Below are 144,179 nucleotides of genomic sequence, written 5' to 3'. Positions count from 1 at the left end.
GTATCACCGATCCGTCCAGAAGAGGGTCCGAAGTCTTCATCCTATCCGGCAAGAAGAGGGTCCGAAGTCTTCATCCTATCCGGCAAGAAGAGGACATCCGGACCGGTAGACATCTTCATCCAGGCGGCATCTTCTATCTTCTTCCATCCGGCGCGGAGCGGGACCATCTTGAAGCAGCCGACGCGGATCCATCCTCTTCTTCCGGCGACTCCCGACGAATGAAGGTTCCTTTAAGTGACATCATCCAAGATGGCGTCCCTCGAATTCCGATTGGCTGATAGGATTCTATCAGCCAATCGGAATTAAGGTAGGAAAAATCTGATTGGCTGATTGAATCAGCCAATCAGATTCAAGTTCAATCGGATTGGCTGATCCAATCAGCCAATCAGATTGAGGTCGCATTCTATTGGCTGATCGGAAACAGCCAATAGAATGCGAGCTCAATCTGATTGGCTGATTGGATCAGCCAATCGGATTGAACTTGAATCTGATTGGCTGATTCAATCAGCCAATCAGATTTTTCCTACCTTAATTCCGATTGGCTGATAGAATCCTATCAGGCAATCGGAATTCGAGGGACGCCATCTTGGATGACGTCACTTAAAGGAACCTTCATTCGTCGGGAGTCGCCGGAAGAAGAGGATGGATCCGCGTCGGCTGCTTTAAGATGGTCCCGCTCCGCGCCGGATGGAAGAAGATAGAAGATGCCGTCTGGATGAAGATGTCTACCGGTCCGGATGTCCTCTTCTTGCCGGATAGGATGAAGACTTCGGACCCTCTTCTGGACCTCTTCTTGCTGGATAGGATGAAGACTTCGGACCCTCTTCTGGACGGATCGGTGATACCCGGCGTGGTGAAGATAAGGTAGGGAGATCTTCAGGGGCTTAGTGTTAGGTTTATTTAAGGGGTGTTTGGGTTAGATTAGGGGTATGTGGGTGGTGGGTTGTAATGTTGGGGGGGGGTATTGTATGTTTATTTAAATGCAAAAGAACTGTTTTCTTTGGGGCATGCCCCGCAAAAGGCCCTTTTAAGGGCTGGTAAGGTAAAAGAGCTGTTAACTTTTTATTTTAGAATAGGGTAGGGAATTTTTTTATTTTGGGGGGCTTTGTTATTTTTTTAGGGGGCTTAGAGTAGGTGTAATTAGTTTAAAATTCTTGTAATCTTTTTTTATTTTTTGTAATTTAGTGTTTGTTTTTTTTTGTAATTTAGTTTAGTTGATTTAATTGTAGATAATTGTAGGTAGTTTATTTAATTAATTTATTGATAGTGTAGTGTTAGGTTTAATTGTAACTTAGGTTAGGATTTATTTTACAGGTAATTTTGTACTTATTTTAACTAGGTAGCTATTAAATAGTTATTAACTATTTAATAGCTATTGTACCTGGTTAAAATAAATACAAAGTTGCCTGTAAAATACATATAAATGCTAAAATAGCTACAATATAATTATTATTTATATTGTAGCTATATTAGGGTTTATTTTACAGGTAAGTATTTAGCTTTAAATATGATTAATTTATTTAATAAGATTTATTTTATTTCGTTAGATTTAAATTATATTTAACTTAGGGGGATCTTAGGGTTAGGGATAGACTTAGCTTTAGGGGTTAATACATTTATTATAGTAGCGGTGAGGTCGGGTCGGCAGATTAGGGGTTAATACTTGAAGTTAGGTGTCAGCGATGTTAGGGAGGGCAGATTAGGGGTTAATAAAATTTATTATAGGGTTTTTGAGGCGGGAGTGAGGCGGTTTAGGGGTTAATACATTTATTATAGTGGCTGCGAGGTCCGGTCGGCAGATCAGGGGTTAATAAGTGTAGGTAGATAGCGGCGACGTTGGGGGGGGCAGATTAGGGGTTAATAAATATAATATAGGGGTCGGCGATGTTAGGGGCAGCAGATTAGGGGTACATAGGGATAATGTAGGTTGCGGCGGTGTACGGAGCGGCAGATTAGGGGTTAAAAATAATAAGCAGGGGTCAGCGATAGCGGGGGCGGCAGATTAGGGGTTAATACGTGTAAGGTTAGGGGTGTTTAGACTCGGGGTTCATGTTAGGGTGTTAGGTGCAGACTTAGGAAGTGTTTCCCCATAGGAAACAATGGGGCTGCGTTAGGAGCTGAAAACTGCTTTTTTGCAGGTGTTAGGTTTTTTTCCAGCTCAAACTGCCCCATTGTTTCCTATGGGGGAATCGTGCACGAGCACGTTTTTGAAGCTGGCAGCGTCCGTAAGCAACGCTGGTATTGAGAGTTGCAGTGGCGGAAAATATGCCTGTACGCTCCCTTTTTGGAGCCTAACGCAGCCCTTCAGAGAACTCTCAATACCAGCGTTGTTTAAAAGGTGCGGGGGGAAAAAGACACGCGTAGCTAACGCACCCCTTCTAACGCAAAACTCTAAATCTAGGCGTTAGACTTTTTCCCCGAGGTAGTTTCATTGGACAATATGGACAGGGAAATTGTTCTTTCTTCTTTTTGTCCTAATACTAAGAATTGCATGGAGAGGGCTTCTCCATAATTTGGATGTTGTCAGAGCTTTAAAGTACTATTTGCAAACAACTAAGGATTTCAGACAAACTTCTAGCTTGTTTATTAATTTTTTCTGGTTCTAAAAAAAGGCTAAAACGCTACAGCTGTTTCCTTGGTTTAAGCTTTTGTTTTAGAAGGCTTACTTGGAGGTGGGTCAGTCTCCTTCTAAACAGATTACTGCCTATTCTACTTGGTCAATTGCCACATTTTGGGCCTTTAAGAATGAGGCTTCTTTGCATACTTTCACTAAATTTTACCTTTTTGACGAAAAAAAAGAGTTAAAAAAATATATATATATATATAATTTATTTCATGGTGGTGAGAGACCACGATCCATTACTTCTGGGAATTACCTTTCCTGACCACTAGGAGGAGGCAAAGTTTACTAAACTCTAAAAGCACTATAAAAGCCCTCCCACCTCTTTGGTAACTAGTCTGACAGATAGCCAAGCAAAAAAGGAGGTAGTAAAATGAAAAAATAGAGCAAACAAAAAAGGAGCAGAAAAAAGAAAAAGGTGCTAAAAAATACAAACTACCACCAGAAAACAATAACAGTACGGGGTCTTGTGGACTCTCACCACCATGAAAGAAATTAATTAATTTATGAGGTAAGGAAAAATTACATTTCTTTTACAAGATATGACGAGTCCGCGGATTTCATCCTTACTTATGGGATATTGCCTCCTGGTCAGCAGGAGGAGGCAAAGAGCTCCACATCAGAGCTGTATAAATAGCTCCTCCTTCCCCTCCCAACCCAGTCATTCTCTTTGCCTGTGTTAGTGATAGGAAGAGGTAAAGTGAGGTGTTAGTTTAGATTCTTCAATCAAGAGTTTTTTATTTTCAAACGGTACCGAAATGTGCTGTTTTTATTACAGAGCAGCTTCTGAATAGTCTTTTAGGCTAGGGGAACTGGGGGATTTTTGTATCCACTGCGCCTCCCATACTTGTGCTGCATTGTCTGTATATGGTCTTTTGAAGTTGTAACCAAGACCCTGCTATTTCACAGGACCTCAGGAGGAAGATTGGACCTCTTGATACTGTGAAGTTGTCATGCTGCACCTTCAGCATAGAGGTAAGTGCAGTTTTTATTCTGGGCCACGACATATCTCAGATTAACTGTGCTGACCATAATGCATTGGGGACTAGATGGGTTTCCCTTTATATTTTTCCCCAGACATTCGGGCAGTTTGCATAACTTAGAAGCGCTGGGGTGTGTGTACATAGCCAAATTATTTTAAGTATCCAGACATTCTAAGGGGCTGATCGGAATTGGCTTAGAAGCGCTGGAAAATTGTTATATGGGTATGCGCTATAACCAGACACTTTAGCATGTATGTGGGACCTAGAAGCGCTGGGAAGTATTTGTGTGTACATTAATCACGGGCTGGCTGACGCTGGGGACGGTTGTTTTTATTTATGAGGCTTCGGTTCTTGGCGGTATTCTGAGTGTTTGACTGTTATGCCCACGAAGGGCGGGGCTTACCTTTTGCGCGCTTTGACAGCGCAGCTCTCTCTGTTCTGGTGGCAGCATCTACTCGGCCCCTAAGTCTGCTTGTGGGAGAATTTGCAAGCGACTTAGGTGCACAGTGTGGCGGAGTTAAGCTTGGTCAGGAGGCAGGTAGGAGCCGCAGCGGAGCTGTGGCGGGGTGACTGTGTAATTTTGCAAAAGTAAAACTACAATATTTTTAGAACCATCGTGCAGGGAATGTGAAATTGACCCTCTGCCTTAGTTATTAAACTTTATTTTGGATTGCTTCCTTAATACGATACATCTATTATTAAACTTCAGATTTATTTTCTTAAAGATACAGTACAACAAATGTATTAGTGATTTGACCAAGAATGCCTTTTGTTTAGGTTATCATGGATGACCTTGAACAAAATACATGTCCTATGTGTTTGGATGCCATTGTGGAACCCCCAGTTACATTTTGTCCCTCATGTATTGAAAGGGCTTTACAGTGTACAGAACAAATTTTCTTTAATAAATATATGTCTAATGAATGTCCTCAGACTGATGAAAATCAGGGTATGTTGCATATTTCTCCCCAAGCGTCACAGCCTTTAACGCCCGCACAGGGGATGCATGTTCTTCAACGGCGTCTGCTTCATTTACTCTGCAAGATATGGCTGCAGTTATGTCATCCACTCTTACAGAAGTTTTATCTAAGTTGCCAGTGTTACAAGGCAAGCGCAGCAGGACAGAGACCCACGTGGTTCCTGCAAATTCTGATGCTTTAGTAGCTATCTCCGATATACCTTCCCAGGGCTCTGAATTGGGGGGTAGGGAGGCCTTATCTGAAGCGGAACTATCTGACTCAGGAAGTGCATTACCCCAGACAGATTCGGACGTCATGTCCTTCAGGTTTAAGCTTGAACACCTCCGCCTTTTGTTACGAGAGGTTTTAGTGACTCTGGACGACTGTGATTCTATTGTGGTCCCCCAGAGAACTTGAGTAAGATGGACAAATACTTAGAGGTTCCTTCTTATTCCGATGTGTTTCCAGTTCCTAAGAGAATTTCGGAAATTATTACAAGGGAATCGGAGAGACCGGGTATCCGTTCTCCCCTTCCCCTATGTTTAGGAAAATGTATCCTATAGCTGACACAGTTCGGGAATCTTGGCAGACGGTTCCTAAGGTGGAGGGAGCTATCTCTACCCTGGCTAAGCGTACAACTATTCCTATTGAGGACAGTTGTGCTTTCAAGGACACTATGGATAAAAAGTTGGAGGGTCTTCTAAAAAAGCTTTATATTCATCAAGGATTTCTTTTACAACCAACAGCCTGCATTGTTACTGTCACAACTGTTGCTGCCTTTTGGTTTGACGCTCTAGAAGAGTCCCTTAAGACTGAGACTCCTTTAGAAGATATAATGGATAGAATTCAGGCCCTTAAGCTGGCTAATTCTTTTATTACAGATGCCGCCTTTCAGATCGCCAAATTGGTGGCTAAGAATTCAGGATTTTACATTTTAGCGCGCAGAGCCTTATGGTTAAAATCTTGGTCTGCGGATGTGTCCTCTAAATCAAAGCTCTTGGCGATTCCTTTCAAGGGTAAGACCCCGTTTGGGCCTGACTTGAAGGAGATCATTTCTGACATTACGGGAGGTAAAGGTCACCTCCTCCCTCAGGACAAAACAGCTAAACAAAGGGGACGACAGAATAATTTTCGTTTCTTTCGAAACTTCAAGGGAGTCCCCTCTTCTGTTCAACAGGAAGGGAATTATTCTCAAGCCAAACCCACCTGGAAACCTAACCAGGGTTGGAACAAGGGTAAACAACCCAAGAAGCCTGCCGCTACTACCAAGACAGCATGAAGGGGCGGCCCCCGATCCGGGACCGGATCTAGTAGAGGGCAGACTTTCTCTCTTTGTCCAGGCTTGGATAAGAGACGTTCAGGATCCCTGGACACTAGAAATCGTGTCTCAAGGGTATCAGTTGGAGTTCAAAAATTCCTTCCCAAAGGGAAGATTTCTTTTTTCACGATTGTAGACCAGATAAAAAGAGAGGCGTTCTTACGTTGTGTAGAAGACCTCTCCACCATGGGAGTAATTTGTCCCATTCCAATACAGGGGCAGGGGTTTTACTCAAATCTATTTGTGGTTCCCAAAAAAGAGGGAACGTTCCGACCCATTTTAGATCTCAAGAGTCTAAACAAGTTTCTCAGAGTTCCATCCTTCAAGATTGAGACTATTCGGACAATTCTCCCATTGATCCAGGAGGGTCAATATATGACTACCGTGGACTTAAAGGATGCATAGCTTCATATTCCTATACACAAAGATCATCACCAGTTCCTAAGGTTTGCCTTTCTGGACAAACATTTTCAGTTCGTGGCTCTTCCTTTCGGGCTGGCCACGGCACCCAGGATCTTCGCAAAGGTTCTAGGGTCTCTGCTAGCAGTTCTCAGATCGCAGGGCATTGCAGTGGCGCCTTATCTGGACGATATTCTGATCCAGGCGTCGTCTTACCAACTGACAAAGTCTCATACCGACATGGTTCTGTCCTTTCTAAGGACTCACGGGTGGAAGGTGAATCTAGAAAAGAGTTCACTAATTCCACACACAAGGGTTCCTTTCCTGGGAACTCTAATAGACTCTCTATCCATGAAAATCTTCTTGACGGAGGTCAGAAAGTTATAGATTCTGAATACATGCCGAGCCCTTCAGTCCAATCCTCGGCCAACAGTGGCTGTGCATGGAGGTAATTGGATTGATGGTGGTTGCAATGGACATCATTCCGTATGCTCGTTTTCATCTCAGACCTCTACAACTGAGAATGCTCAGACAGTGGAATGGAGATTATGCAAATTTGTCTCCTCAGATAGATCTGGATCAGGAGACAAGAGACTCTCTTCTTTGGTGGTTGTCACAGGATCATCAGTCCCAAGGGACATGCTTCCGCAGACCCTCATGGGTTATAGTGACAACGGACGCCAGTCTACTAGGATGGGGTACAGTCTGGAATTCCCTGAAGGCTCAGGGGGTGTGGACTCGGTCGGAGTCTCTACTTCCAATCAATATTCTGGAGTTGAGGGCAATATTCAATGCTCTTCCGGCTTGGCCTCAGTTGGCTTCGGCAAAGTTCATCCGATTTCAGTCGGACAACATCACGACTGTGGCTTACATCAATCATCAGGGAGGAACAAGGAGTTCCTTGGCGATGACAGAAGTATCCAAGATAATTCGGTGGGCGGAGGCTCACTCTTGTTATCTGTCAGCAATCTACATCCCAGGAGTAGACAACTGGGAAGCGGATTTTTTGAGCAGACAGACGTTTCATCCGGGGGAGTGGGAACTCCACCCGGAGGTCTTTGCCACTCTGATTCTCAGATGGGGCAGGCCAGATCTGGATCTAATGGCGTCTCGTCAGAATGCCAAGCTCCCGAGATACGGATCCAGATCCAGGGATCCTCAGGCCGAACTGATAGATGGCTTGGCAGAGCCTTGGTCGTTCAACCTAGCTTATGTGTTCCCTCCATTTGCTCTCCTTCCCAGGGTGATTGCTCGAGTCAAACAGGAGAGGGCTTCGGTGATTCTCATCGCTCCTGCGTGGCCTCGCAGGACTTGGTATGCCAATCTGATGGACATATCATCTCTGCCACCTTGGAAGCTTCCATTGAGGCAGGACCTTCTCATTCAGGGACCCTTCCATCATCCAAATCTAATTTCTCTGCAGCTGACTGCTTGGAGATTGAACGCTTGATTTTATCTAAGCGGGGGTTTTCTGATGCGGTCATTGATACCTTAATTCAGGCTCGCAAGCCTGCTACTAGAAAGATTTACCATAAGATATGGGTAAATATCTTTATTGGTGCGAATCCAAGGGCTCGGTAGGGTTCGGATTCCCAGGATTTTATCTTTTCTCCAAGAAGGATTGAAGAAAGGGTTGTCAGCAAGTTTTTTAAAAGGACAGATTTCTGCTTTGTCTATTTTGCTACACAAGCGTCTGGCAGATGTTCCAGATGTTCAATCTTTTTGTCAGGCCCTGACTAGAATCAGACCTGTGTTTAGACCAATTGCTCCTCCTTGGAGTTTGAATTTAGTTCTTAATGTTCTTCAAGGGGTTCCGTTTGAACCTATGCATTCCATAGATATTAAGTTATTATCTTGGAAAGTTTTATTTTTGGTGGCCATTTCTTCTGCTCGCAGAGTTTCTGAGCTTTCGGCATTACAATGTGATTCTCCTTATCTTATTTTCCATTCTGATAAGGTGGTGTTACGTACCAAACTTGTTTTTCTTCCTAAGGTTGTTTCTAACAAAAATATTAATCAGGAAATTGTTGTTCCTTCCTTGTGTCCTAACCCTTCTTCTAAGAAGGAGCGTATGTTACATAATTTGGACGTAGTCCGTGCCTTGAAGTTCTACTTGCAGGCGACTAAGGATTTTTGACAAACATCTTCATTATTTGTTGTTTTTTCTGGAAAACGTAGTGGTCAAAAAGCTACGGCTACCTCTCTTTCTTTTTGGCTGAGGAGTATCATCCGTGTTGCATATGAGACTGCTGGACAGCAGCCTCCAGAACCAATTACGGCTCATTTTAAAAGCCCATGAGGAAGCTACAGCTCTAGTAGAAACGATGCTTCTGTTGAACAGATTTGCAAGGCTGCAACTTAGTCGTCTCTTCACACTTTTTCCAAATTTTACAAATTTGATACTTTTGCCTCGTCTGAGGCTGTTTTTGGGAGAAAGGTTCTTCAAGCACTACAAACTGGAAACTCTGTGACTGGGTGTCACAGATAACCTATAGGAGGCGCTTACTATGCAAGTGGTATGGGTGGTCCTAGTGTTAAAATCATATATAAATTGTTAAAATCATATATAAACTAGGTTGGAAAATTAATATGATATGTAGATCAGACAATAAAAATAAAAATACAAATGTATATATGTAAAAATACACACGTTATACTGGAAGAAGTCCAATAAATGGTGCAAATAAAAAGTCCCAAATAAAGTCCGTCTGAACAAGGGAAAAATGAAGAAGGCAGCTCTCAGTCTTCACTTCACAAGTGATGTAATTTTCTTATATGGACAACTGTAAAAAACAGAAACAAAGGCGCCACATGTGTAGATCAATGGATACCAAGATGTAAATCTGGACAAGACACAGGATACTCACAAACGTGAAGGCACTCTCTTGTGCCTGTTAGAGGCAGGCTGGTATTCTAAACAGCAAACCAGCTGGCTGTGTAAACGAATCCCCGTCGTGATGTCCTGGAAAGATGGATGTCCTGCAAGGCAGTCCTTGCCTGGATAGTGTCCTAGAGGTTGGAACAGGGAGAAAGGCTAGACAGCCTCTGGGTTACTTAGAAGAGATTGATGCACACACCAGACTTAGTGAATCATAAAACTAGCATTTATTATACAAAATAAAATAGCCAGTAATGTAGCACATTACAGCTGGTGTGTTAAAATCAAATTTTGGTAAAAACAGGGATTGAGTCCTTATGGAGGTGCGCACATATGACAAACAGAGCACAAAAAAAGGGAAACAGTCTCGGGGGAAGCAGGGTAATTCCCCACCACAGGTAACCCGATCTGACGGCAGCACTCCCGGGGAGAAGATGATGGCAGATATCTGTAGGAGCAGAAGAAAAAGAGAGGCGCCTTATGGGACAGTATCATGGTGTCGCTAAGGTGCAGGAAAGAACGGACAGCACACACAGATGGCAAGGTACTCACAAGTGAGATGGCATATGCGTATGCCAAACTAGACAAGACGGAACCTTAGTCGTCCGCCAGACGGTCCAATGGGAAGATGGCTCTAGCACTCCAACGGTCCAATCCGCAACGGCGGAAATACACAAACGTCAGAGACCCACAGCGTCTGTGGGAAGATTAGTGGCTCAGAGTCCTAGGTGTAAATGGCAGGATACCGCACCAAACATAAGATCGGTGAAACGACCGGAAGGTCGAGAAACGCGTTGCTGTTTCTACGTATTACTAGTATTTTAAACAGTTTTAATAATAACCTTTTTAAATAAAATTTCTTTTATGATACCCCCGCTCTTTGCCGACCATCATTTTGATCTTATGTTTGGTGCGGTATCCTGCCATTTACACCTAGGACTCTGAGCCACTAATCTTCCCACAGACGCTGTGGGTCTCTGACGTTTGTGTATTTCCGCCGTTGCGGATTGGACCGTTGGAGTGCTAGAGCCATCTTCCCATTGGACCGTCTGGCGGACGACTAAGGTTCCGTCTTGTCTAGTTTGGCATACGCATATGCCATCTCACTTGTGAGTACCTTGCCATCTGTGTGTGCTGTCCGTTCTTTCCTGCACCTTAGCGACACCACGATACTGTCCCATAAGGCGCCTCTCTTTTTCTTCTGCTCCTACAGATATCTGCCACAACCTTTGGTAAGAATTTAAATGAAGTCCGCAAAACTGCCTTATCCTGATGGAAAATCAGAAAAGGAGATTCACAAGAAAGAGCAGATAATTCAGAAACTCTTCTAGCAGAAGAGATGGCCAAAAGGAAAAACACTTTCCAAGAAAGTAGTTTAATGTCCAAAGAATGTATAGACTCAAAAGGAGGAGCCTGTAAGGCCTTCAAAACCAAATTAAGACTCCAAGGAGGAGAGATTGATTTAATGACAAGCTTGATATGAACCAAAGCCTGTACAAAACAGTGAATATCAGGAAGCTTAGCAATCTTTCTGTGAAATAAAACAGAAAGTGCAGAGATTTGTCCCTTTAAGGAACTTGCAGACAAACTTTATCCAAACCATCCTGAAGAATCGTAAAATTCTAGGAATTCTAAAAGAATGCCAGGAGAATTTATCAGAAGAACACCATGAAATATAAGTCTTCCAAACTCGATAATAAATCTTCCTAGAAACAGAGTTACGAGCCTGTAACATAGTATTAATCACTGAGTCAGAAAAACCTCTATGACTAAGCACTAGGCGTTCAATTTCCATACCTTCAAATTTAATGATTTGAGATCCTGATGGAAAAATGGACCTTGAGACAGAAGGTCTAGCCTTAATGGAAGTGGCCAAGGTTGGCAGCTGGACATCCGAACAAGATCCGCATACCAAAACCTGTGAGGCCATGCTGGAGCTACCAGCAACACAAAAGATTGTTCCATGATGATTTTGGAAATCACTTTTGGAAGAAGAACTAGAGGCGGGAAGATATAAGCAGGTTGGTAACACCAAGGAACTGCTAACGCATCCTCTGCTTCCGCCTGAGGATCCTTGGACCTGGACAGGTACCTGGGAAGTTTCTTGTTTAGATGGGAACCCATCAGTTCTATTTCTGGAAGACCCCACATCTGAACAATCTGAGAAAACACATCTGGATGGAGCGACCACTCCCCTGGATGTAAAGTCTGACGGCTGAGATAATCCGCTTCCCAATTGTCTATACCTGGGATATGAACCGCAGAAATTAGACAGGAGCTGGATTCCGCCCAAGCAAGTATCCAAGATACTTCTTTTATGGCTTGGGGACTGCGAGTCCCACCCTGATGATTGACATATGCCACAGTTGTGATATTGTCTGTCTGAAAACAAATGAACGGTTCTCTCTTCAACAGAGGCCACACCTTAATAGCACTGAAGATAGGACGGAGTTCTAAAATATTGATTGGTAACCTCGCCTCTTGAGGTTTCCAAACCCCTTGTGCTGTCAGATCCCCAGAAAGCTCCCCAACCTGAAAGACTTGCATCTGTTGTGATCACAGTCCAGGTTGGACAAACAAAAGAGGCCCCTTGAACTATACGATGGTGATCTAACCACCAAGTCAGAGAGAGTCGAACATTGGGATTTAAGGATATTAATTGTGATATCTTTGTATAATCCCTGCACAATTGGTTCAGCATACAAAGCTGGAGAGGTCTCATATGAAAACGAGCAAAGGGGATCGCGTCCGATGCAGCAGTCATGAGACCTAAAACTTCCATGCACATAGCCACTGAAGGGAATGACTGAGACTGAAGGTTCCGACAAGTTGAAACCAATTTTAATCGTCTCTTGTCTGTTAGAGACAGAGTCATGGACACTGAATCTATCTGGAAACCTAAAAAGGTGACCCTTGTCTGAGGACTTTGTCTTTGAAGAAACAACACTAGTTGATTCGTGTGAGATTCTGCATAATGTAATGACTGAGCTAGTAACAAGATATCGTACAAATAAGGAAATACCGCAATACCCCGTTCTCTGATTACAGAGAGTAGGGCACCAAGAACCTTCGAAAAGATTCTTGGAGCTGTCTCTAGGCCAAACGGAAGAGCGACAAATTTGTAAAGCTTGTCTAGAAAAGAGAATCTCAGAAACTGATAATGATCTGGATGTATCGGAATATGAAGATAAGCATCCTGTACATCTATTGTGGACATATAATACCCTTGCTGAACAAAAGGCAGAATAGTCCTTATAGTCACCATTTTGAAAGTTGGCACTCTTACATAACGATTCAACATTTTCAGATCCAGAACTGGCCTGAAAGAAATTTTCTTTCTTTGGGACAATGAATAGATTTGAATAAAACCCCAGACCCTGTTCCTGAAACGGAACTGGTATTATTACCCCTGAAAGCTCCAGGTCTGAAACACACTTCAGAAAAGCTTGAGCCTTTACTGCGATGCGTGAGAGAAAAAAACTCACAGGAGGTCTTACTCTGAATCCTATTCGGTACCCTTGAGAGACAATACTCTGAATCCAATGATTTTGGACAGAATCTGCCCAAATGTTATGGAAGAATCTTAATCTGCCCTGTACCAGCTGAGCTGGAATGAGGGACACACCTTCATGCAGACTTGGGAGCTGGCTTTGGTTTCTTAAATGGTTTGGATTTACTCCAACTTGAAGAAGGTTTCCAATTGGAACCAAATTCTTTGGGGGAAGGATTAGGTTTCTGTTTCTTAATTTGTAGAAAGGAACTAAATTGGTTAGAAGCTTTAGATTTACCCTTAGGTCTTTTATCCTGAGGCAAAAAACTCCCTTCCCCCCAGTGACAGTTGAAATAATTGAATCCAACTGATAACCAAATAACTTATTACCTTTGAAAAAAAGAGATAGTAATCAAGACTTAGATACCATATCAGCATTCCAATATTTAAGCCACAAAGCTCTTCTAGCTAAAATAGCTAAAGACATAGATTTAATATCAATTTTGATGATATCAAAAATGGCATCACAAATAAAATTATTAGCATGTTGAAGCAAGCGAACAATGCTAAACAAATCAGGATCCGTTTCCTGTTGCGCTAAACTTTCCAACCAAAAAGTTGATGCAGCTGCAACATCAGCCATAGAAATGGCAGGCCTCAGGAGATGACCAGAATATAAATAAGCTTTCCTTAGATAAGATTCAAGTTTCCTATCTAAAGGGTCTTTGAAAGAAGTACTATCTTCCATAGGAATAGTAGTACGTTTAGCAAGAGTAGAAATAGCCCCATCAACTTTGGGGATCTTTTCCCAAAACTCCAATCTAACTGCTGGCAAAGGATTCAATTGTTTAAACCTTGAAGAAGGAATAAAAGAAGTACCAGGCCTATTCCATTCCTTAGAAATCATATCAGAAATAGCATCAGGAACTTTAAAAACCTCTGGAGTAACCACAGGAGGTTTATAAAGAGAATTTAAACATTTACTAGTTTTAATATCAAGAGGACTAGTTTCCTCAATATCCAATGTAATCAACACTTTTAACAAGGAACGAATATGCTCCATTTTAAATAAATAAGTAGATTTGTCAGTGTCAATATCTGAGGAAGGATCTTCTGAATCAGATAGATCCTCGTCAGATGAGGATAATTCAGTATGTTATCGGTCATTTGAAATTTCATCAACTCTATGAGAAGTTTTAAAAGACCTTTTACGTTTATTAGAAGGCGGGATGGCAGACAAAGCCTTCTGAATCGCATCAGCAATAAAATCTTTTATATTCACAGGTATATCTTGTACATTAGATGTTGAAGGAACAACAGGCATAGTACTATTACTGATGGACAGATTCTCTGCATGTAAAAGCTTATCATGACAACTATTACATAGATATAATCTCCACAAATTTACAACAAATGCACTTAGCTCTGGTAGAACTGTTATCAGGCAGCAGGGTTCCAACAGTGGTTTCTGAGACAGGATCAGATTGAGACATCTTGCAAATGTAAGAGAAAAAACAACATATAAAGCAAAATTATCAATTTCCTTATATGGCAGTTTCAGGAATGGGAAAAAAATGCAAGCAGCATAGCCCTCTAACATAGAAAAAGGCAAGAGGCACATAGGAATGGGGTTTTAAATAATGAAATTATTTGGCGCCAAGTATGACGCACAACGTAACTGAAATTTTTTTGGCGCTAACAACATCCAGAATTGACACACGCGTCATTGACGACGCAACCTTGAGCAAGGAACTCGGCGTCAACTAAGACGCCAGAAATTATGAATTTGCGTCATCGGACGTAACTTTGCACAAAAAAAATTCTTGCGCCAAGAATGACGCAATAAACTTCAGCATTTTGCGCGAGCCTAATTTTAACCGCGAAATTTAAAGAGAAAACAGTCAATAGAAAAAAGACTATACCCCAGGAAAGAAAAAATATTTTCCTAAATATGCTTTTCCCAAATATGAAACTGACAGTCTGCAAAAGGAAATATACATAAACCTGACTCATGGCAAATATAAGTACAATACATATATTTAGAACTTTATATAAATACATAAAGTGCCAAACTATAGCTGAGAGTGTCTTAAGTAATGAAAACATACCAAAAGACACCCATCCACATATAGCAGATAGCCAAACCAGTACTGAAACAGTTATCAGTAGAGGTAATGGAATATGAGAGTATATCGTCGATCTGAATAAGGGAGGTAGGAGATGAATCTCTACGACCGATAACAGAGAACCTATAAAATAGATCCCCCGTGAGGAAAACCATTGTATTCAATAGGTGATACTCCCTTCACATCCCTCTGACATTCACAGTACTCTGAGAGGAATCAGGCTTCAAAATGCTGAGAAGCGCATATCAACGTAGAATCTAAGCACAAACTTACTTCATCACCTCCATAGGAGGCAAAGTTTGTAAAACTGAATTGTGGGTGTGGTGAGGGGTGTATTTATAGGCATTTTGAGGTTTGGGAAACTTTTCCCCTCCTGATAGGATTGTATATTCCATACGTCACTAGCTCATGGACTCTTGCCAATATGAAAGAAATGAATTTATCAGGTAAGTTCTTACATAAATTATGTTTTGAAATGCAAGAATGTAAGTTTAGATGCCGGCCCATTTTTGGTCAACAATCTGAGTTGTTCTTGCTGATTGGTGGATAAATTAATCCACCAATAAAAAAGTGCTGTCCAGAATACTGAAGCAAAAAAAAAGCATAGATGCCTTCTTTTTCAAATAAAGATAGCAAGAGAACGAAGAAAAATTGATAATAGGAGTAAATTAGAAAGTTGCTTAAAATGTCATGCTCTACCTAAATCACAAATGAAAAAATTTGGGTCCAGTGTCCCTTTAAGCTATGACTACATCTTCACTGTTTTAAAGGGCTACTGAACCCACATTTTTTCTTTCATGATTCAGACAGAGCATGCAATTTTAAGCAACTTTCTTATTTACTCATATTATCAAATTTTCTTCATTCTCTTGGTATCTTTATTTGAAAAAGCAGAAATGTAAGCTTAGGAGCCTGCCTATTTTTGGTTTAGCACCCGGGGTAATGCTTGCTTGATTGGCTACATTTTAAAATTTAGATATAACAACTGAGTAGGGAATAATATTTTAAGAGTCGATTCCTCCCACCCCAGCCATATCAAAAAAGCAATACCAAAATATATTATAAGAACAAAAAGAAATTGTAGTACAGAGCAACTTTACTTTAAACATGCTAATGACCTAGAGAAATGTATTATAGCTAGAGGTTACAACACAAGAAGTCTTAATAAAGTTAAACATTAAATTAAAGATAAAACTATTATTAAAAAAAAATTGAATCCATGCAAAAATAAACTGAATTCATGTTGAGTAGTTTTTCCAACATGCTTTAGTAATGAGTACAATAATGTATGCAGAAAAATTAAAAACAATTTAGGCATCTATGGGGAGATAAGAAATTACACGATATGTTAATAAATAAATTGAGATTTGTCCCCCCCAAAAAAGTACCACCTTAGAAAACAGGTTAAGTAGGGACTTCAAAACAATGTATTAATTGGCTAACACCAAAATATGGTAGCCATAGGTGTGGATTAAGACTTTGGAAAATGTGTAATTACATAGAAGTTACAGAAACATTTAAATCTACCAATAATCAAATTGCATATAAAATACATACATATGAATTGTGGCTCTACTTATGTAAATTGTTTGATGCAGTACATAGGTCGATCTACATGTATGGCCAAAGATAGAATAAGGGAGCACATATTGTCTATAGAAAAAGATCCCCCAAGGACACCTATAGCGAAACACTTTGCCTTAATCCTAATCCTTTATCTGTTACATTAATAGACCAAGTTCCCCAAAACCCAAAAGGAGGAGACAGACTCAAGGGTTTAAACAGAAAGGAGGCTTTCTGGATTTTCACTATGGATACCAAGTAACCCAAGGGTATAAACTCTATATGGGATGTAGATCTATATACAGAATAAAAATAACTTGGATAAATAATCAAGTGTAGTTAGTTTTTATTTGCATTCTTATTTTTATTAGACTTAAAATTTAAGAAATAACAACTAACTATACCATATCTCAGTTTTTTAGTTAGGTTCAGTATATTCCAAAGCAAGTCAAAACAGATAATTAATACTTGTGTTGGTAGCGTGTAGACAAATATTTACTTAATAAATATACTTTTGACATGTTATAATGGACTGTCAACACATTATATTTTGTTTATTCTAATTAGCCTATGAAATATATTTAGAGATAATTTGAGAGCTACATGGGCATGCCATATGTTCGTGTATTGTTAGGTGTTATTTTCAGGGGGGAGAGTGTCAGTCAGCACTTGGCCTGGATCATACACTGTCACCTGGAAATGAATGGGTTACTTGATGGGATATCCCAGAGAACAGGAATCAGACCACGCAGCAATCAGTCTAACATCTGTTCTGTTTATTAGAAGATGAACAACACTTTTTATAGGCGATAGTTACAGTATACAGGGTTAAACAATGACGTGTTCATAACTACATCATCTCACACCATATTTCACATTGAAGAAACGAAACTAATTAAAATATAATTGGGTGAAAAGGAGTATTTCTCTTGCATCCCAAAGCAAGGCCATGTGGGCATCTTATAGATATAGCTGGCTTCCAGGCGCATTGCCAGGAACATCCACAAGGCCATTCTAGCTATACAAATATTCATCTACATATTTCTTGATATCTAATAAGCTGTTAGAATAAACCTTTCTTAGACAAGATGGATGCCTAAGACAAAATGGTAACTAAAACAAGATGTCGTCAGTAAGGCTAACATATCCTAACATACCACCCTTTTATTCTACCAGAATAACATAAAAGGAAAAGCACAGAAAATTAGTAAATCCGTTAACAACAATATAAGCCTAATACTTCGGTTTAACATGAATCTATGTGAGAATACTGTAGAGAAATGTATTCACATTTACTGCTATAATTTTATAGGCCAATAGGGCACAATTGGTCACTGCACATAGGTATGGCTCCTTCAATACTCTCCGTCTACCTCCCAGCATCCTCAAACTACTGGTCTATCAGCACAAAGACCCAACCAGCCCCCTATTTACCCCCAAACAACGCTGCATCTTTATTTCTCAACCTGCATAGCTAACACCCCGCAATATTTCTGACAGTTTCCTGCTCCGTACATTCTCCACAGTGAAGCATGACATGGGAACAGCAGAAGTGTCTCTGGGTGGCCTCTGATCACTTTAAGAACAGTCTTTGTCCTCTTAGAGCTCCACCTTCCTCAGACACTCTGCTTCAATACCATAGTCCATTTGCAGTAGGGGTGCTTATCCAGTGTTCTTCTGCAGGTAGATGCTGGAAGTCCGATGGTTTGTTCATGGGGTAGACAAGGAAACCCAGTGGATCCTCATAGCAAGCAGACACTCGAGTCAGAAGGAGTCTAAGAAGGAAACAAAACAGCACAAGATGAGCACACACCCCGAAACAATCACAATTATGTCCAAATAAAACTTTCACCTTTTTGTAAGCATCACAACTCCTTTAGCTTAACTTGTCCTATGTCATTTGAAACCAGGAAAACATTGTGGATATATAATACAAACTAAATACATTGAAACTTTTACAGAGAATAACTCACAGCTTCTCTATACAATTTAAATGATACTTCATGAATACTAAGCAAGTAAAAACTGTTAGACTTCATCAAGAGGCTGTATGGCTATGCTATGTAACTTATGCTAAGGCCTGCCCTGCAACAAAAATGAAAAGTAAAACAGTCAATAAAAATATTTTATTTAAAATGAATTTCTTCACACTTTCTCTTTGAACTACTAAAACAAATAAAATAACCTAGTGTTCCTTTATTCTGCAAAGCTACTATATGTAATGTTTATAATTCTCCAACTGTGATCTTAATAGTCAGCAGTCTCATCTGATATAAACACTACTAGTTTAATAATTATTTTATGCAACCTACATTCTCTCGCGCTCCTGTATAAGGAAAGAATACAATCATAACTTATTAAAACTACAAAATCTTTTAAAGGTAAACACATCCTTATGGTATGATAATTCCTTTCACTGACAAACCTTTACAAAACTCAAATTGCAGATACCATACCAGTTAATAAAAAGAAAACCTACATTGGCTTTCATAACACAGCTCCAATAAGAGCCATGGTAGGTAGAAAATATACTATCAATATTACTATAATAAACTACTAAAAACGTGGGTGAGCCTTCTGTGTTCTACAATGGTGAAGGGTCTAGACTATTCTGAGATATTGCAGCATTTTCTTTAAACTATAAAGGTGCAAACATATTCTCTATACTCAGTGCGCCATTCAATAGGTTACAATACTGCAAGGTTTCGAGTTACACTTATCTAGAGGGTTACTTTGTTTAAGTACATAAACTACAATGTGTACTAGTACAAATAAGGCATACTTTTCTGCAGACAAAACTATATGACTTCTTATAACTATTATGATCAACAAAAATAACACAATTACAAGAGAATACAAAACAAGCAATATAAGTGAACAAGTTAAAACAATACTCCCCTAATTTAACTGTGGATGACTCTGTAACAGCGTAACAGGTCCTCAATTCCAACAGGCAAGGCACAGTCCAGAGAAGGATAGTCTTTATGTTCTGAAGACACACATCATAGGAAACAGTCATAGATTACCCAGAGTCCAGTTCTGGGGCTGGTACCAGCATGCAAAGCAAAGAATGGATCCAAAGATAGTTCAGCAACTTTTACTGCAGTATGGTAGTTAAACAAACTTTTCTCTTGTAAGATGTATCGAGTCCACAGATTCATCCATACTTATGGGATATTCTCCTTCCCTACAGGAAGTGGCAGAGAGAGCACCCACAGCAGAGCTGTCCATATAGCTCCTCCCTTAGCTCCACCCCCCAGTCATTCTCTCTGCCTGCTTAACTGCTAGGAAGGGCAAAGTGAGTGTGGTGACAAAAACGTTATTTTACCGGTTTTGAAGTTTTTTCAATACGGTTTTTACATTAAGGGGTTAATTGTTTATTTGCATAGTGGTTTATAATGCTACTGTAAAAATCTCATTGTGTTTACTGCTTTTTTACACTGTTTTGCAGAGTTTGTGCAGCTTTTTTTCTCTTAAAGGCACAGTACCGTTTTTGTTTAAAGTGTTATTTACTTTGATTAAAGTGTTTTCCAAGCTTGCTTGTTACATTACTAGCCTGTTTAACATGTCTGACACCAAGGAAAATCCTTGTTCTATGTGTTTAGAAGCCATTGTGGCTCTAGAAGAGGCTCTTCAGGTGGAGACTCCATTAGAGGATATTATGGATAGAATTAAGGCCCTTAAGTTGGCTAATTCTTTCATTACAGATGCCGCTTTCCAAATGGCTAAATTAGCGGCAAAGAATTCAGGTTTTGCCATTTTAGCACGCAGGGCGTTATGGCTTAAGTCCTGGTCTGCTGATGTGTCATCAAAATCTAAATTGTTGAACATCCCTTTCAAAGGAAAGACCCTATTCAGGCCTGCACTGAAAGAAATTATTTCAGACATCACTGGAGGGAAAGGCCATGCCCTCCCTCAGGATAAAACAAATAAGATGAGGACCAAACAAAATAATTTTCGTTCCTTTCGGAACTTCAAGGGTAGTCCCGCTTCAGCTTCCCCTGCAGCAAAGCAAGAGGGGAATTCTGTCCAATCCAAATCAGTCTGGAGACCTAACCAGGCTTGGAACAAAGGTAAACAGGCCAAGAAGCCTGCTGCTGCCTCTAAGACAGCATGAAGAGGTAGCCCCCGATCCGGGACCGGATCTAGTAGGGGGCAGACTCTCTCTCTTTGCTCAGGCTTGGGCAAGAGATGTTCACGATTCCTGGGCTTTAGAAATTGTGTCCCAAGGATATCTTCTGGACTTCAAAGACTCCCCCCCAAGGGGGAGATTTCACATTTCTCAATTGTCTGCAAACCAGACAAAGAGAGAGGCGTTCTTACGCTGTGTAGAAGACCTACATACCATGGGAGTGATCCGCCCAGTTCCAAGAGCGGAACAAGGGCTATGTTTTTACTCCAACCTGTTTGTGGTTCCCAAAAAAGAGGGAACTTTCAGACCAATCTTGGATCTCAAAATTCTAAACAAATTCCTCAGTGTACCATCTTTCAGGATGGAGACTATTCGGACTATTCTTCCTCTGATCCAGGAGGTTTAATATATGACTACCGTGGATTTAAAGGATGCGTATCTACACATCCCTATTCACAGAGATCATCATCAATTCCTCAGATTCGCCTCCTGGACAGGCATTACTAGTTTGTGGCCCTTCCCTTCGGGTTGGCCACGGCTCCCAGAATTTTCACAAAGGTGCTAGGGTCCCTTTTGGCGGTTTTAAGACCGCGGGGTATAGCAGTGGCGCCTTATCTAGACGACATCTTAATTCAGGCGTCGACTTTCCAGCTAGCCAAGTCTCACACGGACATCCTGTTGGCTTTTCTGAGATCTCACGGGTGGAAGGTGAACATAAAAAAGAGTTCTCTCGTCCCTCTCACAAGAGTTTCCTTCCTAGGGACTCTGATAGACTCCGTAGAAATGAAAATATTTCTGACGGAGGTCAGAAAATCAAAACTTTTAATCACTTGCCGAGCTCTTCATTCCATTCCTCGGCCATCAGTGGCTCAGTGTATGGAGGTAATCGGACTCATGGTAGCGGCAATGGACATAGTTCCCTATGCCCGCCTACACCTCACACCACTGCAACTATGCATGCTCAAACAGTGGAATGGGGATTTTGCAGATTTATCTCCTCAACTGCATCTGGACCAAGAGACCAGAGATTCTCTTCTCTGGTGGTTGTCTCAGGACCACCTGTCTCAGGGAATGTGTTTCTGTAGGCCAGAGTGGCTCATAGTAATGACAGATGCCAGCCTGCTAGGCTGGGGTGCAGTCTGGAAATCCCTGAAAGCACAGGGCTTATGGTCTCGGGAGGAATCTCTCCTCCCGATAAACATTCTAGAACTGAGAGCGATATTCAATGCGCCTCAGGCGTGGCCTCAGCTAGCTGCGGACAAATTCATCAGATTTCAGTCGGACAACATCACGACTGTAGCCTATATCAATCATCAAGGAGGAACACAGAGTTCTCTAGCGATGATGGAGGTAACCAAAATAATCCAATGGGCGGAGGATCACTCTTGCCATCTCTCAGCAATCCATATCCCAGGGGTAGAGAACTGGGAGGCGGATTTCCTAAGTCGTCAAACTTTTCATCTGGGGGAGTGGGAGCTCCATCCGGAGGTATTTGCCCAGCTGACTCAGCTATCGGGCACACCAGAATTGGATCTGATGGCGTCCCAACAGAACGCCAAACTTCCTTGTTATGGGTCCAGGTCCCGGGATCCCCAGGCGGTACTGATAGATGCTCTAGCAGTGCCCTGGTCCTTCAATCTGGCTTATGTATTTCCACCGTTTCCTCTCCTCCCAAGTCTGGTTGCCAGAATCAAGCAGGAGAGAGCTTTGGTGATTCTGATAGTGCCTGCGTGGCCACGCAGGACTTGGTATGCAGACCTGGTGGACATGTCATCTGTTCCACCATGGACTCTGCCAATGAGGCAGGACCTTCTAATCCAAGGTCCGTTCAAGCATCCAAATCTAATTTCTCTGCGTCTGACTGCTTGGAGATTGAACGCCTGATTCTATCAAAGCATGGTTTCTCTGAGTCGGTCATTGATACCCTGATTCAGGCTAGAAAGCCTGTTACCAGGAAAATCTATCATAAGTTTTGGCGCAAATATCTTTGTTGGTGTGAATCCAAGGGTTACTCATGGAGTAAGATTAGGATTCCTAGAATTTTGTCCTTTCTCCAAGAAGGATTGGAGAAAGGATTATCAGCTAGTTCCTTAAAGGGACAAATATCTGCTCTGTCTATTCTTTTACACAAACGTCTGGCAGATGTTCCAGACGTTCAAGCATTTAGTCAGGCCTTGGTCAGGATCAAGCCTGTATTTAAACCTGTTGCTCCGCCATGGAGCCTAAACTTGGTTCTTAAAGTTCTTCAAGGGGTTCCGTTTGAACCTATGCATTCCATAGATATTAAGCTTCTATCTTGGAAAGTTTTATTTTTAGTAGCTATCTCTTCGGCTCGAAGAGTTTCTGAGTTATCTGCTTTACAGTGTGACTCACCTTACCTAGTTTTCCATGCAGATAAGGTGGTTTTGCGTACCAAACTTGGGTTTCTTCCTAAGGTTGTTTCTAATAGGAATATCAATCAGGAGATTGTTGTTCCTTCTCTGTGTCCTAATCCTTCATCAAAGAAGGAACGTCTGTTGCACAATCTTGATGTGGTTCGTGCTTTAAAGTTCTACTTACAAGCAACTAAAGATTTCCGTCAAACATCTTCATTGTTTGTTGTTTATTCTGGTAAACAGAGAGGTCAAAAGGCTACGGCTACCTCTCTTTCCTTTTGGCTGAAAAGCTTCATCCGTTTGGCTTATGAGACTGTTGGCCAGCAGCCTCCTGAAAGAATTACTGCTCATTCTACTAGAGCAGGGGCTTCCACATGGGCTTTTAAAAATGAGGCTTCTGTTGAACAGATTTGTAAGGCGGCGACTTGGTCTTCGCTTCATACTTTTTCCAAATTTTACAAATTTGATACTTTTGCTTCTTCGGAGGCTATTTTTGGGAGAAAGGTTCTACAAGCAGTAATGCCTTCCATTTAAGGTACCTGTCTTGTCCCTCCCTTCATCCGTGTCCTAAAGCTTTGGTATTGGTATCCCATAAGTATGGATGAATCCGTGGACTCGATACATCTTACAAGAGAAAACAGAATTTATGCTTACCTAATAAATTTCTTTCTCTTGTGATGTATCAAGTCCACGGCCCGCCCTGTCTATTTAAGACAGGTAGTATATTTTTATTTAAAAGACTTCAGTCACCACTGCACCCTATAGTTTCTCCTTTTTCTTCCTAGCCTTCGGTCGAATGACTGGGGGGTGGAGCTAAGGGAGGAGCTATATGGACAGCTCTGCTGTGGGTGCTCTCTCTGCCACTTCCTGTAGGGAAGGAGAATATCCCATAAGTATGGATGAATCCGTGGACTCGATACATCACAAGAGAAAGAAATTTATCAGGTAAGCATAAATTCTGTTTTTTCTTTTCTTCACCTAGGCACCAGGCATTTCTTTGTTTAAAAGGTTTACTTGCATTCAATCTTCAATCTTTTGGAGAGTGCACTATGGAATTTTATCTGTACAGATTTACCTAAATATGAAAAACTCAAAAATAATTTAGTTAGTGTTTCAACTCTCTGGATATAGCTTCATGATCTCATCCTGCAAATACAAATATTGTGTTAATAACAAAAAAAAACATTTTAGGTTCATTTTCTTAATTAAAACAATCACCCAAATCACATAAAGATACTCATCAATACTTCACCCTTTTGTTCGCGTGAGACAACCTATGTGTCATGCAAACACAATTTAACACAACTAAAGACAATTCATGCACTCCGTAGTATACTATTCTTAACATCAGGCAAAATCAAATACACCTCAATATTCAATATTCCATTCATACAGTACCCTTCCAAACACATTCACTAAAAATAAAAACATGGGGCGCGATCCGATATACGGCGTAGTTTTCAGGGCAAGCGAGGGAACTCGCGCTGCCCGTAATTTCACCTCGCACATCGGGCTATGCAATATACTGCGCCATTAGATGCAAAAGTGGCGTAAGTAGGACAAACTGGCGTTGTTCCGAAAAGTGCGCAAATAAACATTTTAGTCATCGTAAGTACTTACGCCAGTAGTTTGTTCACGTAAAGTCTAAATAAAATGTATTTATGCAAATTTGGCTAAGACTCGTAAAAATTACCCGCGACTTCATCTAAAAATGCGCAACGTATTTACGCTATTCAAAAGTCATATATAAACCCATGCGCAGCCGCCATTTTCTTCAGTGTGTTTGGATGGTTCGTTGAGCTACAGCACACTACAGTGAGTTTAGGATTAGTAAGAGTAGTGAGAGAGGCGCAGCATAATAGTTAGTTAAGTCGGATTTTTGTTTGGGTAAGCTTGTACATTTACTTACACTTATTTTTACATATTGCACACATATTGCATACATACATATACAAAATACACAACACTTTTTTTTCTAACACCTCACACATTTTATTTCAATTTTACAGTGTGATAGGCTGAGTGTTTGGTTGTGATTGTGTGTGATTGAACTGGGAGTAGGTGTGAGTGTGTGTAGTGTCAGGATGGCAGGGAGAGGTAGGGCGGAGGGGTGGAGGGGAGCGGAGTTGCAGGGAGAGGAGTATTGTAGCGGACAGGAGGAGCAGCAGGGTCCCCGTCAGGGAGTTAGTGGAGTGGGGAGAGGAAGAGTTAGAAGGGATCATGGGAGGGGAGATGCCCAGAGACCAGGCACACTTAGAAGAGGGACAGAGGGTGCACATGGGGACAGAAGGGGGGAGGAGGGAGAGGATAGGGAGGAACCCACACCAGGGACATCCCAGGGAGGAAGCCAGGTGGCCACAGAGGAGGAGCGCATGAGATGCCCAAACTTCTCCTTCGATGAGAATGTTGCGCTAGTCCAGGCCATCATGGACAACCACAGTGCCCTCTTTGGCCAGGAGAAGGGCAAAGGCATTGCCCAAAGGCGTAAGACAGCATGGTTGGCAGTAGAGGATGCTGTAAACAGTGTGGCCCCGCAGAGGAGGACTGTCGAGGGACTTAAAAAAAGGTGGAACGATTGCAAGAGGCGGGTGAAAGAGAAGATGGAGCATGAAACCATGCACCAGAGGGGAACAGACGGTGGTCCACCCCTGGAAACCGAATACAACACCTGGCAGGAGATAATACGCAGGTCCCTGAGTATCACAGCAGTCTGTGGACTTCCAGGGGCTCGTGACTCAGGGGCTTCAACCACAGCACCTCATGCTGTTGAGTAACATCTCACACACCAGTATTATATGTATTTGAGATATAACATCCTTTAATGTCACACATTCATGTACACAATGAGGAGCATGGTATTTGGCCTACTAACAAAAACATCTACAATTATATTTCACATTAATGCTACTTAACACAATGCAATTCATGATATGAGGTGGAATAGCGCAATACTAACATGTCTCAGAGTAACACAGGCCACAAGCCACATGTTGAGTTTTCAGTAAATGGACACTATAGCCATCACAATACTTTTAGCTCCGAAAGCAGGTTCTGTGCCTACATCAGGCTAAAGTAAATTGTGTGACCATAGTGTCACTTAAAGAACACATTTTCTCCATCACTGACATGTACACATAACTATTGTATGAAACACATACCTGTATACTGTGCAGATTAATATCCCTCATATCACAAATCACATTGTGCACATGCATGTTATACAGTTTGACATGAGAATGAGTATTGTCCCTAGCATGTATCAATGTACATTGTATGCCCACATGGACATATATATGACTGTACTAATCCCTATCATCATTTGACTCCACCACAGAACCTCCTGTCACCAGGCTGCAAACAGGCATGCCGCCACTTCCACCACCACCACCAGTCACAGGCATGCAGCCACCTCCACCACCAGTCACAGCCATGCAGCCACCTCCACCACCAGTCTTCAGGCAGCAACATGGACAGTATGCTCCCAGGCATGAGCAGGGTTGGATTGCCTCCGTTGAGGACCCAGAAGTTATGCCACCACCATTGGCATACGACCCCTGGCAGGATACCTGGCCTGAGGAATATCCTTTTGGCTTTGAGGGGGAGCCAAGTCAGCCACGGAGGGTCCATGTCTTTACCCCCCCAACACAATATCAGGCCAGTCATGGCTTTTCCACACAGGGGATGTCGCAGGAAATGCACACTGGACAGGCTGAGGGGTCACACACTAGTCGTCTATGGGACTACCAATCCAGCCTGAGAGCTCCACCATCCTCTTACCTTGGAAGAGCTCCACCATCCGCTTCCCTTGGGAGAGCTCCACCATCCGCTTCCCTTGGGAGAGCTCCACCATCCGCTTCCCTTGGGAGAGCTCCACCATCCTCAGATGAGCATATAGCTGAAGTTGTCCCTGAAGCACCAGCAGCTGAAGTTGTCCCTGAAGCACCAGCAGCTGAAGTTGTCCCTGAAGCACCAGCAGCTGAAGTTGTCCCTGAAGCACCAGCAGATAGAACTGAACCTGCACCTAGAATCACTGCTGCTCAAGAGCCTGTAGATCCACTGTATTCTCCCCTGGGCGAGGAATACATCTCACTCCAGAGGAGGCTCATAAGAAGCTGCGAGAGCAGACAAAAAGGCCAACACAGGTTTCACAGGAGCCAACAGAGATTACCCCAGCGTAGCGTAGAGCTGCAGAGGGACATGGCAGCATCATTAACTGCAATTGTACAAAACCAGTCGCAGATGCTGAGAGTTATTTCTGATATGCAGATGCAGATTGACAACAGATGGCAGGAGCAAAACCAACTCTTGGGTGTGTTGGTTGAGCACTTCACACACCAGCAGGACACTGCCTCTAGCCTATCATCTGTGGCCAGCACTCCAGCAGAATCATCTGAATCTTCCCAAACCAGGAGAACCAGGAAATCCACTCCAGTCACCTCAGCCCTCTCATCCAAGAAGCCTAAAAAAATAAAATATTCTTATAGTTCACCATAAATCTTGTCCTCTGTTATTTACCATATAATTGTCATCCACATCCATGTGAGGGGTGTTTTAGTACACTAATATTATTTAAACATATAATAAAGCCTGTGTGGAAATGGCCCAAAAAAGGTAATATTATCCTATTTCTAACATATTCTTGTACTATAACTCACATCCACAATAGTTGTTTCTGAAGGGTACATATAGTAATATTCACTTCTAAGATGTAAATCAATTTATCTCACATCCAATATAAATTGACACATTGGTATATATAGTAGTGATGTTACTGATAGGGTGGGCATTATCAGGTGTTTTAAGTCTGCAGGTGAGAGGTTGTGTCTGTGATTAGTTTAACACAATTGCAAAGAGGCAGCCTTCAAGAAGGTGTTAGAAATGATCATATGAGCCATCCTAGGTTTTGCTTTCAACTAAGAGAACAAAGGAAGTGTTCTAATTAAATCTTAAAGTAGTTTGAAATAACATGCCCTATTTAAAAGAATAAGGTTTTCTTTGGACTTGACTGTCCCTTTATATATTTTGGCATCTGTGCCAAGCTGTGTTAGCATTAGAATAAATTACACTCCAGTGGGTTCTAAAGAGATGAAGTAAATAAGCAAGTATATGTCCACAATGTCCACAATGTGATAAAGTACCTACAAGCTCAATCCATTTGATTATGTTGTGGCTTCAAACTATTTCAAATACACAAATAAACCTTAAAAAAGAAATATCATAGTATACTGTCCCTTTAACCTTGAGATGCTGCTGAAATGTATGTGTTTGTTAAGGCTTCCAGGGAGTTACGTTGGTTTTTTAGTCAGTGCAAGGGCTCCTGCGCCTGCAATTTGTGGCGAGATGAGAATGCAGTAGATTTTCTGAAATCTGCGCACGTAAGTACTTACGCTGTATATTGGATACCAAACTGCGCGTGTTTTGTATGTCAGTCTATGGGTAAAAAAATACGGCCGAAGGCAGAAATATACGCGCGTAACTTCTATGTTACGCCGTATATGTGATACCAAACCAGCGCAAAATTTGGCGTCGCCGGCTTTTGCGGGCGACGCTGCATATCGGATCGGGCCCATGACATTCTCTTAGAAAACACTTAAAACCAACTGTCCATTCCACAAAACAAAACATTAACAGCCGGCACAAACTTTTAACAACCAGAATCAACCTGAAATTCAACACATATACTTACATTCACTGAAACACAGCACTAGCAAAACACTACAAATAATTAAAACCCTATAACAACTTTCTATGCCCTAGATTTGCAAATTCTACCATGCACAATACTATGAGATCACACAAATAATGCAATGACTTCAGAAGATCAATAAACTCCAGTTGCATATTTACAAATAAAATCCCTAACAATAGATTTGCAAAGGAACTCACAAAACCCTAAGTACTATATTCTGGGAAAGGTCAGATAATAATGGTACAGCCACTGTTCAATATAGCCCCTGCTTGCATGCACAGTGCAAACCCACTGTTAAATAAATCATGTTTGGCACAAATAATTTGTGAAAAGCTCTAGAATCCAGTCTATACTTTTACATAACCAAGGTTTTAATAAATACACAATTATTTGATCTATTTTTTTTTATATAATTTGATATTCACCATTTTGCAGCTCTCTGGCTAAATATAACAATTGTATACAACAAAATGAGCTTTCTAAAAAGAATAATAATAATAATTTACACTAATAGATTAAAAGAACAGTTTGTCCAAAAATGTCCCCTTTAAATTGTTCTTAATGATCCATCTCACCTGATGGAGTTCCTTTAATTGTTTACAAATAGCTCCGTTTTCCAGACAAATATCAGATAAGGGCAATGAGATATGCTATAACCTGAAACTTAACCCATGGTAATAGGCTGTGATTTAAAAGCACAAAGGCAACTACTTCATATATACAAATAAACCTGACAATACGATTTCTCCAACTTTTTTATACTACACAGCTAGAATAACAAATCATTGAACTGTCCCTTTAAGGACTGACCATTTATAACATGTATATTACATATATATAACCTAGCTATGATTGAGACACTTGTCTTATTTACCATTAAAATTCTACTTCTTTACTGTATCATAACCTGCATATTTAAATGAGAGCCATCACAGCATAAATAAGATTACACAGTAATATGTTACCCATTTATATTAAAACTTCTGCTGAATTAATCTACTTGCAACAGAAACAGACCCAAATACTTTAGATAAATTTAATAGCATACAGCATATACTGTAGTCTTTTCTATTCTCCTGAGTTTAACTCCATGCATGAATCTTACATTACTCCCACAACATACTTGAATCAACCTGTTAATCTTTTTTTTTCATTTACCAGAATGTGACCGAAAGTCACACAAACATCCGCACATTTACAAATCCCTTAATTAGTTCACTTGCAAAAACAATATATTTATATGCCGCAACAGGTGGACAGTCTTTATTTGCTTAAAACAAATATCACTTAAAACTAAAACATGCTATTAATAACACACATAATTAAGAACATAGATATGACTTTACAATCAAGTTACATCAATAACACTTCAAAATACCTCATTACAACTGCTGATTTCTTAGCTAAGAAACTAGCCTGAATAATTACCATGCAGAAAGAAAAATGCACCAAGGTAATTTTTACAGCGATACACACACACAAGCTCATATCAACTTGCATACCATAAATTCACTCCCAACATTTATTCTAAAGCAATTGTCATGATTTCTCCGTTCATCGCCGTGTCACCGCGGCTCCCGGAGCTTCTCAGTGTGGATGACGTCACGTCGCTTAGCAACGTGACGCATCCTCTGACACACCCCTCTGAATTCGTCACCGCTCCTGCCTTTAAACTCCGGCGGGAGATCTTACTCGGGGCCTGTTTGTTTGATTCCCTGGCGTCTGTGAGTACTTGCATCTTTAGCTTTTCTTGTGTACCGACTTCTGCCTGCCTGACCTAGCTCCTGCCTAAACCCTGCTACTGTTGTTTGAATACCGACTTCTGCCTGCCTGACCAAGCTTTTGCCTTACCCTATTACTGTTGTTTGGATATCGACTACTGCCTGCCTGACCTAGCTTTTGCCTGATTTCTGCTTCTGATGTTTGGATACCGACTTCTGCTTGTCTGACCTTGCTTATGCCTTAAATCTTCTCTTGAATATCTTTTTGTTTGTTACAAGCCTGCTTAAAGGGACATTTACTTTTACAAGCTGCAAAAGAGAACTTTATCTTTTTGTTTGTTACAAGCCTGCTTAAAGGGACATTTACTTTTACAAGCTGCAAAAGAGAACTTTATCTTTTTGTTTGCTACAAGCCTACTTAAAGGGACATTTACTTTCACAAGCTGCAAAAGAGAACTTTGTCTTTTTGTTTGTTACAAGCCTGCTTAAAGGGACATTTACTTTCACAAGCTGCAAAAGAGAACTTTGTCTTTTTGTTTGTTACAAGCCTGCTTAAAGGGACATTTACTTTTACAAGCTGCAAAAGAGAACTTTATCTTTTTGTTTATTACAAGCCTGCTTAAAGAGACATTTACTTTTACAAGCTGCAAATAAGAACATTATCTTTATATTTTATTCACCTGTTTTAAAGGGACGTTTTTTCTTTTGTAGCTTCCCAGCTTACTGGAACTATTATTATTTTTTGAAACCTATCTTGTCTGTTTCCTGAGTGGGTCACGTCCTGGTTATTTCTCAGTGTGCTAGCGTGTGTTTTTCTATTCACGCTAGCAGTTGGGTTACACCCCGGACTGATTCCTAAACGGCTGACATTACAAACAGGCCATAAATGGACCCCACTGAATTATCCATGGCCGTGGCCCACCAGGGACAGTTACTAGGATCTCATGCCACTCACAATCCCTGGACACTAAACTTGATCAAATAACTGCTTTATTACAAAATTTGGTTGCTACTACACCTCCCAATCCTAATCCCAATCCTAATCCTAATGAGGCATTACCTCCTTCGATTTCTAACAACCAGTCTCAGGTACAACTGAGTCCCAGGATACCCCTTCCAGATAAATATGATGGGAATCCAGAAGAATGTAGGGGCTTTTTGAATCAGTGTCGTCTCCATTTCCGAAATAGCCCTACTCTGTTTGCTACTCCCTCTTCTAGAATCACATTTCTTATATCCTTAATGAAAGGAAAAGCTTTGGCTTGGGTATCACCTTTGCTAGAAAAGAATGACCCTATACTTCTGGATGTTGATACTTTTCTCTCTGTATTTTCAAATGTATTTGATAAACCTGGAAGGTCATCCGCTGCTGAAGCTACTCTCTTGGATTTACGTCAAGGTAGTCAACCAGTTTCTCAATACGCAATTGAGTTCCGCACCCTTGCCTCTGAAACTACTTGGAATCAGGGAGCTCTTAGAGCTGCTTTTCGTAAAGGACTTTCTGAGCGTCTCAAGGATGAATTGGTGTATCGGGAGCTTCCAGAATCCTTGGAAGCTTTAATAAATCTTTGTATCAGTCTCGACGCCAGATTTCGTGAACGCCAACAAGAAAAGGATAGAACACAGAGGTCATCAACTCGAACTCCTTTTCGTTTGGCTCCTCGTTTTTCTAATCCAGTCACTCCTGCCTCTCCTACTCCTGATCAGGCTGAACCCATGGAAGTGGGAAGTATACAATTAACAGAGACTGAACGCTTGAGAAGACGTTCTCTTGGCTTGTGTTTGTACTGTGGCCTTAAAGGGCATTTATTAAGGGATTGTCCTACCAGGCCAGTAAAAGCCAGGGCTTAACTCTAGTCCAGGGAACTGGGTTAAGCCAAAAAAGTAGTCATTCCCTATACAAGAAACTTTTTGTTCCAGTAACCCTTCAAACCGGACATAGTAAGATTCATACCCAAGCTCTTATCGACTCTGGTGCTGGAGGAGTGTTCATTGATTCCACATTCGTCTCTACTCACTCTATACCCTTACTAAAGAAAGAGTATTCGATTTCAGTCTCTACAGTTAGTGGAGATCCTTTGGGTTCCGGATACATTCAGTTTGCTACTCAATCTTTACTTCTCACTGTAGGAATACTTCATTCCGAGACAATTTGTTTTGATGTCATTCCCACTCCTCAATTTCCCATTATCTTGGGACTACCCTGGCTCCAAGTACATAATCCTACTTTTTCTTGGACTTGTGGCGAACTCACCTCCTGGGGATCCACATGCCTGACTAAATGTCTTCAAAAGATCACCAAGTTACCACTCACTATTGCTCTCACAATCGAAACTCCCGACTCTCTACCTATGCCTTATCATGACTTTGTGGATGTTTTCTCCAAAAAGGAAGCTGAACGTCTTCCACCTCACCGCCCTTTTGATTGCCCCATTGATCTCCTTCCTGGGGCTACCTATCCTCGAGGCAAGACATATCCACTTTCTAAACCTGAAAACGTGGCTTTGGAAGAATATATTAAGGACAATCTGGCTAGAGGATTTATTCGACCCTCTTCTTCCCCTGTAGGGGCTGGTTTCTTTTTTGTAGGAAAGAAGGATGGTGGATTACGACCCTGTATTGATTACAGAGGATTAAATCAGATTACCATCAAGAACAGTTATCCTCTACCCCTTATTCCTGAACTTTTTACTTATCTTCAGGGAGCCACCATATTTACTAAACTTGATCTACGTGGTGCATACAATCTTATCCGTATACGACAAGGAGATGAATGGAAGACTGCTTTTAACACTCGATTTGGGCATTACGAGTATCTGGTCATGCCTTTTGGGCTATGCAATGCTCCGGCGGTTTTTCAACATTTTGTGAACGAGATCTTTCGTGATTTTTTGAATATCTTTGTCATCATATACCTTGACGATATCTTGATTTTTTCTCAAAGTCACCAAGATCATGTGCACCACGTCAGGAAGGTACTTCAACGTTTAAGAGATTACCATCTGTTTGCTAAACTGGAGAAATGTTCTTTCCATCAAAAATCCATACCCTTTCTGGGTTATGTAATATCGGCATCTGGATTTGAAATGGATCCTACTAAACTTTCTGCCATCTTGGAGTGGCCTAGACCTGATTCTCTGAAGGCTTTGCAACGTTTTCTGGGCTTCGCCAACTATTACAGGAAGTTCATCAAGAATTTTGCTACTATTACTTCTCCCCTTACTTCTCTCACTAGAAAGGGGCAAAATTGTAAAAAGTGGCCTCCTGAGGCTATAGAGGCTTTTGAGTCTCTCAAAGAAGCTTTTTCTTCTGCACCTATTCTCCGTCACCCAAATCCAGATTTTCAGTTTATCCTGGAAGTTGATGCTTCTTCTGTTGCTGCTGGAGCTGTTCTCTCTCAACGAATACCAGAGACTGGAATGATTCATCCTGTTGGATTTTTCTCTAAAAAATTCACTCCTTCTGAATTTAACTATGACGTAGGCAATAAAGAGTTGCTTGCCATTAAAATGGCCTTGGACGAATGGAGGCATTGGCTGGAGGGTACTTCTTTGCCGTTTACCATACTCACTGATCATAAAAACCTTCTTTATCTCCAAACGGCCAAACGATTGAATTCCAGGCAAGCACGCTGGTCGTTATTTTTCTCCCGGTTTCACTATAACTTGTCTTACATACCTGGTTCAAAAAATATTAAGGCAGACGCCCTTTCCAGACAATTTCAAGATACCTCAATTCCTGAATCTGGTACCATTCTCCAACCTCATGAAGTCATAGCCCAGCTAACAACTTCTTGGTTACAAGAATTACAGTCCGCTCAAAGGAATCTTCCTTTGTCCTGTAAACCTCCTGATGGTTTACTCTTTGTTCCTGAACGTCTTCGTTCCAAGCTTCTATTTTGGGCTCATGATAGTCCCCTTTCTGGACATCCTGGCATCAGTATCACCATTCGAAATCTCAAACAGCATGTCTGGTGGCCTACTCTCTCTCAAGATGTTAAAGATTACGTCTCAGTATGCACACAATGTGCCATAAATAAGACTCCTCACCAACTTCCTTCTGGGTTGCTCCAACCGTTGCCCATACCTCATCAGCCTTGGACGCATATATCCATGGACTTCATTACCGACCTTCCTTTGTCAGCTGGAAACAACACTATTTGGGTAGTGGTCGACAGGTTCACTAAGACTGCTCATTTTGTTCCCTTACCAGGATTACCGTCTGCTAAAAGACTTTCTGAACTTTTTATTTTGCATATTGTAAGAATCCATGGATTTCCTCTGGATATTGTTTCAGATAGAGGGGTACAGTTCGTTTCCCGATTTTGGAGGTCACTTTGTAAACATTTTGGAACTTCAATATCCCTGTCTACTTCTCATCATCCACAATCTAACGGCCAGACTGAAAGGGTAAATCAGTGTCTTGAAACATATCTCAGACATTATGTGGATCATTTTCACTCTAACTGGACTTCTTACCTTCCTTTGGCTGAATTGGCTCATAACGCCCGATATAATTCCTCCCTTCAGACATCTCCTTTTCAGGCGGCTTACGGATTTCAGCCCAGAACATTTCCTTTGCATACTTCTTCCACGGAAAATCCTGCTTCTGATCTTTCTGCCCGAAGATTAACCCGACATTGGCGGAGAATACATTGTATCCTCTCTGTAACTTCTAAACGTTACAAGTTCTTTTCTGATCTTCGACGGAAGAAGGCTCCCAAGTATCGTCCTGGCGATAAAGTTTGGATTTCCTCTCGTTTTCTTCGCCTGAAACAACCTTCTACCAAACTGGGACCACGATACGTGGGTCCTTTCCGAATACTGGGTCAAGTGTGTTCCACTGCTTACCGAGTGGCTTTACCCAAGACTCTCAAAGTCCATCCGGTATTCCACGTTTCTCTTCTAAAACCTATGATGTCCAACAGGTATTCTAAACCCCTTTCTAAACCTCCACCTCTTTTTGTCCATGGACATCCTGAGTTTGAGATCAGCCATATTCTGGATTCCAAGCTCCGTGGCAAGAAACTGTATTATCTCATTCATTGGAAAGGTTATCCAGTCACAGAACGTTCCTGGGAGCCAGCTCATCAAGTAAATGCTCCTGCTTTAATAAAGGCCCTCCACAAGTCTCATCCTGCTAGACCTGGTCCTGTCCCCCGGAGGGGTCCTTGAGGAGGGGGGTGCTGTCATGATTTCTCCGTTCATCGCCGTGTCACCGCGGCTCCCGGAGCTTCTCAGTGTGGATGACGTCACGTCGCTTAGCAACGTGACGCATCCTCTGACACACCCCTCTGAATTCGTCACCGCTCCTGCCTTTAAACTCCGGCGGGAGATCTTACTCGGGGCCTGTTTGTTTGATTCCCTGGCGTCTGTGAGTACTTGCATCTTTAGCTTTTCTTGTGTACCGACTTCTGCCTGCCTGACCTAGCTCCTGCCTAAACCCTGCTACTGTTGTTTGAATACCGACTTCTGCCTGCCTGACCAAGCTTTTGCCTTACCCTATTACTGTTGTTTGGATATCGACTACTGCCTGCCTGACCTAGCTTTTGCCTGATTTCTGCTTCTGATGTTTGGATACCGACTTCTGCTTGTCTGACCTTGCTTATGCCTTAAATCTTCTCTTGAATATCTTTTTGTTTGTTACAAGCCTGCTTAAAGGGACATTTACTTTTACAAGCTGCAAAAGAGAACTTTATCTTTTTGTTTGCTACAAGCCTACTTAAAGGGACATTTACTTTCACAAGCTGCAAAAGAGAACTTTGTCTTTTTGTTTGTTACAAGCCTGCTTAAAGGGACATTTACTTTCACAAGCTGCAAAAGAGAACTTTGTCTTTTTGTTTGTTACAAGCCTGCTTAAAGGGACATTTACTTTTACAAGCTGCAAAAGAGAACTTTATCTTTTTGTTTATTACAAGCCTGCTTAAAGAGACATTTACTTTTACAAGCTGCAAATAAGAACATTATCTTTATATTTTATTCACCTGTTTTAAAGGGACGTTTTTTCTTTTGTAGCTTCCCAGCTTACTGGAACTATTATTATTTTTTGAAACCTATCTTGTCTGTTTCCTGAGTGGGTCACGTCCTGGTTATTTCTCAGTGTGCTAGCGTGTGTTTTTCTATTCACGCTAGCAGTTGGGTTACACCCCGGACTGATTCCTAAACGGCTGACATTAATTTCAACATGCATCAAACTTTTAGTGACACAGAAAACGCATTAACAGTCTCTTTCTTTCAGGAAAACATATATTTTATAACATACCAAAGACATTTAGGAATACAATAAGATTAACTTTCCACCAAATTTAAAATGTATCTGAAAGTGTCCGAATTTGCAAGGAATGGCCATTTTCCCAACAGATTGAGACATAAACAAATTTTAGACAGGATAATACATCCTCAGAGTAAATCTTTTACACGTCATACAAGACACAGACCAACACTCATTACACATAAAATACACAGAATCTTCATTTCGTTACTGCAAACACACATACAACAAAAGAAAGAGTTTTACAAATGGAGCTTCAGTAACAGTTTTTTTTGTTCTCTGAATATGTGATCTGGTGTGTGCGCTCGGTGGCCCCCCTTCTTTGCCCATAACTTTCTAGCTGAATCTACAGAGCTCTGATCACTGACAGCTTGAATTGCACAGCTCCCTATCTTGAAATGAAACTGTTAACCCCTTCGTAGACATTAAAAATGCAATAACATTCTCCTCTTCTCTATGCATTATTATCAATATTTTGCTATGAGCAGACCCCATTTTTTTAACAACAAAATAAGCACAGCACAGCATAGCACAGCAATGTTATATGGCAGTATCAGCATAAGCAATCAAGCAAAAGCAGCACCAAATACCAATTCAATTCCAGTGATAGGTAACTCAAACTCTATTATAGGAATATATAGGGAAAACTTCAACACAGGTGAGACTCTAACTCACCGTAACACAGCACTGCAACTCTGCCCGGGGGACTTAAACCGCCCATCAAGTGCACACTAACTTTTGCGCCATACTCACACTCTAGCAGGACTGTAACCTGTCTAGACTAGCAGTACTTAAACCTGTCTAGAGGGGTTAATACCAAGCAAGACTCAAACTTGTCACTTATAAATGCCGGCAGGACTGAAACCTCCGCAAAACCTGCGCCTTCACCGCAGGAACCCCTTAATCCTTTATATATATATCACCAACACTTATTACAAAAAAATTTAGGTTCAGATTCACAGAGGGAAAAGTAGAGTAAAAAACACTTATCTACTTACCCAGTGCGAATCCCACGATCTGACACCAGAATTGTTAGGTGTTATTTTCAGGGGGGAGAGTGTCAGTCAGCACTTGGCGTGGATCATACACTGTCACCTGGAAATGAATGGGTTACTTGATGGGATATCCCAGAGAACAGGAATCGGACCACGCAGCAATCAGTCTAACATCTGTTCTGTTTATTAGAAGATGAAAAACACTTTTTATAGGCAATAGTTACAGTATACAGGGTTAAACAATGACGTGTTCATAACTACATCATCTCACACCATATTTCACATTGAAGAAACGAAAGTAATTAAAATATAATTAGGTGAAAATGAGTATTTCTCTTGCATCCCAAAGCAAGGCCATGTGGGCATCTTATAGATATAAAAAATAATAAACAAAAGACAAGAGCGCAAAAGCCTCGCTAAGGGTAAAAGTTTTTACTAAACACAACAACGCAAGTACAAAATGGTCACGTACAAGATTAAAAGCAAAACAAGCAATGTGTGATAATATCACCATAGGTTTCTCCCCCAAACAGACATGGAATCAAAAACTGCCGATTCACAGGAACCGTCAATGCTTCCAATGTTCTCCGCCAGCCGGTCAGCTGCAGGTAGGTTTGCGGACGGGGAAGAAACACGTTTAAAACCTCAACGCGTTTCTTCTGGTCTCCACCAGACTTTATCAAGAGGAATAATTACATAGCAGCCATATTCCTACCTTAAATAGAGGAAACATTACCTATCACCGGTAACAATAAAGGGAAAAGATTGGTTAGCGGGAGTGTCTGTCAAACTCATTATGAATAGGTGTGTATACTTGTCAAAAGCGGATCTAGTATGTCCGTCGGCTTGGACACTCCTCAAAACCAACTTAACCCTGTATTCCTAGCGGTAATTACAACAGTACCATACCCGCTTATTATAATTCGGCCACAATGTTTTGTGGATACCACAGATGTAATAAACAATACATAGCATAATACGAACATTATGTATACAAAAGATTACATTTGCACAAATTTACAGCTAAAAGCAGTGATGTCGATTAAAAACATGATTAAATAAAAACTTGATTAATAAACCGAGGAATAAAATACAAAGTGGTTTCAAATATGTGCTTCAATATAGACTAAATTTCAAAGAACGAGTCCTAAAACGCTAATAAACATATTACAGATAATTCAAAATAGAACTTGCAAATATTACATATTTAGCATAAGCATATTGCAAAAACTCAGATGTAGCCACAGAGAGTGGAATAATTATGCTGTCCTAAGCGTACCTAGAAGACCTCCAATATACTATTCTTCACCTATACCATAGAACTACTGTGGGATCATATGAACTAACCTACCCCACTTTCACCACACTGGAAGCCACACAAATATATAGCAGATAAGTTAGGAACTATCATTGAACTAAGGTGTAAGTGTACCTATGTAAAAGATATAGTCCCTATTCTGCTAACACGAAGGCTAAGTGTTGATGAATGGATGATGGAATAGAATGCATTTTATTTCTATCCCTCCATAAGTTATACTGCTAAATCGGCTAAAGCAGAATAAGATGTTTTCCATATGATAAAATATCACATGAAAGCCTGTAAATCTAAATGTTAAGTCCGTGTGCACTGGATGTGTTCAGGGTTTTTAACTCGTGAATCCAATATGTTTCACGTTGACGAAGTGCCTTTAATCTATTATTCGTAAAGTTAGGTGCAAACCAATCAAGGACCAGTACCTTCAGACCTTGAGGATTGGACTTATGATGGATTCTAAAATGTTCAGGAACACTGTGTGTTTCAATTTTATTCTTAATATTATTCCAATGTTCACTAAAGTGAGTACTTATCATCCTCTTCGTTCTCCCTACATAAAAACAATTACATTCACAGGTGAGAAGGTATACTACGAATGTTGACTTACACGTGAATATATGTTTCACCTTGTACGTTTTAGTGTTATTGATATCATTAAATGAATCCCCTTTCCTTATGTGTTTACACATCCCACATTTATTTATATTACACGGCCAAGTTCCATTTCCCCTGCTAAGCCAATTGGGTGTAGGGATAGTCTTGTTAATATTGTGACCTTAATTTTGATGGAGCTAAGATACTTTTTAGGTCTCTATTCTTTTTGAAAGTAATAAGGGGTCTATCTGGGAGAACTTTCCCCCAAATAGGGTCACTTGTTAAGATAGACCAATGTTTCCTGAGAATCCTTTCAATATCTTTACTACCCTGACTAAAAGTAGTGATGAATCTTACTTCATCCAATGCGGTTGCTCTATCCCTACCCACCGGGTTTAACATGTTAGTTCTATTCATGTTGGAGACTTTATTTCTAACATCATGTATTAGACTAGGGTTATATCCCTTATCAATGAATCTTTTATCCAATAAAATGGCTTCTGTGTGATAGTCGGTTGTATATGTGCAGTTTCTCCTAATTCTCTGATATTACCCTAGGGGTATCTTAGTCTTCCATCTCTGTAAATGCCCGCTCTTGGCATTAAGAAAACCATTTTTATCGGTAGGTTTTCTATAATTTTTTACAGCTATTTTGTTATTCGTATCGATAAAGAGAATAAGGTCCAGAAATTCTATCTGACTGGTATGAATGTTACTGGTGAATTTTAAATTCATGTTATTCCTATTTATGTGTTCCAAAAATAAACTAGTTTGAATACTATCTCCCTTCCAAATGATGATAATATCATCTATGTACCTGAAATATTGTACTAGATTTTCCTTGAAAGGGTTATTTTGCCAAATATAGGTATTTTCGAAGAGGTCCATGTACAAGTTGGCGTACGACAGGGCAAAGGTAGTGCCCATCGACGTACCCTGTGTTTGTACATAGAACTTGGATTCAAACTGAAAATAGTTATGGGATCAAATGAATTCCTATTAGAATGAAATTCATCTGAGCTGTTGAAATAGAGCTAGTACTCAATTTATTTTCTATTGCTTTAATCCCTGCGGAATGGGGAATACAAGTATAGAGCGCGCTCACATCGCACGTAATTCATATAAATGAGTTATCCCAGTTCAAGCCTTAAAATATTTTAATTGCATGTGAAGTGTCTTTGATGTAAGATTTTGTTTCTTTAACCAGAGGTTGAAGAAAGTGATCTATATAAGCGGATAGATTACTTGTCAGGGAACCCACCCCTGATATAATGGGTCTCCCGGGGGGGGGGGGGTCCACAAGGGCTTTATGCACCTTGGGCAAATGATAGAAAATGGGAATACTAGGGTGTCTTTCCAGAATAAAATGAAATTCATCATTATTGATGATATTATCCGCTTTAGCTTTCATCAGAATATCATGTAGTTCCTTAATGAAAGTGCTAGTGGGGTCAAATGTAATTAGTTTGTACGTATCTCTGTCGTTTAGAATTCTAAAAGCTTCCTTAAGGTAGTCAGATTTATTCTGCACTACTATCCCGCTACCCTTGTCCGCTGCTCTAATTATTAAATCTGAATCATTTTTCAAAGAATTTAACACTTGTCTATCCTGTACAGAAAGATTGTCATTATACTTGTTAACCATTTCCTTTATTAAACTCCCACATTTGGGCAAGATCTCTATCTACTAATTTGTTAAAGATTTTTATATGTTCGCCCTGTGCACCAACTGGGAAGAAGGTTGATGGCCATTTAAAATTGGTGTGTATAATCCTAGAGTCATTATCTATTGTCACCTCATATCCCTTATCGTGTATACTGATGTTGGAAAGTGTTAGATGGTCTATGTCCACATTATGACTCTCTATTTGGGTATTATTGCTCCTTTCCAAATGTTCCAAAGTCCGTAATGTATTATGGTCATTAGTGTCTAAAGTAACTCTTGGATCCTGAGAAGATGTATAAGCTATCTTTTGTTTGAGAAAATACCTTTTTAGGGTTATTTTTCTAATATATTTTTGGAGGCCGATGTATACAACGAATTTGTTGGGTGCTGTTCGATATTAGGTAGGAAATTAAGGTAGGAAAAATCCTATTGGCTGATGCAATCAGCCAATAGAATTGAAGTTCAATCCTATTGGCTGATCCAATCAGCCAATAGGATTGAGCTCGCATTCTATTGGCTGTTCCAATCAGCCAATAGAATGCAAGCTCAATTATATTGGCTGATTGCATCAGCCAATAGGATTTTTCCTACCTTAATTCCGATTGGCTTATAGGATTCTATCAGTCAATCGGAATTGAAGGGACGCCATCCTAATGCATACTAAAAATACAGGAGCTCCTAGGACTCCTCACCAGTACCCTAATGTCCCTAACATGTTTCGCCTTTTTCAAAGAGTGAGCGCGCCGCTCATAGACTGGTCTTTTATAGCGTGATAGTCACGCCTCTTAGAATGATGTCATGAGTTGTTAGCCAATCGCCCGCCTCGTAGTAACAGTCCGTGTTAACATAGAAACTATATCGGATAACAGGATCAGTTTAAACCTTGCTGTTAGTAATCTAGTATAATTAATATTGTTGAAGTTATCAAGATAGAACAACATTAATGTAGCATATAATTAAATCCTGAGAACCATATAATATAATTTAATAAGCAATAGAATATTAGAACTCTAGAGATCACAATAGCAGGAGAATACACAATAACAGCTCTTACTGATTCTTTATGTTATTTGTACGCTATTTTTATAATTATTTTTATGTTGGCACTTAAAATTATAATCACGTTAAGGTATATTTGCATGGGACTGAAATGAGAATTGTAGCAGTCCAGGTAGTATAATAATACAATGATTTAACACATACAGGCAGATAGGCAGTACCTCACATTAACTAAGACTCAACACATTATCACTCACTAAACTTGAGTAATTTTAATTATTATGTACATTCCACAGATGCACAGCTTAACTCACTATTAATTAGATGAAGTGAGAAGTTCTTAATCTTAATTCTGTTCTTTCTAGGGCACACATATTTGATCACTGTGTAGATAGTTATTCTAAATACTAGGCACCTCTGCATGTAATTTAATAAGAGCACAGCTATTTTCATCCTCACCCCCTCCCACCCTCATTTACAACAAGTCACCACATTATTTATCACTATGTAGTAATATTATCGCTTAATGTAGAGCTTATCCTTATGATTAGACACTAAATTATTCCCTTTGTATCAGACTGAGTATAGTGAGTGTAATTAATGAGAGTTACTTTTCAGGATCATTTAGGCAATAAGATCAATAGATGGTATGTAATATAAACATCTGATCAGATTGGATGTTTAATTCCTGATACAATATAAGTATCAAATCGTTACTTTGGGTATAGAAAAATGAACCATAAGCAATGCATTCATGTTGATATTGTGGTTAATATGAATTGGATCACAATATTGTATTATCAATATGAGAAACTAGTTATATATAACACACTTGATTTGGGAATTGATAGAGGATCATCCAATACGTATTACCAAAATATGTGACAAATCATTTCATCTATATTGTATCACAATATTGTATTAGAGGAACTAGCTATATACAATACATTTGATCTGAGAATTCCTAGAATATTATCTAATAATACGCAATACCCAAAAACTTGATAAATCACCTTATATGTAAGATGTATTAATTTAAGTAATATAGTAACTTTTTGAAAAAATCCAGAATAATATAGACAATTCGATAACAAATTAAGGACTGAATCGATTTAATAACAGTTTGAGAACTGTCAGATACCATAATACTGATAACCCTCCAATGAGCATTTAGATAGAATCAGGCCAAATGTCAGGGTTACTGTGATTGGTACACAGCAACATTAACTCTGATAAGGTATGACGTCACCATAAGGGGAGGAATGCGAGTTAATAAAAGACCACGCCGAACGCCGCGCCGTACCCTTTGAGAAAGCCACGTTGGTGGCGAAACATGTTAGGGCTAAGCTAGTTGTAATGCTATAAGCACAACTTTTTAACAGCAGGTTGTTATGAGGAATTGTTGTACCTAATAGCTATTGCCAATAGTTCTGACTCACGTTATTCAACGGCTGACAGCCGATAGTATATATTAATTGTGAGCAGAAATTTGATTCAAGCTAGCGGGTTAACTACTTTTACAGCCGTACTTGCGAGATTTAAAGTTAATTGCAGAATAGAACCATTGTGTAGTTATTCGGTGCTTTAATTTGCAAACCAGCAGATTGAACAGTGCAGAGTTACTGTGTACTTCAATTTGCAAACCAGTTGACATAACAATAAAATCTAAAACCGATGATACAATACTTATACCCACTTAAGGCTATAGAAAGCGGACTTATATATCAGCTGTGTTGATCTCTCTATAATATCTTACCAAATATACTAATTGTTGTATCAAGTGGAAATATTAGTTATTTATATTATAAGCAGGATAATATACCTGCTGTAAAAATCGTATACTATAGTTAATTCAACTAATACACATGAACTTGTAATTGGGAGATAATACGAGTATTAATAGAAGTCACTGGTAGACTTCAATATTCAGGATATATGAATATATATATTACGAATACTGACATCACCAATGACTATAGAGAACCGCAAAGGAAGGAGGATTATAATATCTATTTAACTCTTATAAAATAAATACAGAGTATTAACAAATGGCAACATTGTAACTCATATACAATTTAGCAATTAATATATGTTACAAGTGCACTTAAGTTGATATAAGCATTTTTATGCACAGTAAATAACGTCATTAGAGTGTGCTATTGATCTTTGCAAGCTGAATATTAATGTTCTGTCGCACCAAACACCTATGATAACACCCAATACTACCCAGAACTATTCAAGTCACAAAGGGGATTTTTTCTTAGCTATGGATTTTGTCATCCTAGGTTAAGAATAAACTATTTTATATGCCAAATATAGTACGCTGAATATTATATCCTCATTAACACCCTGTGTTTTTAATCGATTCATATATGTTTGTTTGTGGATACTATTTTTATCGTAATTCCTAATAAAGGTTAAATTTTAATTTGTTACGGTTAACACCGTTCTCCTCCCTTGAAATTAATTGTTCTAAAGTGTACACCATTTTCAATCTCAGGATTTCATTTTTTCTTTTCTTTTCATCTTAATGGGAGTAGTTGTAGTGAGACGAATAAACAGCTTTCCATAACCCCCCTCATTTGTGATAGAAAATCCCACGCATGCGCTATATAAAGGCTTGTGAATTTCATAGGTCTAAATAGTTTCCCAGTGACGTATGTCGCCAGGCACGCATGCGCATTAGGGCCAAAATGTGTACAACAGCTGATGTAACGTCACAGGAAGTGACATGGTTCGCTCTTTTCAAAAGTTCGGCCCCTTAACAGAACACCGGCAGAACTTACATTCTTGCATTTCAAATTAAGATACCAAGAGAATGAAGAAAATTTGATAATAGGAGTAAATTAGAAAGTTGCTTAAAATGTCATGCTCTATCTGAATCACAAAAGAAAAAAATTGGGTTCAGTGTCCCTTTATTATAACTTTGTTGGCTGTGCAAAACTGGGGAATGGGTAATAAAGGGATTGTCTGTCTTTTTAAACAATAAACATTTTGGAGTACACTGTCCCTTTAAATCTGGCCCTAACTATCAGTGATGCATGATGTGCATTTCCCAAGAAGAAACAACAAATAAAATGTGTAATATTTACAAATGACAGAAAGGGGCAATAATAAAATACTCTAATGTGCTAGGGAATTTCAGTATTGCATTACTGCTTGGACTGAACCGTTTAAACTGTTTGTTTTTTTTGGGGTAGGTACAAAACTGCATTTAAAAAAAAAATATGTAGAATTCAATTACCCAGAGTTTAAATAATCAATATATCTGAAAAGTAAATATCAGTATATATAGTTTAAAAGTTTACCGAAAATTTGATTTCAATTGTGTGCTGCAAATAAATGACGTTCCGTTTCGTATGAGGACGTCTAATACTATAGTATTATCTACAGCGCGTCACATTAGTTCTCAACATTACCACAAGTTCAGTCGCAGTGATGAGCGCGGCAGGAGGATTACAACAAAAGTTTCAGCAAATAAGGAGGAGTTGTCATTTCCCTGCACAGCTTTCTGTTGTTTGGTGCAATAATTGTTGCCATGACGCCTCTGGGAGTCTGTTTGGAATATTCGTTGACTTTAACCAACTGTCAGCTGCACCCACATTCACTCTGAGCTCGGCCAGCCCCTCACCCTTGTAATGAAACTGCCGCAGAGCTACTTGTAACTTCTGTCTGCACTTGCAGATGACGCCTGCCGGAGACGCTCACTGATTCCTTTTAACCGAAAGAGCCCAAAGGTAAGAACTTGCTCATTGTAAACAAATGCACTTGGAGATTTGATTAAGTTACCTGTGACCAGGTTATAATATGGGACATTTGTATCAATGAAATACTACATTAGTTATTTATGGATTACAAATTAATAATCTTAAAGAAAAAGCTTTTTTTTTTTTTTCAAGAAAGGGTCACAAAACCTATCATTTTTTCTTTTTTTGATTCAGATAGAAAATATAATTTTTAAACAACTTTCCAATTTACTTCGACTATCTAAATGGCTTCGTTCTGTTAGGTTTCATTGTTGACAAACATAGGTAGGTTCAAGAGCAGCAATGTATTATTGGGAGCTGGCTGCTGATTGGTGGCTGCATATATATGTCTCTTGTCATTGGCTCACCCCATATGTTCAGCTAGTTCCCAGTAGTGCATCGTCATGCCTTCAACAAAGGATTTGATAATAGATAAAAATTGGAAAGTTATCTAAAATTGGATGCTCTATCTGAATCCCCCCAAAATATTGGTTTTTATGTTCATTTAAGATGTCACAGAAGGTTATTAAAAAAGCACAATTCTTTGTAAATTCCCCTCTAAACCACATTAAGGTCAAGTAGTGAGGAGAACAGCCATATAAAGCTCATACGGGATAAGCATTCTTACAACCCTAAGTATCTGTCATTTTAGTAACATAAAGTAGAAATAACTCAGTTTTATTCCTAAGGGTAAATAAATTGTGTTTCTAGTAACTGCCAGGTCCTTTCAGTTTTATTGATATCCATTTAAATTTGTTGCAGTTAAATCTCCGAGGCTGATCTGAAAGTTACCTGAGGATTTGATAATGAGTTCTGTGAGACCTTCAAGAACTATGGTTAGTATTATATGCTGCAGAAACTATTATGTCAGTTTGCTAATAAAATATCATGGCATAGTCCTTTAAGGGACATGAAACTCAAATTTTGTCTTTCATGATTCAGACAGAGAATACAATTTAAAAAAACTTTCCAATTTATTTATATGATCAAATTTGCTTTGTTCTCGTTGTATTCTTTGTTGAAGAGATGTCTAGATAGGTAGTGTGCACGCCTGGTGCAGTAAATGGCAGGAAAAGTGCTGCTGCCTAGTGCTCTTGCAAATGTATAATATTTTGCAAAACTACTGTCCTATAGTGCTGCAGACACGTACCTGAGCTTACTTCCCTGCTATTTAACAAAGGATACCAAGAAAACAAAGAAAATTTGATAATAGAAGCAAATTTGAAATTGTTGAAAACTGTATACTCTCTCTGAAGTGTACAACATGGTAACTGGCAAATTTATATTTCTTGGTGAACAACCAAATAATTTTTGAAGATGCATCAATTATTTATAATCTAGGATCCTTTTTAATATCTCACAGTGTTTTGGCCAGTTACTGTGGTGTCCAGTAGCCCAGTTTTTGTTGATGGGGTTGGATGGCGGCTAATGTAAATAGTAACCATGTACATTATTCGTTATGTGGAGATTCGTTTTACAAAATGCGGACAGCAGCATTCACATATTTTCAGCGTCAGATTTATTAGCGTTATTACTGGATTCGCACAGATATTTGTTTTGCACTTTAACACTAATACATTTGATGCTGAAAATAGCTGAATACACATTAATGAATACTGCACATGCCTAATAAATAGTACTATAGCGCTGCGGAATCTGTTAGCGTTCTACAAATAACCGTTAATAATACTTAAAACATAATGAAAGGATAATAGTTTTTTGCTACAATGATTACTCTATATTTATTTTATTCTCTTTTGCAGTTGCAAGATAGCAGGTTATATGGACAAAACCACAATGATTTTGAAGATGGTTAGTAAATGTATAACTAATTGTATTTCATAATGAAAGTCAAATTGATCACCACTGATTCAAACACTAAAATGGCATGAATGAAACTGTTTGAGTTTGATGCCCCTTTTTTATTTGGGGTACGTTACATAAATGTGGTTTTACACTGGGACAAATGTGTGGTGGTTTTAGAACTTAAAAAAAACATGAAACCCATGCATACATATATTTTCAATTAACTTTCCAAATTACTTTCATTACTAATTTTGCTTCAGTCTCTTGATATCCTTTATTGAGGGAGCAGCAATACACTACTGGGAGCTAGCTGCACACCTTAGTAAGTCAATGAAAAGAGGCATATATGTACTGCGACCAATTAGCAGCTAGCTTCCAGCTCCTGAGCCTACCTAGGTATACTTTTCAATAAAGGATACCAAGAGAACAATGCAAATTTAGGTAAAAATAAGTGAAGGGACATGATACCCAAATCTTTAAGCATTTGAGAGTGATGCAGCATAGCTGAAGACATTTGAGGTGCTATATCTTCCTTTTTTACATAGAGATGTTCAGGGGATATTTTCTTGTCAGCTTTTTACAGTTATGGTGCATCAGTTTCAAGTGATTTAGCATATGAGTATTATGTCCCTTTAAGTTCATGAAAGAAATGTTTTGGGTTTCATGTCCCGTAAATATTTTGGGGGTCTAATAAAGTTGTTGAAATCTCAACAGTGGTGCTACATATCACATAGCACCCCTATAGAACTGCCACTGAGTTATGTACCCCCTTTTGTGTGCGCTGTGGGCCTTACTATCCCTCTACTACGTACTTAACCCCTTCCCAACCTTAGGATGTTCTATGCCATCCTAACCGCACTGGGCTTTAAAGCCCTTAGGACTGCATAGAACTTCATCGCCGTTTAGCTGTACTGAAGCTAAATATTCCTGGGATTGTTTTCCTGGATGGGATCGTGGGCTGGACGGCATGCCTAGCATCATAGGCACTTCCCCCTGACACGATCCCATCATTGAAATCATGCGATCGTTCATTTCAGTTTTTTACTTATTTGTTTATTTCGGAACTTTGTTCCGATGTAGACAAATAAATCTGGACGGGAAGGGGTTAATGGGATATTTTTAATATATGCAGCATTAATCATTTTGTTGCAAAATATTTGCATACAAAATAAATGTTTTAAAAAGCTTTGGAAATCCTGTTGATTACTGTTTATCTTATCCCCTCTGGCATGTCTAATTAGATATATATCTGCTCCTGCATTAACCAATTAATAACTGTAGTATTCCATAGAACACACTGCAGCTCCACTGGGGACAAGAATACCAGGGAAAATATATAAAGTGTATTGTTAAGTTGTATCACTATGCAAACATGAAACCAACATTTTTATTTCATGATTCAGATAGACCAATTTTAAACAACTTTCCAATATACTTCAATTTTGTGTCATTCTCTTGGTATCCTTAGTTGAAGAAGCAGCAATGCACTACTGGGAGCTAGCTGACCACATCAGGTAAGCCGATGACAAGAGGCATATTTGGAGCTAGCTCCCGGTAGTGCTTTGCTGCTCCTGAGTCAATTAGGTAATAGAAGTAAATTGGGAAGTTGTTTAAAATGGCATGTTCTGTCTTAAAGGGACACTGAACCCAATTTTTTTCTTTCGTGATTGAGATAGAGCATGCCATTTTAAGCAACTTTCTAATTTACTCCTATAATCAAATGTTCTTCATTCTCTTGGTATGTTTATTTGAAAAGCAAGAATGTAAGTTTAGATGCCGGCCCATTTTTGGTGAACAAACTGGGTTGTCCTTGCTGATTGGACAGCACCAATAAACAAGTGCTGTCCATGGTACTGAACTAAAAATTTGCTGGCTCCTTAACTTAGATTCCTTCTTTTTCAAATAAAGATAGTAAGAGAATGAAGAAAAATTGTTAATAGGAGTACATTACAAAGTTGCTTAAAATTGCATGCTCTATCTGAATCATGAAAGAAAAAATTTGGGTTCAGTGTCCCTTTAAGAAAAATCTTGTGTTTTATATCCCTTTAAGCCTTTTACATTCTCAGTTTAATTTACCTTTAACTCTAATTTATGAAACTAGAAGCACAGAGCCACTCTTCATTCACATGTGCTTTGTTGTTGTTTGGTTTTTCCAGTTGAAACACAGCAATATTATTGCCTTTACCAATTTACTGAAAATCCTCTACTTCTAATATAGAAATGACCTGCTCTTATGCGTAAGGTTGTGTCCTGACTATAGATAACCTGATGCTTAACCCCAGCAAAATGGTTAAAGGGTCGCTGCACTGTCAAATTGTTTTCCCCTTAATGTGCTCCCAATGATTATCTTTAATAGAGTTTACATCTATGGGAAATTGCTCTTTAGGTTTAGCTTTGTATATAAAATAACTTTTTGCCGATTGAAGCTTCAATTCATCGTTCTAGGGCATTCCCACCAGATATGTATAGTTTTGCCCAAATTTCCACATTCTCTCCAACAAAGAGGGGAGGACTTATACAATGTATGTAGTGTGATTGGTACTAGATGCCAACGTACAGAGATTTTGTAATAGAGGTTGCACAATGCAGTCATTTATTGGCTACCACCAGCTCCCTGAACCATTCAGAAGCCTCTATAACTGTATGTAGATCTCTCTCCCAGGCTATGTATTGGTTATGTTTAGTAAGATCTGTGGTTGTAATTAATATGTGATAGTAAAAGGAGTGTGATCCCCTAAGGGATTTACCTAGCGCCCATCTTTGTTCCCACTTTGTCAGAGTTCTAGAGTTATGGCCATCTAGACTTCACGAGTTTAGTAGACTTGTAAGGCGGAGATATTCAAAGTGTAATGATTGAAAATTAATTTTTGACCTCACTGTCACTTTAAAGAACAAAATTCCTTAACAGATTCATGTTTGTTTTACTCTTATTTTTGTATAATTCTAGTTGAAATCAAATATACTTACATGTATTTCCAAGGTTAGTGAATATCTCCTGGTTGGCAGACATAGTTTAAAAGGAATATTGAAAACCTAAATGAATTATTAACACGATATCAGAATCTTTATGTGGCTTGGCTTTTCCTAGATAATAAATATATATTTTTGTATTTCCTTGACTCCAGCAGAGTATCGGCAGTTACCTTCACCAACTCGTTCTTCCCTGAGATCTCCAGAACGTTCTAAAGAAGGATTCCGGGTCACTTTTGCAGATAGGGACCTCTCTGACGTCACTCTCAAGAAGGACAGTTTTATGAAAACCTTATTAGATAATGATACAGTGTCCCCCACAAAGCTGCATTATGGAAGCACTGACCATAAATCAGAAGCATTATTTGCACCCAGAGATAGCACTTTGCACAGCTTCAAAAGTGCTTACATTAAATCAACCCCTCCAAGAAAGGAGAGCAGTGAAAACAAAAATAAAGATCAGAATATTCCTGATGACATTGGACGACACTCGGAGCAACATAAAGACCTTGAGAAACATTCCTATGAAGACAAACTGGGGTCAAGTAATGAGAGATTATTAAGACTTAGTTCAGGTAATACATTTTATTTTAAGATAATTTAACCATCTATGGTTATGTATGTTCATCACACAACTTTATTTGCTAATGGTGATAATTAATATTTTATTCATCTGTACTTGCTTAAGTTAGCGTGTGCAAAACGCTGATGGGTTCTTCTTGGGATTCTGTATATTTCTCTGCACTGCCCTTATAAGGTATTTGGTGAGTTAAAATAAATACTATTTAATTGAATGCACACAGCTTTTTTTTTTTAAAGGGGGGTGTTCTCTAATGTAGATTGTGATAACTTTTAATAGATCAACTTCCTCATAAATCAACATTATGTATTCTATTAGGCTTAGCACTGAACTCACGGGTCTGTTTTTCATGTGAGGTCTCAAAAGCTTATGAGAAGAATACGAAAGGGACAAACTGCTCCAAATGTTTTATTGTTTAAAAAGATAGATAATCCCTTTATTACCCATTCCCCAGTTTTGCATAACCAACACTGTTATATTAATATACTTTTTACCTCTGTGATTACTTTGTATCTAAGCCTCTGCAGATTTCCCCCTTATTTCAGTTCTTTTGATAGACTTGCATAGACTTAGAAATTATCATATAAGCCTACTTAGGTTTAGCTTTCAACAAAGAATACCAAGAGAACAAGCAAATTTGATGATAAAAGTGTATTGTAAAGTTGTTTAAAATTGCATGCCCTATCTGAATCATGTAAGTTTAATTTTAACTTTACTGTCCCTTTTACAGTGATGGTAAACTCTCCCTTTATAAAAACAGATCCGGAATGTTCGTGATATTTTAGATGGAGTTTAAAGTGAAGGTCAATTTTCATCAATGAGTACCCGGTTTTTAAAAATATTTTTAAAAACAGGGGCACTTTCATTAATGAAAATTTACATTGCACTGGATTTGAAGAAATACTTACCTTTTACTTCTGCAAAGCCGGATTGTCGATCTCAGTTCCTCTGTACTGACGTCAGAAATTACAAAACCGGTTTCCTCCAATCATGGCTTGCACCCCAGAGCATCCAGCTCGTGATGCCCGGCTGTGATTGGAGGAAGCCAGTTTCGTCATTGCTGTGGTCTACAGCAGGAAGAAGAAGGAGGGGAATCGTCGATCCAGCTTTGCAGGAGTAAAAGGTAAGTATTTCTTCAAATCCAGTGCAATGTTAATTTTCATCAATGAAAGTGCCCCTGTTTTTAAAAGTATTTTTAAAAACCGGGCACTCGATGATGAAAATTGACCTTCACTTTAAAGGGACAGTCTAGTATAAATTAAACTTTCATTATTCACATAGGACTTTTAATTTTAATCAACTTTCCAATTTACTTTTATCATCAAATTTGCTTTTTTCTCTTGGTATTCTTAGTTTAAACTAAACCTAGGTAGGCTCATATGCTAATTTCTAAGCCTTTGAGTGCTGCCTCTTATCATATGCTTTTTAAATCTCTTTTTAACACAAAGAGACAGAAAGTACACGTGGGCTATATAGATAACACTGTGTTCAGGCACAGGGGGTTATTTAAGATTTAGCACAAAACAATGCTAACTGCAAGACAATACATAATAAACAGTCAGAGTCATGTGATCAGGGGGCTGGAAGAAGGTTCCTAGATACAAGGTAATCACAGAGGTAAAAAGTATATTAATATAACTGTTGGTTATGCAAAACTGGGGAATTGGTAATAAAGGGATGATCTATATTTTAAAACAATAACAATTCTATGGTAGACTGTCCCTTTAATTCATCAGATGTAATGAAGTTATAACTTACTTTTTAATATAGATAGGAAATTTAAATTCCCTCCTGCTCCACCACCAACTTCAGAAGTCAATTTTATTGTGAGCTAAAGGTTTAAATTGTTGTCCAATCAGTGCTCTCCCCTTTGGGCAGCTTTTGTTGTAGTTAGAATGCTGATTGGACAATAATTCAATAACTCACAGAATTTTTTTTTCTTTTGAAGTGGACGGCAGAACGCGGGGTATTTGAATTTAATATCTACATTAAAAAGTAAGTTATAGCGCATTTTCATTACAACTGATTAATTAAACTCCATCTAAAATATCACTAACATTCTGGAACTTTTTTTTATAAAAGAGAGAGTTTACCATCACTTTAAAGGGACACTGAACCCAAACTTTTTCTTTTGTGATTCAGATAGAGCATGCAATTTTAAGCAACTTTCTCATTTACTCCTATTATCAAATTGTCTTCATTCTCTTGGTATCTTTATTTGAAAAGCAAGAATGTAAGTTTAGATGTCAGCCCATTTTTGGTGAACAACCTGGGTTGTTCTTGCTGATTGGTGGATAAATTCACCCACCAATAAACAATTGTCTGGCTCCTTAGCTTAGATGCCTTCTTTTTCAAATAAAGATAGCAAGAAAACGAAGAAAATTTGATAATAGGAGTAAATTAGAAAGTTGCTTAAAATTGCATGCTCTATCTGAATCACAAAAGAAAAAAAATTGGGTTCAGTGTCCCTTTAAGTACAATGTATTGTTTACTCATTTCTTCATGTGAGTTTCTTTAAATCTCTAGATCTTTACTTCACTACTCATCTCACCGACCCCTCCTTGACCTCAAATACTGCATCAACTCTGAGGAAAGGCTACAGTAGCTTCTCAAAGAACTATGCTCTTCCATCTAAGCCCACATACGGTAAATCTCATATGTCCACAAAATTAGAGAGCCACTCAGAATTCACCCGAGATTTAAAAAAACCATGGAGTCCTGATGCGGCCTCTGATCTCATAGCGGAAAGGAAATCCACAGCACAGACAGGAATGAAAAGAACCAGCAGTCTAAATTCTTTAACTCATAAACCAGCCTATGAGCGCAAAGATAATAACGTAAGTTTCAGTAAAGGTTGATTATATATTTTTTTTAAAATGGTAGTTAGTTGTTACATAAAACCTATTTAGCAGAGTGCATCTAAAGTTTGGCATAAGAAATCTGATATAACAAGTACTTTAAAGGGACACTCGAGTCAAAATAAACTTTTATGATTCAGATAGAGCATGCAGTTTTAAGACACTTTCCAATTTATCATTATCAAATTTTGCACAGTCTTTTTATATGCACACTTTCTGGGGAACAAGATCGTACTGAGCATGTGCACAAACTCATAGGGTAACTATGTATACTACTCTGTGATTTGCTGATGTCTGTCATATGATACAGGGGGCCGGAAAATGGGAGAAAAAATTAAAAAGATTTTTACAGCTTGTTTGAAATTTAGTGTAAGTGTTAAATCATTGTCTTTTTTTATTATGCACTTGTTAAATATGCAATTCTACTGCATTGAGTGGTCCTTTAAGAATTTTAGTATTAACATTTTGTTTAGTCAAAGGTGCGTAAAAGTAGAAAAAGAAAATACAGCATTGTATTATTACACATTTGCTTGCATATGACAGCTGTAGAGAGGCAACAACCTTCCATTTTTAGATCTGAACACAGCTGGTGACTGGCAGCTATGCATATCTGATGCCTGTGATTGGCTAAGGAGTTCTTTTTTCTACCTATGTATTTAACAGCTTTATAGGGGTAAACACATAGATGTATGCAATTATTAGGACAATAAAAAAATGCTCTAATGCAGAAAAGCATTTTCATATTTCACTTTCATGTCCCTTTAATGAACTCACAGAACACTGAAGTAATCATTGAACCTTATCTTATATTTTAACGGTGGTCCTAGATGTTGGGGACTCTTATGCTGCAGACTGCCCCCTTATGTCAGTTCTTAGCCAATCAGTGCTGATTGATTAAAAATGCCACAGGTGTGAGCACAATGTTATCTTTATGGCACACATGAACTAGCTCTGTCTAGCTGTTCAAAACTACCAAAAATGCAATGAGCTAAGAGGCGGCCTTCAAGGGCTTAGAAATTAGCATATGAGCCTACCTAGATTTAGTGTTCAACAAAGAATACCAGGAGAACAAAGCAAATTTGATGATAAAAGTAAATTGGAAAGTTGTTTAAAATTACATGCCCTATCTGAAGTATGAAAGTGCAATTTTGCCTAGACCGTCCCTTTTGGTGACGAGGGATAAATAATATACTCCTGTTTCTGACACGCTATCATTTCAATCCCTTTCTTTTTTACATGCTAATGTGTTTAGTAATTAGACAAATGTTCTAGATTCTGTACCTTAAACATAATGACAATTTAGTGTAGGACAAGGGTAAGATTCAATGAAGTATTTTAATTTTCCGAATTTTCATTTGACAGTGTTTTTGACCATTTGAAGCATTAACAGCATGGGACACTCTGCTAATTATTGCTTATGTGTAGATTTCTTTTAACCATGCAGTGTCTATGGCAAGGAGAATTGTCTCAGCAGAACAAGACATTTAGGTAGATCACAAAATGAAGCCTAACATTGACTTTTCTAAAGAAGTTACACATTCATTGTACAGCAAAGTATAATCTTAAATGTTTACTGATGCTATGGTTATTGGCTGCAGATTCAACTTGCTCATGTGAATGTTTCAGAAGATCGAGCAGAGCAATATAAATATCTCCTGCATGGGCAAGCAGAACTTGGCGCACCAAGCTAATTATCATGTCGACCCTCAGCTATGGTGTCTGCCGCAATATACAAATCTCTTGTCGCAGAATTTACCAGGAATAAGATTACTGACTAATGCTTTGTTTGCTGTATTTTTAGTTCTAGTTGTTTCTATAAGAAAGTGACTGAAACTTACATGTAGGCCAGAAAAGACCTATTATAACATTTGCTTTATTTTATCTCATGGCAAAATAGGAAGTTAACTTGGCGTCAGTTTATTCGGCAAATCTTGGATTTTTGCTGGGCTTTCTGGCCAGTGTTCTTTATCCTTGGTCTCTTAAATTGCATATTTTATTTTACTTGCTTTCTAATGGATAGTGCTAGTAAATATTGATATTCAGACACGTGTTTATATTTTTGTTATGGTTTAACACATTTGTAGACTTGTTAGTACAATTCATTAAATTGCTTCAGCAGAGGCAGCATTTTGTAAATGATTTCAGTTTATACACATTTCTTAGCCTCTATTTGTAAAGCACCAACATATTATTCAGCACTATGACATTAGGTGTACAACTAAGTGTTGAGAGTCCTGTCCATGAGTCACTGTTAGCTGTAAGACGCATTATATGAGATGATTGACAGGACAGCTGAATTCCTGAGCTCCCATTCATTTGGGAAGACATTTTAGACTGAGTAGTATTGCATTTAGGCTCAGTGTGCTGTTGTAAAATAATGTGAGAGAGATACCATGTTTTACTTATGGATATACAGGTATACCTCACTTTACAGTTCTAGCACTTGGCTTCGTTAATACAGCGCTTTGTGGAGCTAAAGTTCAACCTCCAAGGATTCTGAAACAGTGCTGTAATCATCGTGAGATTGCGTGACTGGCACCATTTTGTTACGCTTAGTTCACTCTGTTTACAGCATTACAGTGCAATCTGTGTCTCAGTGCTATAGTCTGGCAAATTGTACTACAGTAATTGTCACTATTTTACAGGTACATTTTGTATTGAATGCTGTGCTAGTGTTAAACTAAACTTACCACTATTGCATCCCTAATATTTGTTAGTTCAAACATGTTTTTAAAGGCACTGGCAAGTGAAAAGAAAGCTAAAACTGCCTTGTTTCACTTTAAGGTGGTTTTCACTTTACAGCGGGGCTCCGGTCCCTAACCTGCTGTATGAGCGGTGTATACCTGTACTTGCATTTGTAGTGGCACACAAAGGACCACATCAAGGATACTGTCTCACAGTGAAATGTGTTAGCAAACAAGCTCTTTATGCAAAGTATCTTCAGGAGATTTTTATGGACAATAATAATAATTTTAATGTTCAGTTTTAGCTCTTCTAAATTCTAAAATTGAATGTAAGAGGTTTTTATTAGCATGAAAAATGTTAAACATGAATACAATGTGAATATATCATTTTTAAAGGGATATGAAACCCAGATTTTTTTCTTTCATAAATCAGATAGTGCATACAATTGTAATAATCTATCCAATCTACTTCTATCATCATATTTGTCTTTGTTCTTATGGTAGCCTTTGTTTAAAAGCATACCTAGGTAGGCTTAAAAGCTTGGACCGAGCTGCTTATTGGTGGCTGCACATATATACCCTATGTCATTGGCTTACTGATGTGTTTAGCTAGATTCTTGTAGTGTATTCCTGCTCTTTCTAAAAATGATATCAAGAAAATGAATGATAATAGAAGTAAATTGGAAACTTGTTTTAAAATTGTATGTTCTTGAACCATGAAAGAAACATTTTGGGTTTCACGTCATTTTAAGCCAACTAGACTGATTTTTATTCTAGAACAGACAGAGGTGCACAGATAAAAACAATCCTCTTTAGAGCAAATTAAAACATGTTAAAATAAAATCCTCTTCCTGCAGGAATAAGATCTGATGCATTTTGGCTGTTGCCTTAAAGGGACAGTTTACTCAAAAATGTTCTCCCCTATAATTTGTTCCCAATGATCCACTTTACCTGCTGGAGTGTATTAAATTATTTACAAGTATTTCCGTTAACCTTATATTGGCATTTGAAATAATTGATTTAGCCTGTGGTATCCCCATCCATCCTGAAAGTTTTTGGCCTCAAGGCCAAGCTGTATAAACACAGCCAGTAGAAGAATGTACACTCCCAGTGGATTATAGAAGAGATAAGGTAATAAAATGTTAATTTTCCATTGTTCTCTCCAAGTATTGGTGATCGGTTTATGGACAGATATAAGATAAAGAAGCATGTATATGTACACAATGTGATAAAGTAATGAGATCTGATTATACCTACAGGCTCAACCCATTTTATTAGGTTGTGGCTTCAAAACACAAAATCAGCTAATTCATATACACAAATAAGCCTTAAAAAAGTAATTGTAAACACATTAAGAGAAAAACAATTCTATAGCATACTGTCCCTTTAATCATTAGACTTGCTTTTTATGCCTGCAATCTGTCTAGCCAGTCACATCTCAAAATACATATGTATGCTGCATAAAACTGATGTAGCTAACTAAAATAGCTAACAAATTTAAGATCAACATTTTAATATCTTTCTAAACGTTATATTGAAAGTAATGTTGATTCGGTATTGAAAAAGCAGCTTGTTACATTTTTTTTTTGTGTATATGCATAAAACCTTGTTATAATCAGGGCCAGATGTATAAGGCAGATTAGGCATGTGCCTGTCTCAGCCTATAATAAATACTTGTCAGCCGGTAACCTTAAAGGGACAGTCTAGGCCAAAATAAACTTTCATGATTCAGATAGAGCATGTCATTTTAAAACAATTTTCCAATTTACTTTTATCACCAATTTTGATTTGTTCTCTTGGTATTCTTAGTTGAAAGCTTAACCTAGGAGGTTCATATGCTAATTTCTTAGACCTTGAAGCCCACCTCTTTCAGATTGCATTTTAACAGTTTTTCACCACTAGAGGGTGTTAGTTCACATATTTCATATAGATAACACTGTGCTCGTGCAGTAATCTGGGAGCAGGCACTGATTGGCTAGACTGCAAAGCTGTCAAAAGAACTGAAAAAAGGGGCAGTTTGCAGAGGCTTAGATACAAGATAATCACAGAGGTTAAAAGTATATTATTATAACTGTGTTGGTTATGCAAAACTGGGAAAACATAATTTATGCTTACCTGATAAATTTATTTCTCTTGTAGTGTATTCAGTCCACGGGTCATCCATTACTTATGGGATTATATCTCCTTCCCAACAGGAAGTTGCAAGAGGATCACCCAAGCAGAGCTGCTACATAGCTCCTCCCCTCACATGTCATATCCAGTCATTCGACCGAAACAAGACAGGAAAGGAGAAACCATAGGGTGCAGTGGTGACTGGAGTTTGAATTAAAATTTAGATATGCCTTAAAAGACAGGGCGGGCCGTGGACTGAATACACTACAAGAGAAATAAATTTATCAGGTAAGCATAAATTATGTTTTCTCTTGTTAAGTGTATTCAGTCCACGAGTCATCCATTACTTATGGGATACCAATACCAAAGATAAAGTACACGGATGATGGGAGGGACAAGGCAGGAACTTTAAACGGAAGGAACCACTGCCTGTAGAACCTTTCTCCCAAAAACAGCCTCCGAAGAAGCAAAAGTGTCAAATTTGTAAAATTTTGAAAAAGTGTGAATTGAAGACCAAGTTGCAGCCTTGCAAATCTGTTCAACAGAGGCCTCATTCTTAAAGGCCCAGGTGGAAGCCACAGCTCTAGTGGAGTGAGCTGTAATTCTTTTAGGAGGCTGCTGTCCAGCAGTCTCATAGGCTAAACGTATTATGCTACGAAGCCAAAAGGAAAGAGAGGTAGCCGAAGCTTTTTGACCTCTCCTCTGTCCAGAGTAAACGACAAACAGGGAAGAAGTTTGACGAAAATCTTTAGTTGCCTGCAAATAGAACTTCAGAGCACGGACTACGTCCAGATTATGCAAAAGTCGTTCCTTCTTTGAAGAAGGGTTAGGACACAATGATGGAACAACAATCTCTTGATTGATATTCCTATTAGAAACTACCTTAGGTAAGAACCCAGGTTTAGTACGCAGAACTACCTTGTCTGAATGGAAAATCAGATAAGGAGAATCACAATGTAAGGCAGATAACTCAGAGACTCTTCGAGCCGAGGAAATAGCCATCAAAAACAGAACTTTCCAAGATAACAGCTTAATATCAATGGAATGAAGGGGTTCAAACGGAACACCTTGAAGAACTTTAAGAACTAAGTTTAAGCTCCACGGCGGAGCAACAGTCTTAAACACAGGCTTAATCCTAGCCATAGCCTGACAAAAAGCCTGAACGTCTGGAACTTCTACCAGACGTTTGTGTAGAAGAATAGACAGAGCAGAAATCTGTCCCTTTAAAGAACTAGCAGATCAGCCCTTTTCTAAACCCTCTTGTAGAAAAGACAATATCCTAGGAATCCTAACCTTACTCCATGAGTAACTCTTGGATTCGCACCAATATAAATATTTACGCCATATCTTATGTTAAATTTTTCTGGTAACAGGTTTCCGAGCCTGTATTAAGGTATCAATAACCGACTCCGAGAAGCCACGCTTTGATAGAATCAAGCGTTCAATCTCCATGCAGTCAGCCTCAGAGAAATTAGATTTGGATGGTTGAAAGGACCCTGAATTAGAAGATCCTGCCTCAGAGGCAGAGACCATGGTGGACAGGACGACATGTCCACTAGGTCTGCATACCAGGTCCTGCGTGGCCACGCAGGCGCTATCAGAATCACTGATGCTCTCTCCTGTCTGATCTTGGCAATCAGTCGAGGAAGCATCGGAAATGGTGGAAACACAAGCCATGTTGAAGACCCAAGGGGCTGTCAGAGCATCTATCAGCACCGCTCCCGGGTCCCTGGACCTGGATCCGTAACAAGGAAGCTTGGCGTTCTGGCGAGACGCCATGAGATCCAGATCTGGTTTGCCCCAACGATGAATCAGTTGAGCGAAGACCTCCGGATGAAGTTCCCACTCCCCCGGATGAAAAGTCTGGCGACTTAGAAAATCCGCCTCCCAGTTCTCCACGCCTGGGATGTAGATCACTGACAGGTGGCAAGAGTGAGACTCTGCCCAGCGAATTATCTTTGAGACTTCCAACATTGCTAGGGAACTCCTGGTTCCCCCTTGATGGTTGATGTAAGCCACAGTCGTGATGTTGTCCGACTGAAATCTGATGAACCTCAGTGTTGCTAACTGAGGCCAAGCTAGAAGAGCATTGAATATTGCTCTTAACTCCAGAATATTTATTGGGAGGAGTTTCTCCTCCTGAGTCCATAATCCCTGAGCCTTCAGGGAGTTCCAGACTGCGCCCCAACCTAGAAGGCTGGCATCTGTTGTTACAATCGTCCAATCTGGCCTGCGAAAGGTCATTCCCTTGGACAGATGGACCCGAGAAAGCCACCAGAGAAGAGAATCTCTGGTCTCTTGGTCCAGACTTAGCAGAGGGGACAAATCTGAATAATCCCCATTCCACTGACTTAGCATGCATAATTGCAACGGTCTGAGATGCAGGCGCGCAAATGGCACTATGTCCATTGCCGCTACCATTAAGCCGATTACTTCCATGCACTGAGCCACTGACGGGCGCGGAATGCAATGAAGGACACGGCAAGCATTGAGAAGCTTTGATAACTTGGACTCCGTCAGGTAAATTTTCATCTCTACAGAATCTATAAGAGTCCCTAGAAAGGAGACTCTTGTGAGTGGTGATAGAGAACTCTTTTCCACGTTCACTTTCCACCCATGCGACCTCAGAAATGCCAGAACTATCTCTGTATGAGACTTGGCCATTTGAAAGCTTGACGCCTGTATCAGGATGTCGTCTAGATACGGAGCCACCGCTATGCCTCGCGGTCTTAGAACCGCCAGAAGTGAGCCCAGAACCTTTGTAAAGATTCTCGTGGCCGTAGCCAACCCGAAGGGAAGAGCTACAAACTGGTAATGCCTGTCTAGAAAGGCAAATCTTAGGTACCGATAGTGATCTTTGTGAATCGGTATATGAAGGTAGGCATCCTTTAAGTCTACCGTGGTCATGTATTGACCCTCTTGGATCATGGGTAGGATGGTTCGAATAGTTTCCATTTTGAATGATGGAACTCTTAGGAATTTGTTTAAGATTTTTAGGTCCAAGATTGGCCTGAAGGTTCCCTCTTTCATGGGAACCACAAACAGATTTGAGTAAAAGCCTTGCCCTTGTTCCGTCCGCGGAACTGGGTGGATCACCCCCTGTCTGTAAAGAGCAACAGGTCCTTCCTGTTTTGAAGCGGAGGAAGTTGATGCTGCTCCTGCTTTGAAGTTACGAAAGGCACGAAAATTAGACTGTTTGGCCTTTGATTTGGCCCTGTCCTGAGGAAGAGTATGACCCTTACCTCCAGTAATGTCAGCAATAATTTCTTTCAAGCCGGGCCCGAATAAGGTCTGCCCTTTGAAAGGAATATTAAGCAATTTAGATTTAGAAGTCACGTCAGCTGACCAGGATTTAAGCCATAGTGCTCTGCGCGCCTGGATGGCGAATCCGGAGTTCTTAGCCGTTAGTTTGGTTAAATGTACAACGGCATCAGAAACAAATGCATTAGCTAGCTTAAGTGCTTTAAGCTTGGCTATAATCTCATCCAATGGAGCTGTGCGAATGACCTCTTCCAGAGACTCAAACCAGAATGCCGCAGCAGCAGTGACAGGCGCAATGCATGCAAGGGCTGTAAGATAAAACCTTGTTGAACAAACATTTTCTTAAGGTAACCTTCTAATTTTTTTATCCATTGGATCCGAAAAAGCACAACTATCCTCCACCGGGATAGTGGTACGTTTAGCTAAAGTAGAAACTGCTCCCTCCACCTTAGGGACCGTCTGCCATAAGTCTCGTGTGGTGGCGTCTATTGGGAACATTTTTCTAAATATCGGAGGTGGGGAAAAGGGCACACCGGGTCTATCCCACTCCTTGCTAATAATTTCTGTAAGTCTTTTAGCTATAGGAAAAACGTCAGTACACACCGGTACCGCAAAGTACCTATCCAACCTACATACTTTCTCTGGAATTGCAACCGTGTTACAATCATTCAGAGCCGCTAATACCTCCCCTAGCAATACGCGGAGGTTTTCAAGCTTAAATTTAAAATTAGAAATCTCTGAATCCGGTCTCCCTGGATCAGATCCGTCACCCACAGAATGAAGCTCTCCGTCCTCATGTTCTGCAAATTGTGACGCAGTATCAGACATGGCTCTCACATCATCAGCGCGCTCTGTCCTTAACCCAGAGCTATCGCGCTTGCCTCTTAATTCAGGCAATTTAGATAATACCTCTGTCATAACAGCAGCCATGTCTTGCAAAGTGATTTGTATGGGCCTCTCTGATGTACTTGGCGCCACAATATCACGCGCCTCCTGAGCGGGAGGCGAAGGTACTGACACGTGAGGAGAGTTAGTCGGCATAACTTCCCCCTCGTTGTCTGGTGATAATTTCTTTACAGATAGATTGACTTTTATTCAAAGTGAAATCAATACATTCAGTACACATATTTCTGTGGGGCTCCACATTGGCCTTTAAACATAGTGAACAAAGAGATTCATCTGTGTCAGACATGTTTAAACAGACTCGCAATGAGACTAGCAAGCTTGGAAAATCCTTTCAAAAAAGTTTACAAGCAATATAAAAAACGCTACTGCGCCTTTAAGAAGCACAAAAAAATGTCACAGCTGAAATAACAATGAACCAAATCAGTTATAGCAACCAAATTTTCACAGTCAATGTATTAAGTTAGCAAAGTATTGCACCCACTAGCCAATGGATGATTAACCCCTTAATACCCAAAAACGGATAATCAATTTAACAATTAACGTTTTTATCACAGTCAAACACACTGTCACAGGTCTGCTGTGACTGATTACCTCCCTCAAAATGACTTTGGAAGACCCCTGAGCTCTCTAGAGACGTCCTGGATCAAGGAGGAAGAAGCAGGAAGACTGAAACTGAATTTTTACTGCGCAAAAAAAGCGCTAAAAATAGGCTCCTCCCACTCCTATTACAACAGTGGGAAACCTCAGTTAACCGTTTCTATGTAGAAATAAACAACAGCCATGTGGAAAATCATGCCCCAAAAGATTTATCACCAAAGTACCTCACAAAAAACGAATAACATGCCAGTCAACGTTTTAAACATACACTTTAAAAGTTAGGTAGTGTTATTAATAAGCCTGCTACCAGTCGCTTCTACTGCAGTTAAGGCTTATACAATATTAACAGTAGTTTCTTAGTCAAATTCCATTCCTTAGAAAATTACTTATTGAACATACATTAATCAGCCTGATACTAGTCGCTGCTGCATTTAAGGCTGTACTTACATTACATCGGTATCAGCAGTATTTTCTTAGTCAATTCCATTCCTTAGAAAAATAATTTACTGCACATACCTTGTTTGCAGGATTCCCCGCATGCTATTCCCTTTCTGAAAGTTACCCCACTCCTCAGAATGTGCGAGAACAGCCAGTGGATCTTAGTTACTTCTGCTAAGATCATAGAAAAACGCAGGCAGATTCTTCTTCTAAATACTGACTGAGAACAAACAGCACACTCCGGTGCCATTTAAAATAACAAACTTTTGATTGAAGAAATAAACTAAGTATAAAAAACACCACAGACCTCTCACAACGACCTATCTAGTTGAGTTGCAAGAGAATGACTGGATATGACATGTGAGGGGAGGAGCTATGTAGCAACTCTGCTTGGGTGATCCTCTTGCAACTTCCTGTTGGGAAGGAGATATAATCCCATAAGTAATGGATGACCCGTGGACTGAATACACTTAACAAGAGAAATGGGTAATAAAGGGATTATCTATCTTTTAAAACAATAACAATTCTGGTGTAGACTGTCCCTTTAACTAAGATGACTGCTGGCAGGGATACAACAGCAATGCATTCGGCAGCCTTAACAAAGATGGCTGCCACACACGTGCAGTGTGCTGTTATTTTACTACCTTAGTTAAAGTCACCCACACAACGGTGAATGCTTCCGATTTTGGTGCCTACAGACTTGGCTGTAAATCCAGCCCTGGTTGTAATGTGACTTTCAAACTTTATATCTCTATTGTTAATGTACTTTTTCAAATTTGGCTAGGAGTATTCTACCATATACCACCCACTTTCCAGATGTTGGAGATTTATACATTTTCTTATTTTGCTATCTCATCTAAAAAAATGTATCTGTCTCTGTCCTTTGACACATAGAACCAGATTACATGTCTAGCTGTAATTATATTGTGTGTGTGTGTGTCTCATCTAATTTGATTTTTTAAAAGTTATGATTTGGCAGAGAAAATGGCAATTTTGTTAATGTCTCAAAATCAAAAAACTTTTTATTACTGAATTTGCAAGTTACTTTATAATAATCATGCTGATTTCACATATGTGCTTAAACTATGCACATAAATGCATAGTTTTCCATAAGTTATATAGAGTGATTGTTTGTGAACACCTTTAAACTGTGGCTTTAATCGAAAACCTACCTATTTGATGTGATCATGAAATGTAAAATTGATTAAGTAGTTAAGACTACAAAACTTAGGACATTGAGTCCTTTAATATTTTAATGTTCACAGGTTCTAAACTAATTTGTAGCAGCTAAACAATATACTTACATTATTTAGTGATAATTATATATAGTTAGATATTAAGTGACCAAAAGTGGCTTTTGTTTTATGTACTGTAAATAATTGTTTCTTAACCGTGGTCCTCAAGTACCTCTAAAAGGCCAGGTTTTCATTACATGCTAATGGATTGCACTCAGACTGGGTTGGGTACAGATTCCCTGTCCCTGGCAGCACTCTCAGAATAAACTGGGTGCATTTCCCATAGGATGTTAAAAAAATAAATGTATTTGAACATTGAAGTTGTCAGTTAAAACCGAAAGGCCAGGACAGTTTCTGGTTTTAGATGTTTCTCATTGGAAATTTGACAACAGAATATAAAGGTCTCATCAATTGCTTTAGCAAAAAGTAAATGTGAATGCTATGCTCCTTGTTTTACATCCTTAGAATGAAGACCTGCTGTATGGCAACAGACACGTGGAAGCAGCAAGTCCCTTAGGATTAGAATCCGCTTCCCTCTCAGATGTACTCCAGAGGCTAACTGACCTAGTGGATCGTTACTGGAATGGATCTGGATCCCTACTTCAAAACCAGAGGTTTCTGTGTAAGTTGACATAGGTAGGCTAAGGAGAAGTTGTATACTAAAGGGAGCTAGCTGAACACAATGGATGAGCCATGAGGTATATATGTGCAGGTAACAATTAGCAACTAGCTCCAAGTTGTGCATTGCTGCTCCTGTGCCTACCTAAATATGCTTTTAAACAAATGATACCAAGAGAACAAAGCAAGATTGACAATAGAAATACATTAGAAAGTTGCATAAATTTGCATGCTCTGATTCATAAACATTTAATTTTGACCTTTCTATCCCTTTAATTTAACAAAGTGGCTTAACAATGTCAGACCATGAGCAGTAAATTCATGTGAGGGAGCTGGGGAGAGATTTAACTAAATCTGGTGCCGTTTATTTCATGTTTCTTGTAGTGCCAGCAAGAGAACTACTGTCCAACCTCATTCATAGCAGTTCAGGGCCACAGGCATCTCACATGGACAACGGTCTTCAGAACATGTCAGCAAATTGTAGGGTAATGGCGGGAAACACAGAAGGTGACAACTTGGTATGTATTAGATGTGAGCTAAAAAATGGCTTTCATTTGTATAATTACATTTTCAGCATACAATTTTACAAACCGGTACAATTTACATGTTATCCTTTATTAACACTCAGCTCCTTTCCATGAGAACATACTGAAGTAGGCTTTGGTGTTACGTGGATTTCTGCACACATTGGTCATTGATCTTCAGTCACCACAATTACAGAAACACAGACTGCTTAAATAAATAACACACAAACAATTATATGTTTTCATGTTTTTAATGAACACACTGTATAAACATTCACACTGCATAGTAGAAAAGGTACAATGACTTCTGGTATATTTACTTTTTCAAATGCCAATTGGAGTCAAGAGTCTGCTAACCTGGAGTCCAATCAATGAGACAAGATTTGGGGAGTTGTTTAGAGCTGCCTGCCCTATAAAAGATCACTTACATTTGTTGAGTTTGCTATTCAAGAGAAGAATTGCCTGAACCATATCTCTAACAACAGAAATCTCAGAAGACCTAACATTATGGACTTGCATAAAAAAGGAAGGGATTGCACAAGTATTTCTAAACACCTTCATGTTCATCAGACCACGGAAAGAAAGATGATCTATGAAGAAGAAAGTTCAGCAAAAATTACTACAAGAGCACAATGCAGAATGCTCAGCAAGATTGAGAAGAATCCTAGCATGTCATCTAGAGACTTAAAGAAATCTCAGGAACAGACAGACAAATATGATTAGTTTTATGAATTATAGACTTCTCAAGAACAGTGTTCATGAGAGGACACCACAAAAGAAACCACTGCTGTCCTAAAAAGCAATGCTGCATATCTGAATTTTGTAATCCAGCATCTGGATGTTCCACAGTGCTACTTTCAAAATATTATGTGGATAAATGAAACCAAAGTAGAGTTGTGTGAAAGGAACACTCAGTGCTGTGTGTTGGGAACAAAAGGCACAGCCCACCAATATCAAAACCTCACCCCAACTGTTAAGTATGGTGGAAGTGGCATCATGGATTTGTGCTACTTGCTGCCTCAGGGTATGTACAGCTTGCTGTCGTTGATGGGAAAAATGAATTCCTAAGACATTTTGCATTCAAATGTAAGGAGATTTTTCAGTCAATTAAAGCTCAACAGAAGTTGGGTGGTGCAATAAGACAATAACCCAAAAGTATAACAGTAAATCAACAACAGAATGGCTTCAACTAAACATTTATGAAGAGCTCCAGGTAATGGCCAAGGTTTCACATACTTTTCTCACCAATATATGTATATCTTCTGCCCATACACAATACATGCACACTCCTTATGTTCTTGTGAAAGTCTTTTTTTTTTTTAATTTATTTTTAAATTGTATGCTCTGATTCATGAAATCTCTACCTGGGGAAAAAATGGTTGAGCAGTTGTCATCTTAAAGCTAATTGCAGCAGCTAATCTTTAAAAAAAAAATAAAAAAAATCTTTTGTATTTAGAAACTGGATGTTCCTATATTGGGGTTATAAAAAGATGTTATTTTGTTAAAGGCAGAGGAGAATAACATTGAAATTATACATCTCCAAGTCGTCATGAATCAGAACACAATGATAATGGGTTCCATTTCTGAAGCTCCGATATGATCTTCAGAGCGCTGGAGACTCGCATGAGTGACCCTGCAGCCGAGAGTTAGGGCCAGATTTATCAAAGCCATTCTCCTATAATTCCGTCCAAAATAGTGCATACAAACTGATCGTCCTATTCATCACAGCACAGCGCCTATAATTGCGCACATCTGAAAACTTCTTCGCACTCCACTTGCATTCGCCTAGGCGCACGGGCACGCTCCAGAGTGCAACAGTATACATTAGTAATAGGCGTAGTTTAACAGCCCAACCTACAAATATGCCTAGTTTCTTATTTATCATTGCTTCGCGCCGATAGGGAACTGAAATTACGGCCTCAATTGCGTGTTGTATATTTTACCATACAGACTGAGGCGAACACCATTATAACACATGCTTTTACATCTTGTGATGCAGTATTTTCTTCTTTTAACTAATTTTCCAAAGGCTCAGTGACAAAAAAAGACTGTTATTGCAAGAAATTTGCGCTTCCACAGGCGCATATGGGTACCAACAGTTTTTTTATATATATATATATATATATATATATATATATATATATATATATATATATATATATATATATATATATATAATAATTATATTTATTTTTTGTGATCTTAAATTATCAACATATGGCAAAAACATAATTTATGTAAGAACTTGCCTGATAAATTAATTTCTTTCATATTAGCAAGAGTCCATGAGCTAGTGACGTATGGGATATACAATCCTACCAGGAGGGGCAAAGTTTCCCAAACCTTAAAATGCCTATAAATACACCCCTCACCACACTCATAATTCAGTTTAACGAATAGCCAAGAAGTGGGGTGATAAGAAAAGAGCGAAAGCATCAAAAAAATAAGGAATTGGAATAATTGTGCTTTATACAAAAAAATCATAACCACCACAAAAAGGGTGGGCCTCATGGACTCTTGCTAATAAGAAAGAAATGAATTTATCAGGTAAGTTCTTACATAAATTATGTTTTCTTTCATGTAATTAGCAAGAGTCCATGAGCTAGTGACGTATGGGATATAAATACCCAAGATGTGGAACTTCCACGCAAGAGTCACTAGAGAGGGAGGGATAAAATAAAGACAGCCAATTCCGCTGAAAAAATTAATCCATTACCCAAATCAAAAGTTTCAATTTTAATAATGAAAAAAACTGAAATTATAAGCAGAAGAATCAAACTGAAACAGCTGCCTGAAGTACTTTTCTACCAAAAACTGCTTCTAAAGAAGAGAAAACATCAAAATGGTAGAATTTAGTAAAAGTATGCAAAGAAGACCAAGTCATTGCTTTGCAAATTTGATCAACAGAAGCTTCATTCTTAAAAAGCCCAGGAAGTAGAAACTGACCTAGTAGAATGAGCCGTAATCCTCTGAGGCGGGGATTAACCCGACTCCAAATAAGCATGATGAATCAAAAGCTTAACCAAGATGCCAAAGAAATGGCAGAAGCCTTCTGACCTTCCTAAAACCAGAAAAAGATAACAAATAGACTAGAAGTCTGTCTGAAATCTGAGTAGCTTCAACATAATATTTCAAAACTCTTACCACAGCCTAAAGAATGTAAGAATCTTACCAAAGAATTCTTAGGATAAGGACACAAGGAAAAGACAATAATTCCTCCACTAATGTTGTTAGAATTCACAACTTAGGTGAAAATTGAAATGAGGACAGCAAAAAAACACCTTATCCTGATGAAAAATCAGAACAAAGAGATTCACAAGAAAAAAAAAAGATAATTAAAAAAACTGTTCTAGCTGAAGAGATATCCAAAAAGAACAGTACTTTCCATGAAAGTAATGAATGTCCAGAGCAAGCATATGCTCAAAATAGAAGAGCCTGAAAAACCTTCAGAACCCAATTAAGACTCCAAGGAGGAGAAATTGGCTTAATGACAGGTTTGATACGAATCAAAACCTGAAAAAATGATGAGTATCAGGAAGTAACACTACCTTATCCTGATGAAAAATCAGAAAATGATATTCACAAAAAGAGCAGATAACTCAAAAACTCTTCTAGTAGAAGAAATAACCAAAAGGAACAATACTTTTCCAATAAAGTAATTTAACGTTCAGAAAATGCATAGTTTCAAACGGAGGAGCCTGTAAAGCCCTCAGCACCAAATTGAGACTCCAAAGAGGAGAGATTGAATTAATGATAGGCTTGATATGGACCAAAGCCTGTACAACACAATGAATATCAGGATGATTAGCAATCTTTCTGTGAAAAAAGAACAGAAAGAGTAGAGATTTGTCCTAACAAAGAATTGAAGACAAAACCTTATCCAAACCAACCTGAAAAAAATAATAAAATTCTATGAATTTTAAAAGAATGCCAAGAAAAGTAGGTCTTCCAGACTCAATATAAATCTTTCTAGAGACAGATTTATGAGCCTGAAACATAGTATTAATCAATGAGTCAGAAAAACCTCTATGACTAAAAACCAAGCGTTCAATCTCCATCCCTTCAAATGTAATGATTTGAGATCCTGATGGAAAAAATGGCCTTGAGAAAGAAAAGGTCTGGTTTAAACGGAGGTGTCCAACGTTGGCAACTGGCCATCCGAATGAGATTCGTATACCAAAACCTGAGAGGCCATGCTGGAGCTACCAGCATAACAAACAAATACTCCATAAGAATTTTGGAAGAAGGACTAGAGGCGGAAAGAAATAGGCCAAAAGATAATTCCAAAGAAATGTCAATGCATACACTACTTCCGCCTGAAGATTCCCGGACCTTAATAGGCCCCTGGGAAGTTCTTTATTCAGATGAGATGAAAAACATTTCTGGGTAAGAGAGACCATTCTCCCGGAAGAAAAGCTTGATTAACAGAGATAATCCGCTTCCCAAATATCTATACCTGGGAAAAAAACCCACAGAATTTAGATAGGAGCTGGATTTAGCCCAAGCTAATATCCGAGACACTTCTGTCACAGCCTAAGGACTGATAGTCCTACTCTGATGATTGACATACACCATAGTAGTGATATTGTCTGAAAAACATTAAACGTCTCTTCTTCAAAAAGAAACTAACTGAAAAACTCTGAGAAAGCACGGAGTTCTAAAATATCAAATGGTAATCTCGCCTCCTGAGATTTCCTAACCCCTTGTGCTGACAGAGATCCTCAGACAGCCTCCCAACCAAAAAGACTCACATCTGTAAAGATCATGGTCCAGGTTGAAAGAAACAAAGAGACCTGTAGAACTAAATGATGGTGATCTTAACCACCAAATCAAGAGAGATAAATATTAGGATTCGAAGATTTAAAATGCGAAATCCTAGAAACCCTGCATCATAATTCAGCATAAAAGACTCGAAAGGTTCTTTCTATTGAAAATGAGCAAAGGGAATTAAATCCAATGCTGTGGCCATAAGACCTAAAACTTCTATGCATATATAGCAACTGAAGGAAATAATAGAGACTAAAGGTACCGACAAACGGAACACAATAAAATTGTCCCTTGTCTGATAGAGACAAAGACAGTGACACAAACTATCTGGAAACCTAAAAAAGGTGACCCTTTTTTTCCCCCTCTAACTATGTCCTGAAGAGCAAAGTGAATCTTATGAGATTCCGCATCCTCAGAAAATAATCTGAATGAAAACAGAAAAATTAAAATATGCATTTATTGTATCTAATGAAAACAAATAATGCTATCACTGACCAAAAAAAGGCAGAATAGTTTGAATAAAACTCCAAAACCCAGTTCCTAAAAATGGAACTGGAAGAAATACCCCAGAAGATTCCAGGTCTGAGCAGCGCTTGAACCCCATGGGTGCCCAGCCATGCTTCAACAGTACCCAAAATATATAGGACCGAAACACACTTAAAGAAAGTGTTAGCCTTACTGGAATAAAATCAAAGAAATTTGGACCGAATAGAACCAAATAAATTTCAAAGAAGTCTTAACCTGCCCCTTGCCAGCCAAGCTGGAATACGGCACGTACATCGCAATTTTAGGGAGCTGATTTCGAACTGAAAAATTTCCAATTAAAAACATGTTACTTGGGAAAGAATTCAGGAATTTGTTCCTTAATAAGAACAACCAAACTAGTATAAGCTTAAAGTTTTAGTCTTAGAACTCAATCTTGAAGCCCAGAGTAACAGTTAAGAATTGAATCCAATTATAAAACAAATAATTGATTATCTTAGAACAAAAGAAATATGGATTTTTTAAAAATCACAAAATTCTTCTAGCTAAAGACATAGATTAACCCTCATTTGCGAAAATATTCAATAAAATGAAGACACAAATGAAATTATTAGCATGATAGTCCAGTTAAAGGACCAGTCAATACAGTAGACTTGCATAATCAAAAAATGCATAACAACAAGACAAATGCAACAGCACCTAGTCTAGTAAATGTTGTCCCTTAACAATGCTAAAATAAATCATAATCTGATACTTGATCTTAAAGTAAACAGAACAAAATGAAGCAATTGCAACATCCAAATAAATCACAGGACCAAGAAAAGTACCTGAAACTAAATAATGTTTCATAAATAAGATACAACCATCTAAAGGAAAATAAATACTATTTTGCTATAGAAACAATAGCATAATTAGTAGGAGTAGAGATAGCCCCAATAAATTGGAGAACCCTCCAAATTGAATTTAACTGCTGGCAAAGAATATAGTTTAAAACCTTTGAAGAAGGAATAAAAGAAAATTCTCAGCCTATTCCATTCCCTAGTATGAGGAATTGGAAAGAAAACCTCTGAAAACACAGAAGAAAAATAAGCAGAAATAGTGTTAGCTAGTCTTGAAAAAGAACTAGTTACCTTAATATCCAAAATAATCAACACCTTTTCAACAAAGAACAAATGTACTTTAATAAAAAAATAATAAAAAAGTAGATTTGTTAGTTTCAATATCTGATGAAGAAAATTCTGAATGAGAAAAAAATCATCATCAGAGAAGGATAAATCAGTATGTTGTTGGTCATTTGAAACTTCAATAATTAAAAAAGAAGTGAAAAAGACCTAAAAATTTTTATTAGAAGGCACAATGTCAGACAAAGCCTTTAAAATAGAATCAGAAAAATATTTCTTATAAATCTTCTAAATATTTCTTGTGCATAAGATGTAAAAAGAATGGCAATATATAAAGCATAAATACTAATGGATTCTGCATGTAAAAGTTTATCATAATAACTTATTACAAACCATAGCTAAAGATAAACATTCATAACATTTAAAATAAATGAACTTAGCTTTGGTAGGACTGAACTCAGTCAAGCGTTTTTCCAGAAGTAGCTTTTGATCCAGGGTCAATCTGAGACATCTTGCAATATGTAATAGAAAAAACAACATATAAAGCAAAATCTATCAAATTCCTTAAATGACAGTTTCAGGAATGGGAAAAAATGCCAATGAACAAGCTTCTAGCAACCAGAAGCAAATGAACCATGAGAATTAAATAATGTGGAGACAATAATGATGCCCATATTTTTTAGCGCCAAAAAAGACGCCCACACTATTTGGCGCCTAAATGCTTTGGCGCAAAAAATGACGCCACATCCGGTAACGCCGACATCTTTAGTGCAAAAAAACGTCAAAAAAATTACGCACATACAAACAACTTCCGGTGACAAGTATGACGCCGGAAATGACTAAGAAATTTTTTGCGCCAAAAAAGTCTGCGCCAAGAATGACGCAATAAAATGAAGCATTTTCAGCCACCGCGAGCCTAACAGATGTAATATTCAAATGCATTATCCCAAATAATGAAACTGACTGTCTGAAATAAGGAATATTGAACATCCTGAATCAAGGCAAATAAATGTTTAAACACATATATTTAGAACTTTATATAAAAGTGCCCAACCATAGCTTAGAGTGTCACAGAAAATAAGATTTACTTACCCCAGGACACTCATCTACATATAGTAGAAAGCCAAACCAGTACTGAAACGAAAATCAGTAGAGGTAATGGTATATATGAGTATATCGTCGATCTGAAAAGGGAGGTAAGAGATTAATCTCTACGACCGATAACAGAGAACCTATGAAATAGACCCCGTAGAAGGAGATCATTGAATTCAAATAGGCAATACTCTCTTCACATCCCTCTGACATTCACTGCACGCTGAGAGGAAAACCGGGCTCCAGCCTGCTGCGGAGCGCATATCAACGAAGAATCTAGCACAAACTTACACCACCTCCACGGGAGGCAAAGTTTGTAAAACTGAATTATGGGTGTGGTGAGGGGTGTATTTATAGGCATTTTAAGGTTTGGGAAACTTTGCCCCTCCTGGTAGGATTGTATATCCCATACGCCACTAGCTCATGGACTCTTGCTAATTACATGAAAGAAAACAGCACAGAAATATATAATATAAATATAATCTAAATAGTTACCTAAAAAACACTTTTTTAATAATCAAAACATGGCGGTGTAAATATTTATAGGGATGTACTGTGATAAATAGGGAGTAAATGCTTTTGCCGACAGGCGAAATTTATCATTGTTACGCCCCAGCTCGCCTTCACAAAGTTGTCTATTTTTTTATTTTATAAATTCAGGCGCACATGGGCGCAGTTACAGGTGAAGCACTAACAGAGTTCGCCTAGCCTTTGATAAATCTAGCCCATAATCACTGTTTCTTAACCCACTTCGCCACCTATGTGGCTTATCTTAACCCCTCAGGACTTTAACGACTGGGGAGATTGACAGCCCGACGTTGCACACTAGACACTATGCCAGGCAGACGGGCCCTGTCCGCACAGACTTCGTTAAATCTGGCCCTTTATCTAATAATTAGGAGATAATGGGTTATTGCTATTTATCATTCAAACAACTACACAGCATACAGCACAGTAAAATAAATAAAGTCTGTATCAAGTAGCATTTTAGAACACTGCATAGGACACACGAGAAACCTACACACGAGAGGAATAGAACAGAGACAACGGCATGGAATATAAGCATGTATATAGAGGGATGGTTTGAGGAAACATTTAAGAGGATACTTACATATTTGCTATGTGGAATTGCAATATTTTATTGTAAAGGATGTAGATATTTGTATGAAGTTATATTTCCATTGAAACCTCTTTTCTCTACCAATTCCATTATTATGATATTTTACTTTTCTTTCAGGAAACATTAAAGCAGAAGTTGCTTAAAGTCATGGAGGAAAATCGTTCTCTTCAGTCAAAAATCTATAAACTGGAAAACAATTCAGCATATACAGATGCCTCCGGAATTCTACCCTCATCACAAGGTATGTGTCATTTTATAGAAACTGAGTAACAAATACTATATAATAGTAAAAAATCATACAAGTATGATTAAAATAAGTATTTTTCTGATGCTGGGGAATAGTCGTTTCCTTGATGAGGGTTTCACATGTGCCATAAACCATTTTCAAATTTGTAGCCATCTTTAGGCTAAAACATTTTTAGAATAGCTTTCAAGTGGTTTTTTAAGTTTGCTGAGTATCATAAAACAACGTGCTGCACACTAAATGCTTGCGGATGATATTCCTTTATGGTAACAACGAATGTGTCAATTTGAATTTCAACAGATTTGTAGCCTCATAAGAAACAGTTGTTTTAGTCGAACAAATTGATTCTGGCATCTGTATATTATCACATTAAGCACTCAAGTAGATCACAATAACAGAGCCTACACACATAGACCTTCATACCTTATTTAGTGGAGACTTCCTGTGATATGGAGACTGGGAACTTAGTGAGGAGTATCGGAGTGCAGTTGTGGCATATTAGAGGGGAAGTCACATCAAGACAGGGTGGAGTTTGCTGGGGTTAGGCGCTACAAGCTTATACCCAGCAAACCGTTTTATAAGGTCCTTGGCTGTTGGGTGGGACAGTGGCAGAGCTCTCAAACCATGACATTACTCAGATGGTTGGGAGCTTTGGTTCACTAAAGTTGGAGCATCTCAACTTAAAGAAAAGTTACTAGTAGGAAAAAGAAACAGCAGAAACAAGACTCAATTCTGGGTTACTGTGGAGAAAACATTTTTCCTGCTTTATCTGCCCTACTGAGAGAGATTTGTCCAATATCCTTGTCCATTATCCATTTTAAATTCTCTAATTTTAAATGCTATTTCTGTATACATGAATTAATTGTGTATTGTTTCTGAAATTAACCCCCCCCCCCACACACTGTTTTGTAGCTGAATTGTGGCATAGACTTGAGAAGTTAACACTTGAGGTGGCATCTTTTCAGCAACAGCTTAAGGAGTCAGATAAAATGAGTGACACTCTGAAACTTTTGCATGAAAGCCAAAGGTAAGGTGAGCTCTGTTTTCTGTATCACAATTTGATTTACTTACACATTGTCTGCTGCATGTTTAATTTTACACACAATGGGTGATATTGTTTAATTCAGGGTGATTGACAGGGCCTGCTCTCATATGATTTTACATGCAAGAGCAGAAGTTGCTCTGCACAATAATTTTCTAGTGCAATGATAAATTGATGAATTGTGTATTCTGCCTGCTTGCAGGACTAGAGATCTGCTTGTTATTGCTAGCATTTCCTATGTTGCTATCTTATTTAATGTGTCAGACTGTCTTTTACATCTTTAAATAAAATTACTCTCTAGTAAAAATATTCTAGAATGTCAATGAGAACTTATATATAGCTGAATAAAAGACAAAAGTCTACTCCAAAATTGTGATTGCTTAAAAAGATAGATTATCCCTTTATTACTCAATACCCATTCCCCAGTTTTGTGTAACTAACGCTGCTATATTAATATACTTTTTACCTCTGTGATTACTTTGTATCTAAGCCGCTGCAGACTGCCCCCTTATGTCAAGGCTGTTTACGACATTTTAGTGGGGTCACTGATTGGCTAAAATCAGCTAATTTGTAACTGCACAGGAGTGAGGACAGAGTTATCTATATGGTACACATTCACTAGCTCGTTCTTGCTGTGAAAAGCTAATAAAATGCACTGAGATAAAGGCAGCCTGCAGGGGTTTAAAAACAAACAGACAGTGATTTAGATTTTAAGAGGCTATAAAGTAAATTAATATAACAATATTGGTTATGCAAAGCTGGTGAATGAGTAGTAAAGGCATTATCTATCTTTTTAGACAAACATCTTGAAGTAGAGACTGTCCCTTTTTAAGAAGCTAATTTTACTTGACATATTCAACTGATGAATGGATAAAATAAATTGAGAAGTATGTTGCAGTGTTTGCAGATATTTCCAATAAGAGCGTCAGTAGAAACTGTACTACAAGGATTAGAGAAAAAAAATATTGTTACTCAAGTTTACCACAGTTTGGCTTTTGCCAGGTGCACCAAAACGGAAATAAAATGGAGAAAATAGGTCCTGGCATGGAGAGTCCACAAATCCATTCAAATTACTAGTGGGAATTCAACTCCTGGCCACCAGGAGGAGGCAAAGAACACCCCAGCAAAGCTGTTAAGTATCATTCCCACTTCCCATAAAACCCCAGTCATTCAGCTGAGGGAATACGGAAAGAGAAGAGACACAAAGGGTATAGAGGTGCCTGAAGTTTAGAAAAAGATAAAAAAAAAAAGCTGTATCAAAATTTAAATAATGGCAGGTTGTAGACTCTCCATGCCAGGAAAGAAAATAATTTATCAGGTAAGCATACATTTTCTTGTCTTTCCAATGACATGGAGAGTCTATTCTAATTACTAGTGGGAACCAATACCCAAGCTAGAGGACACAGAATAGAAGGGAGGGAGAACAAGACAGGCGGACCTAAACAGAAGGCACCACCGCTTGAAGAACTTTCCTCCCAAAAGAAGCCTCAGTTGAGGCAAAAACATATCTTGGAAGTTTGGCATTTAGATCCAACTCCGGAACTCCCCACCTGAGAGTTATCATTGAGAACAATTCCGGATGGAGAGCCCACTCCCCTGGATGAAGAGTCAGCCGGTTCAGATAATCCGCTTCTCAGTTGTCCACCCCTGGGATGTGGATGGCAGATATGAGCTAATTGTGAGACTCTGCCCACTGAAGAATGCGAGTCACCTCCTTCATAGCTAAGGAACTCTGAATTCCTCCCTGGGGGTGGATATATGCCACTGAAGCAATGTTGTCCGATTGGAATCGGATAAACCAGACCAAACTCAGTTGAGGCCAAGCTATCAGGGCATTGAAGATAGCTCTCAACTCTAGGATATTTATTGGGAGGGAAGACTCCTCCTGAGTGAAGGACAAGCAGCAAGAAGTTTAGATTTTCTGACCTCCGTTAAAAAAAATCTTCATGGAGATAGAGTCTATGATCGTCCCTAAAAAACATACCCTGGTATTTAGCACCAAGGAACTCTTTCCAGATTAACCTTCCACCCATGAGTGCAGAGAATCGACAACTGAGATAAGTATGGGATCTTGCTAAATGAAAAGATGGAGCCTGAACCAAGATATCGTCCAGGTATGGAACCACCGCAATTCCCTGCGATCTGGCCACTGCCAGAAGACCCCCTAAAACCTTCGTAAAGCTTCAAGGGCAATGGCAAGGCAGAAAAGAAGGGCTACAAATTGGAAGGGTTTGTCCAAAAAGGCAAACTGCAGGAATTGGAAATGTTCCTTGTGAATAGGAAAATGAAGATATTTGTCCTTCAAGTATATGGCAGTCATGAACTGACCCTCCTGAACTAAAGGGAGAACAGAACGTATAGTCCCCAATTTGAAGGACGGAACCTTGAGAAATTTGTTGAGACACTTGAGGTCTAAAATTGGTCGAAGATTTTTCCTTTTTTTAAAAAAAAACAAAAAAAACTCCGACCTAGGACCATACAAGATGTCATGGACATAAGAAAAAAAAAAAAAAGACAGATTAAGTCAACATCTTAGTCCTAAGAACGTCCCAAGAAAAAGAGATATATATAACAACTATATGTTACCTGGGATGTAAGTTACAAACATTACCCTATATCCCTCAATATCAGAGAATAATAATAAAAAAAAAAGTTCATATACATACGATATGAAAACAACCAATAAATAACAGTGTCCAAAGAACACTAAGAATTTTGGTATGGCACATTAACAGTACATCACAAATAATAGTAAATTCCATTCATAAGAGGAAAAATATGTACATATATACTAATGAGACCTAATCTGCAGCCATGAAAATTAGGATCAGCCTTTAAAGAATATTACGGTTCCCATACAGAGCCCTAGGAAAGGACTTGTTAGCTGTAAACCTTCTTACTGCATATAGAAGCAGTAAAAGAAAAAAGGTACAGAGAAACGCCATTAGACGCCACAATGTGGCATACCACATCAATAAATCCCAATTAACATTTGAAGCATACAAAAATCTTTTGTTTCTTCTCTTTTTAAGGGACTGCCAAAGAACAAAAGGCAGATACATCCTCATATATGGAAAAGCTCTCTGACTTAAAAAGAGCTACCCTGAAAAGGCGTGGAAATGCAACACATTAAACGTTGACAGTAAAACAGTGCAGATTTGGATGCTGGAAATTCTGGTCATCAATGCTTTTACTACACATTAGGAAACAAATAAGGAATTTTATCAGTAATAACATTTGAATTATCCCCACATGGCAATAATTAAAATAATGTGCACAAAGAGGGATAATAGTCAAAGGCCACTATATTAGCCTAATGATAGTCTGTAGAAAAATTAAATAAAAAAGGAAAAATACCCTTAGTCGCCACTAGATGGCGGCAGACACCAGGGAAGAGAAAGAACAGCGGTTAGGAAAAACAATATTAGAAACCGCTGAATAGGAGACCACTAGTTAGTTACGGTCCTCCGCTACTGATATCTCTCTATGGGTTTAAGGCATAACTGTATTACCTTAAAGTCCCAACCTTGATCTGAGAGTTGCCGGGATTACCAGTAGCTGCATATCACTCTTGACAGCGCGCAAATTGATTGTGTGTGGGTTATATTTCTACTGTGTAGTTTTGGCGCAAACTCCCTTACATGTCAACATGCTATGTAATAGGAATTCTGGTATATAACAGTACTGATAAGATGCCATATGTGTTTCACAGCCGTGCCCAGTTTCTGTATAAAATCCGCACTATCTTAGGATACGTGAAAAGGTTTAAAACAGTGAAAGTGGACCCTGACTGCTCAGGAGACCGATACTGCGATCCGTGTAAAATAACGGTTAGCCATTAAAGGTAATCTATAGTAAGGTCCCATATAAATCCTAACATAAAAGGATTAACTGCAGACCACATTTACACATGAATACTAGCAAGCTGCAGTCTCTATATTTAGACAGTTTCCGCCACTGAGGGATTTTAAAGCATATTGGCCTACTAGAAAAGCCCCTTAATGTCCACACACACAGGGGTAAAATATGAAAAAGTCCTTTACCCTCATCAGCCCTATTAGACAACAAGCCATGAGGGCAGGGATACAGGACTCCCGTTTAGAAGTCTTCTTTCTTCTACACCAGCTTCTGGTCTGTCAGTTTCACCGGCTTCTGACAGGGACCCTGAAACCTCAGCTGTGAGCAGACACTTAATCCTAGGTCTGACAGATCCAGACGACTTCTGACAGGGACCCTGAAACCTCAGCTGTGAGCAGACACTTAATCCTAGGTCTGACAGATCCAGACAACTTCTGACAGGGACCTGGAGAATAGGAAAAGCAGAGTAACCAACCCTGGTTTTCTATATAGGGGTAGCATAAATGTTGGAAGGGAAGCAAGGACTACCTCGCCGTCTTCCAACTGCTCAAAGCCACCACAACTCTCACTAAAGAGGATTACATGGACACAGCTTAGCCCCAATTCTTGCTTGCAGGGAAAAGTACCCATTAAAGGATTAATATCTTCAGACACCATCTTCGCACATCCTCCTGATGTACAAGGCAAACAATGACTGGGGGTTTATGGGAAGTGGGAGTGAAACTTAACAGCTTTGCTGGGGTGTGCTTTGCCTCCTCCTGGTGGCCAGAAGTTGAATTCCCACTAGTAATTAGAATGGATTTGTGGACTCCATGTCATTGGAAAGAAATTGCTGTCTTGAAAAGCTGGACAACTGAAGCCTCATTCCTAAAAAGCTAAGAAATGGCATCTTAACTAGTAGAATGAGCAGAAATCTGTTAATTTGGAGGATACCCTGCCTCCAAAAAAAAGCCTTATTGATCAGAAGTCTCAACCAAGAAGACAAAGAAATGGCAGAAGCTCCCTGACCTTTCCTGGAACCATAAACGTGCACAAACAAACTAAGTTTAACTGAAAACTATAATAGTGTTAACATAATACTTCAACGCTCTAACAACATCCAAAGTTTGCAAAACAATTTAAGAATTTTAAGATCATATAAAAAAGGGAACTTGTTCGTGATGTGTGTCCTAGACAGAAGATATAACCCAAGGCAAGAAAACAAATCCTAAAAACTGCTTATCCTTAAAAAGGGACAGTCTAGTCAGAATGTAACTTTCATGATTCAGATAGTGCATGCAATTTTAAACAACTTTCCAATTTACTTTTATCATCAAATTTGCTTTGTTCTCTTGGTATTCTATGTTCAAAGTTAAACCTAGGTAGGCTCATATGCTAAATTCTAAGCCCTTGAAGGATGCCTTTTATCTCATTGCATTTTGACAGTTTTTCACAGCTAGAGGGCATTAGTTCATGTGTGCCATATAGATAACATTGTGCTCACACTTTGAGTTACCTAGGAGTCAGCACTGGTTGACTAAAATGCATGTCTGTCAAAAGAACTAAAATAAGGGGGTAGTCTGCAGAGTGTTAGATACAAGGTATCACAGAGGTTAAAAGTATATTAATACAACCGTGTTGGTTATGCAAAACAAGGGAATAGGTAATAAAGGGATTATCTATAGCATCCAAGGCCGCAAACAAGAGACCCAACACCTTCATGCAAGGAGCAGCTGAATGAAAAGAAAGTACAAAGGTTTAGGCAAGCGGACACTAGCTTAATTTTCCTTAAATCAGTCAAGGAAAACCTCATGGAACTGAATCCATCTGAACCCCCGAAAATCAACAACAAGCCTAGTCTGAGGAACCAGAGAACTTTATGTAAAAAAAAAAAAAAAAAAGATTTTCCAACCATGTTGTTAAAGAAATAACATCTCTGCTGGTGAGAGAATCTGCTAAATAAAAAGCTGAAGCTTGAACCAAAATGTTGTCCAGAAAAGGAAACGCTTCAATACCCCGAGTTCTGATTGCAGACAAAAAAAACAAAACACATAATTTATGTAAGAACTTACCTGATAAATTCATTTCTTTCATATTAGCAAGAGTCCATGAGCTAGTGACGTATGGGATATACATTCCTACCAGGAGGGGCAAAGTTTCCCAAACATCAAAATGCCTATAAATACACCCCTCACCACACCCACAATTCAGTTTAACGAATAGCCAAGAAGTGGGGTGATAAGAAAAGAGCGTAAGCATCAAATAAGGAATTGGAACAATTGTGCTTTATACAAAAAAATCATAACCACCACAAAAAGGGTGGGCCTCATGGACTCTTGCTAATATGAAAGAAATGAATTTATCAGGTAAGTTCTTACATAAATTATGTTTTCTTTCATGTAATTAGCATGAGCTAGTGACGTATGGGATAATAAATACCCAAGATGTGGAACTTCCACGCAAGAGTCACTAGAGAGGGAGGGATAAAATAAAGACAGCCAATTCCGCTGAAAAATTAATCCACTACCCAAATCAAAAAAGTTTCAATTTTTATAATGAAAAAAACTGAAAATATAAGCAGAAGAATCAAACTGAAACAGCTGCCTGAAGTACCATTCTACCAAAACTGCTTCTAAAGAAGAGAAAACATCAAAATGGTAGAACATAGTAAAAGTATGCAAAGAAGACCAAGTCATTGCTTTGAAAATCTGATCAACAGAAGCTTCATTCTTAAAAAGCCCAGGAAGTAGAAACTTACCTAGTAGAATGAGCCGTAATCCTCCGAGGCGGGAATCCACCCGACTCCAAATAAGCATGATGAATCAAAAGTTTAAGCAAGATGCCAAATAAATGGCAGAAGCCTTTTGACCTTCCTAACACCAGAAAAGATAACAAATAGACTAGAGGACTATCTGAAATCTGAATAGCTTCAACATAAGATTTCAAAACTCTTACCATATCCAAAGAATGTAAGAATCTTACCAAAGAAGTCTTAGGAAAAAACAATAATTCCTCCCTAATGTTGATAGAAATCACAACTTTAGGTAAGAATTGAAATGAGGATAGCAAAAACCACCTTATCCTGATGAAAAAATCAGAAAAAGGAGACTCACAAGAAAGAACAGATAATTAAAAATTGTTCTAGCTGAAGAGATGTCTAAAAGAACAATACTTTCCATGAAAGTAAATAATGTCTAGAGAAAACATATGCTCAAATAGAAGAGCCCGTAAAGCCTTTAGAACCAAATTAAAACTCCAAGGAGGAGAAATTGGCTTAATGACAGGTTTGATAAGAACCAAAGCCTGAACAAAATAATGAATAACAGGAAGGAACACTGCCTTACCCTGATGAAAAATCAGAAAAGGAGATCCACAAGAAAGAGCAGAAAACTCAGAAACTCTTCTAGCAGAAGAGATAACCAAAAGGAACAATACTTTCCAAGAAAGTAATTTAATGTCCAGAGAACGCAAAGGTTCAAACGGAGGAGCCTGTAAAGCCCTCAGTACCAAATTGAGACTCCAAGGAGGAGATATTGACTTAATGACAGGCTTGATACAAACCAAAGCCTGTACAAAACAATGAATAGCAATCTTTCTGTGAAAAAGAACAGAAAGAGTAGAGATTTGTCCTTTCAAAGAACTTGCAGACAAAACCTTATCTAAACCAACCTGAAAAATTGTAAAATTCTAGGAATTCTAAAAGAATGCCAAAAGAATTTATGAGAAGAACACCAAGAAATGTAAGTCTTCCAAACTCGATAATAAATCTTTCTAGAGACAGATTTACAAACCTGTAACATAGTATTAATCACTGAGTCAGAGAAACCTCTATGACTAAGAATCAAACGTTCAATCTCCATACTTTCAAATTAAATGATTTGAGATCCTGATGGAAAAATGGGCCTTGAGATAGAAGGTCTGGTCTTAACGGAAATGTCCAAGGTTGGCAACTGGCCATCCGAATGAGATCCGCATACCAAAACCTGTGAGGCCATACTGGAACCACCAGCAGTACAAACGAACGCTCCATTAGAATTTTGGAAGAACTAGAGGCGGAAGATATAGACAGAATGATAATTCCAAGGAAGTGTCAATGCATACGCTACTTCCGCCTGAGGATCCCCGGACCTGAAAGCCCTCACATCTGAAAAATTGAAAAATATATCTGGGTAAAGACCATTCTCCCGGATGTAAAGCTTGATTAACAGAGATAATCCGCTTCCCAAACGTCAATACCTGGGAAAAGGACCCCAGAATTTAGATAGGAGCTGGATTTAGCCCAAGCAAATATCCAAGATACTTTTGTCACAGTCTAAAGACTGATAGTCATACCCTGATGATTGACATACACCACAGATGTGATAATGTCTGAAAAAAACAATAAACGTCTCTTCTTCAAAAGAAACCAACTGAAGAACTCTGGGAATGCACGGAGTTCCAAAATATCAAATGGTAATCTCGCCTCCTGAGATTTCCAAACCCCTTGTGCTGACAGAGAACCTCAGACAGCCTCCCAACCTAAAAGACTTGCATCTATAGAGATCATGGTCCAGGTTGAAACAATCAAAAAGACCTGTAGAAATAAATGATGGTGATCTTAACCACCGAATCAAAGATAGATAAACATAGAATTCGAAGATTTAAAAAGTGAAATCCTAGAATCCCTGCACCATTATTCAGCATAAAAAACTGGAAAGGTTTTCTATGAAAATGAACAAATAGAATTGAATCTAATGCTGCAGCCATAAGACCTAAATTTCCATGCATATATAGCAACTGAAGGAAATAATAGAGACTGAAGGTACCGACAGACAAAACCCAATAAAAAAGTCACTTGTCTGTTAGATTGTGTCACTGTCTTTGTCTCTATCTGGAAACCTAAAAAAGGTGACCCTTGTGTGAGGAATCAAGAGCTTTTGATAAAAAGATCCTCTAACCATGTCTTGAAAAAACAAAGTTGAATCATATAAGATTCCGTAGTCTCAGAAAATAAAAATAATCTGAATGAAAACAGAAAATGAAGATCTGCATCTATTGTATCTAATGAAAACAAATAATGCTATCACTGACCAAAAAAAGGCAGAATAGACCATATAAATACCAATCTAAAAGATGATACATAATAAAAAGATTTTCTATCTTTGGAACAATGAATAGTTTTGAATAAAAACCCCAAAACCCAGTTCCTAAAAATGGAACTGGAATAAATACCCCAGAAGATTCCAGATCTGAGCAGCGCTTGAGCCCCAACAGGTGATCAGCCGCACTTCAACATTACCCAAAATATATAGGAAAATGTTAGCCTTACTGGAATAGCTGGAATATAATAGAGAGAAAAAGACTTCTCATAGACGGTTTAACTCTAAATTTTATTCTGTACCAAAATCTAAGAAATTTGGACAGAATAGAACCAAAAAAACTTCCAATTAAAAACATGTTACTTGGATAAGAATTAGAATTTTGTTCCTTAGTAAGAACAACCAAACTAAAATATATGCATCTATTGTAGCTTAAAGTTTTAGTCTTAGAACTCAATCTTGAAGCCCAGAGTAACAGTTAAGAATTGAATCCAAAATGAACCAAATAATTGATTATCTTGGAAAAAAAGAAATAAGGATTTTTTAGAAATCACAAAATTCTTCTAGCTAAAAGCAGCTAAAGACATAGATTAAAACCTCATTTGTGAAAATATTCAATAAAATGAAGATACAAATGAAATTATTAGCATGTTAATCCAGTTAAAAGACCAGTCAACACACCAGACTTGCATAAACAAATGCAAGACAACAAGACAAATGCAACAGCACCCAGTCTAACCTCAAATGAGCAGTAGACTTTGTCCCTTAACAATGCTAAATAAAAACATAATCTGATACTTGATTTTAAAGTAAACAGAAAAAATTAAGCAATTGCAACATCATTCAAATAAAACACAGGTCCAAGAAAAATACCTGAAAAATAATTTTCCTTAAATAGGATACAACCATCTAAAGGAAAAATAAATACTATTTTGCTATAGAAACAATAGCATAATTAGCAGGAGTAGAGATAGCCCCATTAAATTGGAGAACCATGAAAATTGAAATGAACTGCCGGCAAAGAATATAATTTAAAACCTTTAAAGAAGGAATAAAAGAAAATTCCCAGCCTATTCCATTCCCTAGTATGAGGAACTGGAAAAAAACCTCTGAAAATACAGAAGAATAAATAAGCAGAAATAAAATGTTAGTTAGTCTTGAAAGAACTAATTACCTTAATATCCAAAATAATCAACACCTTTTCAACAAAGAACAAATGTACTTTAACCCCTTAACGACTGAGGACGTGCAGGGTACGTCCTCAGAAAAAAGGCAGTTAATGCCTGAGAACGTACCCTGCACGTCCTCAGTGTGGAAAGCAGCTGGAAGCGATCCTGCTCGCTTCCAGCTGCTTTCCGGTTATTGCAGTGATGCCTCGATATGGAGGCATCCTGCAATAACCTTTTTAAGTAATCCGGTGCAGAGAGAGCCACTCTGTGGCCCTCTCTGCACCGGAGATCGGTGGCTACCTGCGTTGGTGGGTGGGAGCCGGACCGGGAGGCGGGTGGCGGCCATCGATGGCCATGTGGATGTGAAGGGGGGCGGGATCGTGGGCGGGGGTGCGCACGGGCGCGCGCGCGCGTGCACGGGAGGGTGGGGGCGGGCGCGTGCACGGGGAGGGAGCGGGTGGGAACCGCTACACTGCAGAAAATTTGAAAATAAAAAGATAAAAAATATCGAAAATTGTAATAATCAGCAAGGTGGTGGGGGTTTGTCTGTGGGGGGTGGGGGGGGGGGGAAAGCTACACTACAGAAAAAAAAAACCAAAGACAAAAAAAGCACTTTTTATTGTAAACTGGGTACTGGCAGACAGCTGCCAGTACCCAAGATGGCCCCCAATAAGGCAGAGGGGAGGGTTAGAGAGCGGTTTTGGGGGGGATCAGGGAGGTTGGGGGCTAAGGGGGGGATCCTACACAGTAGCATATGTAAATATGCTAAAAAAAAAATTCATTTTTTTTTTAAAACCCTTTTATTTTAGTACTGGCAGACTTTCTGCCAGTACTTAAGATGGCGGGGACAATTGTGGGGTGGGGGAGGGAAGGGAGCTGTTTGGGAGGGATCAGGGGGTGGGATGTTTCAGATGGGAGGCTGATCTCTACACTAAAGCTAAAATTAACCCTGCAAGCTCACTACAAACTCCCTAATTAACCCTTTCACTGCTAGCCATAATACACGTGTGAGGCGCAACAGGATTTAGTGGCCTTCTAATTACCAGAAAGCAACGCCAAAGTCATATATGTCTGCTATTTCTGAACAAAGGGGATCCCAGACAAGCATTTACAACCATTTTTGCCATAATTGCACAAGCTGTTTGTAAATGATTTCAGTGAGAAACCTAAAATTGTGAAAAATTTTACGTTTTTTTTAATTTGATCGCATTTGGCGGTGAAATGGTGGCATGAAATATACCAAAATGTGCCTAGATCAATACTTGGGGTTGTCTACTACACTACACTAAAGCTAAAATTAACCCTACAAGCTCCCTAAAAGCTCCCTAATTAACCCCTTAACTGCTGGGCATGATACACTTGTGGTGCGCAGTGGCATTTAGCGGCCTTCTAATTACCAAAAAGCAACGCCAAAGCCATATATGTGTGCTATTTCTGAACAAAGGGGATCCCAGAGAAGAATTTACAACCATTTATGCCATAATTGCACAAGCTGTTTGTAAATGATTTCAGTGAGCAACCTAAAGTTTGTGAAAAAATTTGTGAAAAAGTGAACAATTTTTTGTATTTGATCGCATTTGGCGGTGAAATGGTGGTATGAAATATACCAAAATTGGCCTAGATCAATACTTTGGGATGTCTACTAAAAAAAAATATATACATGTCAAGGGATATTCAGGGATTCCTGAAAGATATCAGTGTTCTAATGTAACTAGCGCTAATTTTGAAAAAAAGTGGTTTGGAAATAGCAAAGTGCTACTTGTATTTATGGCCCTATAACTTGCAAAAAAAGCAAAGAACATGTAAACATTGGGTATTTCTAAACTCAGGACAAAATTTAGAAACTATTTAGCATGGGTGTTTTTTGGTGGTTTTAGATATGTAACAGATTTTGGGGGTCAAAGTTAGAAAAAGTGTGTTTTTTTCAATTTTTCCTCATATTTTATCATTTTTTTTATAGTAAATTATAAGATATGATGAAAATAATGGTATCTTTAGAAAGTCCATTTAATGGCGAGAAAAACGGTATATAATATGTGTGGGTACAGTAAATGAGTAAGAAGAAAATTACAGCTAAACACAAACACCGCAAAAATGTAAAAATAGCCTTGGTCCCAAACGGACAGAAAATGGAAAAGTGCTCTGGTCACTAAGGGGTTAAAAATAAAAAAGTGGATTTGAAAGTGTCAATATCTGATGAAGAAAATTCTGAAATGAGAAAAAACATCATCAGAGAAGGATAAATCATTATGTAGATGGTCATTTGAAACTTCAATAATTAAAAAAGAAGTTTGAAAAAGACCTAAATTTTTTTATTAGAAGGCACGATGTCAGACAAAGCCTTTAAAATAGAATCGGAAAAATATTCTTATAAATCTTCTACGTAATTCTTGTACATAAGATGTAAAAAGAATAGCAAATATATAAAGCATAAATACTAACGGATTCTGCATGTAAAAGTTTATCATGATAACTTATAACAAACCATAGCTAAAGAAAAAACATTCATAACATTTTTAAAATAAATGAACTTAGCTTTGGTAGGACTGAACTTCAGTCAAAAGGAATCCCTTAGAACGATTTTCAAACAGGAACAGTGAAATCTTGCAATATGTAATAGAAAAAAACAATATTTAAAGCAAAATTATCAAATTCCTTAAATGACAGTTTCAGGAATGGGAAAGAAATGCAAAATAATAAGCTTCTAAAAACCAGAAGCAATAAAAAAGTGAAATTTAAATAACCAAATTTTGTGGCGCCAAAAATGACGCCCACATTATTGGCGCTAAATACAACGCCCATATTCTTTGGCGCCAAGTATGACGCCACATCCTCTGACGCCGAAACCGACGCCCACATTTTTTGGCGGGAAAAAATGTCTGAATATACATGAGTCAAAAAATGACGTTTACAGAATACAACTTCCGGCGTCAACTACGGTGCCGGAAATGACAATTTTTGCACCAAAAAAGTCAGCGCCAAGAATTACGCAATAAAAAGCAACATTTTCTGCCCCCGCAAGCCTAACAGCACGCATGGAAAATGGTCAATTGAGAATTTTCAAGGTAATGAAAAATAAATTGAATTAAAATGCATTATCCCAAATAATGAAACTGACAGTCTGAATTATAAAGGAATACTGATTATCCTGAATCATGGCAAATATAAAAGTTTAAAGACATATATTTAGAACTTTACATATAAAGTGCCCAACCATAGCTTAGAGATTTACTTACCCCAGGACACTCATCTACATATAGTAGATAGCCAAACCAGTACTGAAACGAGAATCAGTAGAGGTAATGTTATATAAGAGTAAATCGTCGATCTGAAAAGGGAGGTATGAAATGAATCTCTACGACCGATAACAGAGAACCTATGAAATAGATCCCGTAGAAGGAGACCATGGTATTCAAATAGGCAATACTTTCTCCACATACCTCTGACATTCACTGCACACTGAGAGGAAAACCGGGCTCCAGCCTGCTGCGAAGCGCATATCAACGAAGAATCTAGCACAAACTTACTTCACCACCTCCACGGGAGGCAAAGTTTGTAAAACTGAATTGTGGGTGTGGTGAGGGGTGTATTTATAGGCATTTTGAAGTTTGGGAAACTTTGCCCCTCCTGGTAGGATTGTATATCCCATACGTCACTAGCTCATGGACTCTTGCTAATTACATGAAAACATAATTTATGTAAGAACTTACCTGATAAATTCATTTCTTTCATATTAGCAAGAGTCCATGAGCTAGTGACGTATGGGATATACATTCCTACCAGGAGGGGCAAAGTTTCCCAAACCTCAAAATGCCTATAAATACACCCCTCACCACACCCACAATTCAGTTTAACGAATAGCCAAGAAGTGGGGTGATAAAAAAGTGCGAAAGCATATAAAATAAGGAATTGGAATAATTGTGCTTTATACAAAATCATAACCACCACAAAAAAAGGGCGGGCCTCATGGACTCTTGCTAATATGAAAGAAATGAATTTATCAGGTAAGTTCTTACATAAATTATGTTTTCTTTCATGTAATTAGCAAGAGTCCATGAGCTAGTGACGTATGGGATAATGACTACCCAAGATGTGGATCTTTCCACACAAGAGTCACTAGAGAGGGAGGGATAAAATAAAGACAGCCAATTCCTGCTGAAAATAATCCACACCCAAAATAAAGTTTAACGAAAAACATAAGCAGAAGATTCAAACTGAAACCGCTGCCTGAAGTACTTTTCTACCAAAAACTGCTTCAGAAGAAGAAAATACATCAAAATGGTAGAATTTAGTAAAAGTATGCAAAGAGGACCAAGTTGCTGCTTTGCAGATCTGGTCAACCGAAGCTTCATTCCTAAACGCCCAGGAAGTAGATACTGACCTAGTAGAATGAGCTGTAATTCTCTGAGGCGGAATTTTACCCGACTCAACATAGGCAAGATGAATTAAAGATTTCAACCAAGATGCCAAAGAAATGGCAGAAGCTTTCTGGCCTTTCCTAGAACCGGAAAAGATAACAAATAGACTAGAAGTCTTACAGAAAGATTTCGTAGCTTCAACATAATATTTCAAAGCTCTAACAACATCCAAAGAATGCAACGATTTCTTCTTAGAATTCTTAGGATTAGGACATAATGAAGGAACCACAATTTCTCTACTAATGTTGTTGGAATTCACAACTTTAGGTAAAAATTCAAAAGAAGTTCGCAACACCGCCTTATCCTGATGAAAAATCAGAAAAGGAGACTCACAAGAAAGAGCAGATAATTCAGAAACTCTTCTAGCAGAAGAGATGGCCAAAAGGAACAAAACTTTCCAAGAAAGTAATTTAATGTCCAATGAATGCATAGGTTCAAACGGAGGAGCTTGAAGAGCTCCCAGAACCAAATTCAAACTCCAAGGAGGAGAAATTGACTTAATGACAGGTTTTATACGAACCAAAGCTTGTACAAAACAATGAATATCAGGAAGAATAGCAATCTTTCTGTGAAAAAGAACAGAAAGAGCAGAGATTTGTCCTTTCAAAGAACTTGCGGACAAACCCTTATCTAAACCATCCTGAAGAAACTGTAAAATTCTCGGTATTCTAAAAGAATGCCAAGAAAAATGATGAGAAAGACACCAAGAAATATAAGTCTTCCAGACTCTATAATATATCTCTCGAGATACAGATTTACGAGCCTGTAACATAGTATTAATCACGGAGTCAGAGAAACCTCTTTGACCAAGAATCAAGCGTTCAATCTCCATACCTTTAAATTTAAGGATTTCAGATCCTGATGGAAAAAAGGACCTTGTGATAGAAGGTCTGGTCTTAACGGAAGAGTCCACGGTTGGCAAGAGGCCATCCGGACAAGATCCGCATACCAAAACCTGTGAGGCCATGCTGGAGCTACCAGCAGAACAAACGAGCATTCCTTCAGAATCTTGGAGATCACTCTTGGAAGAAGAACTAGAGGCGGAAAGATATAGGCAGGATGATACTTCCAAGGAAGTGATAATGCATCCACTGCCTCCGCCTGAGGATCCCGGGATCTGGACAGATACCTGGGAAGTTTCTTGTTTAGATGGGACGCCATCAGATCTATTTCTGGAAGTTCCCACATTTGAACAATCTGAAGAAATACCTCTGGGTGAAGAGACCATTCGCCCGGATGCAACATTTGGCGACTTAGATAATCCGCTTCCCAATTGTCTACACCTGGGATATGAACCGCAGAGATTAGACAGGAGCTGGATTCCGCCCAAACCAAAATTCGAGATACTTCTTTCATAGCCAGAGGACTGTGAGTCCCTCCTTGATGATTGATGTATGCCACAGTTGTGACATTGTCTGTCTGAAAACAAATGAACGATTCTCTCTTCAGAAGAGGCCAAAACTGAAGAGCTCTGAAAATTGCACGGAGTTCCAAGATTTATCAGCATCAACCTCAGAGACAGAATCCTCTGAACCAGAGGAGTCATCAGAATCAGAATGATGATGTTCATTTAAAAATTCATCTGTAGGGAGAGAAGTTTTAAAAGATTTTTTACGTTTACTAGAAGGAGAAATAACAGACATAGCCTTCTTTATGGATTCAGAAACAAAATCTCTTATATTATCAGGAACATTCTGCACCTTAGATGTTGAGGGAACTGCAACAGGCAATGGTACTTTACTAAAGGAAATATTATCTGCTTTAACAAGTTTGTCATGACAATCAATACAAACAACAGCTGGAGAAATAGCTACCAAAAGTTTACAGCAGATACACTTAGCTTTGGTAGATTCAGCACTTGACAGCGATTTTCCTGTAGTATCTTCTGGCTCAGATGCAACGTGAGACATCTTGCAATATGTAAGAGAAAAAACAACATATAAAGCAAAATTGATCAAATTCCTTAAATGACAGTTTCAGGAATGGGAAAGAATGCCAAAGAACAAGCTTCTAGCAACCAGAAGCAATAAAAAATGAGACTTAAATAATGTGGAGACAAAAGCGACGCCCATATTTTTTCGCGCCAAATAAGACGCCCACATTATTTGGCGCCTAAATGCTTTTTGGCGCCAAAAATGACGCCACATCCGGAACGCCGACATTTTTGGCGCGAAATAACGTCAAAGAATGACGCAACTTCCGGCGACACGTATGACGCCGGAAACGGAAATAGAATTTTTGCGCCAAAAAAGTCTGCGCCAAGAATGACTCAATAAAATGAAGCATTTTCAGCCCCCGCGAGCCTAACAGCCCACAGGGAAAAAGTCAAATTTTAAGGTAAGAAAAAATGGTCAAATCAAAATGCATTATCCCAAATATGAAACTGACTGTCTGAAAATAAGGAAAGTTGAACATTCTGAGTCAAGGCAAATAAATGTTTGAATACATATATTTAGAACTTTATAAACAAAGTGCCCAACCATAGCTTGGAGTGTCACAGAAAATAAGACTTACTTACCCCAGGACACTCATCTACATATAGCAGATAGCCAAACCAGTACTGAAACGAGAATCAGCAGAGGTAATGGTATATATAAGAGTATATCGTCGATCTGAAAAGGGAGGTAAGAGATGAATCTCTACGACCGATAACAGAGAACCTATGAAATAGACCCCTTAGAAGGAGATCACTGCATTCAAATAGGCAATACTCTCCTCACATCCCTCTGACATTCACTGCACGCTGAGAGGAAAACCGGGCTCCAACTTGCTGCGGAGCGCATATCAACGTAGAATCTAGCACAAACTTACTTCACCACCTCCATCGGAGGCAAAGTTTGTAAAACTGAATTGTGGGTGTGGTGAGGGGTGTATTTATAGGCATTTTGAGGTTTGGGAAACTTTGCCCCTCCTGGTAGGAATGTATATCCCATACGTCACTAGCTCATGGACTCTTGCTAATTACATGAAAGAAAGAAAAAGTATCCTGACCCTTGGAAAATATTCTGGGAGTTTTACCCAGAACAAACTGGAAATGCTATTCCAGAAAGGCAAACCTAGGAAACGGATGATGTTCCTTGAGGATAAAAACATGAAGAAAAGAATCCAATAAACCTATTGTGGACATAAACTGACATTGCAAAACAAAAAGGTTTTAAAAAAAAAGTCCAAAAAGTATTTAGCAAGTAGGAACTCTGAGATCAAGGGCCGCACCTTCAATAGAACCTAGCTTCCAGAAGGAACCTGCTTCAGAGTGAAGGAATCGTATTTCTGTGCCCTGTTTTGACAAAAGGGACAAAAATGATTAGGAGATTAAAATTTACCCTTGGATTTCTAGTCCTGAGCTTCTTAGCCTTCCATCACATTAGAGATAATAGAATCCAAACCAAAACCATATAAACATCTTTCCCTGAAAGAAAGAGATAAAAGCCGGAAATAGAAACCATATCAGCAGACCAAGACTTAAATAAAAAGACTTTAGAAAGTACTGCCAAAGACACGATTTAGCATAAAACCTAATGAGGACACAAATAGAATAAAAAATTAAAGCATTAGCACATTTGAGCATCTCCAAGAAGGTTTAAAAAAATAATTACCAGCAGAATTGTCAGAAAACTGCCAAAAAAAGATTATTAAACCAAAAGGAAGACGCAGCAGCCATATCAGAAACGTATATGCTTGATCTAAAAAGATAACCTGCTTGCGTAAAAACCCCTCCTATGGGAGGATTCTAACTTCCAAAGGAATAGAGGTATGTAAAGCCAGAGTAGAAATAACACCACCCATTTTGGTAGAAGCAATTCAGAAATCCAGCACTTCAATCCTTGATAGGGTGCATACTGCAGTAGGATTACTGCAAAAATCCTCAAAGTAATGTAAAACAAAAGTAGCAGACGCACCACAAAGTCCTTATGCAGAGGTTCTCTTTATCAGGCCCGGCGCTTTGCATAAGGCAGCTTAGGCATTCGCCTTAGGGCGCACAAGGAGGTGGGCGCAATCCTGGAGCGGCAGATATGCAACAGCCAAAACTTTCATATTTTTTCATTTAGCCTGCCTAAATCTGACCTGACTTATATAATGAGTTAGCAATAGCAATGTTGTTATGCCATACATTTAACTGTTATCTATTTAATTTTACATGTGGGTGGGTAGGTCAGGTCACAGGTACCATAAACGCATATGACACTGACAGTGATAGACAGGCAGCTTTACAGTGCAGCCGCAACGAACAAAGTGTTGGCTGCCTGCCTCTGCCTGGGAAAACAAACAGCCTGCTGCACTGTCACACACACACAAGTTTGTGATGTAATGTCCGTGCGGTGCCGCAGTCAGAGCCTATGCGATGCTGGAGGCGGAGCTGAAGTGTGATATGAGTGTGTTTTAAAGCCCGCCACCGGACCGGACACTGGGAGCGGTGATCAGCGATGCCAGATCCAGGCTTTCAGCACAGACAGCAGGTTACATCTGTACTGCCTGCCCTCCTCCCTTACTCTCCCACTGGTGGTGTGAGTGGGATTTCCTGCTGTGCTCCCACGCTCACCCGGTCCTGGAAAACTTCTCCCAGCTACAGCGGCAGCCCGACTGCACAGAGCCACATGGCCAATGGCCATGCACTGAGGGAGAACATAAGTTATAACAACATTACATTATCAATATTGAGCGAGGTAAGTCCTCCTGGCCTGCAACAGTGGCACTTGTATCAGTACTGCTCCTGCTGGATCATACTTCATTTTTTAAGATTATTTTTTAGGAGCTAGTAAGTCAGTTACATAAAACCAAGCACATGTAACATGATAATTAGAGCCTGCATCTTTAGGTACACTTGGAGTGGAGTTTGGCCTCACCATTATATATGAAATTAATTCTATACTTTTATGGGATAAAAGATTTTAATGCCTATTTGCAACAGTTTGTCTCCTGAGTTCAAACTAACTAATGCTTTTATTGCTCATAGATAATAAGTACATACACATAACACACATATATTTACATGTGTACACGCAAACACACACACACAACACACACTCATACACATGCATATAGACACACAACATGCAGACACTCATACATACACACACTTATGCACACATACACGCACACACATATATGTGTATATATATATGCATGCACAAACACACACAATATACATGCATATACACACACAACACACATGGCCATGCACTGATGGGAAAACATCAATATTGAGGGAGGTAAGTCCTCCTGGGAGTGGGACGGTGGCTCTATCTGTTATCTATTTCAGTCAGACTGCTGTGCTGTGTCACTCACACTTTGACCCCTCATTTACTGTCACTGGCAGTAATAATCAATTTGATTAAGGTGTAATGCACTACCACTGTCTTATTTGTTATGGAGCACAACCATTGTCTATTTTGTTAAGCAGCACAACCACTGTCTGACTTTCTATGCAGCACAACCATTATCTGATTTGCTATGCAGCACAACCGTTGTCTGATTTGCTATGCAGCACAACCGTTGTCTGATTTGCTATGCAGCACAACCGTTGTCTGATTTGCTATGCAGCACAACCGTTGTCTGATTTGCTATGCAGCACAACCGTTGTCTGATTTGCTATGCAGCACAACCGTTGTCTGATTTGCTATGCAGCACAACCGTTGTCTGATTTACTATTCAGCACTACCACTGTCTAATTTGCTATGCTGCAGTACCACTGTCTGATTTGCTATGCTGCACTACCACTGTTTGATTTGAATTTAGCCACCAATCAGCAAGTGCTACCCAGGTGCTGAACCAAAAATGGGCCAGCTCCTAAGCTTACATTCCTGCTTTTTAAATACAGATACCAAGATAATTTTTTTTTTTTTTAATAGGAGTTAATTAAAAAGTTGCTTAAAATGTCATGCTCTATCTGAATCATGATGGAAAAAATGTGGGTTTCATATCACTTTAACTAGCAATGGGATGGTATGTAATGGGGGGGGCGGCAAAATGTATTCTCGCCTGTGTGGCCAAAAATCCTAGCACCGGCCCTGCTCTTTATTGTCACAAACTGGGAGCCAGGAAAGCAGAACAACGTTTCGGGCTACAAACCCTTATTCATGTTCATAACTTGTACATCACACATAATCACCTTAAATACCTACAACCAGGTAAAACCACACCTTTTTAATTTAACCCTTTACAAGGCACAAAGAAGGCCTGTCATAATGACCTCTAGTGGTTTATACCTGAAAATACATATTTTTCACCACATTTATTTAAAAACATTTTTTTTAATAAAAAATACAAAGTTAAAAAGCATTTAACAGATGTCATAGCAAGATATTATACAAAGAATTCAAAAAGCCAGAGAAACAAGGATTCTCACATAACTCTTAGTATTATTACACCTCTTAAAGGAACACACTCAAATCCAATTCTCTATTCATTCCATTGGGAGCTAATGTGTTTAACTTATTGATCCAGAAGGCCTCACGTTTTTGTAGCAATAATTCTCTATTACCACCACGCCTAGGGCTTTGTACAAAATCTATAATTTGAAAGCGTAGTTGTGCAATTGTGTGGTTGCAGCTCAAAAAATGATAGGCTACAGGTGCATTTAAATTATTGGTCCTTATGTTGGATTTATGCTGTATAATTCTATCTCTGACCCGCTGGGTCGTTTCACCTATATAAATTAACCCACACAGACATTTAATTAAGTATATTACAAAGTTTGCATTACAATTAAAGTAGCCCCTAATCCTGAATTTCTGACCCGTTTGGGGATGTATAAAAAGGTCACCTTTTATCATATTGTTGCAATTTGAACAATTCAGGCAAGGGAAGCAACCATTATTTTCTGATGTAATAAAACCTTGTTTAAATTTCTTATTTGACCCAACATCAGCTTTAATTAATTTATCCCTAAGACTGGGTAATCTAGTGTAGGCTGGCATAGGAGGCTGTTGGAATGCTGCAACCTCTGGATTACATTCCTTTAAAACATTCCAATGTTTACGAACAATTTTTTGTATTGCTGCACTGTTAGCACTGTATTCGGAGACAAAAACCAGTCTATTAGGGTCCTTTTTCTTTTTAACATCTGTCATATTAACCCTATTTTTTGGTGTCTGTAGAACTTTTCTCAAAATTGTCTGTATCATGTCATAAGGATACCCACGCTCAATAAATCTTATACCCATTTCTTCTAACCTTTGCAGGGCCAATTTTTCATCTTTAACAATACGTTTAACCCTAAGCATTTGACTATATGGTAGTGACTGGATTAGAGAAGGGGCATGGGCACTAGAAAAGTGTAGAAGGCTATTCCTGTCTGTTTGTTTCCTATATAAATCTGTCTTTAGACATGAACCATCCTTATAGACTTTAGTGTCCAAAATATTAATTGATTCTTCACTCCAAGATAGGGTAAACTTAATACATCTAGAAGCCATATTGAGATCTGTAACAAACTGCTGAAGGGAGCCAACGTCGCCCCACCAAATGCCAAATATATCATCTATGTAGCGCCACCAGGTGGCGCCACACAGATGAAATAGATTGTTCTCATAGACAAACTTTTCCTCGAATACACTCATAAAAATGTTGGCATAGGTAGGGGCGACGTTGGACCCCATAGCAGTGCCCTGCTTCTGTACAAAATAAGAATCTTCAAACAAGAAGTAATTACAGTATAACACAATCTCCATTAATTCAATAATAAACTGCTGCTGCATAGCTGTAAATTTATTACTTCTAGCCATCATTAACCTAATAGAATCTAACCCACTAGTGTGGGGTATAGCAGTGTACAGACTCACAATATCAAGACTATATAGAATACATTTATCCATATTACCTGGTAAGTTCTCAATTTTAGATAGAAAGTCATCTGTATCTTTGATATATGACATTGCTTGTGACACAAAAGGTCTCAAGAGCTTATCCAGGTAGATGGATATGTTTGTGCAGATAGAATCAGTGCCAGCTACAATGGGGCGTCCTGGTGGTGCCCCAAGGTTTTTATGAACCTTGGGCAGTGTGTATAATACTGGAACAATAAACTCATTTTTAATTAGAAATTTCCTTGTTTCACTGTCAATCAAACCATTCAGGTAAGCTCGCTCAACACATTTTTTTATATCACACTGGATCTTGGAAGAGGGATCATATGTTAAAGGCATATATACATCAGTTTTGGCAAGCTGACCTTTTATTTCATTCACATAATAATCTCTCTCCATGATCACAGTGGCTCCGCCTTTGTCGGCCTGTTTACAAATTAACCCCTTGTTATCAATCAGTGTTTTTAAAGCCACATTATCTTTTTTAGACATGTTTGGTATAAATTTTTCCTTTAATTGTTTTTTCTTTAAAGCATCTAAATCACGTTTTATTAATTTCATATACACATCAATACTCGGGTCATATGCTGTTGGAACAAAACCACTTTTATTTCTCAATCCAAGATTCTTAATAGTTAACATGTCACCAGTTCCCTGTACTTGCTTACTAAACACTTCTCTGCTATCTGTGTTGGAAAAAAAGGATTTTAGCTTTAAACTTCTGTTAAATTTGTACAGGTCCTGTTCTAATTTAAACCAGTTACATCTCTCTTGTTTACAGAAGGATAGTCCCTTTTCCAATACCTTACTTTGATCTTCAGTAAGCACAGTGTCAGAGATGTTGATAACTAAAGTCTCTTCCCCTGGCGGGTCTTCCTCTGAGTAACTCGGGCTGGCTTGCTGTTTGACGGAATTGCGGCTATGTTTCCTGCCGCCACGTCTCCTCCGGCGTCTGATTCCCCCGACGAGGACTCGGTGGTCATATCGGAGCTGTTCACCTCCTTCTGGGCTCTCCGTTCCCGTCGGCGTGCGTTACCGGAAGTAGTATTCCTCATACTTCCGGTTGGGTCCCGGGTCCACCGGTAAACTGCTCCGGTCAGATAATCATGCTCGTCACGACTAAATTTGACCCTCTTTTTGTTTTCCAGCTCCTTCTTCATCTCATTAATTTTTGCATTAATTTCTTTCAGAGCTTTATCGACATCCATTTGGTAATAGTTTCCCAAAATTTAACATTGAAAGCTGGAAAAGGACATATTTTCTTAAACCTTGCAAAAGGATTCAAATAAATATCTGGCTTAGCTCAATCTTCTGGAAATAATCTCAGAGACCGCATCATAAGAAATACATCAGGGGATTTAACCAAGAATTACACAGTTAACAGGCTTGTTCCTATCTACTACAGTACCTCCTGGATCATCAGAATCAAACCTCTTACTAAGAAGACATAGCAGCTTCATGACTAAAACATTAACCCTAAGCAGGTTTAGAGCTAATAGAAGGTAAATTCTTACCTGAACTTTGAAGCTTACTTTAAAGTAGCATTGTCACCAACATTTCAGATACAGCAGACTAAATAAAATCCTTGATTCAAGAAATCAGCAGGATTCTAGTGTAAGAGACAAACAGAAGGAGCAGTAACACCATTAGAAGCAAGAGCCGCATTAAATTGGTTAGAATGCATTAGAATATTAATACATTTATTGCATAACTTAGCCTGTAAACAATATAACAACACTTAACACTGGTAAAAAAAATATTCAAATGACCCAGCTTCTAAGCAGATTTAGGGACAGAATCAGAAGGCTCCATAACTGTAAGAAACTTATTCAGAAGTGCGGAAAAAACAAGCACACAGTTAAACAGTAAAATCCCTATAAAAAAAAAAAAAAAGCTTTAAAGAAAGGGAAACACTCCCTCTGAAAAGAACTTTAAAGAAACTTACAAATTTAAAAATGATAAAAAGGCAGAGATGTCGTTAGTACACAAGACAACTGTTAACTAAAAATCATACATAAGAGGAGGCGGGCGTTAATCTGGCATAATATACAGAACAAAATGTGCCAAAACATACATTGTCACGCTGATGCACGCAAGCTGATGTGCGTCAACGTGCATGCACGAAAATATCTAGCATGCGTTTAAAAATATACATGCAAAGCACCATTAAGCATTAAAAAATGTATGCATAATTAAAAACTAAATAAAAGGGGAATTACCTAAAAAATATATAACTGTCCCAAGGTAATATACATATATATAAATATATATAACAATAACCTAACAGGCTTATAGAGTGCCAAATATAAAATTAAATTACCAACAGACACTACTACTGAAGGAAACCAGTCAGAAGCCAAAACCAGTGCTGAGGGTCTGGAATAGGAGTATATCGACTAACAGAAGGAGGGAAAGGACAAGTCACTGCAACATCCATGAAAAGGCTTGATACCAAATCCCAATGGGTGAAATATATGCCACTACCTATATTCCAGATACATCCCTCCAACAATCACTGTACTATGAGAGGAAATGGGCCTCAAGTCCAAGAACTCCTCTCACCAAAGAATCAAATGCACATCTTCATTCTTCAACCTCCTCAAGCTGAGGCAAAGTCAAGACTGAGGTGCCAGCAAAGCGTGAGGGGTTTTATAGAGTTCTTGGGGTTTGGGAAACTTTGCCTCCTCCTAGTGGCAGGGAAGCTTAGTTCCCAGGATTAACGGATCATGGACTCTCACAACCTATATGAAAGAATCAGACAACATTCTGATAAATTACTAATACAAGTTGTTCACTTCAAAATCAAAATTACAGCTTAACCTTCAAAATAATTCTCACATGAAAAAGTTTAGTTTTTTTTTGCATGCTATAAATGTACATTTAATGTCCCTTTAATGTGTATTTTTGTTTTTTGTCTTGTAGATCATTAGTTAACACAAATGAATACCTTCTGCAGCAGCTTAATGCAGTCCCTCCGCATTACACCTCCAAAGATCTTTATCCAACCAAACAGATAAGCAAAATGGACAAATACGTTTACTCTGAAGCCAGCAAGCTCTCAATACCACCCCCACAGCGCTCTGCTATAAACAGAAGTGTAGACAGACTTAGTACATCTCCTTTATAAATAAACATTTCTAAGACCTCTTTAATTGTACATTTTATGTGTGTTTTGCACTTGGTCATGTTGAAGGTATCTCCAATATTTAAAGGGACATTGTACACTAGATTTTTCTTTGCATAAATGTTTTGTAGATGATCCATCTGGGGGTGTTTTAGTAAAAAGGTATAGTTTTCCTTTTTCTTTTAAGAATATTGTGCTGATTTTCCAAGCCCCACAGTGTCACATAAATACACGCATTTACAGACTCCTGCTGGCTCCTGTTTATGTTATATGTCTTTTCATATGCGGGGAAGGAGGGAGTGTCTGCTCTTGTTGTTTTCCCAGCCCCTTTCAGGGTGTGTCCCAGCCTAGACTCATCAATAGTTCTAAATTGGGAGCTTCCAAGTAAAGGTTTAAAGGTTTTATACTGGTGTTTTAGATCAGTATCTGCACGTAATAGACACTACTATAAAGAAGAATATGCACAGTTATATGAAACTTGGTGTATACTGTCCCTTTAAATAATTATTTACTGTGGATGAGACAGTGTATGCAGTAAAACCAGGACTTTTATAGGGTCATGGGGACAGCAGGCAAAGCTCCTAAACTGTGACTATTGTGAAATGATTGGGAGCAGTGGCTTCATCTAATAGCGATGGAAACATTGACCATTTTGAGCAAAAGGGACTTTTTTTGTAAGACACACAATATTGTTATTCTTATTTTCACTCTTTCTACGTGAATTTAAAGGGACACTAAACCCAATTTTTTTCTTTCATGATTCTGATAGAGCATGCAATTTTAAGCAACTTTCTAATTTACTCCTATTATAATTTTTTTCTTCGTTCTCTTGCTATCTTTATTTAAAAAGCAGGAATGTAAAGCTTAGGAGCCGGACCACTTTTACTTCAGAACCTGGGTTATGCTTGCTTATTGGTGGCTAAATGTAGCCACCAATAAAGCAAGTGCTAACCATGGTGCTTAACCTAAAATGGGCCTGGCTCCTAAGCTTTACATTCCGGCTTTTTAAATAAAGATAACAAGAGAACGAAGAAAAATTGTAAAATTAGAAAGTTGATTAGAATTGCATGCTCTGAATTATTAAACATATTTGGGTTTAGTATCTCTTTAAGTGACACTGGGTGATATATCTTGTACTGTCTAATAATAAGTGTATTTACTTATCGGCCAAGGAATGTATTTATGATACACCTATTGGGGCTGATTTATTAAACTGTGAACGGACATGATACAATGTAGCGTATTATGTCCGCTGCACATCGATAAATGCTGACAGTATACACTTTCTTGTGAACTGCTTGTGCAATGCCGGGGGTGTCAATCAGCCCGATCGTATAGGATCGGACGGATTGATGTCCGCAGCTTAAGAGCAGGGGGACATGTTATGGAGCAGCGCTGCTTCATGATTCATTCGGAGCTTGTGCACTGGCTACGGCTCAAGTATTTGATAGGCAGTGTGTCCATGAGCTATTTATGTGCAATAATACATTTGCATTAGTTATTTTGTACTTTATATTAGCTTGTTTACTAAGGTTAAATTAATTTTGGTTTGTGTCAATTTGTTAATATTTTCCTTTTTTATTTATATGGTTTATATGGTGCATTTTGTACTTGTATTTTGGCTTTTTTTTCGTATATGGATTGATTATTAGTGAATATAACTGAAGATGACTAGTCCTATACCACACGGTCAATATAAGGAGCATTTTTATAGTAACCAATAAGATTTTAGTTTGGCTTTAACAGCAATGTGTTAAAATCAGACCTGTGTATACAATTTTTTTTGTACCCTGTCTTGTCTTTATGAATTTTTAGATATATTTTATTAAAATTTGCTTTCATGCAAGCTGTGCCGGATGGACTTTTGTGTTTCTATCCTTAGATTAATTTAGCACCCTCTCCAATTTCTATATTATTGTATCACATAGTCCACATCAGCTTATACTCTTATAAAGAACTTGTAATTTGGATCGAGCATTTGTGACTTCTATAATGTAAGCACAAGCACTTTGAAACACACTTTCATGAATGACTATGCTTGGAGGCGTGTCTCCAGTATAAGAAGATATTCAAAGTCCTTTGCATAGAAACCCGTAGTCACTATTTTGTTTTGAGTTCACACCAAATTGGAAATTGTGCTTTAACAAACAGTAGATTTAAAATATTGGGGGGAAAATATTTGTAAAAGATGAAAAGCATCCATATAGCAATAAAACGGTATAGTCCGCCCATTCTTCCAACATAAAAGATGCATTTAGATCAGGTATGGGGAACAATGGCTCTCCAGATGATTCAGAACTACATTTCCCATCATACTCAACTGGACTTCAGAGTGCCTAAGCATCATGGGTAATGTAGTTCTGAAACATCAGGATTGCCAAGGTTCCCCATTCCTGATTTATATGGTTTAGCAGTGGTGCAGATGAAAACGGGTAACAACAGGTGCCTATAAAAGTCACAATTAAGAGATATCCTTTAAAAAACATAATTTATGTAAGAACTTACCTGATAAATTGAATTTCTTTCATATTGGCAAGAGTCCATGAGCTAGTGACATATGGGATATACAATCCTACCAGGAGGGGCAAAGTTTCCAAACCTCTAAATGCCTATAAATACACCCCTCACAACACCCACAATTCATTTTAAGGAATAGCCAAGTAGTGGAGTGAAAAAATAAGGAGTAAAAAAGCATACAAAAAGAGGAACTGGAAATAAAATTGTGCTTTTATACAAAAATCATAACCACCACAAAAAAGGGTGGGCCTCATGGACTCTTGCTAATATGAAAGAAATGAATTTATCAGGTAAGTTCTGACATAAATTATGTTTTCTTTCATGTAATTGGCAAGAGTCCATGAGCTAGTGACGTATGGGATAGAATATGAAATCTATGCTTACCTGATAAATTTCTTTCTTTCTTGACACGGTGACTCCACGGATCATCATCAATTACTGTTGGGAATATAACTCCTGGCCAGCAGGAGGAGGCAAAGAGCACCACAGCAAAGCTGATAAATATCACTTCCTACCCATAATCCCCCAGTTATTCGTGCCTGAGGTTTATATAAAAAAAAAAATCTGTCTGAAAAGTAGGGCCGTGGACTCACCGTGTCAAGAAAGAAATACATTTATCAGGTAAGCATACATTTTGTTTTCTTTCTAATGACACAGTGAGTCCATGGATCATCATCATTTACTGTTTGGAATCGATACCTAAGCTAGAGGACACAGATAAGGGAGGGACAAGACAGGTAACCTAAACAGAAGGCACCACTGCTTGCAAAACCTTTCTCCCAAAAGAAACCTCAACTGAGGCAATAACACATTCAGAAAAAGTGAACAAGGAAGACCAAGTCACAACCTTGGAATCTGTTCCACAAAGGCCTCATTCTTGAAGGCCCAAGAAAAAGAAAAAAAGCCCTAGTGGAATGATCTGTGACTCTCAAGAGGCTGCAGTCCGGCAGTCTCAAATGCCCTACGAATAACACTTCTCAATCAGAAAGAAAGAGAAGTGGCAGAGCTTTCTGACCCTTATGGTTTCCAGAAAAACAATGCGAAAACCTGACAAAAGTCCTTTGTAGCCTGCAAATAAATTTTAAAAGCTCGCACAACCTCCCAGTTGTGAACAGGCAAACCTTAAAAGAAAACCAAACCTGGAAAAAGAACTACCTTATCTGCATAAAATAGGAGATAAGGGGAAACACACCACAAAGCTGAGTGTTTCAAAAATCCAACAAAACAGAAGAGAGGCAGTAAGAAACCAACCACTTAAAATCTTATGAAAAGCATTGGATCCAATAGAGCCTGCTGCAAAACTCTAAAAACAAGCAAAATGCTCCAAAGTGGAGCAACTGACTTAGCACAGGCCTGATTCTGATCGAGGCCTGACTAAAGATTTCACGACCGACACATTCGTCAGACGCTGAGCAAATAGATCAGGCAGAAATCTGACCCTCCTGAGTGCTGACAGACCAAATTTTCTCCCGACAATCCTGGAGAAAATAAAAATTCATGGGATCCAGACCCTACTCCAAAAGTAGCTCCTGGATTCACACAGAAAAAGACATTTACATCTTATGGGAATTATTACAATTAACAGATTCCCAAGCCTGAAACATGGTCTCAATGACCACATCTAAAAAAACAAAAGTGTACAACCTCAAAACAGACAGCTTCAGTGAAGCGAGATTTGGGCGAAGGAGTAGAACCTGATTAAAAGGTCCTTCCTCAAGACCACTTCCAGTCAGAAGAGATGACACCTTCACAAGTTTTGACAACCAGATCCTGTGAAACCAGTCAGAGGATAATAGACTAACTGAAGTCCTTACCTGCTTGATACAAGCAATCACTCGTACACTTAGAGCAAATGGAGTAAAACAGGTACGCTAGACTGAAACCCCTTATAGAGTAGCTATTAGAGCAGCCTGCGGAGCTCTGGATCTCCTAAAAATTTGACGAGACGCTAACAGCTCCGGCATCCCCCATGAAAGGGTGAACCAAGAGAAAAACCTTCGGATGGAGAGCCCACTCCCCGGAATGAAATGTCTATCTGCTCAGGAAGACCAATCCCCAGAAATCACTCCTGGAACGTGCATGGCATATAAAAGAAATTGCGGGCTTCAGCCCACCAAACAATCCAAACCACCCTCCTCCTGGCAGAAAAAACTCCCCGAGGATAAAGGAACCACTGAGGATACTTTGACCATAAAGTTCACCGGAAGAATCTGCTCTGAGACAGATGCACCCACCACGTCTCCAGACGACTGAACTAGATCTATCCTTTGAGACTGATGTGAAAGATCCCCGTCATAAACTGAGCATGCCAAACTGCAAAAATCAAAATGGAATTAAGCAAAGGGAATGATGTCCATGGAGTGAACATGAGACCCCATTCCCCCACACCAGAATCACTGAAGTCTAACAGTAGACTGCAGACTAAAAGAAGGGTACTATTTGGACCCCCCAATATTTGAGTGCAATAGAAGCGCACCAACACGCTCTCTATTAACATGGAAACACACTAGGTACACTTATTACTGCACTATAGAAAATAAAAAGTTAACGCAATGTCTCCACAAGCATAAAAGGAAAATAAATAAATAATTAGAGAAATCATTAACCCCTAGGAGCCTAACATGAATATATAAGAGCCCAAATATAAAAACAGGGGATTATTATTATTGGTTATTTGTAGAGCGCCAACAGATTCTGCAGCATTAACCCCTAGTCTCCTGTCACCATCAAGTGCCTGCAGACTGCCTCAGATATCCTTCTAAAGGATATGTCCCATATAAGCTGCAGAGAAGGAGCTATTTCAAACTCATCTTTGTGGGAATATCTCTTCCCCAACAGGAAATGGCAAAGAGTCCCAGCAAAGCTGGCCATATAGTCCCTCCTAGGCTCCGCCCACCCCAGTCATTCTCTTTTTTAGTGCCAGTCTCCCAGCCCCAGAAGACGAAAAGGCACTTACCTGTACTCTAGCCGTCCATCAGGACGACGACTCACAAGGCATGAGAGGATGCCCTTCCTCACAGAGACCTGTGCAAAAAGGAATGACAGAGTAAGCCTACTCTGCTGCGTTTTCCTAACAGATTGCTGCCCTATGTCTGAATAGCAAAGTCTACTTTACAAGTTCCTAACTGCTTCAAAGCTACCACAACCCTACTGAAGAGACTAACGTGGAGTACAGCTATACCCATATTGTGATGGAAGATCAGAGCAATATTGCCCTGACTTCAAAATAAAAAAATCTTGATTGTAGAAATTCATCAGAACACCTAATTACTTTACCACCTCCTTGCACTAGAGGCAAAGATAATGACTGGGGGACTGTGGGTAGGAAGTGATATTTATCAGCTTTGCTGTGGTGCTCTTTGCCTCCTCCTGATGGCCAGGAGTGATATTCCCAACAGTAATTGATAATGATCCGTGGGCTCACCGTGTCATTAGAAAGAAATACCCAAGATGTGGGAGACCACAGAAGAGTCACTAGAAAGGTAGAGATAAAATAAAAACTGCTACAAAAAAATAAGTCTCTCATAAATTTCAAGAAAAAAAATTAAATCATAAGCAGAAGAAACAAACTGGTAGAAAAGTTCCTCAGGCATCTGTCTCAAAGACTGCTTCAGAAGAAGCAAATACCTCAAAATGGTAAAATTTAGTAAATGTATGCAAGGAAGACCAAGTTGTTGCTTTGCAAATCTGATCAACCGAATCTTAATTCTTAAAAGCCCAAGAAGTGGGGAAGGATCTAGTAGAGCTGTAATTCTCTGAGGCAGAGACTGTTCTGCCTCCAAATAAGCCATGTGAATCAAAAGCTTTAACCAAGATGCCAAAGAAATTGCAGAGGCTTTCTGACCTTTCCTAGGACCAGAGAAAACAACAAATAGACTAGAAGTCTTCCTGAAATCCTTAGTAGCCTCAACATAGTATTTCAAAGCTCTTACCACATCCAAAGAGTAACTATTTCTCAAGAGAATTTTTAGGATTCGGACACAAGGAAGGAGCAACAATTTCCCTACTAATGTTGTTAGAATACACAACCTTAGGAAGAAATTTAAACGAAGTCCGCAAAAACATAATTTATGTAAGAACTTACCTGATAAATTCATTTCTTTCATATTAGCAAGAGTCCATGAGCTAGTGACATATGGGATATACATTCCTACCAGGAGGGGCAAAGTTTCCCAAACCTCAAATTGCCTACAAATACACCCCTCACCACACCCACAATTCAGTTTAACGAATAGCCAAGAAGTGGGGTGATAAGAAAGGAGTGAAAGCATCAAAATAAGGAATTGGAATAATTGTGCTTTATACAAAAAAATCATAACCACCACAAAAAAGGGTGGGCCTCATGGACTCTTGCTAATATGAAAGAAATGAATTTATCAGGTAAGTTCTTACATAAATTATGTTTTCTTTCATGTAATTAGCAAGAGTCCATGAGCTAGTGACGTATGGGATAATAAATACCCAAGATGTGGAATTTCCACGCAAGAGTCACTAGAGAGGGAGGGATAAAATAAAGACAGCCGATTCCGCTGAAAAATAATAATCCACAACCCAAACAAAAGTTTTAATCTCAATAATGAAAAAAACTGAAATTATAAGCAGAAGAATCAAACTGAAACAGCTGCCTGAAGTACTTTTCTACCAAAAACTGCTTCAGAAGAAGAAAACACATCAAAATGGTAGAATTTAGTAAAAGTATGCAAAGAAGACCAAGTGGCTGCTTTGCAAATCTGATCAACTGAAGCTTCATTCCTAAACGCCCAGGAAGTAGAAACTGACCTAGTAGAATGAGCCGTAATTCTCTGAGGCGGGGAATTACCCGACTCTACATAAGCATGATGAATCAAAGACTTTAACCAAGACGCCAAAGAAATGGCGGAAGCCTTCTGACCTTTTCTGGACCCAGAAAAGATAACAAATAGACTAGAAGTCTTTCTAAAATCTTTAGTAGCTTCAACATAATATTTCAAAGCTCTTACTACATCCAAAGAATGTAAAGATCTCTCCTTTGAATTCGTAGGATTAGGACACAAAGAAGGAACAATAATTTCTCTACTAATGTTGTTATAATTCACAACCTTAGGTAAAAATTTAAAAGAAGTCTGCAACACTGCCTTATCCTGATGAAAAATCAGAAAAGGAGATTCACAAGAAAGAGCAGATAACTCAGAAACTCTTCTAGCAGAAGAGATAGCCAAAAGAAACAGAACTTTCCAAGAAAGTAATTTAATGTCCAGAGAATGCATAGGTTCAAACGGAGGGGCTTGTAAAGCCCTCAGAACCAAATTAAGACTCCAAGGAGGAGAGATTGACTTAATGACAGGCTTGATACGAACCAAAGCCTGTACAAAACAATGAATATCAGGAAGATTAGCAATCTTTCTGTGAAAAAGAACAGAAAGAGCAGAGATTTGTCCTTTCAAGGAACTTGCAGACAAACCTTTATCCAAACCATCCTGAAGAAACTGTAAAATTCTAGGAATTCTAAAAGAATGCCAGGAGAATTTATGAGAACACCAAGAAATGTAAGTCTTCCAGACTCGATAATAAATCCTTCTAGACACAGATTTACGAGCCTGTAACATAGTATTAATTACTGAGTCAGAGAAACCTCTATGACCAAGAATCAAGCGTTCAATTTCCATACCTTCAAATTTAATGATTTGAGATCCTGATGGAAAAAACATAATTTATGTAAGAACTTACCTGATAAATTCATTTCTTTCATATTAGCAAGAGTCCATGAGCTAGTGACGTATGGGATATACATTCCTACCAGGAGGGGCAAAGTTTCCCAAACCTTAAAATGCCTATAAATACACCCCTCACCACACCCACAATTCAGTTTAACGAATAGCCAAGAAGTGGGGTGATAAGAAAAAAGTGCGAAAGCATATAAAATAAGGAATTGGAATAATTGTGCTTTATACAAAAAAATCATAACCACCACCACAAAAAAGGGCGGGCCTCATGGACTCTTGCTAATATGAAAGAAATGAATTTATCAGGTAAGTTCTTACATAAATTATGTTTTCTTTCATGTAATTAGCAAGAGTCCATGAGCTAGTGACGTATGGGATAATGACTACCCAAGATGTGGATCTTTCCACACAAGAGTCACTAGAGAGGGAGGGATAAAATAAAGACAGCCAATTCCTGCTGAAAATAATCCACACCCAAAATAAAGTTCAACGAAAAACATAAGCAGAAGATTCAAACTGAAACCACTGCCAGAAGTACTTTTCTACCAAAAACTGCTTCAGAAGAAGAAAACACATCAAAATGGTAGAATTTAGAAAAAGTATGCAAAGAGGACCAAGTTGCTGCTTTGCAAATCTGATCAATCGAAGCTTCATTCCTAAACGCCCAGGAAGTAGAAACTGAACTAGTAGAATGAACTGTAATCCTTAGAGGCGGAGTCTTACCCGACTCGACATAAGCATGATGAAATAAAGATTTCAACCAAAATGCCAAAGAAATGGCAGAAGCTTTCTGGCCTTTTCTAGAACCGGAAAAGATAACAAATAAACTAGAAGTCTTACGGAAAGACTTAGTAGCTTGAACATAATATTTCAAAGCTCTAACAACATCCAAAGAATGCAACGATTTCTCCCTAGAATTCTTAGGATTAGGACATAATGAAGGAACCACAAATTCTCTACTAATGTTGTTGGAATTCACAACTTTAGGTAAAAAATCAAAAGAAGTTCGCATCACCGCCTTATCCTGATGAAAAATCAGAAAAGGAGACTCACAAGAAAGAGCAGATAATTCAGAAACTCTTCTGGCAGAAGAGATTGCCAAAAGGAACAAAACTTTCCAAGAAAGTAATTTAATGTCCAATTAATGCATAGGTTCAAACGGAGGAACTTGAAGAGCCCCCAGAACCAAATTCAAACTCCAAAGAGGAGAAATTGACTTAATGACAGGTTTTATACGAACCAAAGCTTGTACAAAACAATGAATATCAGGAAGAATAGCAATCTTTCTATGAAAAAGAACAGAAAGAGCAGAGATTTGACCTTTCAAGGAACTTGCGGACAAACCCTTATCTAAACCATCCTGAAGAAACTGTAAAATTCTCGGTATTCTAAAAGAATGCCAAAAAATGATGAGAAAGACACCAAGAAATATAAGTCTTCCAGACTCTATAATATATCTCTCTAGATACAGATTTACGCGCCTGTAACATAGTATTAATCACAGAGTCAGAGAAACCTCTTTGACCCAGAATCAAGCGTTCAATCTCCATACCTTTAAATTTAAGGATTTCAGATCCTGAAGGAAAAAAGGACCTTGCGACAGAAGGTCTGGTCTTAACGGAAGAGTCCACGGTTGGCAAGAGGCCATCCGGACCAGATCCGCATACCAAAACCTGTGAGGCCATGCCAGAGCTACCAGCAGAACAAACGAGCATTCCTTCAGAATCTTGGAGAAAAAACTAGAGGCGGAAAGATATAGGCAGGATGATACTTCCAAGGAAGTAAAAAATGCATCCACTGCCTCCGCCCGAGGATCCCGGGATCCGGACAGATACCAGGGAAGTTTCTTGTTTAGATGAGAAGCCATCAGATCTATTTCTGGGAGTTCCCACATTTGAACAATCTGAGGAAATACCTCTGGGTGAAGAGACCATTCGCCCAAGTGCAACGTTTAGCGACTGAGATAATCCGCTTTCCAATTGTCCATACCTGGGATATGAACCGCAGAGATTAGACAGGAGCTGGATTCCGCCCAAACCAAAATTCGAGATACTTCTTTCATAGCCAGAGGACTGAGAGTCCCTCCTTGATGATTTGATGTATGCCACAGTTGTGACATTGTCTATCTGAAAACAAATGAACAACTCTCTCTTCAGAAGAGGCCAAGACTGAAGAGCTCTGAAAATTGCACGGAGTTCCAAAATATTGATCGGAAATCTCACCTCCTGAGATTCCCAAACCCCTTGTGCCGTCAGATACCCCCACACAGCTCCCCAACCTGTAAGACTTGCATCTGTTGAGATTATAGTCCAGGTCGGAAGAACAAAGAAGCCCCCTTAACTAAACGATGGTGATCTGTCCACCATGTCAGAGAGTGTCGTAAAATCGGTCTAAAGATATTAATTGAGATATCTTTGAGTAATCACTGCACCATTGGTTCAGCATACAGAGCTGAAGAGGTCGCATGTGAAAACGAGCAAAGGAGATCGCATCTGATGCGGCAGTCCTAAGACCTAACATTTCCATGCATAAGGCTACCAAAGGGAATGATTGTGACTGAAGGTTTTGACAAGCTGATATCAATGTAAAACTTCTCTTGTCTGACAAGGACAGAGTCATAGACACTGAATCTATCTAGAAACCTAAAAAGGTTACCCTTGTCTGAGGAATCAATGAACTGATTGGTAAATTGATCCTCCAACCATGAACTTGAAGAAACAACACAAGTCGATTCGTATGAGATTCTTCGAAAATGAGAAGACTGAGCAAGTACCAAGATATCGTCCAAATAAGGAAATACCAAAACCCTGTTCTCTGATTACAGAAAGAAGGGCACCGAGAACCTTTGAAAAAAATTCTTGGAACTGAGGCTAGACCAGACGGTAGAGCCACAAAACTGGTAATGCTTGTCTAAAAAGAGAATCTCAGACACTAAAAGTGATCTGGATGAATCGGAATATGCAGATACACATCCTGTAAATCTATTGTAGACATATAATGCCCTTGCTAAACAAAAGGCAGGATAGTCCTACAGAAACCATCTTGAATGTTGGTATCCTAACATAACGATTCAATAATGATAGATCCGGAACTGGTCTGAAGGAATTGACCTTCTTTGGTACAATGAAGAGATAAAATAAAACCCCAGCCCCTGTTCCAGAACTGGAACTGGCATAATTACTCCAGCCAACTCTAGATCTGAAACACATTTCAGAAATTCTGAGCCTTGCTGTGTTAACTGGGACACGGGAAAGAAAAAAATCTCTTAGCAGGAGGCCTTAACTTGAAGCCAATTCTGTACCTTCCTGAAACAATGTTCTGAAACCAGAGATTGAGAACGGAATTGATCCAAATTTCTTTGAAGAAAACGTAATCTGCCCCATACCAGCTGAGCTAGAATAAGGGCCGCACCTTCATAGGTACTTAGGAGCTGGCTATAGGTTTCTATAAGGCTTGGATATATTCCAAACTGGAAATAGTTTCCAAACTGATACCGCTCCTGAGGATGAAGGATCAGGCTTTTGTTCCTTGTTGTGAGGAAAGGAACGAAAATGATTATTTACCCTGGAAAGAAAGGGAAAGAAAAGTTGACTTAGAAGACATATCAGCATTCCAAGTTTAATCCATAAAGCTTTTCTAGCTAAAATAGCTAGAGACATATACCTGACATCAACTCTAATGATATCAAAAGATGGTATCACCAATAAAATTATTAGCATGTTATAGAATAATAATAATGCTATAAAATTATGATCTGTTACTTGTTGCGCTAAAGCTTCTAACCAAAAAGTTGAAGCTGCAGCAACATCCGCTAAAAATATAGCAGGTCTAAGAAGATTACCTGAACATAAGTAAGCTTTTCTTAGAAAGGATTCAATTTTCCTATCTAAAGGATCCTTAAATGAAGTACTATCTGCCGTAGGAATAGTAGTACATTAGCAGGAGTAGAGACAGCCCCATAACTTTAGGGATTTTTGTCCCAAAAAACTCTAATCTGTCAGATGGCATAGGATATAATTGCTTAAACGTCTAGAAGGAGTAAATAAATTACCCAAATTATTCCATTCCCTGGAAATTACTTCAGAAATAGCATCAGGGAGATTAAACACTTCTGGAATAACTACAGGAAATTTAAAAACCTTATTTAAACGTTTACATTTAGTATCAAGAGGACCAGAATCCTCTATTTCTAATGCAAATAATACTTCTTTAAGTAAAGAACGAATAAATTCCATCTTGAACAAATACAAAGATTTATCAGCATCAACCTCTGAGACAGAAACCTCTGAACCAGAAGAACCATTATCAGTATCAGAATGATGATGTTCATTTAAAAATTCATCTGAAAAAAGAGAAGTTTTAAAAGACTTTTATGCATACTAGAAGGAGAAATAACAGACATAGCCTTCTTAATGGATTTAAAAAATAAAATCTCTTATGTTATCAGGAACACTCTGAAAATTAGATGTTGACGGAACAGCAACAGGTAATGTAACAGTACTAAAGGAAATTTTATCTGCATTAATAAGTTTGACATGACATGCAATACAAACAACAGCTGGAGAAACAGATACCAAAAGTTTATAGCAGATACACTTAGCTTGGTAGCTCCAGCACTGGGCAGTGATTTTCCTGAAGTATCTTCTGACTCAGTTGCAACGTGGAACATCTTGCAATATTTAAAAGAAAAAAAAAACAACATATAAAGCAAAATTGATCAAATTCCTTAAATGACAGTTTCAGGAATGGGAAAAAAATGCCAGTGAACAAGCTTCTAGCAACCAGAAGCAAAAAATAATGAGACTTAAATAATGTGGAGACAAAAATGACGCCCATATTTTTTAGCGCCAAAAAAGACGCCCACATTATTTGGCGCCTAAATGCTTTTGGCGCCAAAAATGACGCCACATCCGGAACGCCAACATTTTTGACGCAAAAAACGTCAAAAAATGACGCAACTTCCGGCGACACGTATGACGCCGGAAACAGAAAAAAAAATTTTGCGCCAAAAAAGTCCGCGCCAAGAATGACGCAATAAAATGAAGCATTTTCTGCCCCCGCGAGCCTAACAGCCCACAGGGAAAAGTCAAATTTTTTAAGGTAAGAAAAAATGATTGAAACAAATGCATTTATCCCAAATATGAAACTGACTGTCTGAAAAATAAGGAATGTTGAACATTCTGAGTCAAGGCAAATAAATGTTTGAATACATATATTTAGAACTTTATAAACAAAGTGCCCAACCATAGCTTAGAGTGTCACAGAAAATAAGATTTACTTACCCCAGGACACTCATCTACATGTTTGTAGAAAGCCAAACCAGTACTGAAACGAGAATCAGCAGAGGTAATGGTATATATAAGAGTATATCGTCGATCTGAAAAGGGAGGTAAGAGATGAATCTCTACGACCGATAACAGAGAACCTATGAAATAGACCCCGTAGAAGGAGATCACTGCATTCAAATAGGCAATACTCTCCTCACATCCCTCTGACATTCACTGCACGCTGAGAGGAAAACCGGGCTCCAACTTGCTGCGTAGCGCATATCAACGTAGAATCTAGCACAAACTTACTTCACCACCTCCATCGGAGGCAAAGTTTGTAAAACTGAATTGTGGGTGTGGTGAGGGGTGTATTTATAGGCATTTTAAGGTTTGGGAAACTTTGCCCCTCCTGGTAGGAATGTATATCCCATACGTCACTAGCTCATGGACTCTTGCTAATTACATGAAAGAAAAGGACCTTGAGATAGAAGGTCTGGTCTTAACGGAAGAGTCCAAGGTTGGCAACTGGCCATCCGAATGAGATCCGCATACCAAAACCTGTGAGGCCATGCTGGAGCCACCAGCAGTACAAACGAACGTTCCATTAGAATTGGAACTCACTTTTGGAAGAAGAACTAGAGGCGGAAAGATATAGGCAGGATGATAATTCCAAGGAAGCGACAACGCGTCCACTGCCTCCGCCTGAGGATCCCTGGATCTGGACAGATACCTGGGAAGTTTCTTGTTTAGATGAGAGGCCATCAGATCTATTTCTGGAAATCCCCAGATTTGAACAATCTGAAGAAATACCTCTGGGTGAAGGGACCATTCGCCCGGATGTAACGTCTGGCGACTGAGATAATCCGCTTCCCAATTGTCTACACATGGGATGTGAACCACAGAGATTAGACAGGAGCTGGATTCCGCCCATACAAGTATCCGAGATACTTCTTTCATAGCCTGAGGACTGTGAGTCCCACCCTGATGATTGACATATGCCACGATTGTGACATTGTCTGTCTGAAAACAAATAAACGATTCTCTCTTCAGAAGAGGCCAGAACTGAAGAGCTCTGAAAATCGCACGGAGTTCCAAAATGTTGATTGGTAATCTCGCCTCCTGAGATTCCCAAACCCCCTGCGCTGTCAGAGATCCCCATACAGCTCCCCAACCTGACAGACTTGCATCTGTTAAGATCACAGTCCAGGTTGGACGAACAAAAGAAGCCCCTTGAACTAAACGATGTTGATCTATCCACCACGTCAGAGAGTGTCGTACATTGGGATTTAAGGATATTAATTGTGATATCTTTGTAAAATCCCTGCACCATTGGTTCAGCATACAAAGCTGAAGAGGTCGCATGTGAAAATGAGCAAAGGGGATCGCGTCCGATGCAGCAGTCATGAGACCTAGAATTTCCATGCATAAAGCTACCGAAGGGAATGATTGAGACCGAAGGTTTCGACAGGCTGAAACCAATTTCAGACGTCTCTTTTCTGTTAGAGACAAGCTCATGGACACTGAATCTATTTGAAAACCCAAAAAGGTTACCTTTGTCTGAGGAATCAACAAACTCTTTGGTAAATTGATCCTCCAACCATGTCTTTGAAGAAACGACACAAGTTAATTCGTATGAGATTCTGCAGAATGTGAAGACTGAGCAAGTACCAAGATATCATCCAAATAAGGAAATACCGCAATACCCTGTTCTCTGATTACAGAGAGAAGGGCACCGAGAACCTTTGAAAAGATCCTTGGAGCTGTTGCTAGGCCAAACGGAAGGGCCACAAACCGGTAATGCTTGTCTAGAAAAGAGAATCTCAGAAACAAAGTGATCTGGATGAATCGGAATATGAAGATATGCATCCTTTAAATCTATTGTGGACCTTGCTGAACAAAAGGCAGAATAGTCCTTATAGTTACCATTTTGAATGTTGGTATCCTTACATAACGATTCAATAATCTTTAAATCCAGAACTGGTCTGAAGGAATTCTCCAACTGGCACAATTACACCAGCCAACTCGAGATCTGAAACACATTTCAGAAATGCCTGAGCCTTCACTGGATTTATTGGAATGCGAGAGAGAAAAAAATCTCTTCGCAGGCGGCCTTACCTTGAAACCTATTCTGTACCCTTGTGAAACAATGCTCTGAATCCAAAGACTGAATCGAATTGATCCAAATGTCTTTGAAAAATCGTAACCTGCCCCCTACCAGCTGTGCTGGAATGAGGGCCGCACCTTCATGTGGACTTGGGAGCTGGTTTTGACTTTCTAAAAGGCTTGGATTTATTCCAGATTGGAGAAGGTTTCCAAACAGAAACCGTTCCTTTAGGGGAAGGATCAGGCTTCTGTTCCTTATTCTGACGAAAGGAACGAAAACGATTAGCAGCCCTATATTTACCTTTAGATTTTTTGTCCTGAGGCAAAAAAGTTCCTTTCCCCCCGGTAACAGTTGAAATAATAGAATCCAACTGGGAACCAAATAATTTATTACCTTGGAAAGAAAGAGAAAGCAAAGTTGACTTAGAAGACATATCTGCATTCCAAGTTTTAAGCCATAAAGCTCTTCTAGCTAAAATAGCTAAAGACATATACCCGACATCAACTCTAATGATATCAAAGATGGCATCACAAATAAAGTTATTAGCATGTTGAAGAAGTTTAACAATGCTATGAGCATTATGGTCTGATACTTGTTGTGCTAAAGCCTCCAACCAAAAAGTGGAAGCGGCAGCAACATCAGCCAAAGAAATAGCAGGTCTAAGAAGATTACCTGAACATAAATAAGCCTTCCTTAGAAAGGATTCAATCTTCCTATCTAAAGGATCCTTAAAGGAAGTACTATCTGCTGTAGGAATAGTAGTACGTTTAGCAAGAGTAGAGATAGCCCCATCAACTTTAGGGATTTTGTCCCAAAACTCTAACCTGTCAGATGGCACAGGATACAACTTCTTAAACCTTTGAGAAGGAGTAAATGAAGTACCCAGATTATTCCATTCCCTAGAAATTACTTCAGAAATAGCATCAGGGACAGGAAAACCTTCTGGAATAACTATAGGAGGTTTAAAAACTGAATTTAAACGCTTAGTAGATTTAGTATCAAGAGGACTAGAATCCTCCATCTCTAATGTGATTAAAACTTCTTTAAGTAAAGAGCGAATAAATGCCATTTTAAATAAATATGAAGCTTTATCAGTGTCAATATCTGAGACAGAATCCTCTGAACCAGAAATATCCTCATCAGAAACAGACAAATCAGAATGATGACGGTCATTTAAAAATTCATCTGAAAAATGATAAGTTTTAAAAGACCTTTTACGTTTACTGGAAGGAGGAATAACAGACATAGCCTTCCTAATAGATTTAGAAACAAATTCTTTTATATTAACAGGAACATCCTGAGTGTTAGATGTTGAAGGAACAGCAACAGGTAATGGTATATTACTAATGGAAATACTATCTGCATTAGCAAGCTTATCATGACATTCATCACAAACTACAGCCGGAGGAACAGTTACCACAAGTTTACAACAAATGCACTTAACTTTGGTAGAACCAGCATCAGGCAGCATCTTTCCAGAAGTAGATTCTGATCCAGGGTCAATGTGAGACATCTTGCAATATGTAAAAGAAAAAACATATAAAGCAAAATTTATCAAATTCCTTAAATGACAGTTTCAGGAATGGGAAAAAAATGCCAATGAACAAGCCTCTAGCAACCAGAAGCAATGAAGAATGAGACTGAAATAATGTGAAAAAAAGGTGGAGACAAGAATGACGCCCACATTTTTTAGCGCCAAAAAAGACGCCCACATTATTGGCGCCTAAAAAAATTTGGCGCCAAGAATGACGCCACATCCGGTGACGCCAACATTTTTGGCGCAAAACGTCAAAAAAATTACGTAAACACGAACAACTTCCGGCGTCAAGTTTGACGCCGGAAATGACAAACAGAATTTTTTGCGCCAAAAAAGTCTGCACCAAGAATGACGCAATAAAATGAAGCATTTTCAGCCCCCGCGAGCCTAACAGCCCACAGGGAAAAAAGTAAATAGAAACAATTTTTAAGGTAAGAAAAAAAATTATTATTCATATGCATTATCCCAAATAATGAAACTGACTGTCTGAAATAAGGAATATTGATCATCCTGAATCATGGCAAATATAAGTTTAAAGACATATATTTAGAACTTTATAAATAAAGTGCCCAACCATAGCTTAGAGTGTCACAAAAAATAAGACTTACTTACCCCAGGACACTCATCTACATATAGTAGATAGCCAAACCAGTACTGAAACGAGAATCAGTAGAGGTAATGGTACATAAGAGTATATCGTCGATCTGAAAAGGGAGGTAAGAGATGAATCTCTACGACCGATAACAGAGAACCTATGAAATAGATCCCATAGAAGGAGACCATTGAATTCAAATAGGCAATACTCTCTCCACATACCTCTGACATTCACTGCACACTGAGAGGAAAACCGGGCTCCAGCCTGCTGCGAAGCGCATATCAACGTAGAATCTAGCACAAACTTACTTCACCACCTCCACGGGAGGCAAAGTTTGTAAAACTGAATTGTGGGTGTGGTGAGGGGTGTATTTGTAGGCATTTTGAAGTTTGGGAAACTTTGCCCCTCCTGGTAGGAATGTATATCCCATATGTCACTAGCTCATGGACTCTTGCTAATTACATGAAAGAAACAGCTTTATCCTGATGGAAAATCAGAAAAGGAGACTCACAAGAGAGCAGACAATTCAGAAACTCTTCTAGCAGAAGAGATAGCCAAAAGGAACAATACTTTCCAATAAAGTAGTTTAATATCCAAAGAATGCATAGGCTCAAAAGGAGGAGCCTGCAATGCCTTCAAAACTAAATTAAGACTCCAAGGAAGAGAGATTGATTTAATAACAGGCTTGATACAAACCAAAGCCTGAACAAAACAATGAATATCAGGAAGTTTAGCAATCTTTCTATGAAATAAAACAGAAAGAGCAGAGATTTGTCCCTTCAAGGTACTTGCAGACAAACCTTTATCCAACCCATCCTGAAGAAACTGTAAAATTCTAGGAATCCTAAAAGAATGCCATGACAATTTATGAGAAACACCATGAAATATAAATATAAAAATGTAATTCTGATGGAAAAACAGCCCTTGAGACAGAAGGGCTGGCCTTAAAGGAAGTGGTCAAGGTTGGCAACTGGACATCTGGACAAGATCCGCATACCAAAACCTGTGAGGCCATGCGGGTGCTATCAGAAATACATGCGATTATTCCAATATGATTTTGGAGATCACCCTTGGAAGAATAACTAGAGGCGGAAAAATGTAAGCAGGTTGGTAAAACCAAGGAACTGCTAATGCATCCACCATCTCCGCCTGAGGATCCCTGGACCTGGAAAGGTACCTGGGAAGATTCTTGTTTAGATGGAAAGCCATCAGATCTATTTCGGGTAGACCCCACATCTGTACAATCTGACAAAATACATCTGGATGGAGAGACCACTCCCCTGGATGTAAAGACTGACGACTGAGATAATCCGCTTCCCAATTGTCTACACCTGGGATATGTATCGCAGAAATTAGACAGAAGTTGGATTCCGCCCAAGAAAGTATCCAAGATACTTCTTTCATCGCTAAAGGACTGCAAGTCCCCCCTTGATGATTGACATATGCCACAGTTGAGATATTGTCTGTCTGAAAACGAATTAATGATTCTCTCTTTAATAGAGGCCAAGCCTGAAGAGCCCTGAAAATAGCACAGAGTTCTAAAAACATAATTTATGTAAGAACTTACCTGATAAATTAATTTCTTTCATATTAGCAAGAGTCCATGAGCTAGTGACGTATGGGATATACATTCCTACCAGGAGGGGCAAAGTTTCCCAAACCTTAAAATGCCTATAAATACACCCCTCACCACACCCACAATTCAGTTTAACGAATAGCCAAGAAGTGGGGTGATAAGAAAAAAGTGCGAAAGCATATAAAATAAGGAATTGTAATAATTGTGCTTTATACAAAAAAATCATAACCACCACAAAAAAGGGCGGGCCTCATGGACTCTTGCTAATATGAAAGAAAACATAATTTATGTAAGAACTTACCTGATAAATTCATTTCTTTCATATTAGCAAGAGTCCATGAGCTAGTGACGTATGGGATATACATTCCTACCAGGAGGGGCAAAGTTTCCCAAACCTCAAAATGCCTATAAATACACCCCTCACCACACCCACAATTCAGTTTAACGAATAGCCAAGAAGTGGGGTGATAAAAAAGTGCGAAAGCATATAACATAAGGAATTGGAATAATTGTGCTTTATACAAAATCATAACCACCACAAAAAAAGGGCGGGCCTCATGGACTCTTGCTAATATGAAAGAAATGAATTTATCAGGTAAGTTCTTACATAAATTATGTTTTCTTTCATGTAATTAGCAAGAGTCCATGAGCTAGTGACGTATGGGATAATGATTACCCAAGATGTGGATCTTTCCACACAAGAGTCACTAGAGAGGGAGGGATAAAATAAAGACAGCCAATTCCTGCTAAAAAAAATCCACACCCAGAATAAAATTTTAATGAAAAAACATAAGCAGAAGATTCAAACTGAAACCACTGCCTGAAGTACGTTTCTACCAAAAACTGCTTCAGAAGAAGAAAACACATCAAAATGGTAGAATTTAGTAAAAGTATGCAAAGAGGACCAAGTTGCTGTTTTGCAAATCTGATCAACCGAAGCTTCATTCCTAAACGCCCAGGAAGTAGAAACTGACCTAGTAGAATGAGCTGTAATCCTTTGAGGCGGAGTGTTACCCGACTCAACATAGGCATGATGAAATAAAGATTTCAACCAAGATGCCAAAGAAATGGCAGAAGCTTTCTGGTCTTTTCTAGAACCGGAAAAGATGACAAATAGACTAGAAGTCTTTCGGAAAGACTTAGTAGCTTCACCATAATATTACAAAGCTCTAACAGCATCCAAAGAATGCAATGATTTCTCCTTAGAATTCATAGGATTATGACATAATGAAGGAACCACAATTTCTCTACTAATGTTGTTAGAATTCACAACCTTAGGTAAAAAATTCAAAAGAAGTTCGCAGCACCGCCTTATCCTGATGCAAAATCAGAAAAGGGGACTCACAAAAAAGAGAAGATAATTCAGAGACTCTTCTGGCAGAAGAGATGGCCAAAAGAAACAAAACTTTCCAAGAAAGTAATATAACGACCAAAGAATGCATGGGTTCAAAAGGAGGAGCTTGAAGAGCCCCCAGAACCAAATTCAAACTCCAAGGAGGAGAAATTGACTTAATGACAAGTTTTATACGAACCAAAGGTTGTACAAAACAATGAATATCAGGAAGATTAGCAATCCTTCTGTGAAAAAAGAACAGAAAGAGCAGAGATTTGTCTTTCAAGAAACTTGCGGACAAACCTTTATCTAAACCATCCTGAAGAAATATAAGTCTTCCAGACTCTATAATATATCTCTCTAGATACAGATTTACGAGCCTGTCACATAGTATCAATCACAGAGTCAGAGAAACCTCTTTGACCAAGAATCAAGCGTTCAAACTCCACACCTTAAAATTAAGGTTTTGAGATCCTGATGGAAAAAAGAACCTTGAGACAGAAAGACTGGTCTTAACGGAAGAGTCCACAGCTGGCAAGAGGCCATCCGGACAAGATCCGCATACCAAAACCAGTGAGGCCATGCTGGAGCTACCAGCAGGACAAACGAGCATTCCTTTAGAATATTGGAGAATACCCTTGGAAGAAGAACTAGAGGCGGAAAGATATAGGCAGGATGACACTTGTAAGGAAGAGATAATGCATCCACTGCCTCCGCCCGAGGATCCCGGGATCTGGACAGATACCTGGGAAGTTTCTTGTTTAGATGAGACGCCATCAGATCTATTTCTGGAAGCTCCCACATTTGAACAATCTGAAGAAATACCTCTGGGTGAAGAGACCATTCGCCCGGATGCAACGTTTGGCGACTGAGATAATCCGCTTCCCAATTGTCTATACCTGGGATATGAACCGCAGAGATTAGACAGGAGCTGGATTCCGCCCAAACCAGAATTCAAGATACTTCTTTCATAGCCAGAGGACTGCGAGTCCCTCCTTGATGATTGATGCATGCCACAGTTGTGACATTGTCTGTCTGAAAACAAATGAACGATTCTCTCTTCAGAAGAGGCCAAGACTGAAGAGCTCTGAAAATTGCACGGAGTTCCAAAATATTGATCGGTAATCTCACCTCCTGAGATTCCCAAACTCCTTGTGCCGTCAGAGATCCCCACACAGCTCCCCAACCTGTAAGACTTGCATCTGTTGAAATTACAGTCCAGGTCGGAAGAACAAAAGAAGCCCCCTGAATTAAACGATGGTGATCTGTCCACCACGTTAGAGAGTGTCGTAAATCGGTTTTAAAGATATTAATTGAGATATCTTTGTGTAATCCCTGCACCATTGATTCAGCATACAGAGCTGAAGAGGTCGCATGTGAAAACGAGCAAAGGGGATCGCGTCCGATGCAGCAGTCATAAGACCTAGAATTTCCATGCATAAGGCTACCGAAGGGAATGATTGTGACTGAAGGTTTCGCCAAGCTGAAATCAATTTTAGACGTCTCTTGTCTGTCAAAGACAGAGTCATGGACACTGAATCTATCTGGAAACCCAGAAAGGTTACCCTTGTCTGAGGAATCAATGAACTTTTTAGTGAATTGATCCTCCAACCATGATCTTGAAGAAACAACACAAGTCGATTCGTATGAGATTCTGCTAAATGTAAAGACTGAGCAAGTACCAAGATATCGTCCAAATAAGGAAATACCACAATACCCTGTTCTCTGATTACAGACAGAAGGGCACCGAGAACCTTTGTAAAAATTCTTGGAGCTGTAGCTAGGCCAAACGGCAGAGCCACAAACTGGTAATGCTTGTCCAGAAAAGAGAATCTCAGGAACTGATAATGATCTGGATGAATCGGAATATGCAGATATGCATCCTGTAAATCTATTGTGGACATATTATGCCCTTGCTGAACAAAAGGCAAGATAGTCCTTACAGTTACCATTTTGAACGTTGGTATCCTCACATAACGATTCAATATTTTTAGATCCAGAACTGGTCTGAAGGAATTCTCCTTCTTTGGTACAATGAAGAGATTTGAATAAAACCCCAGCCCCTGTTCCAGAACTGGAACTGGCATAATTACTCCAGCCAACTCTAGATCTGAAACACATTTCAGAAATGCTTGAGCTTTCACTGGATTTACTGGGACACGGGAAAGAAAAAATCTCTTTGCAGGAGGTCTTATCTTGAAACCAATTCTGTACCCTTCTGAAACAATGTTCTGAATCCAAAGATTGTGAACAGAATTGATCCAAATTTCTTTGAAAAAACGTAACCTGCCCCCTACCAGCTGAGCTGGAATGAGGGCCGCACCTTCATGTGGACTTAGAAGCTGGCTTTGCTTTTCTAGAAGGCTTGGATTTATTCCAGACTGGAGATGGTTTCCAAACTGAAACTGCTCCTGAGGATGAAGGATCAGGCTTTTGTTCTTTGTTGAAACGAAAGGAACGAAAACGATTATTAGCCCTGTTTTTACCCTTAGATTTTTTATCCTGTGGTAAAAAAGTTCCTTTCCCACCAGTAACAGTTGAGATAATAGAATCCAACTGAGAACCAAATAATTTGTTACCCTGGAAAGAAATGGAAAGTAGAGTCGATTTAGAAGACATATCAGCATTCCAAGTTTTAAGCCATAAAGCTCTTCTAGCTAAAATAGCTAGAGACATAAACCTGACCTCAACTCTGATAATATCAAAAATGGCATCACAGATAAAATTATTAGCATGTTGAAGAAGAAGAATAATATTATGAGAATCATGATCTGTTACTTGTTGCGCTAAAGTTTCCAACCAAAAAGTTGAAGCTGCAGCAACATCAGCCAATGATATAGCAGGTCTAAGAAGATTACCTGAACACAGATAAGCTTTTTTTAGAAAGGATTCAATTTTCCTATCTAAAGGATCCTTAAACGAAGTACCATCTGACATAGGAATAGTAGTACGTTTAGCAAGGGTAGAAATAGCCCCATCAACTTTAGGGATTTTGTCCCAAAATTCTAATCTGTCAGACAGCACAGGATCTAATTGCTTAAAACGTTTAGAAGGAATAAATGAATTACCCAAATTATTCCATTCTCTGGAAATTACTTCAGAAATAGCACCAGGAACAGGAAAAACTTCTGGAATAACCACAGGAGATTTAAAGACCTGATCTAAAAGTTTAGATTTAGTATCAAGAGGACCAGAATCCTCAATTTCTAAAGCAATTAGTACTTCTTTAAGTAAAGAACGAATAAATTCCATTTTAAATAAATATGAAGATTTATCAGCATCAACCTCTGAGACAGAATCCTCTGAACCAGAAGAGTCATTAGAATCAGAATGATGATGTTCATTTAAAAATTCATCTGTATAAAGAGAAGTTTTAAAATATTTTTTATGTTTACTAGAAGGAGGAATAACAGACATAGCCTTCTTGATGGATTCAGAAACAAAATCTCTTATGTTATCAGGAACATTCTGAACATTAGATGTTGATGGAACTGCAACAGGTAATGGTACATTACTAAAGGAAATATTATCTGCATTAACAAGTTTGTCATGACAATTAATACAAACAACAGCTGGAGGAATAGCTACCAAAAGTTTACAGCAGATACACTTAGCTTTGGTAGTTCCAGCACCAGACAGCGATTTTCCTGAAGTATCTTCTGACTCAGATGCAACGTGAGACATCTTGCAATATGTAAAAGAAAAAACAACATATAAAGCAAAATTGATCAAATTCCTTAAATGACAGTTTCAGGAATGGGAAAAAATGCCAAGGAACAAGCTTCTAGCAACCAGAAGCAAAGAAAAAATGAGACTTAAATAATGTGGAGACAAAAAGCGACGCCCACATTATTTGGTGCCTAAATGCTTTTGGCGCCAAAAATGACGCCACGTCCGGAACGCCGACATTTTTTGGCTCAAAAGAACGTCAAAAATTACGCAACTTCCGGCGACACGTATGACGCCGGAAACAGAAAAGATTTTTTGCGCCAAAAAAGTCAGCGCCAAGAATGACGCAATAAAATGAAGCATTTTCAGCCCCCGCGAGCCTAACAGCCCACAGGGAAAAAAAGTCAAATCTTTAAGGTAAGAAAAATATTTGATTCAAGTGCATTATCCCAAATATGAAACTGACTGTCTGAAAATAAGGAATGTTGAACATCCTGAGTCAAGGCAAATAAATGTTTGAATACATATATTTAGAACTTTATTAAAAAAGTGCCCAACCATAGCTTAGAGTGTCACAGAAAATAAGACTTACTTACCCCAGGACACTCATCTACATGTTTGTAGAAAGCCAAACCAGTACTGAAACGAAAATCAGCAGAGGTAATGGTATATTTATAAGAGTATATCGTCGATCTGAAAAGGGAGGTAAGAGATGAATCTCTACGACCGATAACAGAGAACCTATGAAATAGACCCCGTAGAAGGAGATCATTGAATTCAAACAGGCAATACTCTCCTCACATCCCTCTGACATTCACTGCACGCTGAGAGGAAAACCGGGCTCCAACCTGCTGCGGAGCGCATATCAACGTAGAATCTAGCACAAACTTACTTCACCACCTCCATAGGAGGCAAAGTTTGTAAAACTGAATTGTGGGTGTGGTGAGGGGTGTATTTATAGGCATTTTAAGGTTTGGGAAACTTTGCCCCTCCTGGTAGGAATGTATATCCCATACGTCACTAGCTCATGGACTCTTGCTAATTACATGAAAGAAATATTATTTGGTAACCTCACCTCTTGAGGATTCCAAACTCCTTGTGCTGTCAGAGACCCCCAGACAGCTCCCCAACCTGTGAGACTTGCATCTGTTGAAATCACAGTCCAGGAAGGACGAACAAGAGGCCCCTTGAAGAATCTGATGATGGTCCAACCACCAGGACAGAGAGAGTTGAATGTTGGGATTTAAGTATATCAACTGTGATATCCGAGTATAATCCCTGCACCTTTGATTCAGCATGCAAAGCTGCAGAGGTCTCATGAAAACGAGCAAAGAGGATCGTGTCCGATGCTGCAGTCATGAGACCTAAAACTTCCATGCACATAGCCACTGAAGGGAATGATCGAGACTGAAAGTTTCGACAGGCAGAAACCAATTTCATCCGTCTCTTGCCTGTTAAAGACAGAGTCATGGACTCTGAATCTATCTGGAAACCTAAACATGTGACCCTTGTCTGAGGAATCAAGGAACTCTTTGGTAAACGGATCCTCCAACCATGTCTTTGAAGAAACAACACAAGTTGATTTGTGTGAGATTCTGCTAAATGAAAAGATTGAGCCAGTACCAAGATATCGTCCAAATAAGGAAACACAGCAATACCCTGCTCTCTGATTACAGATAGAAGGGCACCGAGAACCTTCGAAAAGATTCTTGGAGCTGTTGCTAGGCCAAATGGAAGAGCAACAAATTGGTAATGGTTGTCTAGAAAAGAGAATCTCAGAAACAGATAGTGGTCTGGATGAATCGGAATGTGAAGATATGCATCCTGTAAGTCTATTGAGGACATGTAATTAATGACCTTGCTGAACAAAAGGCAGAATAGTCCTTATAGTCACCATCTTAAAAGTTCAAAAACTTCAGATCCAGAACTGGTCTGAAAGAATTTTCCTTCTTCGTGACAATGAATAGATTTGAATAAAAACCAAGACCCTGTTCCAGAATTGGAACTGGTACAATTACTCCTAAAAGCTCTAGATCTGAAACACACTTCAGAAAAGCCTGAGCTTTCACAGGATTTGTTGGAATGTGAGAGAGAAAAAAATCTTCTCACAGGAGGTCTTATTCTGAAACCTATTCGATACCCCTGAGAGACAATATTCTGAATCCAATGATTCTGAATGGAACCTGCCCAAACGTCTTGAAATAATTTCAATATGCCCCCCACCAGCAGAACTGGATTGAGGGCTGCACCTTCATGCAGTCTTGGGGGCTGTCTTTGTTTTCTTATAAGGCTTGGATTTATTCCAACTCGATGATGGCTTCCAATTGGAGCCAGAGTCCTTAGGGGAAGGAGTGGTTTTCTGTTCTCTATTCTGATGAAAGGAACAAAACCGTTATGTTTAAAGGTACAGAATCTAGAAGATTTGTCTAATTACTAAACACAATGACAATTTAGTGTAGGACAAGGGTAAGATTCAATGAAGTATTTTAATTTAATTTTCAGAATTTTCATTTGACAGTGTTTTTGACAATTTGAAGCATTAACAGCATGGGACACTCTGCTAATTATTGCTTATGTGTAGATTTCTTTTAACCATGCAGTGTCTATGGCAAGGAGAATTGTCTCAGCAGAACAAGACATTTAGGTAGATCACAAAATGAAGCCTAACATTGACTTTTCTAAAGAAGTTACACATTCATTGTACAGCAAAGTATAATCTTAAATGTTTACTGATGCTATGGTTATTGGCTGCAGATTCAACTTGCTCATGTGAATGTTTCAGAAGATCAAGCAGAGCAATATAAATATCTCCTGCATGGCCAAGCAGAACTTGGCGCTCCAAACTATACAAATCTCTTGTCGCAGAATTTACCAGGAATAAGATAACTGACTAATGTTTTGTTTGCTGTATTTTTAGCTGTAGTTTTTTATACAAAAGTGACTGAAACTTACATGTAGGCCAGCAAACTGGTACCAGAAAAGACCTATTATAACATTTGCTTTATTTTAACTGATGGCAAAATCGGAAGTTAAGTTGGCGTCAGTTTATTCGGCAAATCTTGGATTTTTGCTGGGCTTTATGGACAGTGTTCTCTATCCTTGGTCTATTAAATTGCATATTTTATTTTACTTGCTTTCTAATGGACAGTGCTAGTAAATATTGATATTCAGACACGTGTTTATATTTTTGTTATGGTTTAACACATTTGTAGACTTGTAAGTACAATTCATTAAACTGCTTCAGCAGAGGCAGCATTTTGAAAATATGTTTGTAAATGATTTCAGTTTATACACATTTCTTAGCCTCTATTTGTAAAGCGCCAACATATTATTCAGCACTATGACATATATATATACAACTACAGCAGTACAACTGACTGTTGAGAGTCCTGTCCATGAGTCACTGTTAGCTGTAAGAAGCATTATATGAGATGATTGACAGGACAGATGAATTCCTGAGCTCCCATTCATCAAGACATTTTAGACTGAGTAGTATTGCATTTAGGCTCAGTGTGCTGTTGTAAAATAATGTGAGAGAGATACCATTTTTTACTTATGGATATACAGGTATACCTCACTTTACAGCTCTAGCACTTGGCTTCGCTAATACAGCGCTTTATGGAGCTAAAGTTTAACCTCCAAGGATTTTGAAACAGTTCTGTAATCATTGTGAGATTGCAAGGAAAGTGATTGGCACCATTTTGTTATGCACAGTTCACTCTGTTTACAGCATTACAACAGTGCAATCTGTGTCTCAGTGCTATAGTCTGGCAAATTTTACTACAATAATTGTCACTATTTTACAGGTACAGTATTTATTCAATACTGTGCTGTGCTAGTGTTAAACTATTGCACCCCTAATATGTGTTAGTTCAAACATGTTTTTAAAGCTAAAACTGCCTTGTTTCACTTTACAGCGGGGCTCCAGTCCCTAACCTGCTGTATGAGCGGTGTATACCTGTACTTGCATTTGTAATGGCACACAAAGGACCACATCAAGGATACTGTCTCACAGTGAAATGTGTTAACAAATAAGCTCTCTATGCAAAGTATCTTCAGGAGATTTGATGCACAATAATCATTTTAATGCTCAGTTTTAGCTCTTCTAAATTCTAAAATTGAATGTAAGATGTTTTTATTAGCATGAAAAATGTTAAACATGAATACAATATGAATAGATCATTTTTAAAGGGATATGAAACCCAGATTTTTTTCTTTCATAAATCAGATAGCGCATACAATTGTAATAATCTATCCAATCTACTTCTATCATCATATTTGCCTTTGTTGAAAAGCATACCTAGGTAGGCTTAAAAGCTTGAAGCGAGCTGCTGATTGGTGGCTGCACATGTATGCCTTATGTCATTGGCTTACTGATGTGTTTAGCTAGATTCTTGTAGTGTATTCCTTCTCTTTCTAAAAATGATATCAAGAAAATGAAGCAATCCTGATAATAGAAGTAAATTGGAAACTTGTTTTAAAATTGTATGTTCTTGAATCATGAAAGAAACATTTTGGGTTTCACGTCATTTTAAGCCAACTAGACTGATTTTTATTCTAGAACAGACAGAGGTGCACAGATAAAAACAATCCTCTTTAGAGCAAATTAAAACATGTTAAAATAAAATCCTCTTCCTGCAGGAATAAGATCTGATGCATTTTGGCTGTTGCCTTAAAGGGACAGTTTACTCAAAAATGTTCTCTCCTTTAATTTGTTCCCAATGATCCACTTTACCTGCTGGAGTGTATTAAATTGTTTTCAAGTATTTCCTTTACCCTTATATTGGCATTTAAAATTGTTGATTTAGCTTGTGGTATCCCCACCCATCCTGAAAGTTTTTGGCCTCAAGGCCAAGCTGTGTTAACACAGCCAGTAGAAGAAATGACACTCCCAGTGGGTTATAGAAGAGATAAGGTAATAAAATGTTAATTTTCCATTGTTCTCTCCAAGTATTGGTGATTGGTTTATGGACACATATAAGATAAAGAAGCATGTATATGTACACAATGTGATAAAGTAATGAGTTCTGATTATATCTACAAGCTCAACCCATTTTATTAGGTTGTGGCTTCAAAACACAAAATCGGCTAATTCATATACACAAATAAGCCTTAAAATAGTAATTGGAAACACATTAAGGGAAAAACAGAATTTATGTTTACCTGATAAATTACTTTCTCCAACGGTGTGTCCGGTCCACGGCGTCATCCTTACTTGTGGGATATTCTCTTCCCCAACAGGAAATGGCAAAGAGCCCAGCAAAGCTGGTCACATGATCCCTCCTAGGCTCCGCCTACCCCAGTCATTCGACCGACGTTAAGGAGGAATATTTGCATAGGAGAAACCATATGTTACCGTGGTGACTGTAGTTAAAGAAAATAAATTATCAGACCTGATTAAAAAAACCAGGGCGGGCCGTGGACCGGACACACCGTTGGAGAAAGTAATTTATCAGGTAAACATAAATTCTGTTTTCTCCAACATAGGTGTGTCCGGTCCACGGCGTCATCCTTACTTGTGGGAACCAATACCAAAGCTTTAGGACACGGATGAAGGGAGGGAGCAAATCAGGTCACCTAAATGGAAGGCACCACGGCTTGCAAAACCTTTCTCCCAAAAATAGCCTCAGAAGAAGCAAAAGTATCAAATTTGTAAAATTTAGAAAAAGTGTGCAGTGAAGACCAAGTCGCTGCCTTACATATCTGATCAACAGAAGCCTCGTTCTTGAAGGCCCATGTGGAAGCCACAGCCCTAGTGGAGTGAGCTGTGATTCTTTCAGGAGGCTGCCGTCCGGCAGTCTCATAAGCCAATCGGATAATGCTTTTAATCCAGAAGGAGAGAGAGGTAGAAGTTGCTTTTTGACCTCTCCGTTTACCAGAATAAACAACAAACAAAGACAAAGTTTGTCTGAAATCCTTAGTAGCTGCTAAGTAAAATTTGAGAGCACGAACTACATCCAAGTTGTGCAACAAACGTTCCTTCTTTGAAACTGGATTAGGACACAAAGAAGGCACAACTATCTCCTGGTTAATGTTTTTGTTAGAAACAACTTTTGGAAGAAAACCAGGTTTAGTACGCAAAACCACCTTATCTGCATGGAACACCAGATAAGGAGAAGAACACTGCAGAGCAGATAATTCTGAAACTCTTCTAGCAGAAGAAATTGCAACCAAAAACAAAACTTTCCAAGATAATAACTTAATATCAACGGAATGTAAGGGTTCAAACGGAACCCCCTGAAGAACTGAAAGAACTAGGTTGAGACTCCAAGGAGGAGTCAAAATTTTGTAAACAGGCTTGATTCTAACCAGAGCCTGAACAAAGGCTAGAACATCTGGCACAGCTGCCAGCTTTTTGTGAAGTAACACAGACAAGGCAGAAATCTGTCCCATCAAGGAACTTGCAGATAATCCTTTTTCCAATCCTTCTCGAAGGAAGGATAGACTCTTAGGAATCTTAACCTTGTCCCAAGGGAATCCTGCAGATTCACACCAACAGATATACCAAATTATGTGGTAATTTTTCTGGTTACAGGCTTTCAGGCCTGAACAAGAGTATTAATAACAGAATCTGAGAACCCTCGCTTTGATAAGATCAAGCGTTCAATCTCCAAGCAGTCAGCTGGAGTGGGTCGAACGGACCTAGAACAAGAAGGTCTCTCAAAGGTAGCTTCCATGGTGGAGCCGATGACATATTCACCAGATCTGCATACCAAGTCCTGCGTGGCCACGCAGGAGCTATCAAAATCACCGACGCCCTCTCCTGATTGATCCTGGCTACCAGCCTGGGGATGAGAGGAAACGGCGGGAACACATAAGCTAGTTTGAAGGTCCAAGGTGCTACTAGTGCATCCACTAGAGCCGCCTTGGGATCCCTGGATCTGTACCCGTAGTAAGGAACTCTGAAGTTCTGACGAGAGGCCATCAGATCCATGTCTGGAATGCCCCACGGTTGAGTGACTTGGGCAAAGATTTCCGGATGGAGTTCCCACTCCCCCGGATGCAATGTCTGACGACTCAGAAAATCTGCTTCCCAATTTTCCACTCCTGGGATGTGGATAGCAGACAGGTGGCAGGAGTGAGACTCCGCCCATAGAATGATTTTGGTCACTTCTTCCATCGCTAGGGAACTCCTTGTTCCCCCCTGATGGTTGATGTATGAACTTGGCCCTCGCTAGCTGAGGCCAAGCTTTGAGAGCATTGAATATCGCTCTCAGTTCCAGAATATTTATCGGTAGAAGAGATTCTACCCGAGACCAAAGACCCTGAGCTTTCAGGGATCCCCAGACCGCGCCCCAGCCCATCAGACTGGCGTCGGTCGTGACAATGACCCACTCTGGTCTGCGGAAGGTCATCCCTTGTGACAGGTTGTCCAGGGACAGCCACCAACGGAATGAGTCTCTGGTTCTCTGATTTGCTTGTATCTTCGGAGACAAGTCTGAATAGTCCCCATTCCACTGACTGAGCATGAACAGTTGTAATGGTCTTAGATGAATGCGCACAAAAGGAACTATGTCCATTGCCGCTACCATCAAACCTATCACTTCCATGCACTGCGCTATGGAAGGAAGAGGAACGGAATGAAGTATCCGACAAGAGTCTAGAAGTTTTTTTTTTTTTTTTTTTTTTTCTGGCTTCTGTCGGAAAAATCCTCATTTCTAAGGAGTCTATTATAGTTCCCAAGAAGGGAACCCTCGTTGACGGAGATAGAGAACTCTTTTCCACGTTCACTTTCCATCCGTGAGATCTGAGAAAGGCCAGGACAATGTCCGTGTGAGCCTTTACTTGAGGAAGGGACGACGCTCGAATCAGAATGTCGTCCAAGTAAGGTACTACAGCAATGCCCCTTGGTCTTAGCACCGCCAGAAGGGACCCTAGTACCTATGAGAAAATCCTAGGAGCAGTGGCTAATCCGAAAGAAAATGCCACGAACTGGAAATGCTTGTCCAGGAATGCAAACCTTAGGAACCGATGATGTTCCTTGTGGATAGGAATATGTAGATACGCATCCTTGAAATCCACCTTGGTCATGAATTGACCTTCCTGGATGGAAGGAAGAAGTGTTCGAATGGTTTCCATCTTGAACGATGGAACCTTGAGAAACTTGTTCAAGATCTTGAGATCTAAGATTGGTCTGAACGTTCCCTCTTTTTTGGGAACTATGAACAGATTGGAGTAGAACCCCATCCCTTGTTCTCCTAATGGAACAGGATGAATCACTCCCATTTTTAGCAGGTCTTCTACCCAATGTAAGAATGCCTGTCTACTTATGTGGTCTGAAGACAACTGAGACCTGTGGAACCTCCCCCTTGGAGGAAGCCCCTTGAACTCCAGAGAATAACCTTGGGAGACTATTTCTAGCGCCCAAGGATCCAGAACATCTCTTTCCCAAGCCTGAGCGAAGAGAGAGAGTCTGCCCCCCACCAGATCCGGTCCCGGATCGGGGGCCCGCATTTCATGCTGTCTTGGTAGCAGTGGCAGGTTTCCTGGCCTGCTTTCCTTTGCTCCAGCCTTGCATAGGTCTCCAGGCTGGATTGGCTTGAGAAGTATTACCTTCCTGCTTAGAGGACGTAGCCCTTGGGGCTGATCCGTTTCTGCGAAAAGGACGAAACTTATTTTTGGTCTTGAAAAGACCTATCCTGAGGAAGGGCGTGGCCCTTGCCCCCAGTGATATCAGAGATAATCTCTTTCAAGTCAGGGCCAAAGAGTGTTTTCCCTTGAAAGGAATGTCAAGCAATTTGTTCTTGGAAGACGCATCCGCTGCCCAAGATTTTAACCAAAGCGCTCTGCGCCACAATAGCAAACCCAGAATTTTTTCGCCGCTAACCTAGCCAATTGCAAGGTGGCGTCTAGGGTGAAAGAATTAGCCAATTTAAGAGCACGAATTCTGTCCATAATCTCCTCATAAGAAGAAGAATTACTAATAATCGCCTTTCCTAGCTCATCAAACTAGAAACACGCGGCTGCAGTGACAGGGACAATGCATGCAATTGGTTGTAGAAGGGAACCTTGCTGAACAAACATCTTTAGCAGACCTTCTAATTTTTTATCCATAGGATCTTGGAAAGCACAACTATCTTCTATGGGTATAGTGGCGCGCTTGTGTAGAGTAGAAACCGCCCCCTCGACCTTGGGGACTGTCTGCCATCAGTCCTTTCTGGGGTCGACTATAGGAAAACAATTTTATAAATATGGGGGGAGGTACTAAAGGTATACCGGGCCTGTCCCATTCTTTACTAACAATGTACGCCACCCGCTTGGATATAGGAAAAGCTTCGGGGGGCCCCGGGGCCTCTAAGAACTTTTCCATTTTACATAGTGGTTCTGGAATGACCAGATAATCACAATCATCCAAATTGGATAACACCTCCTTAAGCAGAGCGCGGAGATGTTCCAACTTAAATTTAAAAGTAATCACATCAGGTTCAGCTTGTTGAGAAATGTTTCCTGAATCTGAAATTTCTCCCTCAGACAAAACCTCCCTGGCCCCCTCAGACTGGTGTAGGGGCCCTTCAGAAACCATATCATCAGCGTTCTCATGCTCTACAGAATTTTCTAAAACAGAGCAGTCGCGCTTTCGCTGATAAGTGGGCATATTGGCTAAAATGTTTTTGATAGAATTATCCATTACAGCCGTTAAATGTTGCATAGTAAGGAGTATTGGCACACTAGATGTACTAGGGGCCTCCTGTATGGGCAAGACTGGTGTAGACGAAGGAGGGGATGATGCAGTACCATGCTTACTCCCCTCACTTGAGGAATCATCTTGGGCATCATTTTTACTAAATTTTTTTATGACATAAAATACATATAGTTAAATGAGAAGGAACCTTGGTTTCCCCACAGTCAGAACACAATCTATCTGGTAGTTCAGACATGTTAAACAGGCATAAACTTGATAACAAAGCACAAAAAACGTTTTAAAATAAAACCGTTACTGTCACTTTAAATTTTAAACTAAACACACTTTATTATTGCAATTGCGAAAAAGTATGAAGGAATTGTTCAAAATTCACCAAAATTTCACCACAGTGTCTTAAAGCCTTAAAAGTATTGCACACCAAATTTGGAAGCTTTAACCCTTAAAATAACGGAACCGGAGCCGTTTTTATATTTAACCCCTTTACAGTCCCTGGAATCTGCTTTGCTGAGACCCAACCAAGCCCAAAGGGGAATACGATACCAAATGATGCCTTCAGAAAGACTTTTCTATGTATCAGAGCTCCACACACATGCAGCTGCATGCCATGCTGTCCTCAAAAACAAGTGCGCCATACCGGCGCGAAAATGAGGCTCTGACTATGATTAGGGAAAGCCCCTAAAGAATAAAGTGTCTAAAACAGTGCCTGCCGATATAATCATATCAAAATACCCAGAATAAATGATTCCTCAAGGCTAAATATGTGTTAATAATGAATCGATTTAGCCCAGAAAAAGTCTACAGTCTTAATAAGCCCTTGTGAAGCCCTTATTTACTATCTTAATAAACATGGCTTACCGGATCCCATAGGGAAAATGACAGCTTCCAGCATTACATCGTCTTGTTAGAATGTGTCATACCTCAAGCAGTAAGAGACTGCACACTGTTCCTCCAACTGAAGTTAATTGCTCTCAACAGTCCTGTGTGGAACAGCCATGGATTTTAGTTACGGTGCTAAAATCATTTTCCTCATACAAACAGAAATCTTCATCTCTTTTCTGTTTCTGAGTAAATAGTACATACCAGCACTATTTTAAAATAACAAACTCTTGATTGAATAATAAAAACTACAGTTAAACACTAAAAAACTCTAAGCCATCTCCGTGGAGATGTTGCCTGTACAACGGCAAAGAGAATGACTGGGGTAGGCGGAGCCTAGGAGGGATCATGTGACCAGCTTTGCTGGGCTCTTTGCCATTTCCTGTTGGGGAAGAGAATATCCCACAAGTAAGGATGACGCCGTGGACCGGACACACCTATGTTGGAGAAAACTATTTTATCATATACTGTCCCTTTAATCATTAGACTTGCTTTTTATTCCTGCAATCTGTCTGGCCAGTCACATCCCAAAATAAATATGTATGCTGCATAAAACTGAGGTAGCTAACTAAAATAGCTAACAAATTTAAGATCAACATTTTAATATCTTTCTAAACGTTATATTGAAAGTAATGTTGATTCGGTATTGAAAAAGCAGCTTGTTACATTTTGTGTGTATGTATGCATGGGCATGTGTCTGTAGGCACCCTCCATAGAGGGATGCCTGTCTCAGCCTATAATAAATACTTGTCAGCCGGTAACCTTAACTAAGATGACTGCTGGCTGGGATACAACAGCAATGCATTTGACAGCCTTAACAAACAAAGATGGCTGCCACACACGTGAGGTGTGCTGTTATTTTACTACCTTAGTTAAAGTCACCCACACAACAGTGAATGCTTTTGAACGATTTTGGTGCCTACAGACTTGGCTGTAAATCCAGCCCTGGTTGTAATGTGACTTTCAAACTTTATATCTCTATTTTTAATGTACTTTTTCAAATTTGGCTAGGAGTATTCTACCATATACCACCCACTTTTCTGATGATGGCGATTTATGCATTGTATTATTTTTTTTATTTTGCTATCTCATCCAAAAAAAAAATGTACCTGTCTCTGTCCTTTGACACATAGAACCAGATTACATGTCTAGCTGTAATTATATTGTGTGTGTCATCTAGTCTGATTTTTTAAAAGTTATGATTTGGCAGAGAAAACATAATTTATGTAAGAACTTACCTGATAAATTAATTTCTTTCATATTAGCAAGAGTCCATGAGCTAGTGACGTATGGGATATACATTCCTACCAGGAGGGGCAAAGTTTCCCAAACCTCAAAATGTCTATAAATACACCCCTCACCACACCCACAATTCAGTTTAACGAATAGCCAAGAAGTGGGGTGATAAGAAAGGAGCGAAAGCATCAAATAAGGAATTGGAATAATTGTGCTTTATACAAAAAAATCATAACCACCACAAAAAGGGTGGGTCTCATGGACTCTTGCTAATATGAAAGAAATGAATTTATCAGGTAAGTTCTTACATAAATTATGTTTTCTTTCATGTAATTAGCAAGAGTCCATGAGCTAGTGACGTATGGGATAGTAGATACCCAAGATGTGGAACTTCCACGCAAGAGTCACTAGAGAGGGATAAAATAAAGACAGCCAACCCAAATCAAAAGTTTTAATCTAAATAATGAAAAAAACTGAAATCATAAGCAGAAGAATCAAACAAACAGCTGCCTGAAGTACTTTTCTACCAAAAACTGCTTCAGAAGAAGAGAAAACATCAAAATGGTAGAATTTAGTAAAAGTATGCAAAGAAGACCAAGTTGCTGCTTTGCAAATCTGATCAACAGAAGCTTCATTCCTAAAAGCCCAGGAAGTAGAAACTGACCTAGTAGAATGAGCCGTAATCCTTTGAGGCGGGGACTTGCCCGACTACACATAAGCATGATGAATCAAAGACTTTAACCAAGACGCCAAAGAAATGGCAGAAGCTTTCTGACCTTTCCTGGAACCAGAAAAGATAACAAATAGACTAGAAGTCTTTCTAAAATCTTTAGTAGCTTCAACATAATATTTCAAAGCTCTTACTACATCCAAAGAATGTAAAGATCTCTCCTTTGAATTCTTAGGATCAGGGCACAATGAAGGGACAACAATTTCTCTACTAATGTTGTTAGAATTCACAACCTTAGGTAAAAATTTAAAAGAAGTCCGCAACACCGCCTTATCCTGATGAAAAATCAGAAAAGGAGATTCACAAGAAAGAGCAGATAACTCAGAAACTGTTCTAGCAGAAGAGATGGCCAAAAGGAACAACACTTTCCAAGAAAGTAATTTAATATCCAGAGAATGCATAGGTTCAAACGGAGGAGCCTGTAAAGCCCTCAGAACCAAATTAAGACTCCAAGGAGGAGAGATTGACTTAATGACAGGCTTGATACGAACCAAAGCCTGTACAAAACAATGAATATCAGGAAGATTAGCAATCTTTCTGTGAAAAAGAACAGAAAGAGCAGAGATTTGTCCCTTCAAAGAACTTGCAGATAAACCTTTATTCAAACCATCCTGAAGAAACTGTAAAATTCCAGGAATTCTAAAAGAATGCCAGGAGAACTTATAAGAAGAACACCAAGAAATATAAGTCTTCCAGACTCGATAATAAATCTTTCTAGACACAGATTTACGAGTGTGTAACATAGTATTAATTACTGAGTCAGAGAAACCTCTATGACTAAGAATCAAGCGTTCAATTTCCATACCTTCAAATTTAATGATTTGAGATCCTGATGGAAAAACGGGCCTTGAGATAGAAGGTCTGGTCTTAACGGGAGTGTCCAAGGTTGGCAACTGGCCATCCGAATGAGATCCGCATACCAAAACCTGTGAGGCCATGCTGGAGTCACCAGCAGAACAAACGAACGTTCCATTAGGATTTTGGAAATCACTCTTGGAAGAAGAACTAGAGGCGGAAAGACATAGGCAGGATGATAATTCCAAGGAAGCGACAACGCGTCCACTGCTTCCGCCTGAGGATACCTGGATCTGGACAGATACCTGAGAAGTTTCTTGTTTAGATGAGAGGCCATCAAATCTATTTCTGGAAGTCCCCAGATTTGAACAATCTGTAGAAATACCTCTGGGTGAAGAGACCATTCGCCCGGATGTAACGTCTGGCGACTGAGATAATCCGCTTCCCAATTGTCTACACCTGGGATGTGAACCGCAGAAATTAGACAGGAGCTGGATTCCGCCCATACAAGTATCCAAGATACTTCTTTCATAGCTTGAGGACTGAGAGTCCCACCTTGATGATTGACATACGCCACAGTTGTGACATTGTCCGTCTGAAAACAAATAAACGATTCTTCAGAAGAGGCCAGAACTGAAGAGCTCTGAAAATCGCACGGAGTTCCAAAATGTTGATTGGTAATCTCGCCTCCTGAGATTCCCAAACCCCCTGCGCTGTCAGAGATCCCCATACAGCTCCCCAACATCTGTTTAGATCACAGTCCAGGTTGGGCGAACAAAAGAGGCCCCTTGAATTAAACGATGGTGATCCAACCACCAAGTCAGAGAAGACCGAACATTGGGATTTAAGGATATTATTTGTGAAATCCTTGTATAATCCCTGCACCACTGGTTCAGCATACAAAGCTGAAGAGGTCTCATTTCAAAATGAGCAAAGGGGATCGCGTCCGATGCAGCAGTCATGAGATCTAGAATTTCCATGCAAAAAGCTACCGAAGGGAATGACTGAGACTGAAGGTTTCGACAAGCTGAAACCAACTTCAGACGTCTCTTTTCTGTTAGAGACAAGGTCATGGACACTGAATCTATTTGAAAGCCCAAAAAGGTTACCTTTGTCTGAGGAATCAAGGAACTCTTTGGTAAATTGATCCTCCAACCATGTTTTTGAAGAAACAACACAAGTTGATTCGTATGAGATTCTGCAGAATGTAAAGACTGAGCAAGTACCAAGATATCGTCCAAATAAGGAAATACAGCAATACCCTGTTCTCTGATTACAGAGAGAAGGGCACCGAGAACCTTTGAAAAGATTCTTGGAGCTGTTGCTAGGCCAAACGGAAGGGCAACAAACTGGTAATGCTTGTCTAGAAAAGAGAATCTCAGAAACTGATAGTGATCTGGATAAATTGGAATATGAAGATATGCATCCTGTAAATCTATTGTGGACATATAATGCCCTTGCTGAACAAAAGGCAGAATAGTCCTTATAGTCACCATTTTGAATGTTGGTATTCTTACATAACGATTCAATATTTTTAGACCCAGAACTGGTCTGAAGGAATTCTCCTTCTTTGGTACAATGGATTTGAGTAAAACCCCAGACCCTGTTCCAGAACTGGAACTGGTACAATTACCCCAGCCAACTCTAGATGTGAACCACATTTCAGAAATGCCTGAGTCTTCACTGGGTTTACTGGAATGCGAGAAAGAAAAAATCTTCTCACAGGAGGTCTTATCTTGAAACCTATTCTGTAACCTTGAGAAACAATGTTCTGAATCCAAAGACTGAATCGACTTGATCCAAACATCTTTGAAAAATCGTAACCTGCCCCCTACCAGCTGCGCTGGAATGAGGGCCGCACCTTCATGCGGATTTAGGAGCTGGTTTTGACTTTCCAAAAGGCTTGGATTTATTCCAGACTGGAGAAGGTTTCCAAACGGAAACCGTTCCTTTAGGGGAAGGGTCAGGCTTCTGTTCTTTATTCTGACGAAAGGAACGAAAACGATTAGCAGCCCTGTATTTACCTTTAGATTTTTTGTCTTGAGGCAAAAAGGTTCCCTTCCCCCCAGTAACAGTTGAAATAATAGAATCCAACTGTGAACCAAATAATTTATTACCTTGGAAAGAAAGAGAAAGCAAAGTTGACTTAGAAGTCATATCTGCATTCCAAGATTTAAGCCATAAAGCTCTTCTAGCTAAAATAGCTAAAGACATATCTGACATCAATTCTAATGATATAAAAAATGGGATCACAAATAAAGTTATTAGCATGTTGAAGAAGTTTAACAATGCTATAAGCATTATGATCTGACACTTGTTGCGCTAAAGCCTCTAACCAGAAAGTGGAAGCTGCAGCAACATCAGCAAAAGAAATAGCAGGTCTAAGAAGATTACCTGAACATAAATAAGCTCTCCTTAGAAAGGATTCAATCTTCCTATCTAAAGGATCCTTAAAGGAAGTACTATCTGCCGTAGGAATAGTAGTACTTTTAGCAAAAGTAGAAATAGCCCCATCAACTTTAGGGATTTTGTCCCAAAATTCCAATCTATCAGATGGCACAGGGTACAATTTCTTAAACCTTTGAGAAGGAGTAAATGAAGTAACCAGACTATTCCATTCCCTAGAAATTACTTCTGAAATAGCATCAGGAACTGGAAAAACTTCAGGAATAACTACATGAGGTTTGAAAACCGAATTTAAACGCTTAGTTGCTTTAGATATGGAGGAGTCTAGTCCTCTTGATACTAAATCTACTAACACTTCTTTAAATAAAGAACGAATAAACTCCATCTTAAATAAATATGAAGATTTATCAGTGTCAATATCTGAGGCAGAATCTTCTGAGCCAGATAGATCCTCATCAGAAACGGATAAGTCAGAATGATGATGGTCACTTAAAAATTCATCTGAAATATGAGAAGTTTTAAAAGACCTTTACGCTTACTGGAAGGAGGAATAACAGACAGAGCCTTCCTAATAGATTTAGAAACAAATTATTTTACATCAACAGGGACATCCTGAACATTAGATGTTGAAGGAACTACAACAGGTAATGGATTATTACTAATGGAAATACAATCTGCATTAGAAAGTTTATCATGACAGTTATCACAAACAACAGCCGGAGGAACAGTTACCCAAAGATTACAACAGATGCACTTAACTTTGGTAGAACCAGCATCAGGCAGCGTCTTTCCAGAAGTAGATTCTGATCCAGGGTCATGTTGAGACATCTTGCAATATGTAATAGAAAAAACAACATATAAAGCAAAATTATCAAATTCCTTAAATGACAGTTTCAGGAATGGGAAAAAATGCCAAAGCCTCTAGCAACCAGAAGCAATGAAAAATGGGACTGAAATAATGGGGAAAAAAAGGTGGAGACAAGAATGACGCCCACATTTTTTGGCGCCAAAAATGACGCCCACATTATTGGCGCCAAGTACAACGCCCATATTTTTTGGCGCCAAGAATGACGCCACATCCTGTGACGTCGAAAAAACGACGCCCACAATTTTGGCGCAAAAAAACGTCTGAACGTCAAATGTGACGCAACCATACACAAACTTCCGGCGTCAATCAAGGCGCCGGAAATGACAACATTTTTGCGCCAAAAAAGTTCGCCCCAAAAATGACTCAATAAATTGAAGCATTTTCAGCCCCCGCGAGCCTAACAGCCCACAGGGAAAAAATAAAATTAATTGAAAAAAATTCTTAAGGTAAGAAAAATATATTTCATATGCATTATCCCAAATAATGAAACTGACTGTCTGAAATAAGGAATACTGATTATCCTGAATTAAGGCAAATATAAGTTTAAACACATATATTAAGAACTTTACATATAAAGTGCCCAACCATAGCTTTGAGAGTCATAAATAGAAATAAGATTTACATACCCCAAGACACTCATCTACATATAGTAGATAGCCAAACCAGTACTGAAACAAGAATCAGTAGAGGTAATGGTATATAAGAGTATATCGTCGATCTGAAAAGGGAGGTAGGAGAAGAAATCTCTACGACCGATAACAGAGAACCTATGAAATAGATCCCGTAGAAGGAGACCATTGAATTCAAATAGGCAATACTCTCTTCACATCCCTCTGACATTCACTGCACTCAGAGAAAAACCGGGCTCCAGCCTGCTGCGAAGCACATATCAACGTAGAATCTAGCACAAACTTACTTCACCACCTCCATGGGAGGCAAAGTTTGTAAAACTGAATTGTGGGTGTGGTGAGGGGTGTATTTATAGGCATTTTAAGGTTTGGGAAACTTTGCCCCTCCTGGTAGGAATGTATATCCCATACGTCACTAGCTCATGGACTCGTCAGATTTCTTTCATGTAATTAGAAACAGATCTCTCCCGTAGGAGAAATTGTCATACCCTGGGGTGCTGCATGTGTACTCTGAGATGAAAGTAGGGAATGCACCTCATGGGAACGGGAACCCTCAGAGGTGGACGGCTCAGTAGTACTAGACATCCTTTTCTTTCTAGATGTCGTGACTTTATCAAGCCATGGGGAACATAGTTGAGCAGGCGGATCTACCGGAACCTCCTCACAATAAAACACAATTACTAGACTTAAAGAGGGAGTACCCTCTAACGCGTCAGAGTCCTCCATAGCTTACGGCTTTATTACGGACTAGTTATAAATATAAAAAAATGGCACCTTTATAACCTCCTATGACCCGGACCACAGAAACCGTTACGTCTCCTGCACCACCGATTAAGCAGGACTGCCCCTGCACTAGGGAGATAATGCACCAAATCTGCCACGCAAATACTCCCGGATATGAAACTAAAGTCCACTCATTGCCTGAGCCTCATCTCACACATTACAACAATGACAAACAAAATTATGTAT

The 144,179-nt window shown here is 39.0% G+C and overlaps 1 protein-coding gene across 1 annotated transcript; it reads left to right on the top strand.

Moving 5' to 3' along the window:
* The first annotated feature begins 45,341 nt into the window (after positions 1-45,341).
* LRRC36 (leucine rich repeat containing 36) lies at positions 45,342-101,755 on the top strand. The gene is made up of 10 exons (XM_053695211.1): positions 45,342-45,829; positions 46,601-46,674; positions 47,602-47,650; positions 50,770-51,189; positions 53,721-54,031; positions 65,751-65,907; positions 66,288-66,421; positions 75,128-75,251; positions 76,167-76,281; positions 101,526-101,755. The coding sequence occupies exons 2-10, from the start codon at positions 46,645-46,647 to the stop codon at positions 101,728-101,730; spliced, it is 1,545 nt and encodes a 514-aa protein (XP_053551186.1). The 5' UTR covers positions 45,342-45,829; positions 46,601-46,644; the 3' UTR covers positions 101,731-101,755.
* Positions 101,756-144,179: the final 42,424 nt, after the last annotated feature.

Source organism: Bombina bombina, chromosome 1 (genome assembly GCF_027579735.1).
Source record: "Bombina bombina isolate aBomBom1 chromosome 1, aBomBom1.pri, whole genome shotgun sequence".
Taxonomy (NCBI): Eukaryota; Metazoa; Chordata; class Amphibia; order Anura; family Bombinatoridae; genus Bombina; species Bombina bombina.
Note: the sequence above shows the minus strand (reverse complement) of the source record. Positions and strands in the feature narration are given on the sequence as shown.

What these genes read in the sequence shown, in the direction of transcription:
- LRRC36 (XM_053695211.1), top strand. Translation starts at nt 46,645, where the DNA reads ATGAGTTCTGTGAGACCTTCAAGAACTATG. An exon ending in ATTATTAAGACTTAGTTCAG is followed by an intron (nt 51,190 to 53,720) that starts GTAATACATTTT and finishes TTAAATCTCTAG; the next exon opens with ATCTTTACTTCACTACTCAT. An exon ending in AATTCTACCCTCATCACAAG is followed by an intron (nt 75,252 to 76,166) that starts GTATGTGTCATT and finishes ACTGTTTTGTAG; the next exon opens with CTGAATTGTGGCATAGACTT.